The 117,975-nt window shown below is 33.0% G+C and overlaps 4 protein-coding genes across 8 annotated transcripts; 1 reads left to right on the top strand and 3 right to left on the bottom strand.

Annotated features, from left to right (window-relative positions):
• Positions 1–3,797: 3,797 nt before the first annotated feature.
• On the bottom strand, positions 3,798–5,394 carry LOC135122512 (uncharacterized). Its single transcript, XM_064046738.1, has 2 exons — positions 4,390–5,394; positions 3,798–4,338 (listed from the first exon to the last, which is right to left on the bottom strand). Exons 1-2 carry the CDS (start codon positions 5,097–5,099, stop codon positions 3,825–3,827), a joined length of 1,224 nt encoding a protein of 407 aa, XP_063902808.1. The 5' UTR covers positions 5,100–5,394; the 3' UTR covers positions 3,798–3,824.
• A 28,099-nt stretch (positions 5,395–33,493) lies between these two features.
• Positions 33,494–108,761, top strand: LOC135130304 (piRNA biogenesis protein EXD1-like). Of its 5 annotated transcripts, XM_064057674.1 has the most exons (6): positions 66,691–66,763; positions 66,948–67,049; positions 91,647–91,867; positions 106,380–107,027; positions 107,078–107,182; positions 107,234–108,761. In XM_064057674.1, the coding sequence occupies exons 4-6, from the start codon at positions 106,413–106,415 to the stop codon at positions 107,435–107,437; spliced, it is 924 nt and encodes a 307-aa protein (XP_063913744.1). In that variant the 5' UTR covers positions 66,691–66,763; positions 66,948–67,049; positions 91,647–91,867; positions 106,380–106,412; the 3' UTR covers positions 107,438–108,761. The 5 variants fall into 5 exon arrangements, with proteins under 5 accessions (XP_063913763.1, XP_063913755.1, XP_063913744.1 ...); XM_064057693.1 differs by lacking the exons at positions 66,691–66,763; positions 66,948–67,049 and adding an exon at positions 33,494–33,598; XM_064057685.1 differs by lacking the exon at positions 66,948–67,049 and having other exon boundaries at positions 66,685–66,763.
• Positions 108,762–111,865: 3,104 nt separating this feature from the next.
• LOC135129297 (piggyBac transposable element-derived protein 3-like) lies at positions 111,866–112,816 on the bottom strand. The gene is made up of 2 exons (XM_064056486.1): positions 112,806–112,816; positions 111,866–112,511 (listed from the first exon to the last, which is right to left on the bottom strand). The coding sequence occupies exons 1-2, from the start codon at positions 112,814–112,816 to the stop codon at positions 111,866–111,868; spliced, it is 657 nt and encodes a 218-aa protein (XP_063912556.1).
• Positions 112,817–116,222: 3,406 nt separating this feature from the next.
• LOC135129215 (protein giant-like) lies at positions 116,223–117,116 on the bottom strand. Its single transcript, XM_064056389.1, has 2 exons — positions 117,038–117,116; positions 116,223–116,857 (listed from the first exon to the last, which is right to left on the bottom strand). Exons 1-2 carry the CDS (start codon positions 117,114–117,116, stop codon positions 116,223–116,225), a joined length of 714 nt encoding a protein of 237 aa, XP_063912459.1.
• Positions 117,117–117,975: the final 859 nt, after the last annotated feature.

Genomic DNA, 117,975 nt, shown 5'->3' with positions numbered 1-117,975 from the left:
AAGTACAAAATTTCACAACAATCGGTCGAGTACTTTCGGAGATTATCTGTCTAATAAAAATCCGGGACAACAGACGGACAGACGGACGGACAGACGGACAGACGGACAGACGGACAGACGGACAGACGGACGGACAGACGGACAGACGGACAGACAGACGGAAATGGGAGACCTATTTCTTCGTCTTCTAGGGGTCATGAAAGATCGAGAAAACGTAAAAGTAGAGAGTCGGCCGACGGACTCGATTACAATACTTCCTTTGCTTACGCTCGGGAAGTAAAAAACGAAGTTTTTCTAATTTCAACACGCTTCGTTTCAAGAAAATCCTTAAATACAGCATGGAAACAATTTCCATAAAAGTAATCACGAGAAAGCTCATTTTAAAGGAAAAGAAACAAGAAATATTTCGTGGTTTTCAAAAAATTGGGTAAAACGGAAACAGTTAAACTGGTGGCAGAAATATTCTCCGTAAAGTTGTCGAGTGTTTTTCGAATTTTAAAATAATACAGATACAGCGGCGCTTGTGCCGTTAATATTATAATCAGAATCAGAAAGACGACTGCGCAGATTTATATACCTACATGCTTTGTTGGTTCCGTTCTACAATTGGTTTTTAAGTTTTATATAATCGTTATTGTTTTGTAAGAGGTAAAAACTCAGCTTTGAAAATAATTGTACGTAATACACGTATAAATTTAGGTTTCCGAAGGCGAAGTTTTTCACATTTTAAACACGTTATAGCTGCCAGAATCAAATTTCTAAGACGGTACCTATCTCCAATTGCGTGATTGTGGTGAAGATTTACTTTTCATTTTCTTGGATGAGACATGGATATACCAGAACGGATCCATGGTGAAATTGTGGATCCATGATGATGACATCAAAGCTTGTCCTCCTAAAAAAACTAGTGAAGGGAAAAGGTTCAAAATTTTAGATGCGGGTTGCTCTTTGGGCTTTTAGAGGGATGCGCTTTTCTCCTTGGTTCAAAAATAGATTCACCAGATTACCACAAAACCATCACATTTTCGATATTTGACCTTTACTTACTTACATGTCACATTTTTGATACCTACTTTCTGACATTCCAGTAATACATTATACACTAGAACAATTATGTTCGCACTTACACAGCTTAAAAAAAAAGTTACCAAATCTAGTTACATCTACCGAACGTGAATTCCTTATAGTCTCTTTATTTTTGAAATTCCTATGCGACATTGCCACGTTATTAGAATTTCCTTGTATTTTATTACTGCATCTTATTCTATTTTAGGGTGTTCTATTTGAAATTTGTAATAAGTGAAAAGTTTTATAAACACCCTGGATATTAAAACCTAATTTTAAAGATAACCCTAATGACTTTTTGTGAAACTTTGCATAGTTAAAAAATTTCAACGTTATTCAAAAAAATTTTTAAAAATTGGAATAACGTGATAACATCCCATCGAAATTTCAAAAAAGAATTGTGGCTATAAACCCTAAGAAGAGGCCAATCAGAATATGTAAAATATATAGGATGTTTCATTTGAAAAACCAAGTTATGTGCTACCGCTCGAAAACAGTAACACTGTATACATAGTTGAAAATAATGTTACTGTATGTTACACAATACACAAATCGAGAAGTGCACACTTACCCTATATGTGTACAGGGAGGAAAAAGTAAGTTTGTTGTTTATTTCCAATCCAAAACGGTTTCAAAATTACCTCTCTAAATATTGACGAGAGTGTTGGAATTTTACGTTCTTCCAATGCAAATCTTTTAAAAGTACTAATATTAAGTGATGGGATACACCTGTTGGTTTTTTCCACGATTAATCGGTTGTTTCATTGCTGAAACAAAGACAGAAACAATTTTGAAAATATTAACTAGGAGAGGAATGTAGTAAGATCAACAATAGAAATTAAAAGTTGAAAAAAGCATAGCGTGGGTGAAGTTTATCATATTACAGATTATAGTCATCGTTTTATTTACTAAATTAGGAAATTACACCAACAGTTTTATGACGTTATCTCAAAATTTATGGTTTATGAATTCACCTTGATTGTTTACCCCAGACATCCAACTTTTTCGAAAAAAAATCAAAACTGCATAGCAGCATTTCACAATTTAACTGTGAAAGCGAATGTTCTGTAATCTTGCAAACGTTTTACGATTATCATAAGCATGGTAAATCTTTAATCAAAATTTATCTGTTTTTGAAAATTTGGGAATACAAAATTTGTTGACGTAGCGATGACGTCATCACAAAATTATTATTATGAAAAACTCACTTTATGCATACGCATGGCATGCTTCTTTACCGGTAGTTTAACACGCCATAAATACCTTTATTTTAACTTACAGCGTTTATCATAAAAAAAATCGCAAACTCAAACTGTGTATTGTATTTGTTTCACTGTACTTCGGGGGTGAGGGAAGCTTTATCCAAAAACGTTTAACAATTTTTTTTAATAGCTTTTAAGTTAATTAAATAAAAATAATGTAATACTCCTAATTTATAAGTAAACGGGCCTGCATTTTTTTTTTTTTTTTAATAAAACTACACTCTACAGATGTCACAAATATCAACGTCAAATATGAAGTATGTGCCGGTGTCAACATGTCAAAAAATAAATTAAGGCAAAATGGATGCAACAGGGCCGGATTCTGCGGCATTTTTTACTAATCACGCTTTATAGGTGGTTATACAGGTTGTTTCATCTCAGCTTAACGATCAAATTACATCCAAACAACACCTGAATACGAAATTAATTATACGGCGGATATTCTACCACAAAAAAGTCTAGTTGCCAACCTTATAATATTGGCTGTTGCATTTCCAGTTTTAAAATGTTTCTGTTTCACTTTTTTTAATGATTTCTTGGAAATATCGCAATTTCCTCAAACAACAACATACAAAATTCGAAGAAATACATCTGTTTTAAACAATTTCCAAAACTGCGTTGTTACATAACTTGGTTATTATTTATTTATTAGAACTCTGCTTTTGCACTTAACACTTCGTTTTAGTGGCTATTAGGGAATACTAATTTACCTTTTTGGAGATTCTGCACTTAAATAATTATTGTCCGAAAATAAATAATTTGACGAATTAGCCTAGGTGCAACATTCTTTATACTTTAATTTCTAAATTAAGCTACTACTGAGTGTAAGTTAATGAATGTAGTGTAATGTCCACTACGTACTCTTTTTACGATGCACTAAAAAACATAAACTTTTAAATTTTTATACATATACGTACACAAAAAGTTGTTACTTTTAGTTTTAAAGTCAGATATCAGATAATGTATTGAAATTTATTAGATGTGATGAAAATGAAACAAACAAACAAAGTCGGTACCGCGAAACCAAATTCCATAATATTTTCATATAATTTTTTGAATTTGCAGCACATTTGATACTTTAAAGACGTTTAACCTGGGGTATTTTGGTCTAGGAAATTCAGTTAACATCTTGTTTTTTCTCAGTTGACAAGATTTTCATAAAGGGGAACACGAAGATTATGGGTTACTTTTGCCGACAGTATATTCAGTTTAAATATTACTCCCCCATTCGGCCTTGCGGTACATTCACGCTAGTAGGCTATGCGTCAATTTCAGCGATTATTGCACTCACATGTCACATGATGTCAACTGACCAATCAAACGCGTCAATATTTGTAAATTCAACCAATCAGCATACAATTACGTGATAATTGCACACTGTGCAATTACCACTACCGATAATTATCACTAGCCAGATGTGCCAACTATAAGATAAGCAAGTACCAGTTAATTGCAAAAAAAAACAAGAGGTTACTAACCAAATATTTAATTATGAAACTAAGAATTGTAATTAATTATGGTACAGTTGTAGTAATTTACAGGGGTTTGTGTGCTTGGTGAAGTAGTAACTATATTTTTAGACATTTGTACCAAAGCAGACGGTGCGCAATTTGTGGATTTGTTATTAGACTCTTCCATAGCCGTTGAGTTGGCGCGTAATTTGTCAATCATTTGATAATGATGATCTCCATCGAGCTGAAGGTATGGTTTGATGGAGAAAGTATTGGCATGACCGGTAATCTTTATAAGCTGTTCTTCACCGACTCCCGCTTTTGCAAGTTGCGACACTGCAGTTGACCGTAATGAATGATTACTAATCTTCTTTTTCTTTATGTCGATGCCTATTTCTTCTGCGGCGGTTCTTGTCCATTTCCCCATTTCATTCCTTCCAACGGGTGAATTTTTGAACCATCCTACAGAACTAGGTTCTCTCCATGCAGGATTTGGCGTTAAAAATAAACGATCGGTGGTTATATGTTTACCTCTCTTGCTCAGCATTTTTTTGTAGAGCCTTAAATAATAAAATAATTATTATTTTGTATTTGAAACAGTATTTAATTACCTAACAGGGCAAATTCTAGGATCTGTGGTGTTTGTTGCAAGCCATTTGCTGTCTGTTAATTTATGGCTACCTCCTTGAGCTGTTTTGGAAAAAATACAATTGTATTCTATTCGCCCCGTAGGCAAACCACAATTATCACTTTCTTCCTTAAAATGTTTGATAGTAACGTTAACACCTTCACATCCCCTCCAAGCTAATTCTAATCCAGCCACATAAAAAAACATTTTCTGTAAACCATCTGGCGTGTCTTCGTTATAAATCTTTAGAATCTTGTTGTATTCTTCTAGAGTCAAAATTGAGGAACTAGTTTTGCGTTTTTCCGGTTGTATTTGTAGGTTCCGGCGTTTTGCGTCGCGTGCATTTCTACTACCCTTGAATTCCAGGTCAACAAAAGGATCAAACTTTATACCAAATTTATTGAAATACAGTTCTTGCAACTGCTTTGCCGTTACATTCCACATCGTTTTTATTACTGCTTCTTTGTAGTCATTACCATCGACTTTTTTCATATTGTACCCCCAATCTTTGAGGATGAATGCTAGTTTTTCCGTGGAAGTGTTTCCATCAAAAACATATTTGCGTTCACCGCAAAACTTCTCAAATTGCCTCCAGATTGAATTTCGTGAGTTCTTCGTATTTAGCGGCGTAATGTTTGTAATAGAATCATCAATTTCTTTTGGCGTGTTACGACCAAAACGAAAATTGGACATGGTTTTTTAAACCCACACAAATTTTGCAAAATGGCTGTTCTTATTTACTTGCGTCGCCATAGTATCGCACACCAAACTACTTCGTAAATCATTATAAAATTATTTTTAAAATGTTTGTTCTTGCAATAATCTGTTGAATATATTGCGTGCATCACAATGAAATCGATAATTTTGAACAACAATAATCTCTCATGCTTGTTGCCTAAGAAAAATGCACTCGTGCTAAAGCACTCGTGCGTTTTCAATGCAACAAGCATTCGAGTTATTGTTGCTCAAAATTATCGATAACATTGCGATGCACTTAATATATTATAACTGATAATAGTTACCATTTACCAAACACCTTACTTAATACATAGTCTTAAAAACACATTCAATTCCCATTGTGACAATCTCTTTTTCTTATCCGCCAGGGGAGTTTTCCTTACAATAGGAAAGGACGTGTCATTAATTTGAATTTCCATTCGTTTTTCGTAAAAAAAATTTTCTTTCTGTTTGATGTGCTATGCCATCAGTTTTAAATTTTGACCCACTTTAAAGTATTAGCAAGAATATTCTTTTAATTTTGAGATAACTCTCTAATAAACAAGACACAAATTTTATACTAGGTCAAGTTGTACTTTTGTTGAATACACAAGCGTTGAATTTATTTTATGATAATTATCTCACAATACACTTTTATCTGTCACAACTATGCTATGTGGAAAAAAATAATTTGCTCATTGTCTAAATATTGCAAGTTGGATGAAGCATATCCTTCGTTTGTAAAATGTTTGTACAATATTTTAAGTTAAAAAAAATAATATATTTTTGGTTCGCCACTGACGCGTACAAAACATGAAAATTAATTAAATATACCTAAACTTTACTTTTTCATCTACTAAGCTAATTTAAGCTTATTTATTTAGCACTCGAGATACAAGTACAGTTTATAAAATTAACTGAGATTTATGTCGACTTTAACATGTAAGTATTTTTACTTTCTAATGCCACAATTTTCAGTTTCATGAGTTTGGGTCAATCTAGATTCAGATACTGACAAATTAAATAAATATTTCTCTAAAAACATTTTTCTTGCAATAACTATAATCCTTAATTAGTTGCATAAACTGATATGTTTTTCAAACTTCGCCCTCGAGCTAAGGAGTAGGATATATCTTCAAGATCGATCTCGTGTTTGTTGGCCTTTTTCACTTCTGTGGAGTTGTAAATTTAAACAATTTAAAAACAAGGTCTTGTGATATAATTCCGGATAAATTGATTAGTGAGGTTGCAGTAAACAGATTATTATCATTTCATTTTGTCACAAACACTTGTCAATAAGGTCAAAAATGTCTGAAAGTTTTGGCATTGATTCCAAATTGCAATATAAGTACTTTGTATAATAAGTTCTGTACATAAATGGCAGCATAAAATGGTAATATTTTTAAAATTTTATTAGTCCAAAACACAAAAAGGGTAAAAATTTGAATTTGTGCGTAAAGACAAAAAAATTTTTGATCCATGGATATAGTCAACGAGACAAGCTCTGTAGTCTAGTTCATAAATATGTAATTGGCATTATTGCAAATTTACAAAGCTAGTTTCGATGTATTAAAACTGGTTTTTATTTGTTAAAATCTACGGTTTGTAGTTTGTTAAAACCATACCACAATGACACTTAAAGTGTGCATGTGCAGCTGCTTCCGCGAAAACTCAGTAAATATTTGAGATAAAATTTTAATGAGTCAATTTGCAAACCACGGAAAGCAAAAACAAGCTGCTAGTTTTCATCCGAAGCTACTGATAGCTGACACTTTGCTATAGCTGCTTGGCAACCCCAAATGTAACCCAAAAAAGTAGAAAGATAGTAAGTAGATATCGAAAATGTACTAGACTCAAATCTGTTGATATCCTCATACGCCAAAAAATGTAACACACTGTCGTGGTGTTTCAACAGCAACGCTGTCAGTGTAGTTTACTCCGAGAAGATAACGCGTCGCTGATGTGTTGAAATTTTCGGTGTTGCGGAGGTAATCAGAAGTTTAAGTCAATAACGTTGCTTTGATCAGATCCCCTTTAAATTTCATAAGGTAACATCTGTAACAATGTTATGAACGATAACAATTAAATTAACACGTCAACATCGTCACTTCATGCTAACTTTGAACTTTAAATAATTCAAGAATTATTGTTTGTTTCTTTGTTTATCACGTGTTTGTAAACATTTGAAATGAATGTAATTTCCACAAACTATTATTACGATATTTAACAGTCACAATTATTTTACGAGGAATTTATAGATCATTAATTTTGTACTAACGAAATGACACAAGGAACCAATGATTTCAAAAACAATATTTGTAGTATTTTTCAAATTTCCGTTGTTAATTTTGCGACATATGTACATTAGATTAATTTTAAGAACCTGTTTTTGTGATCTGGGCAGCGTATAATACGAGTTTTAGTTAAACTGTTTAACCTTATCATTGATAAGTAAAGAACAAAAAGTAAAACAGTTAACTTTAAAATGATAAATGATATCGCCATTTTAATTACAGTTTCTACTAAATATTTAAAGTTGTCGTTAACGAGAATTTGTAATATTTTCAAGTACTTAAATTCTATCTGTCTAAATTCCTTGAACTATTAGTTAAACCGCTCAAGTTTTGATTACCTAAATACATAGTTTATAGAGCAGCTGTCTGTAATTTTAATACAGAGTATTTTTTCCATTTTTTCGCACTATGGTGATCTTAGATAATATTTATAAAAAGTTTTGCCTCGTTCAATAACCTTTCAATAAATTTGAAATAAAAACTGAAAATGATCCATTTTTTAAATAAAGTACATTCATTTTTTACGTCTAATCTGGTGTTTAATGACATGACATGAATTTTTTAGTGAGCTTCAAAAAGCAAAAAAAGACTGAAAGGCAAGGACTACCAAATTTCATCGTATAATAGTACATAATAGCAAAAGCATAGATGATCTTAATATCAAATTTTACGTTTTTGTTTAATTTTGAACAATTTTAACAAGGCAAACCCACAGTTATAAAGTGTGTTTGTGTTGGTTTAATGTACCAAAAATGTTTAAGCGGATTACCCAGTAGTAGATAATGAGGTGGCAAGATATTGAGACAAATTCTTGATTTATGACGCTAGGATTGAGCCGCTAACCAACCGCACAAAAGGAATTATAACATTCCATGATTAAGTTTAGTGGGGCCATATAACCTTGTAGTATCTGATACACTATACAATATGATATTTGGGTAAGTTCTAAATAACGCACAATTCTGCACTACAGTTTGTAATTTTTAGATTACAAATTGCGTTAGCATTATCATAATCAAAACGCAGAACTTTTGTTGTTTTTACTTTTTAACGTAAGGTAAACAACGGAAGGGTTGTAATAGGATAATTTTCACGAATGTATATTTTGTTATTTTCTTGACATTTAACAACTTGTAAAATTAAAAAATATCTCTTTCTCATTTCCGTCTGTTTTTTTTTTGTGTGCCTGTCTATTGACGATTTGAATGTACACAAAGTTTCGAACTAGAGAATTTATTCATTTAAAATTTTAGATGTACCTATGTACTTTAATTAAGATTGTCATACAGATGAAAATAAAGAATAACCAATTTATTTATCCGTCCCTTACAAAAAATTGATGACGTAATTTTTATTTTTAGTGTAAAGCGAACTACTTTTTTATATAAGTATGTATAAAATTTATGAATCGAACTTTTAACTTTTTTATTTTGAAAGAGTATAACCTGTTCTCAGCTGGCTATTGTAAGCTTTATGGACCTGAACCGCAAGGATTATTACTGTCCGTTGCCACAATGGAGCTGGAAAGTTTTACTAGGTACTTACATGTTACGTGAGTTTAGTATAGAGTGTTTCAGACACAGAAACCTCAGAAGTTCAGGTAGAAGAGTAACTTTGAGTATTCTGTCTTTGTTGCAGTGTTTAACAATAAGTTATTTTAAACTCAGAAAAGATTTTACTTAAAAAAAAAGTTAATGATGGAGTTTAAACAAGTCAATACAAATACATAAACAAATCTCTTGTTTTCTTCAATGAATAAATAAGTAATTCTCTTCATGCTGTGTGATAAACAGCACATTAACGCCCTCTGGAGCTTACTAATAACGATTTTCTTGAAAAAAAGTATCATAACTAATAATTCGATTGATGTGCATCATCCAAATCGCTTAGGTGTTAACATAAAAATCAAAGTGTGCAATATTGTAATAATGTATTTTTTCAGTTGCTTATGTAGATGATGTTCGACCTGAAAATAGTCACAGTAAACAGCACATGTGATACGAAACGCTTGAAGTAACCGCGGATCCGGGAATGTCAAGTACGGCAAATACGTACTAAATATAAACAAAATAGGGCGCCACCGATGCAGCACTATCACTTTACCCGAAACACAGTCAAAGTTACGAAAACCTTGACCGGTTCGACTTCATATCTATTTTTGGCAACGGCCATTCAGTGACTGTGTACTCAGCATTGATTTAAAGGTGTCAAATTCTGTCGTGCGCTGACGTGTTTTACACAATATTTACATTTCGTTGACGTTATCTGCAAAGTAGGAGATTTATTCGTTTCTTTTTGAAAAAAACGTCGATACTTTCAATTTTCCCAATGAATAGAAGGAGTACGTGTCGGCAGAGTCTTTTTGCCATTTATTCCACACGTGATGTATCCAGTGAGGCGTGCGTTGCGGTCAGCTTATCTACCTGTATTAAAATTCTCAAGAATCATCTGAAATGCGTAAGAATTCATATACACCTGGTTAATAAACATGTGCTATTTCAAAATTCAATTGGTAAAACGCTCATCTGAATGACCGAGGAGACAGCTGTCCAAACGAGGCATTCACTAGTTGCACAGTCGACTACATGTAAGCAATTACTTTGGGCGATTGACGCTGTGTTGCGTGCGGCCTCGATAACCACAGGCCAACGACCAGGTCCAATGTTATACAGACAAAACAATCTATAGGAAATAATCTGTCAAATGCACACCACACGTCAACTGTGGCCTTTAGGGCTGCAGATGCGTCACATGAGGAAGAACTCGAGCTCGGCAGTATCGCGAATTCTGCTGCACGAGTTCAACGGTCTTCAGGTAGAAACTTCCTTGTTACTAATTGTTATCGTTTTCGTTGACAAAATGAAAAATAGATCGGTGAGAGTTTTCACGAACCTGTGGGCGTGCTCGCTGAAGGATAATTCCTGACCTAGTTAATAGGAAGCAGTTTAGCAGCTATCAAAATGTAATAACATATCTAAGAGCTAATTATGCGCCTTCATTCATAATCTTAAACTACCTTCACTGAAATTGGGTAATAGCCGTTTCATTAATCACCAGCCTTAGTTTTTCGTGGTGTGACCGTCAAAAATCTCACTGAATACTGGCAAAATATTACAGTCAAGGCTACCGATTTAATTTTTTGACTTTCTCACTATGTGTTAGATCCCGAAGCACACAGCGCTCTTACTACCCGCCACTAGTTTGTATAAACAACGTTGATAACACGATGTCAATGCACCTTTGTCATTTTTCCTATGTAATGTGGTTCGCCTAGTTTCTAATCAGTTGAAACAAACCTTCTCGGTTCCGTTTATAGTAAAGATAAGGCCTTAAAACAACAGTACAAGGACTTGCCTCGAAAGTACCATTGCGAAATTAAATTTGTTTTATTTACCAAACATCTATGATTTCGTCACTTGCGTCAAGTATATAGTCATGTCATTAATGTCAAATTAAATGGCAACGTAACGCAACTAACCAATAAAAATCGACTACTCGCAAGAGGAGATCAAACAGAATCAAATCATCTTCCAAAAAAACAGCTATAATAGAATTAAAAGAATGGCTAAGACTTTTATACTTGCCTGATTATACTTTCACGTCAATTATCGATACGTGAATCATCTCCAAGCTTCAATTAACGAGTGGGTGAATGTGCAAACGTTAGTGTGATATCGAGTATAATTTGCTGAACAGTAAGCGACTTTATCGAAAAGCTGAGCAAACACATGCACAATTTTGGGTACAGAGAGAATTTACTTTCTTTTATTTATATTAACGTTTCAAAAGAAGACCTATATAAACACGTCGATTTTAAATGATTATGTGTGAACGTGGAAATTATGAACTTTATTTCTATTAAGAATAATTTTGCTTTTGTAACATAAGGTGAGACATTATTTTACTTTCGTTCAAAGACCTTGCGATCAAGAAGCATTTCAAACAGACTTCTAGTGGACTAATGAGTGTTACTAGTGAAAGTAACCACGAGAAACGAAACTTCAAATTAATTCTTTGTCGGTTTTATTGCCTGCTACTGAACAGTCACAGAGAAAATCTGGCACTTTTCTGTACATTACAACAAAAACGTTCGCAACAAAGTTGAGAGAGCGTCGATTTTCTGAATCATTTTATTTTACTTTGTTTTTCATCCACCTACTTATTCCTGTTTAAAAATACAATAGTTGTCAAATACAAAAGCCATTTTATGCTGATAACTCACTTGTTGATACTACAATTCTAACTAGGTATTTTGGCTCTGAATGGATTATATTTCTAACAATTAAGGGAAAAAAGCACTGAAAACAAAATTAAGTCGTGGAACAATGGAGTATTAAAAGTCACAATAAAATTTGTTTACAAAAAGATTGTAAAAACGTTAAACTTAATGGACCTTATCATAAAATTCCCTTAAAACACTGTTATCACATAAAAATACCCACAAGTTACTAAACCACAGCCGCAATATGAATTATTATACACTTGAAGTTTTGTCACGTCGAAGAAATTGTTTACAGAATGGTATAATCTTATTGGCTGCTTCGAATTGCTAATCCTCCATCCGGTGTAAAACAAAAACAGCAAATAACAATGAGATTTTAAAATTCGATTAAAATGCAAAATAACGTACGGCCGATGAATCAGTCTGATATAATTTTAGTGATTCTATTTCCGAAAAAACTATTTACTTAAATAACATTTTCTATAATCCCAGCACGGCGAACATATATTATAATTGTTCCACTTTCGAACGGAAGAAAGTTGAATAGGGAAAGTGAACGCAGAATTTGTTTACAGTGCATGAACCGTGCAATTCTCACCTTTATGATATTTCGTCATAAGGGCGAAAGTTTCTCCAAAAAAATGCGTCAACTTAAAAAGTATCCATTATTCCTTGTTTATATTATCTAAAAATAACGTGGCATTGTCATTGTGTCGGATTTAATTAAACGGAGTTGTTTTACATAGTGTACTTTCAATGTAACTTTGCCCACATAGCTGATCTTAAATTAGCAATGTTACCACTCTTGGAGGGTGGCCTTCCATCATAAGATGGGCAACTCATGGGCGCCGGAAAAAGTAAAGGCTGTCGACAAATACCATTTCCTGCATAGTTCAAGAGCGTGCGTCTCTCAAAACGCAATTCCTTTTGATATTTGGGACCGGTTGTAAATGTGACAGAAATAAGGAAGGCTTTCTCTCGTCAAACCCGGCAGTAAACCATAAGGAAGCCGTATTCACCAAGATTATAATAATTATCGAACACAGTGGAGTGTCAATTATTTTCGTTCGACAATTGGTGGCGATTTCTTACGCAAAGAACAATGACATGGACAAGACTTGCCTCGAAAATCTTCGATTCTTGTAGTGTATCCAGATTTGTCTATATATATAAAATTGTTTCAAATATTTCCAGTAGTTGATTAGATCTTTCCACCTCAAAGTCTAGCCCTCATCCGTTTGGCCCCAAAACTTGACAAATTGATTTCCAAAATTCTCTAGAATACCCATAACTTTGTAACGCCGACACTTTATTGCTGCTTTAAAATTCGTAATAAAGAAAATTTACTACTCCCAATCCGTGGTGGAAAGGTCGAGTTCATTTTACCTGCGTTGTGGCATATTTATATATTAGGGTTCTATGAGGGTTCGGGGTTATGAAAGCTCTAATTGTGATTGATAATAATTTTATCTTTCGTCAGTAAACATCAGTAACCAGGTCGGTAATAAACTGCACTGAAAGTTTACAATTGCGATCATCCAACATCTGCGTATTTTGGAGATCTTCTTGAACTTGATCAACAAGTAGATTTGTCGCCAGCACGTGTTATTGTCTTCTATTGAAAAATTGCACGACAATACAATCTTTCTTTCTTTGCTGTTAATAAGACGCACAGTGGTCGTTTTGCGAAGTGTACTTTGGTGACGTAGTATTATTGTCTGCATCATTACAGGCACTGATGAATGTGAAAGTGAAATGCTCCTAAACCAGACATACCAATTTAATGTAAATTAATAGGACAAGCTAAAATTATTAAAGTTTACTTTGCTTGAGATACCCAGCAGCACATGATTTTTTTTGGTTTAATATGTGGTGGTACTAGTCAAAATTACTTTAGTTGTGTTTAAATAAATGTTTTACAGAACAAGGAATCTTCTAACATTTAGCAGTTTCATTTTAGTTTGCAGTTTACATATTCAAATTTGGCGATGATACTATTCCCGTTAAAAATACGTTTTAACTTCTAGAAAATTCAAAAATTAACAAACATAATATCTTATTTTATTATTCTTGCATTAGTTTTATTTGTTTAGTTCTTTCACATGATACTGTTATCACGTATGTGTCATAAAGAAGCAAGTAGAACAATGAAAATTAGCAAACAATAAGCGCTATTTATATCTTAAATATCAATTTTTTCGAACGTCTGAAATCTTTAGATAACCAGGAAACGAACATAAACAAGATAAGAGTTTGGAAAAATATAAAATACTTATAAATCGTCTGTACGCTATTCCGTAATACATACCACATTTTCAAATTAACACTTTCAAAGTGAGGGGGTGGGAGGCATAATGATTAGATGCTTAATGATTCTTGTGTGATTCTTCTTCTGTTATTTTCCTTATATTGATTTACTTTAAACATGTTTAACAATGTTCTAGGTTGTAAAAATACGCAAACGAAAAAAAGTTAAATCTTTTTTCGCAGTACTTTAAAGATATCGGAATTTGTTGGTATTAAACAATAATAAATTAAAGTAAACCTGTCTATAACAGTAAAAGTTTATCATAGAAAGGCAAAAATAATTACTAGTCATTCCTTTGCATTTAAAACTTAAAAAAAATATTTTTTGTGTCACCGTTCGATGTGAACAATAATACTAATAACTGTAAGAGTGTTTATAAAATAAATATGTATTTTTTTACACTGGTAGATAATACACCATTGATTAAGATATTCTGGTAAATCGACTTGTTTAATATTTTTACACGCAATAGTATTAGGAGTATTTGATATAATATTAAATTAACTGATATCACAACTTCAACATTTCAGTAAAAAAATATAATTATAAAGTTATAAACTGTATTCTGATAAATCGAAATTGATATGATATAAGATACAGATAATGCACTTTGTGTATCTACGTAGAAAACTTTAAATTGCCAATTAAATATAAAACATATTGTTTGGGTAAATGCATTAAATTAGTGATAAGACCGAATGAGCAGCCTATGTAAAATTAGGTTAGAAAAGGATACTCTGCACATTTTTTTAACTGAAAACGAAGAAACAACAACGTCTTTTAGTTTATCGAAAACTTATTTTTATTATTTGCAAAATTTAACAAATATGTAAGTTGTATCACAAAAATCAGTCAGTCTAAGTAAAGAAAACGTAATACTATTACAAAATTACTCCTAATAGTAATCAGCACAAAATATGAAATTTAAGTATATCAATTTGCATAATTTTAGCAAAATATACTTGATCTTCAGGAGATTCAATTTATAAGATCTCTAAATTTAATTGCACAAAATTAACCTTTGTTGGCACCTCACACACTTGCTTAAGTTTTTCCGTGACGTCATCGAGTTTCCCAAAGAATTGAATACATAATTTTTTGATGTTTTAGAACCTCTGAAAAAGTGAGAGTGCTTAGTTAAAATTTCAAAGGAATCTGTTAAGTAATCTCTATGATATTGTAAAATTTCATTCAAATTTTTTTAGACAAGTACTAGACATAAGGTAGCCATGTCACGCTTAAGTGATATCTATAATAAATGGTGCAGATTACATATAATTTTGTAGAGTCGATGAATAAATAAATGTAATACTTAAACTTAAAAATAAAATTGAATGAAATTTATTAACATGAAATAAATTCTGAGTTTAATTATTATTCAAACTATTTTAATTTAAATTTTACGTTTATCTATCAATTGTTCTGAAAAACAGAGTAAATAGTATTCCAACGTACGATAACAACGTTGGATTACAATCTATCGATTAAAACTTGTTTATCCATGCACTCCAGAAATTTGATGACGTCAAAACAATTTTAACACTAGGATGTGGTTTAACTTGTATTTTGGCCTATCTCTTTTCTACAAAATTGGTAAAACATAATATAACACATAAATAAAAATTTCGTGATAACTTGAGTTCCTATTGATAAATTCGTTTGACGTAGGTACAGTGTTGCTTGTTTTTTTTTTATTTTTGAGAGTTACTTAGGTAAATCTTGATAAAAACTACAGCGTAACACATATTCGTAAGAGATAAGGAAAGTTCTATATAAATAACTTTATAAATTTAATATATAGGTACAAATTTATGAGAATGAAATATCAAATGTTTTGCAGATATGTAAATCCAAGTTGCGTCAACCTTTATCATTGCGGAACAGTGTCAAATTTAGAAATAGGTGCGTATTAAGGGGGTCATCGTCTATGCATAGCTTTACCCGTTAAGCCTGTCGTGTTCTGTGGCATTTTGTCATGAAATCCGTTTATTCTAACTCCGAGAGCATTTAATTAATATGAAAATTGTGCCATTAAGGTTAGAAAGCTTTAATTAGATATTCCGCTCCATTAGTCAACCTCGAAGTAATAATTTCAAAACAGCCATCGTGCTTCCACCATTTTCCCTTCGAGAACTTTCGTGTTATCAAGTCCCTGCAGGGGCAAGGATCGCGCCTCGGTCATGTATGAGATTGTTCGTTCGCCGAAGACAACCGACATTTGTTTATTGCTATCGTCCTTCTTTAGACCGATTATTAATCGCCGTGCACATAATAATTCCATTTATTCGTCTAAATATAGCAGTCGATAAATATTTGGTTTCGACTTTTTGCGCAAATACGCCAAAAACTGGCAAACAACACCACCAAGGCCAGTTGGATATGTGCGAGATCTGCACTGGTAGAAGACGAACTTCCGCGCCATCAAGGAGAACAGGACCGCTTGGTCGAGACTTCTACTACCCTGATCTACCTGTTATATAAACGATCTAGAAACTTGAATGATTGATACGCGGCCGGAATTGATGTTTACATTCTCCTTCCAAACAGGAATTTTTGTTTGCCATTAACACGTTCAAGTATAAATATGAGCATGTGAGCGTTGATAAACAATAATTGCGGTTTATTGAACTTTGCTTGAGTCGAAGGGCTTTGGAAGATTTTTTTGGCACTAACTTAGATAGCTTTATCTCGCTTAATTACGCCGTTATCGCCGCCATTGTCACTAATACATCTTAATACCGCGATAACATCGAACGGCACGAAAAATTATCAGACGATCTTCCATAGCCTTCCCTTACGGCCTTTCTAAATCATGATTCACGGGTACCTTTCACAACCTATTGACGAATTCGAAAAAAGTACATTATTTACATAGCCATTATTGTTAAGTAATGATATTCATGGTGTTGTTTTCTTCGTGCGTGGAGGTCACCCATAGTGACTCCGCCACAATTATGTTTAATTAAAGAGCTTTTTATATATGCGATTTGTTATATAAGTCATATCCAGCCTAATACCACGAATTTCATAAATAAAACGTATGCTAATTCTTTTTTTTTAATACTCGATCAGGTATTTTTCAGTACGCAGGTATTTCCAGTTTCTACGTCACGAGTGATTTAATTGAAAATGTCAAATGTTATTTTTATTACCTGCTATGGTGTTTGTATTACTATATCCAGTTGCACGATTATTAGATCTTTATTCGCACATCCCTCAAGGATCAGGAAAAAACAGATTTGCATAAAGCCTCCGTCACGAACTTGCTCGACAAAGCAGTACATCCGTGACAGATTTAATGGGTTTTAAGCCCGATCGTTCGTTGGAGATGATGCTTTCAGGATTCTGCATAATTTTATACAAGGTCAAGAATAATCTAAATCCTCTTGGATGTTTTTACCGATTACCTAATATATCTGTTTTGATTATCAATATATCCTATTTACCACTTATTTTGTCAAATTTTCCATTTATCTTTTATGTTAACATTTCGAAAACTACACATTTTTCTTGAAAAATTTACGTGTTTGCTGGTATACTTGTAATTTATGATCGACTTGTAATCCTTCGTCAGACGCAATTAATTTCTTTTGAGATGAATAATGTGTTTAAAACGCCTTTTAAGCTTGAAACTTCAAAGTGTTCAATAGATCTTCATCCTGAAAAAGACGTAATTACTGTTTATTCTAGTCACTTAGTCTCGCTACCTTTTAAACAAATATCGTAAGATACACTCTCAAAGAGGTTCTTCTCAGGAGTCGCTCTTATTCAAGTTTTCCTTTAGATTAGAAGATCGTTGTATCTAACCATATATAAAGTGGCTAGAAATTTGATTGGAAAAAATCTGACTTCAGATATTCAGACTTAGCAGTCGCCATGCATATATATTTTATTTACCTTGATCAAAGTCAAACATGCTTCTGTCATCGCCTTTATATCAGATATTGCAGCGTAATAGTAGAGCATGATCAGGATATTTTTGCATGTACTGTTAGAGATATAAAATTCACATTTAATATAATCGCCTTAGAACGTGAATGAAAAATAATAGGTTACAAGCTATCATCTATGACAACTTTCAAGCGTCCATGAAGGTAGTATAGAAATGTCATTCATGGAAATGAAGATTTAACATGGAGTAGGTACGAAAAAACATGTGGTGTCGCGGAAAAAATCTCGTTTAACTTGTTTTCGTGTTTAGAATTAATTTTAGAATTATGTTAACGATAGAAACATTGACAACATTTAACATAAAAGAGAAAAAGGACTTTTTGGATTTGGTTGTTTTAAATTCTGCTAAATTTATATCCTTCAAAATTTTATAGATAATGTTTGCTTGCACAAACATTGATTACAATTTCAAAATTATTGAAATAACTAAATGAAAAAAAATCCTGTCATTAAGAAACGCTATAAATTTTAAACAACTTGATATACATAGACAAGCGTTGCGTTGTAGTGTTGGAACTCTTGAGGTGGTTCCGTATTTTGGTGGTTCCTGAGGTAAATAATTTTAGTATTAAGTAGCAGTCTAAACGCTTTTACTTTCCTAAAAATGTATTTATTGTTATTGGCTAATGTCCCTTTTTCACACCAGTCCTACAAAGATCAACATAACCTAAATTATCAAAAATATTTCCAAACATCAAAGATCCGACCTGTCCTATATTGTTCTACATAAAGTTTTACACATAATCTTAAATGATCAATCATATAAAATAACAAATAAAAATAAAAAATTAAAAATTTCAACTGATGCCAATAAAATTACCAAAGTCGTACGAATTTGTCATCTGTAACTGGGAAAGTGGTTGTGGTACCGTGATTCACTTGTTCTCGGGGTGCGTTCAAGGATTTATTCGGCATTTCTAAAATTAATCTGATATCGGTGTAAAGTCAATCTCTGTTTCTTCATCGTTGCAATTTTCTTTCATTTTCTCGTTGAATATCCATAGATTGCAGGAGTAAAAGTTGTTTTCTCTTTTGTCCTACGTGTATGACCATTGTTCCTTGTTTATCCAAATTGTGGTGTTGTTGCATAGTTGAAAACTTATTTCGATTCATGTGTTCTATCACTCGTCTTTTTATACTTCTGCCTTTTTCAGCAATATAAAATACGCCACATTCTTTGCATCTTATTTTGTAAACACCACTTCTTTCTTCCTGTTTTATTCTTTCGCATTGAACAGCTTCATAGTGTTATTTGTAGGTTTCAGTGGTGTTTTTAAATTGTATTTCAAGAGAGTTCTCCTACTTTTTCCGATGTGTTATCCAAAAATGGAATGCTTCAATATATTAATGTTTTTTGGCTGGTATTTTGTCTTTGTCTTTTTATTTCTCCGCTTTTTTTTACCTTATCCTCTATACAGAACGATCTGTAGGGAGCAATTTTTTGTGTGAAAGGATGTTGTGAATTTTTATTAATAACTGTGTTTGTATATGGAACCTGGAGCCGTTTTTCTGAATATTCCAAATTTCAATTTACCGTCCTTCTTCATAATCTTGATGTCAGGGAAATTCTGTGCACTGTCTGGTTTGTCTTCCTTTGTGAAGTTGATGTTTTCATTTAATTGGTTTAGAAAATGCATGAATTGTCTCTGATTATCTTCTCTACTTTCCTTCCAAATACAAAAGACGTCATTATCGTAACGTTGCCAAATGATGTTATTCTCTCCAAAACGATGTTCTTCCATAATTTTCTGTTCTGACTTGTCCATAAACATATCTCCAGGTATGCTGGCGAACAAATTGACAACGTCAAAAGGGATTAATTTTACACCCTCTGTTATCTTGATTTCTTTTATTTGGTTTACAAGTCCTTCCCTGATCTTTATTGTGTTTTTACTTCTAGAGTGTAAGCGAAGGAAATGCTGTAATCGAGTCCGTCGGCCGACTCTCTACTTTTACGTTTTCTCGATTTTTCGTGATCCCTAGAGTACGAAAAACTAGGTCCCCCATTTCCGTCTGTCTGTCTGTCTGTCTGTCTGTCTGTCTGTCTGCACATCTAGCGTCTGCCCGGATTTTTTAGTAGGCTATTGATCCGTTTGTTCACTTTTGTGATAGTGACTATACACTTGATACTACTGGTCTTACTGGGTAATTCTGTTTATGTAGTTTTATCACACCATACATATACACTTTGGTGCTTAAGATCTTCCTCACCTTTGTGTTGTAGGCATTCAGTGGGTTCTTCTTTAATTCTTTAAATTGATTTTCCCGTAAGGAAATCTCTACTTTCTCTATGTATTCTTCTCTGTTCATAATAACTGTAGTATTGCCTTTTTTGTCAGCTTTTCCTTTGATTTTCTTTTTTAGATCTTTCTATATCTTACGTTTCTTTCTGAACCACCTTTTGGTTTATTTTTTTAGTATTTCACTTTGGGAAGAATTCTCCATCTGTGTATTTGACCTGCTGTTTTTTTTTGTTGGTCTCCAATCTTAGTGTTCCGGCTCGAAGACCAATGTTCCGGCTCGAAGACCAATGTTGTTTAATTTAATTCTAGGAAATTTCGGTCTTAAATGTTCTCTATGCTATGTCTTGACGAATTGAATGCCCAATGATAATCTTTTCACTTTCAAGTGGTGTTTTATGTAGGATTTTTTAGGGATTCCTCAGCGTTGTTGTGAAGTTCCACATACAAACACAGTTATTAACAAAAATTCACAACATCCTCTCACACAAAAATTGCTCTGTTTGAATCGTTCTATAATAGAATGAACAACACACATTTGGAATAGGAAGAAAAGAACAAGAACAAGTCAAGCAGTCAAGAAACATTAATAAATATATTTCAGCATTCCATTTTTGGATAACATATCGGAAAAAATTAGGAGAACTATCCCTTGAAATACAATTTAAAAACAGCTATGAAAACTGTGTAACATTCTGGGGCTGTTCAGTGGGAAAAATAGAATAAAACAAGAAGAAAGAAGTGCTGTTTACAAATTAAGATGTAAAGAATGTGGAGTTAGTTTATAATAGTGAAACAGGCAGAAGTATAAAAACTTGAGTGAAAGAATACACCAATCCAAATAGGTTTTCAAATATACAACATCTATCGAAATTCAACCAGCAAAAATGAAAGGGAATCTCGAAAATAAGTAAATAACCATTTGCCAGTTGAAAGATGACAAACAAGAATGACAAATACATTGATACAGCTTTGATCATTTGAAATTTTTAAATTTTAATTTTTATTTCTCATTTTATATTTCGTATGATTGATCATTTAAAATTAAACGTAAAAGTTTATGTAGGCAACATAAGTATGACAGGTAGGACTTTTGATGTTTGGAAATATTTTAGAAAATTTAGGTTATGTAGATCTATCTAGGACTGCTTGAGAAAGGGCATTGGATCCCGAAACCGATCACCAGTAACAATAAATAAATTTTCCGGCGAGTAAAAGCCTTTAGATTGTTACTTAATACTGACTATTCCGTCCGTAAGGGAAACAGGTATTCAATATCAAAAAATTTGAAGTTTTTGGATTTCTGATTTGGCTTTATGGTTTAACCTCTGCGAGGGGCTAGTAAGTAGTTTTGCAACAATATGATACTTGCTAAATAGCACTGATCGTTCGAACATCACTGAATCGAGTTTAATTCTTATCGACTTATGTAAATTTAAAACTGCATCTAACTACCTGTAGATATTCAGTCACTAGAAACTCACAGCAAACTCTTGTCGTAAAATCATCAATCTATCAGCAAGACCAAATCTGATACTTTGTCTAAAATTTATCTTGTTGATGCTGCTATCAATAAATACCTTAAAGATCACTGTGTTCAACTTACGTATATAATTCCATTATTTGTTGCGATTCTGATTTTGTCTACTTCATCGAGACTTGGTCTAGTACCAGTAACTATAGTAGATCAAAAGCTATAAGTTTATAGCTTTTTGATCATAAAATCATCCCATTGTGTCGAAGTTAAGTTGTTTACAATAGAAAAGGTTTTAGGGTCGTAAATAACGTGTCCACTGCAGCTCAACCGGCTGTTGTGGTTTCGTTCAGGGGCGGCTTTTACTAAATATGTAATCCACCACTCCACTATTTCTTTACTGCAGCCGCTTAGGGTTCCGAAATAACCGCTTTGAAAGCCGGCCCTGTTAAATGTGAGCAAGAAATGTTTAGAAGACGATTTATTGCCAACCGGTACGCTTAGTGCGAACCACACAAAGGGGGTATTTGTTTTGCGGTCAACTACTTTTATGATGCATATAACCTTATAGCTTTTGGACTAGTATAGTTCGATTTTATATTCTAAATATCGTCCAAATCACTGCCAAGTGGTTAGATAAGATAGGAACTTCGAAAAAATGAAGGTTTCTATGTCAAATCGATTTGGATTCTAGAGGGTTTACGTTGTTCCAGTTTGTAGATTTATTTGACTTCAATGTTCTGTATGCAGTATTTTTATAATTTATAAACCACCCAAAGCAAATATCGAAAAATATTTCACAATCTCTACCATATAATCATAATCAACGAGATTTTAATATTTTAATTAAGTAGTTTTAATTTTTTAACATTACAATAATGTTGTCAATGTTAAAAAACGTTGTGTGAATATAGTTATTTCCGGGTCTCATTGTTTGATTGAAAAGGCTTCGGATTCCTTTATCGAGGAAGACTTTCATTATCTACTCCCCCTAATCACTATCACGACAAAACTAAAATTGAAATCAATAAGTAGTACTGTTTAATTACACCTTAAATAACACTTTTCTAACTAGAATAGACAAATTTCGTGGTTTAGGATTTATATTTGACTCTAACTGATTTTTGCGAATCATATTAATGATATATCTTCCAAGACTCTTATAAGTCGTTTGGTTTTACAAGGTTTTACAAGGTATAGTAGGAATTTTAATGTTCTTGGTTGTATGTGCGTGTTACTTTTTGCTTACATTCGATTTAAGCTTGTATCGATTCAGTGAAAAAAATCAGCCACGTTTATACGAACGACGGCATCTCTCTCGCAAGAGGATCACCTCATTCTGTGCTTCGTGTAAGATTTCAGTTTGAGGATATGAACACGAGACGAATCAAGGATTTATTTAATTATCTTAAAAAGTTAATAACTTGCTCTAACCTTCTCAATAAATTATATTTTACGTTCCAAGATCGTCAACTCGTCAGTTCTCACCCCTGTTTTATCTGCCAACACCTCGCATTAATATTGAAAAATGTTCACCTATGTATTTACAAAATGGATAGTCAATATCGTGCATCATGTTTTTGATATTTAGATACGTTGTCTACTTTTTTCTTTCTCTCTTCCCCTAAGTTTCTTTCCGTTGTTCAATACACTCAATATTCCTTATACTTTTAAAATTGCTTAACGGGAAAATAGTAATTCCTTTCTGCTGACTTACGTTAGGAGTTTATTGTTGGTCTGTAATCGGGTTTACATCTGTAGACTAACACTGAATTTCCATTTGTCTTCGAAATCACGACAAATTTTGTTTCTCCAAAGAGGCTTCCTATTTATTTTCCGAGGATAACTAAGGGAAATGTCCAATTTTGTTTTATTAACGTTTCACAGCTGTAGAATACAGAAATGTCGGTTTCCCTGTCAAATGACAAATGTCTATTGACGTTTTATTAAACAGATAATTTAGGAGCCGAGCATAGGTTCATTGAGAATAATTAATCTTTTATAAATGTAATTCAACTAACAGTTCAACAATCACAAATCAAGTAGTACGAGTGCATGCCTAAAACAATCTTATCAAACAAGAAGCGTCTGATATCTTTCTTTCCCGTTTTGATTTCCAAATCTTTTGAGTCCACTTAGGAATATAACAACAACATAGTATTGCTAGAAAGCCATGAGAACTTACAAAAAATCCCACTATCAAATCTGGTGATTTTGGTTGCCGAGGTTGTATTGCATCTATAAAGATTTAATTTCAAATCAATTATAGAACAAACGCATGTCATTCCATAAATATAACCTCAAAAGCTAATATAGAAATAAAATATATGTGGGTTCGAAACAGAGGATCCTCCATATAGACCAAAGCATCGTGGTTTTTAAGATCAAATAAATTATAGGATACACTGATATGTTAACCTACGAGATTTTAATAATTAAATGCCCACTCGTTAGTATTATAAAAAATCAGTCATATTTTTTAATTTTATTTTTTGTTTTCAGCTGGATAGCACACATTAAAATTTTCAACAGAATAACCCATTTTTTAAATATCATACTAATTTGCATTACAAAGTGATATTTAACAAAAATAAAAATTAGTAAATCTTTATTGTAATAGAGTAGACTACGAAGTAAAGAAATACTTATTTTGATGCCACTGAGTTTTTGTTTTATAACATATTGTGTTTTATTGGAAAATAATAACGATTGATTTAAAATGTCTTGTGTTTATGTGACAGTGACACTGGCATTTCAAAAAAGCGAATTTGGATTCATGGCATTTTGAAAATTAAATTTTGAATCAAGAAGTAAGTGGATAATGTATGCAGGGGTGCCTACAAAAGAGAAGTAGCTGGCTCATTTAAGCAGAATCACCCTGTACACAAGAGCATTACTTTATTTATTCGTGATGATCGGTCTGCGAATAAATCAATAAATCGTAAATCATTCCATGTGCCTTTACCTTGTATAACCACTCGTCTAATTCTAGAAAAGATTAGACAACTCAATGAACATCTGTAGACTGCAATTTCGACCTCCTTAGGTCTCATCAGTAGAGCGTATTTCAATGGTTGTCTATTATTGGAAAGTGTTTAACCTTATACGCTTAAGGCAAGCGCAATAACGCAGGTGGAATCCAGCATCCGGCGGGGCTCTTGCCCAGGAATTCAGTGGTTGGTCCAATTATTACACATGCAGTGTTTGCGACAAAGTGAAATCCATCGATCATTCGCGACAATTTCTGTATCTCACTAAAGTTAATTAGTCCAGAAAGTTGAAATTATCTTAAAATATGAAACTTTTTCCAGTGTAGTGGTGTTTTTGTTCTTTTGGATCTTCAAGAACATCAAGGACGATCATGCCAACTAGAATTTATTCGAGAAGGTGAATAATCCGTAAGAAATAATATTTTTACACGGTCTTTGATACTTACACTTTTCATAACAAATTTTACCATCTGTTGTAATCAAAAACAAGATTAATTAAATTTGCAGGAAAAAACGCATGTCCTGAAGCTTTTCCGTTTCCATCAAAATAATAACTGCATTGACCTTTCATGCAACGATAATTATTTCTGAGTGTTGTGCGTCCATTAGAAAATACAATTGATACATCCGGATTCACCACACTGTGTTCGAAAAGCAAGCTAGCTTTCACTTGTTACAAATTACAACCTCTTTCAGCAAGATTTTTTGTTATTGATTTGACAATAGAAAAATACCACTATAGTTACTTTTTGTCTCTTTAGCATTTGAAATTTAAAACTATTAACAATCATCTAATTCACCTCAGTTTTACTTTTATATTTAGTTTATCAGATATTTAGGACTACAGACATACATGAATGCAATGATTTGCCCTCAATCGGACCATACACTACTTTTCGAGAACATTTAATCGATTACTTTAAACTTTTAGAAGTACATACTTCCTAGCTATCACGTATACGATAAAAGTCTAACGAAAATTTTTCTTGGTTTCCCCTTCAGAAAATTCTTAATGTTATCTAAAAAGTCGTTGAAATACACTTTTAAGGTGCAAGTACAGTACACTAAAAAATTTGAAGTTTATCTAAAAGATTAAGCAAAAAGGTTCTCTGAAAATTTGGGAAAACACTTATACTGATTCGTAGATCATCTAACATAAACTAAAATAACCCAAAAAAAAATGAGTATCTATTGAAACATACGTATTTTTTCAAATGCTGTTAAGTGAAGTTGTTTTTCAGTTTGTACGATAAAACCTATTCTTTAAAACACAAAAAAACGAGATTCTTTGATTTCCTAAGTAGGTGATTAATTCGTTAGGTTGGATCACAATCTTGACGTTTCCCTTCTCTTCCCTCTCCTTCTCTTTTTCGTCTTGCCCCCTTTCTCTAAAAAATAATTAACCTGAAAAATGTTTTATATTTTCGACAAATAACTTTGTTATCTCTACTAGACTTTCTCTAAGTAATTGGGAAAATGAAAATCCAAACCTTTCTAGTAATAAAGGAACCATATCAACATGATAAAATTCTATACAATTGTAGTTTTGAGTATTTGTCAATTGCAACTACATATCTCTGAAACTTCACAGTACTTGTAAATATAGTAACACATTTTTGTGTCCGTGGACTAATGAACACTTAAAATTTTAAACATCCATTAAATAGAAAAATTGTTAACAAACAGTTAGGTGGAAATAATGAATATAAATATCTACTAAATAACAGTGACACCAGACGAACATACTCCGCCATATAAAAAAGACCGACTTAATCGTTCCAAATATTTTAAACAACATTTCTTTTATCGGAATATGTGTTATATAACACAGCATGAGGAAACATTATTACATCAGTATTTGATTAATTTTAAATTGCATCGTTCGTATATTGTATTTATTTACGTAAAAAAATGTACGTAAAATCAAATGACATATCAACCGGTTCTATACAGTTTTAAATGAAACATAACTTCTAGACTGATTGTTACCTACAGTCGACATTTAATTTTTACAATAGATTGTTGACATGTCCGTATCAAGAACTGTCGTCCACTAATAACCGAAATACAAGATTAAACCACAGATAAAGGAACATAGTACACTGCCCATTTACTTAAGAAAATCTCAAGATAACGTGATTCGTTTGTTGAATGCATGAATAGCCGAATTTTAACTATCGATCTAGCATCTTCTCGATAATCTTATCGTAATTAAATTTTAAAATATTGAAGTGCATACGTATTTCCCGAGATTGTTTATTAAAACTGCGAATAGAGAACGGCAATCAACGGAGATACAAAACCGGTATACTTACATTGCCCTCTTCTATAACCAGCGAAACACCATTAATTACGTATTTGTTAAAACTATATTGTTATTCTTATGATCCTCTAGATATAGCTCGGGACATAAAAAGTGATCGTTTTGGCAATGGAGCATCCTGTGTTTACTGCAATTGAAACAAATTTCAGACATCCAAAGTAACGGTGTCATTTGGTCGTTGTGCTGTCTGTCTACACGGAAGTCTATTGTAATGTGTACAACAGACAGTACATACAATCGGTCATTTTTGCTTTTTGAAAAGGCCCCAAACCTCAAGCGTCTCCTTGGTAATATTCTCTGCAACGGATTTACAACTTAGTGGACCTGCTGCCGGACCAATGAAATCGCGTCTTCAGATTCAAAAGCATCGCAAATTTTGTGTTACTAAAACTCTTTCAATCAACAAGTTCAAGCATACTGTGGAGCTTTAATTGAAAGCTCTTTTTAAATCGGAAAAATGAGTGTCCCTCTATGAAAACGTGCGTACCCAACAGGTTGGTATTGAACCGCCATCTTAAAACTCGAGGTCGGGTGTGCACGGCGTCGCGACGTCGCTATCATTGGATTCAAGATCGACCAATAAGATGTATTCTATTATCGGCCAATGCCCTGCACGTCTACCGTTTCTGTTTTATCTCAACCGAGCACACACATTTTCTCTAGCAACATAAAGGACAACTGTATTAGAGGTGTTTTTTCTTTCGGCTTTTGGGAGAGCACACTCGAGTTACTGGGTTATCTTTATGAAATGCCCTCCTCTAATATTCGCTTGTTATGATGGTTAAATAATCTGTTTTCGCGTCCCACAAGTTTTTTTATTGTTGATTAACCGTACGGTTAAACTTGCCAGACTCAACCATTGTTTACTGTGTTTTGAAAGCGAGATAAAACTGCGGACGTGATCAACACCGAGTAACGAAATTAGTAGACCAACAAATAACATGATAAACAATATCAGAGGAAATTATTTTTGACAACATAGTCGTGCATAATAATAAATTATTTTAGAACTTGTGATAATTGCTTATCACTAAAACCAAATAATAAACCAGGATTTACGATAAAACGCGCGGCGGCAAAAAATCTGAACTCTGGCTATTTTATTTTTGTTCTTTATCGCACTACACCCATTTGCCAACAATGAACCTTTCGGTCACTTTTGTTTGGAATTATTATGCAAATAAAGATAAAAGTCAGCGAGTATTAAATTTCGAGGAACACAAAACACATGACATCGATTAATTTTCCGTGCCGTTTATACCAAAATCCAATTCGATCTTCTTCCATTTCCCCTGGACCCAGACCTTATCTACGGCACCTATCTTAATTGCACTGGTTATGGTAGGTAAAGCCCAAAACCCGTTTCGAGACCCTGCAAACATACCAACTACCATCGAGCCGGTGCCTGAGCGGATGCGTTTAGACCAAATCTGGGTGAACGATGATGTCGGTTATCTCCCAGAACCATCCGCACAAACCCAGCGCGACCTTGGCCATGTAACCACTCATCCACAAGAAAATACCCAACACACTAGTATTTTCTGGCCTGATTATTTATAAACAAAACATAGTGGTCGTCGTCTTTGTCTAGCGCGCAACCGACGTGAAGAAAAATGAATCTGGTGTATGTTTTGTTTATCTCAATAGCACGAAAACGTTAATTATACTCGTGCGACCAATTTTTTTTCTATGACAATTAAATTAACAACCTGTGACCAATAAAACGAGAGTTTACAGGCGGATTTTGTCGATTAATAATAACCGTAATTACGGCAGTTCGGTCATTGATGGTCTGTTTTTTTACTACGAAATTACGACACGACCTTGGCCTAAAGTTGATGAATCCCGAATTTTGGGATTTACTAGGCGTGCTTGAGGTCATGAGAGGAATGGAACAATGTTTCTTTTTTCTCGCATCCAACCTTAGATTATTCAGCAAAGGCGGGATAATTAATTAATAAGGCGGTCGTCCTTCCAGTTTTTACTGCAGAAACTGTGGTTGTTTAATTGAAACTTTTCGATTCAACCGGAATGCCCAATGTCACTGAAGTCATTTGATACAATTAACACTGACCAAACAGCACATGTCGTTTGAAAAAAAATTTGAGGTGGGTCCTAATTACTGTTCAAACTTTGCACGTGATTAGTACAAGTTCACTAACCATTATTTACATACGTGAAATAATGGCGACTGTTTGATTAACGAGCACGGAATGTTGTTTATTCAGTTTTAGTTGCAATTCTTCAAAGTCGGATTTGATAAACGTTATAGCTGGCGGATTAACAAAATGTTTTGATATTAATGATCACGCAAACTATAAACTTCAACAATTAATTATTGTTGTGTCTTTTATAAACGGCACCGTGGAAATCCTGTGTTCTATTGGGAAACATAGCTTAAATCCATGCTAGTTCAGCTATTTTTTTATTTTTACTGACTGAAGAAAAAAAGAAAGAATCTGTCATACAACTAGAAAATGTAAGTGTATTTTCTTTTTTCGGAAAAAAAAAATTAATAACCACCACCAAAAAAAGGGCGTAAATTTGTCCATTGCGTGATCTTCTGACTCAAATAATGACTTCACAAGCCTAGAAAAAGCATTCGAGTTTGCCTTTCCAAAATCCTTCAACAGAGAACTGGTGTCTCTTGACTTTTTACTTCCCGAACGTAAGCGAAGAAAGTATTGTGATCGAGTCTGGGGACCGACTCTACTTTTACGTTTTCTCGACATTTCATGACCTCTACAGTACAAAGAAATAGGTCTCCCGTTTCCGTCTGCCTGTCTGTCCGTCCGTCTGTCTGCCCGTCTGTCTACCGTCCCGGATTTTTATTACACAGATTTTTGTAGCATATAATCTCGGAAACTGCTGGGCTGATTGTTGTCAACTTTTGTTTTTATATCAGGAATATCATGTAGATGGTAACACGCTAACCAAAATTTGTCTAATCGTTCCCACCAATAATGTGATGACGTCACTTCAAAATTGTACATAGTAAATAGGTTTTAAATTGTTTAAATTAACATAGTCCTATACATGTAGCTTATGACGCCGTGTTGAGTTTTTGCCGGGAACGTCCAGATTTTTGGAAAAAAATGAAAATTATAAAACAACATTTTGCAATTTAATTTTGAATCTGCAAAACCGAATGCTTTGAAATCTTGCAGATATTTTAAAGTTACGATAAGCATGATACATTTTTAATCAAAATATATTTGTTTATCCCCTTCAAAAAATTCATGACGTCAGCGCAAATTTTTTTCTGAAATGTTCAAAATATGATGATCCATTCATACTTTTTAGATTTGCTTAAACAGGTGGCCCAAAAAAATTAATGAATAAGTCGATTTATTTTATTTATTAAAGCAGAAACGGTTCACTTCATTGTCCCAGAAAATTTTAGGAATACAATACTCTTATTTTATTATTACACGGTACCAATCCAAGCTGACAGTGTGTCTTCGCAAAAATGTTGATGACGTCATCAGATCACCACAAAATTGTGTAAAGAAAAAACTCAACTCGAAAATGCTGGATATGTTTCATTGTACTTCAGAAACGAGGGAACTTCTGTCGAAACAACTTTCGACCAATTTTTTTTATCTGTACTTAAATTTTATTTTACCACAGTGTGTTATATCCACTTTTGGTTAGCAACTCAACAAGTTTATAACAGATAAGAGAGTAAATTTATTTATTGCTTCCTTAACAGATAGATGATTAAATCAAGTTTAATGTTCTTTTGATTGGGATGGGTCGATTTAGTATCTGTGTGTCTAACAGACCTCACATACATGGACTTCGTGGATATGAAAATATTTATATAAGATATGTACGTGCTATCATGGAGTGCTTACTTAAGGTAAAAAAGGTACAGATATGATATCGAAATTTACATTTATCTATGTTATGTTTGGCCCAAAATAAAAACAATTTTTGGTTTTTAAATTTGACTAACGTACGTACCTATGGTGTTCAGTTTAAAGAATATGTATATTATTTTATGTAGATATTTCAAAAATACAGATTTCTGGCTTCTATCTGTCTCAGATTTATCATCTCAAAAACGGCTCATCTATTTTCAAAAATTCCCAGAACACATTAACGTTATTATCAAAATTAATGTACCTATCTCTATCAAAAAACGGATAGCAGTATTTCAGAGAATTATTACAGAAATTTGAAAAAAACAATGACATGCATGCAGAAAAACAATTACTAGAAAGAGGGTAACGGAGATCTTAATACCATCAAATTAATGTTACCTTCAAGTGTTAAAACATTTGTGGAACAAGTTTATGTATTTTCTAATAAGTGACGAAAATTTATTGCATCTAATTATTTTAAATGTATTATAATTACTTTGTTCTAGTTACGTATGAAAAACACACCATTGGAAAAGATATTGTTAAACTTCAAACTTGTCCGACAAAACTGCACATAGTAACAGGTAAAAAACAAAAATCGGTGATTTTTAGAAAGGGTGCGCAACTCTCATAAAGTTTTATATTTTTAGTCATCGAGCGTAAAGTAGTAAAGTTTTGTAATAGTGTTCTTGATAACGCAAACACCGCCTTTAATTTTTAAATCTGGACACCACAGTCCTTTGGCGAAAGGTTAATTTTATATTTTCTCGGCGTTTCATGACTTCAGGAGTACGAAAAAGTAGGTCTCTCGTTTCCGTCCGTCTGTCGTCTGTGGTATTTTTGTCATCAATCGTCTGATTTTACTTCTATTTGCTATTAGATGAATAATGTCTTAACCGAGTACATTGATTATGTGAAATTTCGTGCCTAAATATCGCGTATATGAGAGTGCTATTTCAATTTTATAAAATACTTGAGGTCTTTTAATCTGCCCTTATTTTTTCCCTTAGATCTCTGGATTTTTCGAGAAAAATTCAAAATTTCACAGTAAGATTTTAAATTTTAACTATACGAACTATAAAACGAGTGCGCTAATATCTTACAAACCTTTTAAGGTTATCTTAAACATGGTAAATCCTGTGGTATGCTTTTTTATCCAAACTTAGTTACTTAGTTTTATTTTAACTTATAGTTGTTCCTTCTAAATAAGTATAGACAAATATTTTAGATAAGTATTTGCATCAGGCTGGGTAAATATTATGTATAAATTTTCACCATACTGCAACTGATGTTACTCGCGTGAACATCAAAAAAGTCAAGCTATAATAATTATACACTAAAAACATAAATAAATAAAAATTTATTTTAACTAAACATGTTTATTAAGTACCATAAAAAATTGGTCGAAAGTTATTTCGACAAGACTTCCCTCGCTCCCGAAGTGCAGTGCCACAAATCCCGCTTTTTCAAAAAGTTAAAAAATTTGAGAAGAATACTGAGAAACGATTATGAACAATCCAAGGATTCATCGACACACAGAATAATTACAGCAGAATAATTTCAGATTGCCTTTAACGTAAATATATTAAAGAAAATGTTATACTTAATTATAACCAGGATCTATTTTTAAGTAAATTGCTATAACTTTTCATTCAAGTTTAATTTTATGAGTAAACGCTATGATTTACGACCTGACCTTCTAGGAAACAATAGAGATTATTTGTCAAAATTCACCAAAAGCCGTGACATCATCCCAACGACACAAAAAAACGTTGGGAAATTAACTAAAACCTGTTGTCGACCTAATCATAATTAGAGGCTTCTTTACTTCTATTCAACACAGTTAGTTAACTTGTTCCATTGCATCAGAGCAAAAATAGAAAATTAATTTATCCCAAAGAAAAACTTTTTTTCTGGACTAAGAAACGCAGTTCTGACAAGAAACGGTAAATTTTAAAAATCCACTTTCCACTTTTGTTCTCTCGTTAAAAAAATTTAAACAAACTAAATTTCTGAGACAAATCCGTATTTCAGCCAGTAATAAATAAACCGCGGTGCAATTTAACGAAGGTTAAATGCACATTAAATTTCGAATATTTTTTTAAATAAATTTCATAGTTTATTGAACGAACACTTAAATATTACTTTTCTTAACTCGAGCTGAACCACGATGTAAACCATTAATCTTTTTTTGGTTTTAACGCGAAAGTTAAACGTTTTAAAATTTCCACTTTTGCTCACAAGTGCGGTTTAAAGCTGTAGTCAGAAAAGGAAATAAGTAAATTTTAAATATTTACAGATATGTATAACGGCATTACACGGAATCGTCGATTTATGAGTCCTGTGAGGTCAAAGATGTCTTCACCTTTAATTGTATATGGAAGTTTCACACTTACTTGCAACAAAACTAAAAAATGTGCATTCGACGATTTTTTTTCGCATCATACATAAGCAACCACTATTATCAGCTCGAAAACACGATAAGACGATGATTAAGCGCTTCGCCTGTCTGTTTACTTTCCTTTCCTCGTAGAAAACGTGAAAAGCGCGGGTAAAAGGACGTAGTAAAAAATTACAGCATCTACGTTTTACATGATGTTCCAGCAAAGTATTACTTTTCACAACGTTGCCGTTTTGGGGCTGCACTGCATGCAGTGGCAATATCCGTTTACTCCTCTGATCAGCGCGATTGTTGGAAAGATCAGAGCGTGCCGCGAAATACGCTACAACATAAGACATTAAAGTTTGTTTTTTTGTGCCATTCCGGTCGCTGATGTCCTGTCAATACGATGACCGATGTTTTTTCTGTGAGCTGACCTTCCAGCCCTTCTCTTGTCAACTAATTTTCTCCAGTTATCGTACACTACAATTCGTTTATTTTTTATGTCTTGTTGCTCATATGCGTTAAAGATGCGTGGTTGGAGTCTCTGTTGCCACTTGTTGCCGACCATGCCTCTTTAATCAGCCCGGCGAGGTTGCCGAGTCACTTTGCGGCGTCAGGTTCACGCGATGCAAATTTGCTTTGGGAGTGGGTATTATGGTCGGGCATCCATTTTCAATTCATTTATTTGTTTAGTCGGCTGTAAATGTTTTTCTACACCTTAGACAAGGTGAATCAATTGTGCGAAATTCTTCACCATTTTCTAATCACGTTAAATCTATACCACTATTTACTAACAAGAGTCGCATGAATGTGGATTCCAGTTAAAATTTTGACATTAATGTGTCTTAATTGGCTAGTGGTGAAGTCTGTTTTACAAGGCAAAATTTTAGAAATTTGGAACATTTAGAGTGTATGTGCATGACATGAAACGATAAAAAATTGCAACAAGTTAAGTATTATAAGTAGAAGTCGACGGGAAAGTGGTTTCAATTAATTTTAATCGAATTTTGATGGTACTAGAAATAGTCACGAGAAATTTTAGTTAATTTAGTCATCAGTTTGTGACGTTATTGTCAACAGCATCTTGTATCATTTATTCTATCATTCTAATTATTATAAAACCAAGACAAATAAAATAACTGATACTTTTTATCCATGATGTCGACTTTCTGAAACATACCGATAATAAAAATTTTTTGTTTCGGGCTATTACTCTTTTTCAATTCAAATTTATAATGTAATACACAATTTAGCTCACATACTAGTAGGACACTAAACACCTTTGAGGATATTGCTGTTTTCAATGAAATTTATAATATATAGGACACTTATAAAATTCGTTTTCCATAATTAAATGTTAGAAAAGAATTTTTTCACAAAAAAATATAAACTGTCGTACGTTTTCTTCATTAAAAAAAAATATTTTTAGAAGTATTAATTCTTTATCTTATTTTTTTATATAATTAAGTTATTTATACAATTTTTCAAAAATTTGGTTAAAATACGAGTAAAGTAACCTCATTTGACATACACCTGTTAAAACTTTTATGACTTCAGCGGCTTAAGCCACACCACCCTTATAAGTCAAACTGGCTATTGTATTACTTAACTCAGCTCACAACTACATTATGGCAACAATGTTCAGTAATAATCTTGCGGTTCGGGTCCATAATAGCCAGTCTGACTTATAAGGGTGCTTTGGCTTAAGCCGCTTAAGTCATAAAAGTTTTAACAGGTGTATGTCAAATGAGGTTTGTGTACATGTAATAACTGCGAAATTTAAAATTTCAACAGACAGTTCTCCTTGTTGTTAAATGGTTGATATAAACTAGAAATATAGATATAATAAACCTACTGACTACTTTTTAAGTATAAAACATCTTATTTATTGTTGTAAGTGGTTGTAGCTTTAAAAGATTACTGTGTTGCAAAAAGTGTATTGAAATATACTTCCTTAACTTAGGCTCAGGAAGTAAAAACGACGTGTTTGCATGTTTTGTCACTGATGGATGGACTGACATTTACTTATGGAAACATGCTGTATTACATGTATCACCGCAAGCTTATCTAAAGGACAACAATATTTATTTCATATTAGTTTAAAAACACATCTGGTTTTTATTTACCCAAACTACGGATTTGAAAGATATAATATCAAACAAGCTCGGAAATAAAATACTGAACATCTACTAGTCTTACTTTATAAATACTTATTAAAAATAGTATTTACCTTGGCCGTAATGGTTAAAAACTAGGACTCGCTAGTTACTAGTTGTTAACAAATGTAATTATTGTAATGTATGCAATTTTATTAAAATACCAAACGTGTACACTGTAGATTCTTATAAGAGTTTTATTATTAGAAGAGTAGAATTGTGAATTAGTATCAGAAGACGTTAAAAATAAAAATAACAAACAGACAAAAGTACATAAAGATAATTGGGGCTTGACATAATTTATCTAATTTTATGTACTCATTTCAAAAAAATATCAAAAAATAAGTTTGCCATGTCAGTCACATTACGTTTTTATTTTATTTTTCGGTTTTAGTTTTTTTGAGCACAGTAACGTAAAATACACTTACATAGAAATTATTGTTCATGAAACTAAATATAGTGGTGATTTTTTTTTTTTGTAAATAAGAAAATAAATTTAAGTCGCTAATAACTAACGTTTATGTTTGGTTAAGATTTGGTGTACATTTTTAATTCGAAATTTCCTGTTAACTGATAAGATTTCGTTAAACAACAAACTAATCTGTGGAAAATTATGATAAAAAATTTTGTTAATTTTCAGGTAGCTGTCCATCCGTGATCATCCCCATAGTAGTAACGAATATTGTTCACACTACGTATAAAAGTCGTAATTCATTTGGCTAACGTCCATGTCTTAAAATACAGTTGTCATGAACTTGCGTTTTTCCAGTTATTAGAACGTCACTGAACTTGACTCCTAATGTTATCGTATTAATTTGAAAAAAAAAAGTATGTTTTAACCATCACTGACAAAAATATAATCTACGTATCAGAAAGAAGCAAACTGTCGACCTACTGACAAGTTCACTTTGGTGCAAGTTTGCAGACGCTATTGAACGAAGAAGATAAACTCTTATTAGAAGTTTAAAGTTTATAGACCTGTTTTTCATTAAAACAATAAATTTCAGGCTAAAAATATAGTGTGTCTACATTGTTACGTCAATAAACACAAATAAAAAAATATACTCTGAAAATTTTCCCGTAGTTTATCAATTAAACTTTATTTGTTGTTTGTAGCGATTTTTAAAAGCGTTTTTTTCCCATTATTGTCAATGAGTTGATAATTGAGATAATGAAGAACACAAGCTTTTAAAGACTAGATAGTATTGTTAGTGTAGTAATTTATAAAACTTTTTGTTTGTCACAAACAACTTTATCATCTGCAGAGCAATCTGATTAGTGATAATATTACGTTATTTATTGTTCATCATAAACGCATTCGGGTTCAAATATAAAAAAGTTCAAAACCTGAATTTTGTCCAAATCGTTGTGGCCACGAAATTGAGCTGTGTAAACCGTTCTCTGCAGCTAAGTTTCACCCTACAATTTATGTTTATGCTAGTCCAAGTGGGTACTGTCAGTATATGAATACGATCAACTAAAGTCTTCAGACGTTCAACTCTAGACACTTGTAGATACATTTAGTTAGTGGAAAGTAGTTTTGATAGTCTCCAGCTCTCCAAGAGTTTTCGGAGTATAGCGATAAAGCACGTCTCTGACTTCGTCATCCTCTAAACTAACTTTTGCACACTTGTGGCTGTATAATAATGTTTAGGTTTGACAAGGGGCCGAATTTATCTTCCACAAAATCTTTTTTTATGAGGGTGGGGTAGTGGTTAAAGGTCCGTGGGGAGATCACGAAACGGTTCTTTTTCGAGCCATCAACCATCAGATTTAAACCCCACAAAAATGCGATCGAAAATCAACCAAAAAATGTTTATCTTTTCTTCGTTTGAATTTACGTCATGGACCGATAACCAATTAACTTTGTAATGATAACCGCGCTGACCTCCGATATTTTTTCCTGTTAGTTTTGATAAGGGGGGTCTCGGGAGGCTGTTAATTAAGGCATTTTTCTCGAAAACCGTCTTATCGATGTGGGAAAGGTCGTTTTCCTGGCATGAATTAAATTTTCGGAATTTTCCAAAATGAAAAAACTAAAATTTATCGCTTCGTATCTGGCTACAATTAAAAACCAGCTGGCGGCACAAAACCAGTCAAAGCAAGGTCAAGATATATCACGAAAAAATGTTGGACTTTCACTAGACGGGATTAGGCTTAGGAACTGATTCTTCTCCCTTTTTCAGTTTCTGCCAGAGTTCGAGTTCTTGCTTTCGCAACGTGAATGCTAATTACGAAATAACATAATTACGCATAAACAATATTGACAGTACGTAGGTATTAACTGCACGGTTAACCGTCACGCTTGGAAGAAGATGTCCTAGTCCTCTCTATTTAAGAATACAACTAACCTTAACCTGGCATTTAATTTTTACACTTTGTGCTTTTACATTCTCATTAGTCGTAATTGGTTGACCCTTAGGGCTTCCCTGTTACGAAACAAATCTCTAATCATATTACGAATCTTTGGTGGCGTTTGCTGGAAAGTCTTCGATGAAAGTAATTAATCAGTAAAAGCGAATTGTTCTCGTGTGAAGTAAAAGTGAACGAAAGCTATGCCTTTTTTAATAGTTGCGTTATGCTGAATTGCATTTTTTTACTTTTACTTTGTGCCATGACGTATGTGCATATTTTGATTCGTTAATGTTTTTATTTTTATTCATGTACGTAACTGATACTTGTACTAATTATTTTGTTATTTATAGCTGAACTTTGCGATAATGGTTTTGTTTACTATTAAAATCATAAAAGGGAGAATTTAGGAAGAGTATTTGGTGGCTGTGAGAGTTATAAAGTTTTTGATTAAATAAAATGTAAGAAAGTTAAAATGGAGAGAGCGAGTGCAATGGCAAAAATCATTAATGACTTAGTCGTAACGAGGAAGCATGTTAAATTTATTGTGAAATAAAATTTAATTTGAGCGTAAATACTTCTTCAATGTTTGTTATACTATTTTTTCATTCTATATCACGTCGTCATTAAAAGAATTTGCATTCTTATCAAGCTAAACATTAATTTTCATAGTACTGTTAGATTTTAAATTCAGCGATAGAGGGGTTATTGAGATGTGCGATTATTATCAAGATTTTAGTGATTTTCAAGTTTTAGTTTTTAAAATAACAGAAATAAAAATTTTACGTTTACTACAGACAAGTCTTCTTTCACTACACAATTTTTATCTGCTTTTTTGACTGACTTTTATTCTGTACTCTAGGAAGTTTATAAAATAGTTTATCTATCATTTTGTTTCTAAAAGACGTCTGTTATCTACCTACAGTAACTATTGTTATTAGATAGTAACATTAATTCTAAGTTTAAAAGTACGTATTTTTTGTTATTAGTTTTTTCCTTTAATTTTTCTTTATTGGGTCAAATTAAATTTGCTCTTCAAAAACGGTTTCATTTATCGAAATTTTATACGTGAAATAACCCTCAATGCAGCGATTACGACAAATATAACATATCACAATGTGTCTATAAATCATGGGCCAAATTCCAGCAAATTTCAATAATTTGTCATACATTGTGGCAGTGTTGTGCAACACTGCCACACTGCTACAGTGTATACTCTTCCCAGTTCTAATTCGGTTTTATGATGCGTAAAAGTTCACTTCCATAACAACTACTGCCGCGATAGAACAGTCATAAATAAGGATTTAACCATTATACTGTTTAATAGTAACGGCATGGTTAAATCCTTGTTTATGACTGTCTCATCACCAGCAGTAGTAATTTATTCTTAAGGAAGATAAATTTTACACAATGGGGTACTACCCGTATTACAACTGGGGAAAATATACGTGCAAATGGCAAAACAGGAATAAGATTTGATACCGAAAATTTTTGTGTATGCGTTAAATTAAGAGCCATTTTAGTTTTATACCAGGTTTACATCCGTCATCATGTTTTTGTGCTGCCACATTAATATTTTTTTGTTATGCAATTTCGTTCTGAATGCTCTTTTGAAAATAAAAGAAATCATTTTAGCAACAATGAATTATTGCAAATAAATTTTGTTCAACCAAATGGGCTACGTTATGTTCTTCATTTCAATGGTGAATTTCATTATGGTTACAAAAAATTGGTCGAAGGTTATTTCGACAGAACTTCCCTAACCCTTGAAAGTTTAATTCTTCAAATCCTACTTTTTTACAAAAATATAAAAATGATTTTGCGATTTTCGTTTTTGTAATAAACTTTATTAAGTAAACTAGCGGCATACATAATACCTCCGCAGCGCCTGCGCCAAGAATTAATGTGTAAATTTTTTTACGAAAATTTTGACGTTTAGGGAAAAAAACTCAAACCGGATGCGTAAATCACTAATATAAATGTATATTGTTGTGTAATATTTAAATCATTTCAAAATAGAATTCTTTGACATGACGTTATCAAATTGTTGGTGGGAAGGAATAACCAAATATTGGTTAGCGTTTAATTATCTTGGACCCCAAAAAAACTGATATTGTTTAATTATCTGTTTAACAACAATCAGTCTAGTAGTTTCGGAGATTACACGTCTAACAGACAGACAGACGGAAACAGGAGATCACTTTTTTGTACTCTAGACTAGAGGTCATGAATCGTGGAGAAAACATGAAACTGGCAAGTTACCCGATGGACTGATTTCCTAGCTTGCGCTCGGAAAGGTTTTTAGTATACATAGGGTATTTTCATAGACAACATAATGAACAAACATCAATAAGCACACTGTACTTACACAATCCGAAATATTGGAGGCATCACAGAAGACAAAATTTTAACTATAGTCGCATAATTTCGAAAACAGTGAAAATAATCAAAGTTAGACAATTCATTTTGGCCAAATGTGGTACCCTAGACAGATATGTTTTATGGTGGTACTGATGAATAGATACTTTACCTATGAAATTTTCAGTGACTTTTTTTATTTTGGTAACTTCTAATTGCAGTTTATTTGCTTAGTATCATCGAATCGATTTAAATAGCATAGTTTATAGATGCGTTAATTATGAATAGAAAAACCGCATTTGCTTGTTTTCTATGCAATATCATGTGGTTTTGGAAATTCTTTGGGAATTGTCGATAAAACTAGGGTCATTTTAAAAACTTCGGTAATCTTTAATATTATTAGATTGGATTCTTTCGGCAAGCGATGTCAATTCTAAGACAAATTGCTTTTAGCCCTTCTGTATACTTGTTTAGCATAAGAGCTAATTTTGTTAGAAAATTTTAAACAGTAGTCGTTTGTTACTTGTTTTAGTTCCTATTTCGGTGGACGAAGCGGAGCCATAGAAGTTGTAAACTTCCGTCTGATGTGCAGAGGCTAAAATGTTCCGCTTTTGTTCTATACTAGCAGGTACCAGAAGTATAGTGATTTATGATAAGAAGGTCCAAAGTCAACTGCCTTTACTAACAGAGATTCCTGAAGGGTTCTCAGTGTCAAGCAGACGTATCATTCTGTCTGTTTGCTGAAAATTTGGATAGTAGATTTTCTTAATAAATGGAAACCAATTTAATGACCTTGTTTCAGTGTTAAGAAATGTGGGTTTAGTGAAAATTTCAACGCAGTAACTTACCGTCTTTGACGGAAACGTTTTCCATAACTTTCATGGTAAAGATTAATCTACGAATCTCGACACTGTACGTCCCACGTGAACCTATTAATAACCCTTTTGTACCATAGCGAAAGTCAGGAAACTAAGACACTTTTAGAGATATAATAGCAGTTATTCGTATTTCCGGTAAAAGCTAATCTGGGCTAGCCTTTAATGAAATTAACAATTATAATAAAAGACACAATTTTGGTGCATGAAAATTGTCTTTTCATTTACCTTTTTTTATCCTTTCATGTCATACCTTTTTTAGGATTTTTAACACTGTCTTGGTAAGGTGTAACAATATTATGAGTAAAAAACTAAGTTTTATTACGTACATGGTTTTTATGTTGTTTACATACTCTTAAAACATAAAGAGCTTAGAAATTTCCAGGGGCGGCTGGTGCCAGGGGGCAGGCACTAGGGCACGTGCCCCCCCAAAATTACGTCTACAAACATACTGGACATAGCAAAATAGTAATTATCAAAACAAATTTTTTTATCACGCTCTATTTGTATAAAATGTATCAAAACTTACATTTAAAGATTTTGTGTCTTTGATATATTGCTGATAAAAGTGGAGACTAAATCATGCCTCATTTAGACGTTTTGTTTACACTGTTGGCATGGAAACCGTGTGTCTAGTCGCTGTACTCAGCTGGAATCGGGTCCTGCTCGAACAGTGACCACTACCAGTAACTCAGTTGCGGGATTACAATTTCATTTTAGTGAAAAATTTAGGGAGAGCCACTCCCATTTATTGATAAAAAAAGCCTTCATGACAAAACGAAAGACTTTCATAGATATTTTAATAGACATAACAAGCATGATCAATTTTTGTGGATGTGGGGTTGTAAAAAAAATAAGAAATTGTTTTGTTTTGTGTGTCTCCTCAGTAATGATTTAAAACCAAAGGTATGTGGATAAGTACTTTTTTACTTTCCTTGAATGTATTTTTGTATTTATTTCTGTCACACAATTTCGTCTATTAATTGGTAATAACAGCCTGTTTTATGTCTTCATATTTAACTCATGGATTAAATTGTGTCCTCCATTTCAAAAGGTCACGAGCCGCCACTGGAAATTTCTCCTTAAACCTGTATAAAATTTACCAGAAAATACATATTGTCAATCATTTCACTAGACTTGGGATACGTTTTCTAATAATTAATTACCTAGAAACACATTTTGGAGTTAACGAAGGAGACGGGTAATTAATATTTTTTCCCGGGACTGTTTACTAAATTGCTCATGCTATATGGCAAGAACAAACTCGTGGTAATCAAACTCTCGGTAATCGTAGTTGTGGAAAACACAGTCTTCTCAATTACTTCTTCGACTTCGTATCTTGTCCTAGTTTAAGCTCTTGACGCTTTTCTTGCGAAGTTAATATTAAGAGCAATTTCGGTTTAAAAAACAACTTTTATAATGGAAAAACTGACTCATATCCAGGAGGTTTCAGGTTAGTCTGACTCGATTTTTCCGTCGTAATGAGGCAGTCGGTGTTCTTATTCATGAAATTTACAGTTCAGTCGTAAGTTTCAATCAAGTGTATTTTTGTTAACAAAATTTATACATATTGTTGAGATTTAAAACATGGGCAATGTGTGTTACCACTGTTGCGAGTAATTACCTCCGCGGAAAACGCAGCCATTTCCTGTTCGTTCTAACTTAAAAGCTCTTTTAATTACAATAACAAATAGTTTAAAAGAAAAACCGTCAGTTTTTATCACTCGAACATGTTTGCGAAATTGAAAAGTGCATAATTTTGCGATGACGTTGGATGACAATAAAAAAAATGTTTCCGTCTTGTATGAAGTGTGTCTTTTTTTACTATTATTTCCGCATTGCAACACCCAAGAACATGGTTCAGAACTACATACGCTTTTCCTTCTTGTCCATCCTGATTAGGCAAGCACACGTTATTATCGGTACCTACCATCACGTCGCGTTATATAAAAAAGTTGCCGGCGAGTATACAAAACTGTATTACTTAATTTTTAAAGTTCATTTGTCTGCGGGACATTTCACTTCCTTGTAAATCAATCTGTGCGACACATTGCGCCATTACCCACAAAATTACCCAGGCAAATAGTATTTCATATACAGTGTTTTGAAAGAGAAACGGAATAGCAACCGGCACGTAACGGCCGCCTTTGCTCAAAGAAGCCGCCGATCCATTCCTCCTCGCCTCATATTACGTTGGCGAGCAGCAAAATTTTGTTTACAAACAATAAAAGAAAGGCTAAACGGAATTTCCTGTAATTCCTGCCACCGGCGGCAGAAAGGCAAAAGTCGCACGCCGGGAAAAATCTCATCTTGACGCGCGAAACGAATCCCACAACGTCATCAAGTTGTTTATGAAAGCGAATCTGTTGCTGCTTTCGAGAAGAGGAAACCATTCGAAAAATATGGACGGATTTAAAGGCCAAGGCCAGCGCGATCACGTGACGTCACGATCGTGTTCGAAAAAACACGCTCTTCCCAGCCGGCTAGATGTTGTTCGCGAAAACGCTTTGAATAGTCTTTTTTCGTCGAACGTTCGTCCGACTGAATTGAAACGCTATTATTACGCTCAATATGAAGCAGGTTGTTAGGTGACCGAGTAACTTATTAGGTGCGTTCGCCACAGACGGACAACGGTTATTAGTAATTGCAGAGAGCGTGCCATCTAGCGGTGCAATTGTCGGGTGGTGGCCTGTGCTGCCATCTCGAGGAACAGCGAATGCGGCTTCCGGTTCTACTAGAATTTGAACCGAACAGGCCACTTTGTATGCGGAGAGATAAGGCCAAATATAGCTCAATGGGCTGTTATTTGTTTGAGTTATCAGAAAGGGCACCTAAGGTTATGACTACAAAGATAATGTTTAAATCATCGTTTATCGCAGTGACACAAACAAATCAATAAATTTTTTTCGATACGGTTCAAGTGTTCTAATCACTTAAATCTACGAAAAACAAAATTTAGTTCATGATATATCGCAGCTGTGGCGTAAACGGCGCTTTATAGTGGACTTTTTGTTATTTGGTAATTATTTTATAATTGTAGGTTATACGCGCTGTTACAAATCATGCGCAGCTAAATTGTGTTACTTTAGATATTTTTCATCGGTTATACAATTGTTAGGAAGGAATAAATTTTAAATAATTAGATAAACGGGCGCATGAGCAGGAAAGTACATGTAAACATAAGTTATAAATTCAGCAACAAGGCTTTCAGTTTTGTGTGGATCGGCTAGCAGCGAATCAAACGAGTACCTAACCTATAAATACGATAGTATACAGGTGTCCCAGAATTCGCGCCATTCCCGTGAATGACATGTTCCCTGTCCCGAACTGTGCCGTAATTCGCAAAAAGAATTGTCCAGGCTTTAACCGTGTGAGAACTGGAAGGCGATTAAGTTGACCAATAGAGAGGCTGCTTTTATATCCGAACGTTTCTATGTTCAAAGTTACCTATGCCAAGGACAAAAAATCCGGTAATACTAAAGTTGAATGAATTTTTTCCGAATCCCCCTACGTCAACAAAAGGAAACAGAAGTGTGGTTATAAATTTAATCATTTTGACAATTGTTTGTCATAAACTGTCACGAAGTTCATCACTGACCTGAACAGACGCTTCTGCGCCAAAGATGACTGATTAATGTACACAGAGACGTCAAGGTTTACTTTAAGGCAAGTAGCATGGGACAGAAGTTATTTCTGCGGCCATTCTAGTTAAATTGTGTTTAACTGGGCTGTGCATGCTATAAAAGAAGCTGTTTCATTTCATCGTAGGCAAATAATACATTTATTACTATTCTACATAGTGTAGATATCGAAGAGCAGGTATTAGAAGTCATTTTCTTAGAGCCCCGTGAATAATGTGTTGTTCTTTTTAACGAAAAGTAGTGCATTTTCAGAATTCACTATGCATCATATCCCTGATATTAAGTTTATCGTTATTTCTAAAAAAGAGTACCACATGTCCATTCAAAGAACGTTATTAAGTGTACTAAAACATAAATATCGCTTTTGATTAATCGGTGCTTATGATTTTCAATAAACAGTATCAATTTTTACCGAACAGCTTTGTTGCTGATACCTAATCTAAGCAACGAAAAAAGAGACGAGACTCCACTTCTGTGGTGTATTGAAATCATAGGTATCTGCTGTGGTGTCAATCATGTGGGGGAGATACTGAAAACGGAGACTTATTCAAGAATAATATTGATGGAGGCGGATCCTAGGAGAAGTGTCCGCTGCGTAGAGGAAATGAGTGGATGCTCAAGATCGACCACTCATCGTATCCTTCAAGAGAGAAGACTGCATCCTTACCATTACCGACTACCCGATTCCAGCCCATAGATTAATAGTATTGCTCTTGATATGCTCTCACGTTAGCGAAATGTGGATAATAATAATAATCCGTGTAGCCCCAGGAAGGCCTTTCCGAATAGGCTAAAAAGATCCATCTTCTTTTGCTGGATGCAACAAACGACGAAACACATGCTGGTCAAGGAGCCGATGGTTGGGGAAAAGACCTGTATATTCGCGCACAGCAGTGGCTGCAGAGCGTTTACATTCTCCATAAATTAACATCATTTCCAAATATTCTTTATAGGTACTAGTATGACTAAGACATCAATAACTTAGTGGTATTGGTACTGATTTGTTTATAGTTTGTATTGTTCTTAAAAAAAAAATGCAACTAAACGATTTTTGTCACATTTTTTATTCGTATCTTTTCAATCTCTAGAAAGTACTCGCAACTTTAAAGAAACTGTTTTAAATCATCATGTGCAACATCAATATTATTCTTGAATAAGTCTTCGTTTTCAGTATCTCCCCCACATGATTGACACCACAGCAGATACCTATGATTTCAATACACCAGAGAAGTGGAGTCTCGTCTCTTTTTTCGTTGCTTAGATTAGGTATCAGCAACAAAGCTGTTCGGTAAAAATTGATACTGTTTATTGAAAATCATAAGCACCGATTAATCAAAAGCGATATTTATGTTTTAGTACACTTAATAACGTTCTTTGAATGGACATGTGGTACTCTTTTTTAGAAATAACGATAAACTTAATATCAGGGATATGATGCATAGTGAATTCTGAAAATGCACTACTTTTCGTTAAAAAGAACAACACATTATTCACGGGGCTCTAAGAAAATGACTTCTAATACCTGCTCTTCGATATCTACACTATGTAGAATAGTAATAAATGTATTATTTGCCTACGATGAAATGAAACAGCTTCTTTTATAGCATGCACAGCCCAGTTAAACACAATTTAACTAGAATGGCCCCAGAAATAACTTCTGTCCCATGCTACTTGCCTTAAAGTAAACCTTGACGTCTCTGTGTACATTAATCAGTCATCTTTGGCGCAGAAGCGTCTGTTCAGGTCAGTGATGAACTTCGTGACAGTTTATGACAAACAATTGTCAAAATGATTAAATTTATAACCACACTTCTGTTTCCTTTTGTTGACGGAGGGGGATTCGGAAAAAATTCATTCAACTTTAGTATTACCGGATTTTTTGTCCTTGGCATAGGTAACTTTGAACATAGAAACGTTCGGATATAAAAGCAGCCTCTCTATTGGTCAAATTAATCGCCTTCCAGTTCTCACACGGTTAAAGCCTGGACAATTCTTTTTGCGAATTACGGCACAGTTCGGGACAGGGACCATGTCATTCACGGGAATGGCGCGAATTCTGGGACACCCTGTATGTCATCCATAGTAGATCTGTAGATAACGGTCATCTAAAATCGTCAGGCAATTCTTTATGATTTAGAAATCGATTTTTAAGTTCAAATGTAAATAATTCAACGACGGAATGAAAATAGAAAACGGAAAATATTTTTATGGCGTATTTACAGGAATCTTAATTATATATTCGTGTTTCCTGGCGTGATCTAAGTTTCCTACTCTCCACTTATAATTCAAATAATGACTGCAGTACTGTTGGTCGTTAATATCTTTTATTATGAATTAATTAAAATTTTAATTTCAACAACGAAACATCGCAATGAAAAATCGCACACATGTTGGTAAGAAATTGGGCTTTTGGGAGACAGTATTGTGATTTTTCCATTTTTATTGCTTCATATTTCTGCATCTGTTCATTTTATACCTTTTTAAATAAATCTATCTACAATCATTTTCTTGGGTCAAAAATTGGTAATTGAAGAATATCTCTTGAATACATATAGTTGATTACAAGAATAACTGAGAAAATTAGATGTATTGCTCCGTAATTTTCCCTAAGAACCGTAACTGGACCAATTTAAATAACACAAAACAAAAATAATTTCTTGGACAAAGTTTTCAAAATTTTAGTAAGTCATATTCATAACTCTGCACGCAAAAAAGTGTGTTTTTCTTCTTTTCAGACATTCAAGGACAATATTAAAATTACATTCATATATGATACTCGTACATACGTAAATTGAAATGTAACCATTCAAGGAGGTCCACACGGTGAACAGTTCATAACTAGTCCAGTCATTTTAGGATAAAAAAGGGATCAATCTCGGAATGAGAGATAATAAGCTGAATTTTTGTATATACCTTAATTTTGGCGTTTTAAAAGTTGTGTCAAAAGTCTCATAAAATCTCGTGTCTGCGTCGTAAGTTATTCAAGGTCAAAGATAAAGAAAAACCGTTTTTTGCGATTATCTCGGTTTCTATTGCTCTAGTGATGTTAACATCTATTATCATAATTGTAGAGCACAAAATTTGGGACAAATTTTGTTTGAAACATTTTTTCATGCGCTCAATCGTTTTTGAGATAGAGAGCAGTGAGCGCGCAGCGCTCATCCATACGTACTGTAATGCAATCAACCGTGAATATCTATGAATACTACCTTGAATCTTGAAAAATTTGTATTATTTATCAATTAATACAGTGTATTTAAACATTTTACATATTTTCAACATATTCATTGAATAATACTTACCTACTTTGTGTAATTAAAAACGCATTTAATGAAATATTTATTGTATATCTCAATTTATTTATATCTTTAAAATGTGTAAGGTTTTAAATACTTATTTTTCTATCATGATTATAACTGGAAGGTCTGGAAATAACGATTCAGGGCACCGAAGATGATAACGATGAAACAGAAATTCCCGAACGTCCTTTTTGTTCTTTAAATTATTAAAGATTTCTAGATTTTCACTGCAATTCAATTTCAATAGTAAGAAAGGTACAGGTACTGAACAAGGATAAAATTAAAATACATTAACTCGTTTTACTTCCTTAAATTTTTACTTTGAAAAAATTAATATAACTTTTAGATATATAATAATATAACAAGTATAATATATTATCTAATATATAAAAACTTACACATTTGAAAGATAAAGTACTTAATAATTTTTCTACTTAAAATCTACTTTCAATAAATTAAGATATACATACAATAAGTATTTCATTTAAAGAGTTTTTAATTCCACCAAGTAGGTAAGTAATCATTATCATTAAATGAATGTATTGAAAATATGTAAAATGTTATTAAATGCAATGTATTAACTGATAAATAATACAAATTATTCAAAATTAAAGGTAGTATTCACAGATATTCACGGTTGATTGCATTACAGTACGTATGGATGAGCGCTGCGCGCTCACTGCCCTCTATCTCAAAAACGATTGAGCCCATGAAAAAATGTTTCAAATAAAATTTGTCCCAAATTTTGTGCTCTACAATTACGATAATAGCTGTTAACATCATTGGAGCAATAGAAACCGAGATAATCACAAAAAACTGTTTTTCTTCACCTTTGACCTTGAATAACTTACGACGCAGACACGAGATTTTATGAGACTTTTGAGACAACTTTTAGAACGCTAAAATGAAGGTATATACGAAAATTCAGCTTATTATCTCTCATTCCGAGGTTGATCACTAATTTGACTGGACTAAACCCCAAAGGTTTGACACAGTAGGTATCCGATTTCCGTCTGTGTGTCGTCTGATTGGCAACTACGTCTGTTGGCGATTGTATTAGATATACAATCTCCCAAAGTAATAGACTGATTGTTATGAAATTTTGGTTGTAGGTACTACAGTAATATCGTGTAGATAACCAAAATTTGTCTAATCAAACAACAATTTGATGGTTGAGTTAAATTTTGTAAAATAATATTCCTCTGTGCCTGGGTTTTATGAAACCACTTTTATTTTTGCCTTAGACTTGGAAAAATAATCATAATTGTACAGCAACATTTTACTCCTACTATTTAACTTAAAACGGCAAAACAGAGTGCTACGAAATCTTGCAAACGTTTTAATGTTATAGTGTGACTGTTAATCCACCAAAGCGTCTCAAACTACCGGGTGACGGCTTACTTCATTTTCCTGGGAGAATACTGTATTATAGTCTTAAGCTTTAAAGTAAAGTCCGTGAAATAATGAATATTGACTTTCTGTTTATTGGAAGCGATCAATAAAACGCTTAGAATACCTAATGATAATAATTTATAGCCAATTGTTTTTCTGAAAGGAACACAGGTGCCATCAACCAAACATACACATAGTCCTGGTAAATATAAGTGGCGGACCTAGGACTACCATAAAACTATGGATTTCTGTCAAATAATGTATTACCCTCCTTATTTATGAATAAACATCTGCACAGAAGCGAGATGAAGATGAATCAAGCGAAGCGGTATTGAAAAGAGGGCTAACCCAGATGAAAAAGAAAACAGTGGAAGAGTAATAAACATTTGTGTTGTAGATAATCACTATTATAATCCAATAAACCCTCTTGAAAACAGAAAGTCAATGTTTACAACTTGGGGGACTCTACTTTACCTATCTAAACTAATATATGTGCTGTTGCTAAAAAGTTTATGACGTTATTACAAAAATTCACTTGAAACATACGCATACCATTGCTTTTTTACTAGTAGTTTAACCGTCCACATCTACCTTTATTATACTTATAGGGGTTATCAAAAAATAATATTCTCCTAAATTAAATTATACAATTTATTAAAGAAATTGCATTTGTTTGGTATTACTTCAGGAGCGAGTAGACCAATTTTTTTGCTTTTTTGCTTCCCAAGGGTAAGCGAAGGAAGTATTGTAATCAAGTCCGTCGACCGACTCTCTACTTTTACGTTTTCTCGACCTTTCATGACGAAGAAATAGGTCTCCCGTTTGCGTCTGTCTGTCTGTCTGTACGTCTATCCGTCCGTCTGTCCGTCTGTCCGTCTGTCTGCCGTCCAAAATTTGTCTAATTATCCCCACCAATAATGTGATGACGGCATTTCAAAATTGTACATAGTAAATGGATTTTTAATTGTATAAAATAACATAGTCAACATAGTCCTACACATATAGTTTGTGACTCCGTATTGAGTCACAAACCCCGAAACGTCCAGATTTTTGAAAAAAAAAAACAAAATTATCAGGCAATATTTTGCAATTTAATTTTGAATCTGCAAAACCGAAAGCTTTGAAATCTTGGAGATGTTTTAAAGCTATCATAAGCATGGTAAATTTTTGATCAAAAAGTATTTGCTCATCCCCCTAAAAAATTGATGACGCCACCCCACAATTTTTTTTAATCCTATCTTAAATGTGTAAATTATGATGAGTTTATACTTGCGATTTATCACTGCATTAATATTACCCTCGTCTTTATAACAAGAGAATATTGATATGGTAAGAATTATAATAATAAATAACATTCAGAATATTTTCTTCAACTGAGGCTTATTAATAATTTCATTCATCTGTTTTGAGGCGATAAACTCATTCAAATAAAACAAATGTCTACGTGACATTTTTCTGATGTATAAGGATAAACATTTTAAACACTACGTATATTGCTCAATTCCACTATTCTTGTTGGTAATGTGCTGTAAATACATTTTACAATAGCCGTACTTGTGCAGAGACGGACATGCTTGTGACCATCAGCCCCCGAAGTTAAGGGACCCCTTCTGGCCTAAATGTAACGAAAAATATTTTTTTTTTTTGACTAGGCTTGACATATTTATAAATTACAAATAATTTAAACGAAATAACAGTTGCAGTGATGTCATAAGTTGTTTAATACGTTTTGAATTATTTTTAAATATAAAGATTTAACTCGTTTTTGTGGTTCCAATTTCCGCCAGCTCTCACCCTTGTTACGACACTGGAAATTATTGTATCTCTGAGCATAATTAAATTTGATAATTTTCCATTATACTGATTTTTCATCTCCAGTGATTCGTCAAAATTCGTTCAAAACTACCACCCATATAAAAAACACGATCACAAAAACCCACAAAATGAAATGATTTAGAAACCGCATACTTACAATTTCACCGGAAATAAAGAGAACTTTTGGTTTTTAAACTGAAGTACCATTTTTTTTATTTTTGCTGACAAGTTGCTTTTTTTAAACATAACAAAAATCGAACTAAAAATCGTTTTTAGCAACAGCCAGAACTAAAATAAGTATAATTGGGTAATAACTTTTTCGTTTAATATAAGAAAAAGAATTTTTAAGCCGCATTCACTAGAAAATTGGGTTTTGTAACCTACTAGTTAATTCCGCCAAAAACAGGAAGTTCTACAATCAATTTTGTGGTGTGGTGTGCCCGCCCAAACAGAACTTTTGATGCTTTTTCGCTGCATGATTTGTTTCCTAATCTGATAATATTCAAGTAATTTTAACGATCATTCAAAACATGTAAATACATGACCAAAAAATAAATTAAACTCGAACTATATAGTCTTTCATTTTAACTGCATTTGCAACCGATGAGGTAATAACATAAATATTACGTCCTGCTTCTTCAGTTTCGAAGGACAGTTCAATAAGTTACTATGTATTTATTCACATGACATACACAAAGCATTTGCAAAAAATATAGCAATGACAGCAAAAAATGTCTTCTGCTGTGGGTTGTTTTAGGATGTAGGTGTTCGGATCATTTATAAAAGTCTTACTTTATAATTATTAAAACTATATGCAAACCTCCGTTGAAAAACCAGGCAAGGAGCCCAAGTCGTTCTTAACATCTGCAAGAGCCTCCTTAAATATTGATTTGATCCAAAACTGACTTCAACGTGTTGACTCTGTGATAAAAGCCGCAAATGGATACAACGAAGACATTGATAAGAATATTTTTAAGCACACACGTGTGAATTTTGAAAGTACAATGACGTATTATATTAACAAATCGAAGGAACCCTCCAACTTATCGACGAAAGTTCCCTATAAATCAACCGACTGACCTCGGTCAGAAAAAGGCAATTTTCTTAAATTAATAAATAGGTGGGGAATTCCTCGTAACAATGCCTTATTAGCATTTATTAGCAGGAAGTGTCCTTGTAAAACATGACACGTACAATTTACATTGTAATTCTACAGGATAAATCAAAGCCTGACGGTTTCATAAGAGCCATCCGAGAGGCAGTCTGAGTGGCGCCGAAGAATACCAAAATGAAAGAAAAAGAAGAGAAGAGAAGCGGCATAGACGCGGCCCAAGGGTTGAGGTGCAGACCTTGAAACCGCTTTTGCGTTTTCGCAGTTGTTTTTTTCGTTGGCAGTCAAAATTCACGGTCAAACCGTCTGCCTCCCCCTTCAGATACGTGCTGTCTGATGTGAAAGATTGAGGAACCGAGCGCTTGGTGACAAAACAAAATAAAGAAAAAAGCTGAATTTTGAAAGAGAGAAACTTGTGCGTTCAGAACCAGTCTCTCTAAAAATGATGTTTGCAATATCCAGTCGTCCGTGACTTTCAGATCCACAAATATTTAGTGATCGTTCGCAAACAGAAAATTAAATAACATTTCATGAATATACAATGCGCCGCGTTGTTGTTCTTTGCGTTTACCCATCTAAAAGCTAAATAAACAGATGAAACCCCTTGGAAATACTAAGTAAACATGGGAGATGCTCGAGCCATGCCTCTGTTGATGGTGGCTAGCAGTGGCGGAACATCGGTATGGATGAAAGCTGGAGCTAACTGAAGCTTTTCTTAGAGCTTTTTTCAGTTCAGGGAGTAAGCCACTATACAGGAGACTACGAGCTAGAGATAAGAGAAAATTTTTGACACTTCCACACTGGAGTAATTTTTATAATTTGCAAATGGTTGAGTATGGGACCTTATAATCTTTCTTTGAAGTTTTATCACTGTGGATGTGATTATGACAATCGGGTAGGTTAAAGTCATACTTTTCTGCGTCAGCGACTGAATTGTGCTTGCATTTTTAGTATCAACAAGTCGTTAAAAAAGTAATGCAATTATTTATAGTTTTCGTTAATTTGATTATAAATACTTGCTTTGCCCATTATAAGCCTTATATAGTACAAGACTGAAAGTGTAAATTAATGTTAAGCGAATTTATTTTAATGTTCTTGAACCCATAAAGGTGTACTCATCTAAAAAACCGTGTTCGTATGAGGTTTGTGTATTCTGTTATCTATGTTTTCTTTGCATAAGAATACTCACTAAATACTTTTGAATGTATTAACACATCTTGCATTAAAATTATTTGTTTGATTAAAAAATCAGCCTATATTAATTATATACCCAATCATAATTCTTAAGACACATTTTTTGTTATTTGACGTAAATGGCTATTACAATCCCTTCAAAGTAATATACTTTTTACATACATTTCTGTGTATTTATTGAAAATAATAAATTATTTTTGTTGCTTGCAGTAATTATTTTACAACATTATAATCATGTACAATTTAAAACAGATAAACGCTTGTTATTTTTGTCGAACGTGCACCGTGTTGAAGTCCCGTTTATCCTTTTTGTAGAGCGTTCGTTATTTTTATAAAGTAGTTATTACTTTTAACAAGCATTAAATGATTTTACTGCACGTTAATTATTTTTTTAAACGACTGTTTTTCTTAGAGAACCTTATTATTTTATAAATTACGCTTGCTATATCTATCTATTATTTGTTATTTTCATTGTCAGTTTTCATGTGCATCATAGATTTAATTTTTTTATCTAACGTTTTTTATTTTTCTTGGACTTCATTAATGATTTCATAATTAATGGTGTGTACGTTTAATAAAGTATTCAGTAACTTCGTTTTCCACTTGAACAAATCCATTAACAAAGATATCAATTACTCTACATTTGTGGCGTTTTCAAATATCTTATTAAAGACTAAAAACTGTAAAAAACCTATATGGTTAAAGGCAATGATTGAAGTTTAAATTTCCAAACAAAAAGTTACATTTTCAATTTTTTGGAATTTTCTCTACAAGGTAAGTGATTAATATTTTTGAGTAAAAGTTGAAACACCTATCTACACCATGAAAAAATTATATTTAGAAAATATAAACATAATTATAGTGGAAATAATATAAGGTTTGTAGCGAAATCAATATTAATCGAATTGAGTCGACTAATTTTCCTAGATTATCTGCTGTGAAATAATTGCACAATGAAAGCGAACGATTGAAGACGACTAAGAAAAAAATAAACATATAGAAATAAGGATAAGTAATAAAAACGGTTAGTAGAAGAGTGGTAACTCGAAGAAAAACAGATGCTTTTCTAAAACAAAAGAGATAATAAATACTGACTTAAAAAAAATTAAAAAATTTTCTTAGCAAAAAATTGTTAAAGATTTTATTAACAAAATAAAAATGTTATGGTAATTATAAGTAATGGAGAAAATAGTAGAAAGGAAGCAGAAAAATAAAAAGTAGGGCACAAATATAATAGTCTTTACAACCATTGACAGAATCTTTGTGAAAGATCAAGAGAAGTGTGGAAGCAGTGAAACGTGTAGATTTTGTAAAAGTGATATAATGAATTAATGAAATTAATATGGGACAATACGCATAGATGTCACAGAGAAAACTTTTATTTAATGTTTTTGAAAAAGGAGACTAATTGAATGTTTAATTTCATAGCAAAAAAACGTCTTTCGGATTTAGACCATGTCAGTTTTGGAAAAAAATAAAAATCGACGTTTCGCTCACTGTTGGAAGTTTATTGAGAGGCAGTCTAGCTAACTGATTACTTTAACCCTTTAATTGGACTTTAAGTTATTGTTACGTTGAACGGGTGTTTAAAATCGGCGTGGGTAAAACTCAACAATTTATTTCTTACTAACTGGAATTTACACGACTAACTACAGAGCGATCATGTACAAAATAATTCCGGCGCAATTTCACTGGGTTTTCTAGACATTCGTTGGACTCGACTTGTTAACTGAATTCAGCTCTCGTTGTCTAGACGACATTGATTGCCCCCGACGGTGGTTCCCATTTAAGCAGCAACTTCTCGAAGGTCTCTGTCGCCGTTTCTAGGCTTATTCTCGAACACCCGTCGCGACATCCGCTTCCAGACTCTTCTCCAGTCGTCGTCGTCGTCGTCACGGACAATGAGTCATTGTCGCCGTATATATTAGAACCCATAGACGTCGTACCGGGGCTTAAAAACTGTAAATTCTGATCAAAATTTGTTTGACTCGTTTTTTTCTAATATTGATTGCGTCATCGCAAAATTTGTTAAGTAAATTGCACTTCAAACCATGTAGTCCTTACCTTTAGTTGCGTAATTCGCCTCTTTTTTAAAATTTTACATACTCTGGTTACCTACAAAATAAGTTAGTACAGACAAAATTTTTAAATTGTAAACATAATAACAATAATGATAATAATAAAGTTTATTAATGCGTCAACAACAATTTGTTTTGTACAGGTTAAGAAAAAATATACATATATAAATATCCTAGTAGGCACACGATAACGTCATGCGAAATTAGAAGATAAATATTCTTCATAACAATAAAATGCATTTTTAACCAACAAACGTTTGAAAGCAACTTTAAATATGTTTATATTTAAATTCTTAATTCGATTGGCAATTCATTAGAAAAATTGGAACCAGTGGCCAGTAGCAGCTCTATCTAGATGTATATATTCCTTATTTAAATTGTCTCTACTGCGGTAGAAAGAGTACGAGTGAATACTTCCACGAATGTGGAATCGACATGTGTTGGATTTTACATATTTATAAGCAACACTGCAAAATAAACATGTAAGGAAACGTAAGAGTTCTCCATTATTTGAAGGCTACTCGACAGTGGCCCTGTAGTGTTGCAAGAATTCTTATGGCCCTTCTTTGTGCTCCAAAAAGGGGTGACTGGAAGAAAATGGCCCTAGATTAGTAGGCTATAATTAAGAACATTGTGGATTATGCTGAAACTACAAGATTTTAAGGATCTAAATTTGCAGTGTCCATGAGCTTTAGACATACAGAACATTAACCAAAATGCGCATTTAACCTCTTTAAATAGTTAGTGACGTCACACAATTGATTTGCAGGTTTTGGCTTTTTTCTTCAAAGAATAAGAACATATAGGTACAAAATCATTGGGGTTTTTATAAAAAAATAATATTACTGATGTACCAAAGAAAGGAGCTATGGACCTATGAGGAGCTGAAAAAGTTCCATAAAGAGGCAGAGGTTGGTCAATTTCTAATGTGCAAGGTAGAAATATGTCTGTGTTGAAAGCGGATGCTTGAAGTTTAGTGTTGTTTCTAGGTGGTGGTCATTTTTGGCTTGTTTGGAACTACTCGAGGCGATGAAATCTACAATTTGACCATGGATGATGTTAAAAGTGAAGGAAATGTCTTTATCTGTAGCGACAATTAAAAACTTGAAAACTTATAAATCTCAATTCTTCACTGGAATCCCCTATGATATGGTTAATTATGGGATATTGCTAAAAAATACATGCATTTGAGATCAGAACATGGTCAAAATAACAATTATTTTGTTTTCTACAACCTTATTAAATGTGATACTCAGAAGGAATTCATAAGATTTGAAGGTGAATTATACACCCGTCATTCCTTCAGACGCAGTTCAGCAGCCGTTCTAGTCAATAAGGGTGGACATGTTACTGATCTGGAAAAAACTCTTTTTCTCGGGATTCTTCACCACGTTTGCATTATTTAAATTGATTGGAAAGGTCGTTAGAAGAATTCTACTGTCGTCTACTCTTATACGGAAGAATCCGTGGAACATAAAATCAGCATTATAAAGAAAATGATTGCAAATTGATTGTGAATTCTCTGCGTCAGAAAATGCCACATTGTGGAATGTTCTAATTGTACACTGAACATAAATAATTATACTTAACTATGAAAGCAGAATTAGATTTCGTTATGTATTTGATCATTTGCATTTGGTTATTAGTAAGGGTTCATTGAATGGTTTATAACCTCTCCTGCATAACTAGCACCATTCGGGTCGGAACAAGGTAAGCAGTTAAGATAAAAATCGAATTTACGTCGTCATCTTAGGTAATATTCTCGGATGAAAAGAAATTTATTTTTGATGATCAAGATTCAAGATGATTTTAACTTCTAATGGAGAGATTTAAGAAAAGTGTAAGGAAATTTGATAGGGGACGTTTAATGGTTTTGGGAGCATTTTCTAGGAGGGAGTGGTTATTCTTACATTTCATTCTACAAAAATGAATCGTGGAGAATACATTAGTGTTTTAAATTATAATTTTTTGAATAACCGAGGGAACAAAGAATGGTTGTAGTGCGAATCCTACACTTATCGAAACATTAAGAAAAAGTGGCGGGAAAACACTATTAAATAAATAAACGTCCTTTACCAATTATTTCGCCTTTCAATCAAATGCTTGTGCATTACAAAGTATTTTTTTGAAATAAATTTATTAAAAATAATTTTGACTTTTCAAAATTCTTAATTTTTGATAACTTTTCATTCGTTTTGGTGCATAATTTGCGTTTGATCATTATGATGGTAAAATTTAAGTGGTGCTAGAGTTAATAATAAAGTCAGGTGCAAGTTTATTTCTTTTAGGGTAAAAATATTACTCTTATGTCATAATTGTCCTACCAATATGTCATCTGACGTGCATTACAAGTGATTACAAGTGCAACTTTTGCGCATGTTGAGGATCTTTTCACAGCCTGAAACTGACAGATAATTTTGTCCTGCTTTTTACACACTTTTGAGGATGAATTTTCTTGTTAAACTACCAGTTGTGAAGTATTACAATTGTGCTATAAAAATCCTGACAAATAATTTTGCAAACTGCAATTTATGCAATTTATTTTTAGTTTAATCGAAGTGGACTTTTTGGTAATAGAATAAACAACATTAATAACAAAAGATCGCCCGCCCATTGCCAATTTTGATGTGCAGGGTGATTAAAATATTCGTTGAATTTTAAACAAGCTAAGTGACGAGTAAATAGACTACAGTGAACAGCACCAACCCACACTTTACCATCAATTTTTATAATCGCCTTGCACTTTCACTTTCTATAAAAAGTACCATGCAAAAGTTTAATTATGATTCATACATTTTCCGTTTCCTGCGTGGAAGTAGTTTTGAAATGATCATTACCATCACCTTTCTCTCATTCACGAGTAATAAATTAAAAACACAGCTGAGGTAACACCGTAATTGTATTTAACAAGAATTTAGACATTTCAGAAAACTTTCGGTCTCATTCTGCGTGCTTCCTTCTTCTCCTTCTTCTCCTCCCTCCGCTTCTTTTGCGTCTTCTGCCTCTATCTGAGGGCTCGGCGGTCCTGGATCGACTCCGGCTTCTGCTGAAGTCGGTATCGCTTTCCGTGTAATCGTCCATTTCACCGTCGCTGTAGATGCTCGTGGCGTCGGTGGACTCGCTGGCTCTCCTGCGGCGTCGGCGGCGGCGCTTGCCACCACCTTCCTTCCGTCTGCGTCGTCTTCGCAGGGAGTAGATTCCTTTGGAGGGATTGCCGTTACGAACGCGCTTGATGGCATTCTCGACGTGGCTCATGTTTTTGATGCCACCCCCTTCTTTTCTTTCCGAGATTGCACGTAGGACATGTGGCAGGAGGCCTGGATATTTGCCAGTGTGCTTCATATTAGCCGGCGACACATTTAATTTTGATTTGTAACGAGTAAAGTTTTTTACAATTTTTTTCTACAATCACCAAGTAAACAAATTTTGTTTCTAAACGGCGGGCAGTAGTAAAGCGATTTTAACGGAGATTTGTGAGCACGGGAAAATTAGAAAAGAAACAAATTCGACCAGATTGTTGGTTCAGTTTTTAATTAATGTTTGTTTAAATGTTCTGCCTGTTCCAAGTTAGTCTTGCGTTTGGGCGTCTAATGAAAATAGGAAGCATAGATCGGAAGTAAATGCTCACATTTTTCAAATTTTATCAATTGTCTATTTTGAGTTGGCAGCCCAGAAAAGAGAAAACCCATTAGCAATCAGTATTTTATCTAAATCTTGCAGAATTGGCGGCGGTGTAAAAAAAAGGTACTGATTTCCGAAGAAGTTGATGTTACTTACAGGTCCGTAAAGATCGGACTGACTTAAGACCAGAGCAAATAAGTGTAAAGATTAAAGATGTCGTAGATGTTTTTTTTCAAAATATACGCCCACGTTGAAAAAACTGTGGAAGCAGGTTTGATTAAAAATTTGAATACAGTGGAGATTCAAAATACACAAGTTTATCACTTTGCTATTCTTGGGTGTTTGTTCTATATCGCTTTTTGTGGACATCTAAGATGAGTGAAACACTGGCAGTTATTTTTATGGAGAATTTTAAAAATATTTTAGTTAATGAGAATGTTTCGACACTCTACTCAATATTTCGGAACTTTTAATATGTTGAGTTGAATGTACCCATAGAAAAACTAAATTGTTCTAAATGGGGTCGTTTTTTTCAAATGTATGCCTAATATGAGGTTACACATAAAAAGCTTTTCCTAGCGATAGTGACGCATCAAGTTTTTCATCAAAGTAAATACAGAATAAATTTATCACTTGAATCTGCATTGTGTAACTTTTCATAATCTAAAATCGTATTTCAAATGTTTCCACAAGTACATTTTAAAGATAATGGAAAAAATCCGCATGAATCATCAAGGGCAATTTTAGTTATTTGTAATTTATTTTTGGATTAATTCTCCGAGAACAAAGTATTTAAATTTAACTTAGATAGTTATGTTAAATACATTGTCATTATCAAAACTTCTGCAATTCCTCAGCTGATATGGTAAAAATTCCCATAAATAAAATAAACAAAGCAGTTATCTTATTTTCAACATGCTTGGATTGCGCAAAAATTTGTTACATTGCCGCAAAAAATTTAGGAACTATCAATGTACACACTTTGTCGAAAATTTTTTGAATAAATTAAATTAAAAATCCTGTAGTATTAAGTGATGTGTGATTCTTTTTTCAAAAATAATTATTATTCTTATTTTTCAGGTTTTTAAAACAGCTTATTGCTGTATATATTTTACATATGAATTTAAAAATAAGTATGTGCTAGTAATTTAAAAATTATCAGGATTCGCATATCACTAGAATTTGGACGTCATTGTAATCATTTTTATACATTTTCTGAAAAGATTATCCTTAATATATTTTTATGGCCTGATTATAGGATAATTTTGCAAACACATTTTTTTTAAGTTAAAATGAATAATAAATTATAACAGGTCATTGGCATAATAGATATTTTATAATAATTATTATTATCTATAAATTATGAATACTATTTTTATACTAAAGAATAAACGAGAGTTCTAATCCCCTTTTTACGATTTATACGTTCATTACCGAATTATTTTCAAAGGATTAGATAATTTTAAACACACATATTAAGTGGGATAAAAAACTTTCTTACAATAAGACAAAAATAACAGTCTTAAAAAGTAAGGAATTATGATTGAAAATTTGTCATGTCAGCATTTATTATGTGTACTAGAAAAGATTTAATGTATCTGATATCGATAATTTTGCTTGTTATAAAGCGCAAGAAATGAATTAAAAATTATACACATCATGAGGTGTCCTAAAGTTTGAATAAACATTTCTTTTTACAACCTTTATTGTGTACCTATTTATTGAAAATTTTGGCAGATCTTCATGTTTTCCACTAACTTTTTAGAAATATACATTCAATATCGACACTGATTTTTAAAAATCACTGGTACAAAAAAAATATTTATTTAAGTGCTTCTAATTTATTCTACCCAACCCAGTGGACTTCACCAGTTTTTTGTAAACAAAAGGCAAACATGTTTACGTTTTATAAAAATTTAATTTTTTGTTATAAAATTAACCTATAAATGAAACATCATCTTTTAGAGGCGGAAAGGGGACGCTTTCTTTCGGAAAGAACACTTATGGAAAAAATATTAATTCAGTTGTAGCCGGAATTAGGATTGCATTATTCTACTGTGCACAATTTGCAAAAATTCTAGAAAATTTTGGTTTTCGGAAATGTGTTTTTTTTCAGTTATAAGCCTGTTTCTGTGTTCATCAGTAAGGCTTTTGAGCGTTTCTAACTCCCTACCTGGGGAGATTGAATTTTATGAAATGTGATAGTGAATAGTCCGTTTACCTGAGGTAAAGGAGCAGTTAATACCGAGAGAGTAACAAAAAACACGACCAAAAATACCCATGATTTGAAAATCTGATTTGAAAATGGCACGATCAAAGAGAAACGTTTAAAAAACCAATGGCTGTTTTTGATGGTGTTTTCTGTCGTTCCCCTGGGTTTTCCTCGATATTTTGGCACATTGTCAATTGAATGATACCACGTATACGTCTACAAAAACTATAATTATTGTCAAAGGAGGGACCGCATTGCGTAATTAATCAATTTCTCTGATTAGTGGGTAGATGTCACTGAATTTTTCTGAACTAAATTTTATGACAAAATCTATGTCCATATTTGTCAGCAGAAAACATAACTGCTCTTTTAAGTCGCGACAAAAGATTTATTAATAATTTGTTTTACAAACTAATGAGTAATAATTAACACGTATTCGTCAACCCACGATATTGTCTTACGCCTCATTAAACTGTTATTTTAAATGTTAGTTGACAAAATTAATTTTACCATGCTTGTGCTAAATCCTTCATTCATTTTGTGAAAGATTTATATGTACACCAAATTGTTTGTTAGGTGCTTCCTTGATTCAAACCGTCAATCCTTAATTTTATTGTATCAACACCAGAACATATAATATTGTCCAAAATGAGCGGTAGGAATGTTAAACACGCATTTTATTCGATTCTCAGATTTTATCAAAAAGAGAAACCGGTGAGAGAAACTTATAGTGCTTTTTTTGGTGTTCTAAGTTAATTTTCGCCGTTTTCTTATTCTCGTATTATTAATGGTAATAAAAACCAAATCCCGTAACCTTCATATAAACTTTTAAACATGTACTTAGTATAGCAAATATGATTTTTGTAAAAAACTGTTAAAGGTTGTAAATAAAATGAACGGTACTCCGTAATATCGATTTTAAATTAAAAATACAATACAATAAATTATTTAAAAATAATTATAGAGGTTCAAATCGGCAGTCTTCCGGAAGGCTTTAGGTAAACCGGTAATTTTTAATTCTACTCATGTGACCTATATCACTAGAAATTAGCATTTATTTAAATAGATGAGGTCACTTATTCCGGAAATTTTGTTTCTTATTTATAATCCAGTTGTCTACCAGGTGCTTCCCAGAGTGCTTCCCTCGATTTTATTACACGACGTAATAAAAGTTCTCCACTTTGATGACCTCACAGTTCATTGTTTGTATTTTATTTAGCAGAGCAAACGAGACAATAGTATCGGAAAAAAAATCAAAATTTAAAACGTTAAAATCTTTGTAACTTCTACCCTCTGCGCATCTGTCCTTGTCTGTCATTAAAGTTAAAAAACTGTTTAAGCCAACACCTTCACCATTAAGTTTTAGTAACTTCTTAATCGATTTTTAAACCATTCCGTATTCATATTTTTGAAGCGACACCTGCTAGGCAATGTACGGGTAAAAATTCACCGCTAGATCCTTAATTAGCGCATGTATCACCAACAAAAAATCGAACTAGGCCATCTAATTGGCAGTTGTTTCTGAAACTTGCAAATAGGGTGTAAAGAACAGGTGAAGTTTTGCAAGTAAACATTTGCCAGTTTTGCATATCCACCGCCAGCATCTGTTGTGCGAAAAACAGCGACGGAAAAACTCGTCGTTGTCATCCTTGAATGAAGAAAGTGCCTCAACAATGAGCTCTGGGAGAGTTTAACGCACTTCGTCACGCCTTGTTGGTGTGGATTTTGCATCGCATCTGGGCCACTGGTCCAAAATAAATAATGCTTTTATTAAACAATGCGAGAGACAACGCACCCGCTATTTTTGCGAAGAGGAATCGTTGGAGAGGTGCCATGGAGTCATATTTTCGACGGTGTTTGCGAGTTGTCGAGAAAGCGGTCGTTGTAAAACAGGTTCTTGTTTGCTTGTTCATTGAGTAATCGACGATTATGAAGACGGCAAATATTACACGTCTTTGGAGGTTCGAGTCTTGGCCAATCTGCTCGAAAAATCTTAGCGCTTCTCGGAAAACAAGTGCGAGAACAAACGTAACCTTCACGGACCAAGAGTCCGGCTATCTGGTTCTGCAATAACAGGAACTTCCATGTGCTTAATTACCTAGTTACCAAGTTAGAGAAAAAGCCAGTGATTACGGCTGGCAGAACGACTAATCAAATTGCGAGAAACTGTGGGGATTTGTCAACAGAGCAATGTAGAAATTATTATAAAAGTTCTCTAGACAACTTCGTGCCAACAAGTTTTTACTCTTGACCTTGACTCTACTACAAAACATTGCTAAATAATACCTACACAGTCATAGTGGAGCTTAGATTTACAAGTTGTCGTAAAAGTTTAAAGGAGTGTCTACGAAAATTGTACCTAATTATGTCTTTACAAACATAAAATTCATGGGAGTTATACGGTAATGGTATACGTATTCACAATGTTATACTTACAATTATACTTTTGTGTTCGCAAATACTGAAAATTGGAGAAAATAAAATACCTGCTTATTACTGTTAGCTCAGCTGCACTATCATCCAATTCACTAGCTCATAGAAAATTAAAAATGTTGAAACGCCGCTATTTAGTTTTATAGTTGAAACTATATCTATTACTGGCTGTGATGTTACTTTTGAGGGTCTTTGTTGACTTTACACATTCGATTACGTTAACTATGAATTATTGAGGAAATCAGAACTGCACAGTATCAGGGATATTTCGATGAAATGGTTTACCTCGCACCAGGTCTGTTGCTAGAGAACACTTCAGACGTTCGAAATATTTACCGGGCCATACTTCAAGGGTGCACTTTAGAACCCACGTTTTATATAATTTATATTAATGACCTTCTATTTATCAAACTTATCAAACAAAAACTCTATTGGACATTCGTAGGATGACAAAAGGAATAACACAGATTTATGTTATGTTAAAATATTGTATTATATAAATCACAGAAGTAAAATTAATTTTAATGAAGTACTACTTTGAGAGAGAAAATTCTTACCAAATATATTCATTACGTGATTGTGTCCTATAAAGAACAATGTGTTTTTTACAGTACAACATACATTTTATATACAAACGAGTAAAAGTTCATTGGTTATATGAAATTTTACTTGCAACCATTTGGCGAGACCTGGCTTCTTCGCAAATCGTTTACTTTGGAAATGCTTTAACATAAATTTTTCCAGTTTGCGATATTTTCGTATTGAGTACACGAAATAAAAGATTAGTCTATTTATGGACCCCTATTTTTCACACACATTCAGACTGTCTCATGCTGGGTAATAACGAAATTCCATTATAAAAATAGAAGAGAATTATTATGAAACATTTCATTAGCAATATATTTATGAGTAATTTTTGGGAAAAGTAGATCTTTCGTTTTTTTTATCTATGTCCCCGACAATGAAGATAGTAAACTGAGAACAAATTGATAGCCGATGATTAAATGTCACGTTGGGTTTTACATTAGATGAACGTTAGAAGAATTAATTATCTCTTACAATTAGTTTTATTTTTCGCTTAACTGCCTTAATTTAAAATTCATTTCAATTGGCCTTTAATTGTGAAAGCGATTGTTATACCCTCCGCCAGACATTAGTTATGGCAGGAAAGTTTTTCCACTCTACTCGCTAACCATTTAAGGTTTATTTAAATTTAAGAATCTTAGAGTAAACATGGGTATATTGTTTTTACCGAACAATTAATTTGAGACTCGTAAGATTAAAATTGTGCAAGTGTCAAAGTCCTGTGGATTATACTGTATTAAACCATAGGCGTTTTTGCATAACGAATACATTAACACATGTGGTGGCATACTGTGTTGTGTTTCTTGTTATACAAATACCGCAATAATTACTCAAAATTTATTTATTTATTTTTTTATTATTTTATATTTATATTCCATGTACATATTTATTTAATACCTTGCTACAAGTATATTCATGTTGGTATAAAATATCTCTGTTGACATACCAACTCAAAAATCATACCAAATTTAAAATAATGTTGCCATCCATGCTGAGTCTTGTGCGTTCCAAAATTTGATTTCAAGCAGAGAGTCGTGTATAGATGAGCTTTTATTATAAAGTTAAAAAAAAAAAATAAGTATCTCTAATTGTTTTCAAAATCTACTTGCTTACGTGTAATGTAAAAAAGTGCGGAAATTTTTTAGGTGGAAAATGAAGGTGCAAATATAAATCAACATAGTTAACATATTATAAATAAGTTATTTTAATTTTTATTAATTTATTGTGTCTGTAGATAAGATGCTTTAAATGTGAGCAAGTCAGGCAAAAGCAGAAATATATTACTTTTTACATAAAAATTAGACCAGAAAAATTTAAACAATTCACTAAAATTGTCGGAAAAAATCCCGAAGATTTCATCTATGTTGACAATGACATTTTGAAAGTTGCAGGAAACTTTCAAGACTGCTTGCGTATAAATTATCATACGAAAAAAGCGTGCGCCTTACGAAACGTACTTTCACGCAAGCTTGAAATGTTTTCCTTTTCTTAGCTAATTACATAAATTTATTACTAACACGGAGTTTCAAAATGTGACTTATCGAATTCCATCAGATTTTTCTAGCTCGGAAAAAAGACAGAACAAATGCGGCGACATTGTACTTGTTTCTGACTAATTAATCTCCAAAAATTGCAGTGCGCCGATTGCGTAAGTTCATTCGAATTATTACATCGCGATTTCCTTTAATTTTAAAAATCGAAAGTAAATTGTATTTGACTGTTACTTCACTAAATAAATACTGGTTCGATGACTTTCTCTTCGCGTTTAATCCACGATCCACGTAGGTTTCTATTTTCGAAATGACAACCACACAAAACAACAGCTTTTTTCCTATTGCCTCTTCGAATTAGTAAAAGAACACGAATTGGATTAGCACGTGATAGTGACGTTGATGGTGCAACAAAATATTCGTAACAAATATCAACGGTAAACATTAACACATTTAATTACGGAAATTAAATTTAATTTCCTTTTGTGCTGGCAAAATTGCTATTTATTGTGTTGGTTGGGCACGAAGTGCACATCGTAGTCGTCTTTAAATACAATTATTACGTATGTACATCCTTGTAGGAAGCCGGTACGACAAAAAAACAATACAAATAATTATTATTACATAAGGACGCTCTTTCCATAATTGATAACAAACAAATTAATCGCCTAAAAATAGTTGGCCCAAATTTTACCCGTCCGTCAATTTGGAGGAATGAGTCATCTATATGAACTCTAATGATTGTTGCTGATTTCAAGTGCATTTGCGTCAGAACCTACAATTCTGTTCATTATCAAATGAACTAAGACCTCTATATTTCAAACGTTCCTTATCTTAATGATTCAACAATTCATAACTTTATTGCTGTAGCACTGTTATTGTTATAATAAAATAAAGCTCGGAATTTAACGTGTTTGTAAGGTGCTTGTGATACATGTACTGTGAAGTAAACAGATTTTATTACACTGACCGTTACCGTAGGTATTTTTTTGGCTTTTAGAATTTTTACTTTATTTCGAAGTTAAGTACTTTGACTTTGGCCTTAAATAAGTTGAATACGTACGAGTCACTGAAGCTGAAAATTATTTCCTTGTATCTTCGCGACCCTGACCTTTTAACCCGGTTTGAATAGCATATTCATTGCATTCTTTTTTCTTGCAGTTTCACTAGTGGTTACATCAGTGCGAGTACTTTTTCTGTGGTTTCTTATCTAAATTTTTCTCAGAATGAAGTAAACTGTCTAATGCTTCACGCAGATGAAAGGTACCTCAAACTTTTATTTTTATTTAACTATTAGTGATTGGAACTCCGTGTCGTGCATTTTACGGTATATCTAGTAGAAATTTTTCATGGTGACTCACAATTGGTCGTACAACTACATATTTAAACATTATAATATATGTAGGTGCATGGATGTTCTTGTCCAAGGTTGTTCCAGTGGTTGATTCTGATTAGTACTCACTTTAGTACCAACACAACATTCTGAAGGGTATTCTTCCTGTAGATTATTTATTTGAAAGTCTATTGAAACTCAAAAGTAAAAGAATAAAGAAAGGTTAGTGACAAATTAATTTTTAATCGAAGGGTAAGTTTAATTTTTCTCCGTGCATGAAAGATTTTTTATTGAGTTTTGTTTATTTTTTTTTTTTTCACTTGTATTTAAAACACTGTGGATCAAAAACTGCACAGCACTCACACTAGTCGCAGTTCATTCCACAATGATAGTACAATTTTGAAAGAGACACGTCAGTTTTTGTCCCACTTACAAGTACATTTTTCCGTTATATGTACACGTTGAGGAGTGTTTTATTCTTATTAGAATTTATTTTGCTAAAGAGTTACGAAGATTTAATTGTTTGCACATCACGATGTTAAATTTACTCTTCAGAAAAAAAGAAAATGTATGTGAAACATGGTAAGAAATTTATTAATGTCCCATCCGCGGAAAAATGTGCCCGTATTTTATTTTTCGCTCTAGATAGGCAATTAATAGTTATTTATGTAACTAAAGTGAAAACTGAAACAATAAGCGCGAATTCGAAAATATCGAAGCGAAGCGAACCTGAGCTTTGAAAAAATTCAAACGAGTGAATCAAGAGATTTTTCGCTACTGTTGCATACAACATTTGTCCTATGGCTGCTACTGCAACAAAAATAAGAATAGATACAAAACTGACCACAACATATTACTAGGTACAATATTTTTTATTTATACATATTTGTAGTAAAACATAATTTTCTGCCAGTGTTGGTAACTTCCAGTTACCATTTTTTTTAGCTGTTGCAGATTTTCCTTTCCTCAACGTTGCATATTTTTGTAAACTCCTATAAAGCCCACCTTATCATCAGTGACCACTAAAATTTCTGGTTGTGTGAATTTTGGTGTCAGGAATTTTAACGATTAAAATGGACTGTCAGAATAATGTTTAAACTAAATAACCAAAATGTCAAAATGAATTTTATTTGATTGATACATGTCATGGATAGTACCGTTTTGTCACAAATCTTGTAATCAAGATGGTTTGTGGGTTTGAACAGTGTGAAATTTAAGAAAGGTTTCGACGTTTCGCCCTCTTTTGTAAGGTTTGTGGACTTCATATTTTTTTTATTTTTCATTAAAAATCGATTGACAATTAGTAAACAGCTTATAACTTTATCGTCTTTTGACTTTGTCGGTAGGTAGATTTTTCATCAATCAAAACATCCATTTTCACTCTTTGTTACAAACAACCTACCAGAAATTACTTTGAAGTACTTTGAAAATTACTATTTTCAAAAAACAGCAAATTTGACTGAGCTGTTGGCTAGGTTACTATTCTACTCTACAAATATATGTATGATTGTGAAAATCCATTATTTATGTGTTATTTGCACGATTATATAAATATTTTACATTTTGTATGTATGTATCATCTGAAAGTTGAAGACGTCATTTCAAAAATCATGGAAACAATATTAATTGAGATACACCCTGATCTCGTATCGTATGAGTTTTAATAATACGTTCTGCTTTTAGAAATGTTTGCAAAGAGTGAAATAATGCAAAAATAAAGTAATTTCATCGATTAGTCTCGTTAAAAATTTGACGACGTTCTTAATGAAAATGTTGAAAAATCCGATTTGACATATTATGGTTTAACCAGTCAAATGTTTCTCTCTTTCTTTCTCTTACAATTCTTTAATGTCTCATTGAATATTGGAGCTAAATGTTTCCATTGTTATACATTATAATATTAATTTCACGGACATTGAGTGACCAACCTCAGAGTGATTGATGCCTTGTGACTATCTCTACACCTCGTTGCAGTTTGTAAATTAAAGTTCAAGTAATTTAAAAACGATGCACAAACATATGATTAGATTTAGATAATATGGTAAATTTGTAACATTTGTGTCTTAGGAATTTGAAATTTTGAAACGTTAGCAGGTTTTTTTTCTGTTTTCAACGACAGATTTAGTTCGTTGCGTGTAATTGTTAAAATATGTTAGGAAATGTAATCGCATTAGCTCATACTGTCATGTTTCACAGGAACAACATAACACTTTATGTAAAATGCATTCACGACCTTTTTAGATCGCAGCAAGCCATGGAAATGTTGATAACTTGATAATTAAGTAAGCTAAAGTTCCTTGGGAAAGACTGACGACATTCTTGATGACTTGGGTTGTTACCTATTTAAGGTTATGAATTGTGTCAGAAATTTAATCATTGTTACCAGCTTAAATATCTTCAAGGAGCTTGTAAAAAGCAAAATTTAGCCACTTTTCCATAATTGTCCAGTGTAATTTTCAGAAAAATCATGTATTTTTTCCTTGTGGGTGTTTTGCAAGCCTAAAATTTTTTCTAGATGGCAAATCTATTATCTAAAAATAATTTATTTTAATTTTAACTACGACTCAAACTCAGCGTCCGATATTTCGTTGTATAAATATGAGCCGTCATTATCATTTTCTAATTCTGATTCTGAATCAGATTCTCCCAATGAAATAATGAGTGGCCATTTCTATTGAAACACAACTTGTAGATCGTAAACTTGGCAACGTTCATATTCAGATAATTTCCAATTAAAATCTTTCGCAATCAACCGAAAGCTGTTACCAAATTTTAAGCAAAATCAAAAATAGAAATGGTAAAGACAATTTGTTCCCAAACCATTTTTCCAATCAGCTGAAATAAGTTCTGTACAGTGTTTACTAAAATTTTGCCACATCTCTGGATTAAAGACGAAGAATTCTGTGCTTGTTATAGTAAGATTTTCAAAACACCCACGCCATTTTAATAGGTTTGACTACCTTCCAGGAATATCTCGGCTGTCAAAAACTCGTGTTTTTCGATCAGTTGTAAAAGGTTGAATTCAATCCCACAGTTATTTTTTCGAAAAATTTTGACAAATTCAATACTGTGGTTACCCAACTATTGCATGTGACTTTTTCTGCTACAAAATGTGGATGATTGTTCCAACTGCACCGATGGTATGGTACATTATCCAGTACCATCACACATTTTCGTTGCTACTTGTTTAAAACAGGAATAAGCTGATTAACCTCTGTCTTTATTTTTTGGGCCAAAATGATAACCCGCATGCAAGATGAAATCTTGAACCTTTTCAAATCTGAATTGTATACCCAACGACGAATGGAAGAACCGTTTTGATAAACCCATTTTTCGTCGAGTTTCGCATTGTTTATAAATACCTATGTGAGATGACAGCAAAAAATTTTGTAAACTACAAACAGGTTTCGTTGACGTGTGATGGATTTTTTTTCAACATCACAAATTGGATAAAAACGCTAGAATTTGGTCAATCTTACACAAAATAGTACAGTTTTTATAAATGATTCTGAGGGCGTAGTTGGTCATTTAAAGTCATCGTTTTTATTGTTTCAACGTTTTTCAAGTAATTCTTGTTGATCCAAGCTCAAAACAAGAAAACAGTCGTTTTTAAAACTCTTGGTGCTTGCGTACGAAAATTTTGTTTTTGTGTTAGGAAGCGAAGACCGTGAAAATGGTTTATTCTGTTAAACAAGACACTTTCATTGTTATGTCTCGTTATCGCAATGAGACATTCGTAAACAAAGAGTGGGTGTATTCTGCATTTATTCTGTAACCGCTTGTAAGCAAGAATATCTAGCCAAATACAGTGAATTAATAATTCAAGAAACATCGTTAGAGGCTCACATTACAGATGTAATCAACAGATTTTTTCGAACTGGCAGTGTCAACAAAGGGAAATCTCCTGGAAGACTTGAGCAGAATCCGCGAACATATTTGACAAGATTTCCTCAGCAGTCAGGAGTTTCTTATTTTTTATAAGATATGAAGTATTTAGGCAACCAGTTATACAAATGCTTGTGGTATTTGCCGTGCATTCTTGGGCATTTAATAAAGTCCAAAACTGAGAGTCGGCACGTTTTCATGACCTACTTCGACCCTATAATCATTTATAGAAACCCTGTATAAGTCTTACGAAAGGGGTTACTAGTTAAATTGGAGATGTTACTTCGCTTCATTCCGCCTCCAAACTTTTTCTTCGACCAGTAAACCACCCTAAGCGTTCTTAATACTTAACGTACGTTAGTAACGTTTACTGGCCCTATCCTAGGGCAGAAAGTAAAGTACTTAAAACCCTAGTAAAATACTTACAACCGGCCAATAATTACCGACAACATTCGCTTAAAGTCTTTATTGGATAAACACGAGAATTAATTATTAATATTAATATTTACTTTACAATTATTATACACAAGTCCAGTCTTTTTTTTTATTCACAAACAGTTGGCTTGCCCTTGGTCATTGTACTGCACGTCAAAACATTTTCATTCTCTGACACCAGGGAATTAATTGCATCCGATTTTAAAAAACTCTTCTGTTTCTTCTTCTTTTTCTCACAATCCTCTTCAATGTCGATCATTTTGAAAAATTGATTCTAAATCTCAGATTTTTTTTCGGGATTTTTTCTTATTTTGACACATTTTGTCTTACATGGTAAGGCGCCTATCTGGATAACCGTACTGTGAAAAAATGTAATGTAGAATTAATTTCAGAAAAGTCTTGTGTCGTCCTTATTAGAGGCAAGTTGGTTGTCACATGCTGAATCTGTTAACCTGTGTAACATATCTGGCAACATTTTTTAAGTCCGTTCATCCTCAGATATGGGACCTTTTTGAAGTACATGATTACATTTCAGAAGTGGAATATTCCTCCCATAATCCGGTTTGAAACTGATGATTTTATCTAAAAAAATTACAATTATTATTATTTGTGTTATCGCACACAAACTAATCGTAATCCACATAATCTAACGCACTCCATTACAATATCTAGAATCCGGGATTATTAAATATACAGGGCATTTAAATGAAATGGGGCACATTAAATAGCTCAATTGTTTTTTTGTTTGAAAAAGAATCCGACCCACCCCAACTCAAAAACTTTAAATGTCAAGCAGGCTCGAGTGATCTCTCAGCTTCTGTATCTGCCTTTATAAATTATTTTGAGATTTACTTCCATTTGAAATATATAGAATTATTCGCTTTACTAAATACGAATGGGGCTTGTAACACTGCTCTACTGTTAAATAATGTTACCAAAGTGTGCTTTATTGTTTTAATGATACGTAAAAATGAACTCAATTGTCTTCTGTACAATGGTAGAGTTTGGACTCAAATGTTATCTACACATTACTCACAAACCTGTTTGAATTATTAATTTACTTAATTTTTCCAAAGATTCTGTTTTAGTTATGCCGGCCGTTCACTTAAGATGTCAAAAAAAATCAATTGGGGTGAGCCTGGTAACATGGCCGACCCTTTTAAAAATTCACTACTAAAAGAAGAATACAGATATGTATTTGACATTAGTCGACAGGAACTGGCACTGCAAAAAGTGGTAACTTGATACTTTTACGCCAACCTTGCCAGTTGTATTTTCGAAGAAACTTGCGGTGTTGATGATTTTTTATTTTGAAATAACCTATATAAGTAGATACTATAGTAACAACATAGTTTTTGTTGTAACACTGACAAAAATACAGGGTATGATTATAGGGTCGAAGTAGGTCATGGAAACGTGCCGCCTATCACTTTATATGAACTTTGCTAAATGCCTAAGGACTTACGACAAATACCACACGCACCTGTATAACTGGTTGCCTAAATTCTTTATATCTTATTAAAAAATACAACTAATTCATTACAATAAAAAGAAACGATTTATTGTGGTTAAACATCACAGTAAATGTTGAAAATGTTCAAGACACATATTCACTCTCTTTTTAATTTCAAAATTGTTCTGCAACATCCAAAGCGACGACTAAAAATTACAGTTTACAAATGACATTAATGACAAGTGACAACTATCATAATGAGGCATAATTTCAGGGAAGCGGGAGTTTTGAAGTCCATAGTCAACTACGCCCTAGAATCATTTATAAAAACCCTTTATAACGTACCAGAAAAATTGTTTCGCTTTTTGAAAAAAAAAAAGAATTTCACTACCATTCAATTATAACTGGAGCGTTGTTGTAAAATTTTGGGATATTTTTTAAGTAATATTCCTGTTATTATCAAAGTAATTTACAGTTGATTTATTTATTCTGAGTGAGTATGCTTATTCCACTCTTTGTTTAATACATAATTTTTGCCCTTTTTTCTGAACTTTTGTTTATTTATAAAATTGTATCTGTACTTCAAATATCGCATGAGTCGTTTAGTTTTGCGTGATTTAACAAATTTAACTACATGAGGTGTTGTAATAAGCATCAGCCGACCTGCCCTTTATATATTATTTGCTAAAACTTTTCTGTTTGGACTTGTTGCAAAATCAGAGTAGCATATTATCTAAATTGCAGTGATATTTAAAGAAGTAGTTTGCGTTACGTGTTTTCAGAATTGAGATAATGTAACATTCATATTTCAGGGTTTTAAAACCCAGATTCATAAAATTAGTACGGCATAAGTCTGAAGATACTGACAATTTTTGACTTTCCTTCAATTTACAAAGTAGACTACTAAACTAATCTGTTAAATTTATGGTGTCTACGTTCAGTTTCTCTGTTTACCATTTGCTTCTTGTTATGAAATAATTCCTTTTAGCTGTTCTGGTTGGCTCATCCGTTTTCGCAATGTTGTTAGAACCATTTTCTCTGTTTTTGTGCCTCCTTGTCACTTCAGGTAAGCATTTAGTAAAACACCTATTCCATCATGTTTCGTCCGTTTTATAGTTAATTAATTTCGGCTTGAAAATGGGCGTATTCTGTAGTTTTTGTCAGGATTCACCTTTTGTGGTTTTGATTTCTGACCTTTTTCAATCTGGTTTAGGTAACGTCTGAAAATCTACAGTTAATATCAGGTATAATGTGCTAGCTGATGGTGGCATCTGCATCACAGTGCTAGAATCCCCGTCAGCTAGACTTGTTCGCCGTCCCACATAATAATCGTCTCTGTCGGATATAAAAAACGGCTTGCGAAACCTCATATTAAAAATACAATTAGGCAAGCCAACTAGAAGAGATCCATAATGCATGAGCGCAGAGCGTTGAGAAGCTGCGCTATGCGTGGCGAAAATGTTTCCAAGCAGTTTAATTCTTCATGTTGTTATCACTTAAATGAAAATAATAACAGTTTAATTGGAAAAAACAGACAAGTAGCATGTCTGGAACATATTAATAAACATGGTAGATGTTGTCGCCAGTAATTTGACTAGATTGACGACCGTCCAGCTGTGAGCAATTGTTTTATATTAAATGTGACCGACAAGGGGTCAACTGAGCCCCTCTCGTCTTGATTGGCTAAATAAGCGCCGCTCAAAATGCCCAATTATCGAATAATTGACGAAAAAAACTTTCAATGAACTTTGAGGAGACTTGCCTCCCAACCTGTCGTGATTTCGTTGCAAGAAAGTGAAAACTGATGTTACAAGAGTGGAAAGATTATGTATGTCGCGTCGGACACACAATACGGAGGCTTGTTAGGCATAATAATCTACCGCGGCATCACAATACGAATGCTAATATTACATTTTATACGTTTCTAAGTAATCCCCACATTCGGATTTTTGTACACAACGGTGATAAAGTAAGGCACAAAATCATAAATACATTTATGTGTCTATGTACGCTTTATAGCCCACGTGCTTCAATTTGAGCGTAGGTAGATCAGTCCTACTTGAACAGTTGTATCAGGAAAAATATACAAAAGCAATTTTTTTTATTAAAAATCTACCGTTTGTTGGTAATAATACAAAATTCTCTATTAATTGGATGAATGTAATAACACTGACTTTAAATTTACGCAAGAGCGTTTCCTTTCTTGTCAAGAAGGCGATATTGACAGACGTAAGTATAACATCCTTTCGAAAATCTTTTTGTCTGCAAACAAACATAATTTTATGTTGTAGCTTTGTCTAGCGTAGGTATTTTCACTGGTAAATGAAAATATCTAATAAAAATGTTTTCTAAGTGTGTTTCAAATGAAAATAGCTGGTTGTAAAATTTTGTTACTAAATAACGTCAACTGGCAGAAGAATAAAAAAAAGACTGTAATAAGACTAGAATAATTTAGGTTGAAGGTTTTTGATTTAAATTTGTTTGTTGGTGTAGGATGTAAATATATGTGTCTCGAATGTTGTGATGTTCTTAATCTTGTGGTGTTGTATAATGTCTCTGTGTGATAGTTACAACGGCAACTTGCCAGCTGTATGATAACCTTTAAACTTTTGTAATGGTCTGAGTTGAGCATTTGATGAATGTTTCCACATAAGACTCAAATGTCCATGATGTTATTCTGTTCATATATTTTTCTTTTTAATATTGGTTGTATCCTGTGATTAAGTTAATTATTGTCTTGATGGTATGATGTATGTGTGGGTCTCATTATACCTACTGGCTGAGAATTTATTTAGTACTCTGAGAATAACAATAAAAATAATAAAGATGTTAGTTTAAAATTTGTACATATAGGGGCTTATAAAAAGAAACAAATAAGTTTGAGAGATGATGCCGAATATCAGATACCTAGCTATTTAATGCAACACCAAATATTCAACAGAGGTAAAAACTTAAAGTAGATTCATAAACCATAAGTTCAGATATATTTCGTAAAATTTAAAGAATATTTCCCAAGCAAATTTTTTTATCATCTACACGATATCCCTAATATGCATAAATAATTATGTAGGAGTAATATATATGAAAAAATGGCGTGTTTGCTCAATGGTTAGCTTTGCAAAACTTTAAAAAAATTATTAAAAAAATATTTGAACCAATTTTTTTAAAATATTAAATTTCAAAATTAAAGAATTGTGAATCATACTCCAGCAAATTATTATTAAATTATTAATGACTAATTGTTTAACTGTCTACTATAATTAAATATCTAAGTTAATTCTTCAGCTTTGACGTTAAGTATTTTTGAAAAGTTTGGTGTAGAGATTTCTTTAATCATTGTTTTTGAGTTCTTCAAAGCCTTCTAAACAACGTGTGTACCAGTGAAAACATACGTCATTTTTTCATCACCAGCAACAGTCGATCCAGTAGTTTCGAAGATTATTTGTCTAGTAGATACCGACAGAGACGCCAAAGGATAGACGAGAAATAGACGAAAACGAGATATTTATTTTTTTGGGGTCATAAAACATCGAGAAAACATGAAAGGAGCATCATAAGCAATTCTAAAAAACATCAATGCAGTGATAAATCACACTTTGCACATTTTATATAGGATTTATTCGGCAAAATTATGAGATGACATTAATTTTTTGGAAATATCAACAGAGATATTTTATTTAAAAATTTATCACGCTTACGATAACTTTAAAACGCCTGCAAGATTTCAAAGCATTCAGTTTTGTAATACCTGATTTAATCAATAAAATAAATTGACTCATTTATTACTTTTTTTTTAATCACCCTGTACAAACAAATCTAAAAATATGAATGCAATGATAAAGTACAAGTACCTATAGACTCATATTTTGCACATTTTCAATAATAATTGTGATAACGTAATCAATTTTTTGTGGAGACGGACTTACAAACTACAAAAGTAGGATTACGTTCTTTTATACAATTTAAAATCACTATGTACAATTTTGAGGTGACGTAATCACATTATTGGTGGGGATGATTAGACAAATTTTGGTTATCGTTTTACCATCTACATGATATTTCCAATGTACATACATAATTTGACAACAATCGGTCCAGTAGTTTTGGAGATTATCTGTCAAATAAAAATCGACACATACAGACAAACAGCCGACAGACAGAAACGGGAGACCCCTTTTTTCGTACTCTTGGGGTCCTGAAACGTCGAGGAAACATGAAAGTGGCAAGTCCCCCGATGGACCCGATTACTATACTTCCTTATACTTTAACCAGAACTCTTGTGCACTAATTTTTATGAGGACTTAACCCACCGAGTAATACTGAGGCAAGTTTACAAGTGTCTTTAGTTAAGGCCTCATAAAATTAGTGGAAGTTAATGGACGCCTGAGGCAAATTCGGCACAAGAGTTCTGGTCAAAGTATAGCTTACACTCAGGACGTAAAAATGGTAGATTAATACGCTACAAGGATAGAAGTATATAATAATTTTATAAAATTTAAATTAGATCGACTTGGAAAAATTTTGAGATGACGTCATCAAATTATTGGTAAAGATGAATAGATAAATTATGGTTATCGTTTACTATAGACATAATAAGCCTAAAAAAATGATTACTTATTTATTAGTTACCTAAGCGTAAGCTAAGGAAGTGTAGTAATCGAATTCATTGGGCGACTTGCTAGTCTCATGTTTTCTCGACGTTTTATGTACTAGAGTACAAAAAAGTGGTCTCTCGTTTCCGTCTGACTGTCGTTTTTTTGTCTGTCTGTCGTCTGGGTCAATTTTTATTACACAGATAATCTCTGAAACTACGGTTCCGATGTCGTCAAATTTATAGGTAAGTATGTTGAGAATATCGTATAGATGGTAAAACGCTAACTAAAATTTGTTTAATCATCCCCACCAACAATGGGATGACCTCATCTCCAAAATTTACGATAGCAAATGTTATTTAAATTTTATAAAGTCGTATATGCCTGCACTCGTGGTTACTGAATCCGGGTTGAGTTTTTACCACAGACACCCAAAGTTTTGAAAAAAAAATAAAAATTTTGTACCAACATTTTGCAATTTAACTTTGAAACTGTTGAACCGAATGTTAATTAGAAATCGTCAATCAAAATTTATCAATTTATCCTCTCCCCAAAAAAATAAATCCTGTCTAAAATATGTAAAATAATATGAATCTATACTTGTGGTTTTTGATTGCATTCATAGTTTTTACAATAACCCTTATAAGGTGATTAAAAAAAATTAATGAATCAGTAATCCCTTTTTTTGAACAAATCAAAAACGGCTCACCCTGTTTTCCAAAAAATTGAAGTATACAGTACTGTTATTATCGGAGTTATATATCTACTGCACCTATTCAAATTGATGTATGACGTCATAACAAAATAATTTTGTTCTAGAAAAACCCATCTGAAACATATGCATAGCATGCTTCTTTACCTGTACTTTAACAGTTCACACATATCTTTATTGTTATTTATATAGGGATTATCATTAAAATAATCTCAAAATTTAATTTTATAATTTTTCGAAGAATCTGTACTGTTCGTCTGTACTTCCGATGCGAAGGAAGTTCTGTTTAAATTACATTAATAACTTATAAATTATTTTAAATAATTTTATTACAAAATACTATACTACTCTCAAGTGAATATTTTTAGCCCGTTTTTGTAGATTTCGTGATACTGTTGAGGCCGAGAATATCACTCGGCGGATCAACAGGCTCACTTTTTCTCACCGAGTGAGCCGGAAGTTTTTAATCACCAGATGGAGGAGAATGTACTGATTTTGCCACAGTTGTACTGTATATTTTCTACAACTACGATTTTTACAAAAACATGTTTTTTTTTAAATTACATATTTTGAACAGTTACTTAGATATTTATGTCTATATATTTCGCTCATACCCCTGTTTTGTCCAAGAAGAATAACCAAACGCGATTAAACATGAGAATATCAAAATTAGCACGTAAGCAAATTAAAATTGCTTGTCAGCGAAATATTAGGTAACAACTGTGACGTTCAGCGATTTTATGTAGAATGAATCCGATTCTGACTTAACACCTCCCCTCCTTCTCCCCCCTTTTGCATTTCTGCTTATTGGCATAAAGAATCTATTTAATATGTAATAAAATTAAAAGCACTTAATTTGTGCGGTATATTTTTGTCAGTAGTTTTAAGCAAAGAGGCTGATGAATTTTATGCGCTTCTTTATCACGACTGAATAATGTATTGATGGAGCTGAACTCGAAAAATCCAGCTAAACCCGTACAAGTGTAGCCACCAATAAAAACAAAATCTTGGTTGACTGTAATGCTGCGGGGTTGTGGAACTGGTTCCCCACCTTTTGACTTTTAGATGGTTTTTGATCAGAAAAAGTTCTCGGGCATCCGGAAAAACGACTCTCATAATACCAACAGCGATTTCAGGAAGAATTATGTAGTCTCAATCGCCGTGCATTGGCTGTAATTACACAAGCGTATAGAGATTGGAGAGAAATGCAAAAGCATGTGTTCAGGCTGCGCCCAATTAATTGAGTTTACGGTAGTTGTCACGATTTAACAAACATATTTCATTGGAGGTAGATGGAGCGCTTTATTTTGCGCTCCGTGCGGTGCGACATCTCGTTTTCGAATTACACCCACTGACGTTGCTGTTAAATCACGAAATAACGACCATTTAATTGCTAATTAATTCTGCGGAAGTGTAAACAAGCCCAACCCTCCAATTTTCAGCTGCCCTTGATGAATAGATAATTTCGTTACACTGCATGGTTAACTTATCTAATCAAGTTTTTTAATTTGCGCTAAAGCACTTTCTACAAGCTTTCTAAACGTAAAAAGGTATTTAATCATTGTTAATAAAATTTCTGCGCTTCCGTATTACGCACGCTACTGTCTGTGGTATGAATTTATTGCAGTCGTTGATTTAGTTTTATGCACAACGAAGCTAATAAAGTAGCTAGCTTTCTATTTCGTAAAGCTTTTTCAAAATAAAAAGTAAAAGAGTTGATAAAATTTGACATTTGAACTCTTGTGAAAAGTTTTAGATGTAGAGCAGCTAAATTGTAAAAAGTAATCAGAAAAAACTTGCACTAAATCGGCATACAAGGTTATGAAGATTTAGTGATTTTGTCAATATCAATTAAATACATATAATAATCAAATAAATAATATAAATTTTCATATTTTTATTTCACTTAACTTGATTTCTGAGTGCCAGACGATAAAAACGGCATATCTGCACATATTAAAGCGATCTATCTGACAAAACCGGTAATCACATTGTCAACTCAGAACACTAAATTATATTATTTTATTGATATAATTCGTGGCAAAAATTTTAATGTTTTAATGGGGAAATTATTATCAATATCTCTTACTTTTTATATTTTATCTACTTATCACACAGAACGAAATTCCATACCAAGAAAATTTGAATTGGAAAAACCTCCGACCATTGTTTTATATCGTATCGCCATCTTTTGCTTAGATACTGATCTAAAGCAAACAACAGATTGTAGAGTCACCTTAACTCTCAACGTTGCCTGGAGGCAAACGGACGTTTCCTAAAAAGCGTTTCAAATTTGTGGTTTTCCGTCAAGACAACCTTCTCACCTAATGAACAATCTACAGGTTAACCCAAAAGAACATGAAGTTTTTCAAAAAGATCTCTATTATCTCATACTTTTTTCATTAGTCGTAGATCAAAACGCTGCCTTAAAAAAATTAAATGCCTTAGTTTTGAATTTTCTCTACATGGTATAGTTTATTCACCAAAAATTCTGATGTATTTGCGTGACTGGTGCGCTTTAGATTATCTAATTGGTTTACATAACTTTATGGAGTCGAGACATACGAATGAAGAAAGATATTTGCAAGATTTTGAAACATCTGAAATAATGAGTTATATAGCTGGTTCGCAACTTAAATTAAGGTAGCGAGAAGATTCTTTAAAGTAAAATTAGGTACATACATAAAAGTTTAGTGATGATGATGAATGCCAAAGTTGCATTCATTGCAGGTGAAGTGTTTTGTACATATTTGCGTTTTTTGTTTTTTGCATGCATCTTTCACAGGACTAGTGTTTCTAAATTTCTATAAAAAAAATCTTTCTTTGCTACTTGCACAAAAGATGTATTCAAATTTTTAACATGCGAGGTTTTTTTTTATTATGTATATATGTACTATCAAATTTTAATATATAAAAATCAAATTTTGACACGAATAGAAGCGGAAAACAAAAATTTTATGATAATTTGTGTTAGATTTATGTATCAACTTCTTCAGAAATCGGTAGGTTTTTGGATAATTGAGAACACCGTCACGAATTCTCCCATATAATATGCATTGCTTCCGGGTTTTGTCCACTACCAAGTCAAAGCGGAACGGACTTTAGGCAAATATTTGTTACTGTCTTGACGAATAACAATCAATTATATCTATAAAATTATGTTTCCTGCTTTCCCTTAGTTTTTTAGGTGGAATACCTGGAGTTCTGAACGAAAACGGTTTGTCGATAAATTTAGACTTTTTAGCACCAAACTGAAATAAGGATTCGGGAATCATCTTTGGTAGGCGTCTGAAGTCATTCGAAAATTTTTGGAAATAACCTGTTCAAGTTTTCAAATAATTTTCAACGTCTGCCGAAGTTTTTGTGTGAGTGTAAAATGTTGACTAGGTCGCTAGTCCTAAAGCTATGCGTTCTATGTGAATTAAACAAAAGACTAAAGTATCTATAAAATATACTTTATGGAAACTGGTTTGACATTAACGAATAAAAAAAAAATAATTAAAAAACTGAAGCAAAACTGTGAACGAATATTATTTAATATATTTTGGAATTATTTTGTTTTTATTTTTTGTAATCTTATCATCTAATTCACGATTGAGTTTATTGTTCCCATAACAATTGCGACATATTTAAGTGACTAATTATATTGTAAATTGTAACTTTACTGGTAAAGTATAATTATTTTGACTATATTTAGTGAAAGGTATTCTTGTCGGCTAAAACAATTTTCACAGAGGCGTCAATACTATGTTTAGCGTCATAGTCTAATATTTTAAATATTTCCTGGATACTGTTATTCATTCCGTTACACATATTTTACAAAATAACTATTTCACGTAAGACGTAATTTTTGCAGATAAAAAATGGTCATGGAATTACAGTCCTTTTTCCCAAACCTACTAAATTAATAAAAAATGCTACTATTAATTTAATTTTGAAAACAGTTGGCTTCGCTTTCTTTTGTTTGATTGAAGACGATCTAGTGTGGAAATAAGAGTAGCAAGCCTTCAGAGAGTATTTTTAGAACTCTAAAAGATAACTTAAAGAAATATATGTATTTATTAGAGTATTAAGCAAAATATTCAGGCAATTACGCTTTTACATAATGCAAAATGTACATGTAATTGAGTTACTTTTAATAGTTCTCTGCATTTATTAATGCATTTTTAAATGCTTTCATGAAACAATTCAACAACGATAAAAAAGTGTGCAAGTTATTTATTTTCACAGCATTTTTCACGGCTCTGAAGTTCAACTAAACCCGTGCGTCCGGGCGTATTTTTTCAGTGCACATTTTTTCACTATTGTTTTGATATGACGTCGATAACATTCTGGAACGCATATATAAATAAATTTGAGTTAGTATTCTGCAATGCCTAAATTAAAGTTGGTGTGTTACCAAAATTTCAAAGAATTAATTCTGCCTGATTTTTGCCAGAAGTTGATGACGTGATCAGCTTTGTATAGAATATAAATATGTAAGGAAATTCATGTAACGACTAATTAATGTTGCAGTGTTGGCAAAAGTTTTAAAAAGTTTATTGCGCAATTCTTGAGGTAAGCGCAAATTAATTTTTTTAAGACTGTATACATAAAGTTAAAAACAGAGGTAAAGAGCACAAATTTGAACACCTTTTCTATTGACTGTTGAACATCTTCTGCTTTATTTTGATACCTGCCATACTATAAAGGAAAAATATGTCTATACTAATTTACACAAGTAGTTTGGGAAAGCTTGTTTCCCGCATGAACACTTGTTTGCACCAGGACCGAAGGGAGTACCGCATTTGCGTAAGTGCGAGAATTAATCAAAAAAATAATGAGTGTAAAAATATACTTTCACCACCACTACACATAAAACTTGGTGTAATAAAAAAAAAATGTGTCGAAGCCAACAAAAGTTATCAGTGACAAAAACGGCGAAAAGTTCCACCAAGGTATTACATGCATTGAAACACAAGTACCTACCAGGGGAAATGGCATGCTAATATGCTTGTGGACTATTACTGAACACTTTAAAGAGACCTTCCTGAAGCAAAATATGCAAAGTCGTGACAATGTAGTTTTAAATTAGTACTTCTCATTCTGAATATCCTTATTAAGGTGATTAGATTCTATACCAATCAGCCAAATTACAATGCTTGGTAGACCAGTAATTCATCTTCCACTGGTTTTGTAATAAATAAATCTGGATTCAGTACTTCTAAAAGAAATAGATCAGTATTATTTCCTTCCTTGACTAATATCGCTCACTCTGGAAAAGTAGCTGACATTTCTGTCTTTACTTCCCGAGTTTTAAGTTAGCGAACTATTGTAATAGAGTCCGGCGAATAGCAAATTTTATGGTTTCTTGACTTTTCATAAAGGCTCTAATATGAAAATTCTGAATCTGTTGGTGGTTTGTCGCCTGGAGTCTGTCGGTGATTTTTTTAGACGGATTATCCGAGACTACTGAACTGCTTGTTGTGAAATTTTGGAAACCAAAGTTTGTTAAATGGTCCCCATCAATAGGAAGTAAATTGTATTTAAAGTTCATACAATAACATACTTTTGTACCTGTGATTTATCAGTTCGTATTTATTTTTTATATTATACAGGATTATTCACGAGAAGGTACACGCTGAAAAATTCAAAACGTAACCAACAATACATAGCAATGTTTTCTATATAACCTTGAAGCACTCACCATCTATGGAAATCATACCAGACTTTTTTTCATTTGAACACAGTCTGTATCAGTTTTAACGAATGTTAATACCCACTTCCTTCACATCTTCCAAAATAAATTCTTCCGTTACCTTTATGGTCTTCCTTTCTTTCTTTTCTCTTCTGGTGATTTCCATCCAATATCCCTGATCTGCCTGTCGTCGTCCATACATCGAAGGTGCCCTAAACCACTCTAGTTGATGTTTTCGGATTGTATTTGTAATTCTTGGACTAATGTATATATAATTCATACATTTCTTCTAGGTTTTTCAGTGTCTACTTCTCGCACTGTTAAATTGTCATCGGTTTTATTACTGTTTTGTAAATCGTTATTTTCGTGCCTCTGGAAAGTTCTTTATCCTTGAGGATATTGTTCATTTCACCGATATATCTATTGCTCTTTTCCATCCTTAAATTGATTTCTGTCTCTTCTTTGAATTTCCTATCGCTAATTAGGTATTACTAAATACATATACCTACTCTTCCACATCTTCAAAATGACTTTTTCTAAATAGAGTTGTTATGTTTGTTCTGCTATATCTTATCAGCTTCTTCAGGTTTCCGACAGTTGGTGATTGAACCGCACATGTGGTATTACCTACTGTCATCATGACCACCTTTATTATTTTTCTGGGACCCCTAGTCCTTTAAGTGCTTCCATTAGTTTCTCCCTGTATACATAATCATACGTGGCCTTAGATTCCAAAAATAACAATTTTGTTTAATTATGACAATGTAGTGTTGCTTCTCCGGTGGGAATCGAACAGCACGTTTACCGCTTGCCGGGCGGGTGCCCTTACCACTAGACTACGGAGGAGCTTATCTTTCCTCCCTTACTACTACGTATTATTGTGCCGCCACAAAGATTTGATCGGTAGTTGTTTATTAGTGTGGGGACGGCCTTATAAATGACATCGAACAGCAATATTCCCCTATAATTTCTGCACTTAGTATTATCTTCTTTTTGTGGATTGTGGTTATGATTGATATATTCCAATCCTTAGGGATCTCCTCAGAATTCCATACTTTCGTGTTTACCTCAAAGAGCTGCTCCTATATATATATAATTTCTTCCCTCCATATTAATTTTAGCTTTTCAGATACAATAATGTTTTTCTTCAAGCGCCAAAAAAGATGACATTTTGGAACTAAACAAATGACCTTAAAGTTTGACATTTTAGCAGCTCCTTAACAACGGCAGACAAAGACTTTTTCTGCCGCTACAGGCGTCAGCAAAAATGGAACAGTAGCAACAATACATTGTAGTTAATCACTTTAAAAAATTAACAAATTAAACTATCTTTACGGGCAAACTGTTTTCTGAAATTTTATTGATGACAATGAGACCATAGTAACAGTATCCATATATAACTTACCTAGTTTATTCATTTTTAAAAATTGATAATTCCAATTTTTACTTCCCGAGCGTAAGCGAAGGAAGTATTGTAATCGAGTCCGTTGGCCGACCCTCTAGTTTTACGTTTTTTTCACCTTTCATGACCCCTAGAGTACGAAGAAACAAGTCTCCCGTTTCCGTCTACCTGTCCTTTTGTCTGTCCGTCTATCTGTCCGTCTGTCTGCCGTCCTAATTTTTTAAATTACTTCTAAAATTTAATTGCAGACGTTTGAAAAAAAAGAGTATATTTTATTCGGAGAAAAGTGACTTTTTGTGTAACGTCTGTATTTAACAAACTTACAGACTCGCCACAAAAAGTTTCACGTTTGCTCCTTATAAAGTAATATACTATTTTTCCCCAGCTCTTGTTATTTTTTAATACATTCACATCTTTGTAAAAAATTGTATGGCTTTTTCTTGTAATTTTCTTCAATACTTCGCACTGCTAAACTGCAAAATCAAATTCTTTGAGATTACGTTACTTGAGCACGGTAAATTGCTAATCAAAACTTATCTGTTTACTCCAACTAAAAACTTGATTTCAAAATGTTTGGTAAATACTTAAATATTATGACTTTATACTTACGGTTTTCTGTGTATTCATATTTTTTTATAATTAGTTATACACGACAGCTCAATAAAACTAACGGAAGGAGCATAAGCCAAGGAAGGTGGTACTAGGGTCCATCTTGCGAACGGCTACTTTCATGTTTCCTCGACGTTTGATGACTCCTGGAGTATGAAATCACGGTTGATCCCCTCATAGGCCAGTTTAGTTTCCCTTACACTGTGTGACTGGCATTATGTATATTTTGTTATAAAAAAGTTGAATTTGTTAGATTGTACTTCAGGGGCGACAGAAAATAAAATGTAAGTACAATGATAGTTTTTGAAGTAAAAATGAAAAAGGATTTTTTCCACGTGACAAACACAGACAGTTCCTTCGGACGATAACCCACATTGCGACGGGTTGCGTTTAACGTTGTGACAGCCGTCGAGGCTATGGAAGGCGAGCATTGTTACGAAACGTCATTGTCGTTACACTTTACCATTACCATATAATAATACAGATGTGAATTTGGATATTCACGGATTAATAACATGGCGTGAATGCACCTTGCAACTAATAACGAATGGCGAAATGAATGCATTACGTGACGAAAGTTTTTGGTCAAGACTAGACGAATTACTTGTCTAAACTAATGCTGCAACAACGGTTCCAGTTGCGTTTGATTATCGTGTAAACGACGCCATTAAAGTGAAATCAACTTATGCATTCATGATATTCATTTGCCCATTCTGCAAAGCAAAAATCCAATCAGTTGTTGCATTTCTCGTTTTAATTACGCGTATGCGAGTTAATTTAATTTCATATTAGCTTGTCGCTGCATATTTTACTGCACTTACTGCACCGTTTTCGTCATTATCGGCCTTTGCAGGGTGTGTATTCGCAAAGAGTTGCTCGCCTTGATACAGAAAGGCTTTATGAGCGGTGAAATCGCTGCACAGGGATGCACACGATGCGACAGTACGATCGCGTGTTTTTTCCTTTTTCCGGAAAGCAACAAAGTGCATCATTATTAAAATATGTTGCGACAGAGAATAATTGTTATCTAACCGCTGAATTCTAGAACGACGACAATAATTGCAATGTTCGAAGAAAAACCACGTGTTATTGACGAACAGGATGCTCAAAAAATCCTTTTCTTTGACAGAAACAGGTGGATGTGATGAGTTTCGTGACTCAAATGGTGTCGTTAACATCTTCGATTTGGGTCACGACAATGAGAATCTTAATGGATTGTTTCAAAATATATTTGAATACCAATAGGTTAACATTGTCGCAACTGCGAAAATGATAATCAAATATGGTTGCTCCCAAATATGTTGAGGTATGAGAAAAACGAGGAAAGACCTTCACGCGAAAAACATTCTGTTCGTGGTAAAATAGGCAAAAATATTTTATCAAAACAATTTTGCATAATGTAAAAAAATATAGTGCACTACTGAAATGATAAGCTTAAAAATATGTTTGTTAAAGTAAATTCCACAAACGCACCCATTCCAATGTAAAGTGAACATTGTTTTTATTTTTTAGCTACATTTACCTGTTACCAATAGGTCTAGTAATTTTTTAGGGGAATAAATAAATCTAGAGCAGGAATCCATAGTTTTGGTTCATTCTAAAAAGTTACATGTAACAATATCTCTGTCAAAATGTCGATGACCTCGTCTTAGTGATATTTAATTAAATTCTATCAAAGTCATCTACGTTAATGTTAAAACTAAATTTTTTAAATAATTTTACTTATTTAAGTACTTTTTCATATAGGTATTAAGTTTATGGTAAAAAAAATTAATTTTGTTATTTAATGTTATCATCTACGGAACTTAACAGAAATTTAGAATTTAAGTATTATTCTATCAAAATTGGCTCTTTTTATTCTTCTTTGGCAGTTTGTATGATGGTGAATATTTTTTCTGTTTTTAATTAAAATTCTCTCAGGGTGAAAGGTCTAAATTCGGTTGTTCCGCAGTGTGTTGAATGCTGCAGTTAGTGATGTAATGACAAAAGCAACATGTTAAAATTATTACGCAGATTTTTTTTAAATGCGGTTTTTACTTAACTGCACCATGACTTTTTGTTGAGAAGTAACAATAAATGAATTTTAATGTACATCAAGTATGAGGTAACTGACAAGCCTGGTATAATGAAAATTCACCACTCTAAATATAGCCTCAGGTACAGCATTGGAATGGCAATTGTTGTATTAATAAAACTGGAAGTATTTTGAAGTGTTTTGATGACAGATATTCAATTGAGCAACACCAGGTGTTTTGTATGAAACTTATTTAAGTAATTATTAAAAACATTTGTCACTGGTAAATAAACATGATTAAGGAGTAAAAAATTTGTATAAAATTTTTAAGTACTCAGTCTGGTATTGCTTTAGATTATGAAAAAAATCGAGCATCGCTTTCTTATCATAATTGTTATTGTTAAGATAACTGTCGATAATTGCACTACATTTAAATCACTAGAAACCTCAGATTTTTTTCACTGAATATAACTAATGCTATTGGGGAAATAAATACAACTAAACAACTAGAAAATTGGTTGAAAGTTATTTCGACAGAACTTCCTTCGCTCCTAAATTACAATCGAACAACTACAGTGTCAAAAAATGATAAAATTAACTTTTGGAAGTACAGGTAGAGAAGCATTGCATGGATGTTTCTAGTGAGTTTTTCTATATATTTCGGAGTATTCGGTTTTGCAGTTTCAAAGTTATTTTCCGAAATGTTGTCACACAATTTTGATTTTTTTACAAAAATCTGCGTGTCTAGGGTAATTACTCAAGATGGATTCATACATCACACATGCAGAAGTATGCTATTTTCCAGGATAATATATAAAATTTAAATAACATTTACTATTGTAAAAGTTGAAAATGACGTCACATCATTGTTGGTGGGGACAGTCGGACAAATTTTGCTAAAAGTTTTACCATTTACACGATATTCCTAATATACATATAAAATTTGATAACAATCGGTTCGGTAGATTTAGTAGTTTCGGAGATTACCTGTCTATCAGACGAGGGCACACGGCAGACAGCCAGATGGAAATGAGGGACCTATTTTTTCGGACTCCAGGGATCATGAAACGTCCAGAAAATATGAAAGTAGCAGTCGCCCGATAGACTCGATCTATACGTCCTTAGCTTAAGCTCGTGAAGTAAAAAGGTTTTCTACTGACAATTTTTGTTGAAGTTTGAAGCTAACCATTAACTTTAGGAAGGCATTTCCGTGATATTACATTATTGTTTTTAGCAAAATTTGTAACAACTAATTATTTATTTAATTAATAGTCTTGTTGTGACTGAAGTAGATTTGCAGAATTTCACCATAAATATGTCACTACTCTTATCACTAGTGTATGTTTATACACAGATTATAAATGTACCCAAAACAGACGAATTTACATTAATACTATTTATAATTTTTATAACTATAAATATGGTGTGAAGGTTTTATTTTAAGGCCTTCTCCACGTTGTTGTATTCGATAAATTGTTCCACAAATTGTGTCACTACACGAACAAAAGTAATCAAACGGCAAACACTCAATTGTTGAAATTAGAAACTGAAGGAATAATTGAACGAATATTTGTAAATTAAGATCATCGAAAAATATGTGGTAGAACTACAAGTGTAATAAACCAAGAGTCAGACTGACAATGCAGTGGCTGATGTAGACAATATTTGATTAAATATTCAAAGTGAACAGAACAAAAAAACAAGATGGGTGATAAAGAGCGAGAGCTATTAAAAGAGTACTGAAGAAAGCAATAAAACGAATGTTTGGACGAAGAATTTAGGCCCTTGGCGAAATTCAATTTAGATGAACCATGAACTCAGCCCCCGTTATTCCGAGAAAATTAAGCTGGTGGGATTTCTGCACATTAATAACCACACCTGGAACCACGACTGGACTCAAATCTAGATCTAGATTTTGGAAAGACCATCAGCTCATTTATATAAATATTTAGAAATAAAGCGGTAAAAGATAAAGTTGTAGGTATGAGAATGCAAAGAAAAATGGAAGGAAGATAAGAAATAAAATAATTAATAAAAATTAGTTCGAAATTAGCTTGGTGGCATTAGAAGATGGATTAAAAAAACTGCTTATTCGTTCTGAACGCACTCAATATGGAAGACGCAATGACTTATTTTGTCATAAAGATCTTTTTTAACTTTACAAGAGTCAAATACTTTTGTTTTATACAAGTTATATTAGGAAACATGATTGGATCCTGTTTCAATTTATTTTGACGAAATCGGTAATACAGTACATACTTTATTATTGACTGTTTTTAATGCACCTCCTGTTTTTTTTCCTTGAAATCGGCAGATAATAACTACTTCGGTTTTAATTACTAAAATTGGGTACAATTGTATGTATTATGTGCATTATAATAATCCCATTATATTCTCAGTAATTCTTTTGGAATTATGTATATCATGGAATTATGCTGGAAGTAGCTAAACTGTAATATGTTAAAATTAACTGGAACTAATCTGAAATTCCTCAAACTGGAAAGGAAAAACTAAATTTGCATTTACATTAATTTATTCCCTTTTTCCACTGTCCATGAATTCTCATAAACGTTAAACATACTTTTTAAAAAAACCAAAGCTTATTATACTCCCATATAAAGGTATAACTTCATGTTCTCATGTTTTCCGTCGTCACATTGCACTAACCCACCAATTATTCTTAGTACTATATTATTTCGTAATTGTAGCTATCAGCAATATAATTATTTACAACCATTTATACAGAATTTGAGTTAAACCTCCCACTATAATTCCGCGGCGACTGCGGTCGTACAAAAACTCCATTGTCCCGCATCTTTCGATCTCTTCAGAAAATAAATAATCAAGTCGAACGGAACGTCTTTCTCCACTTTTCACCTTCTTGTTCGACCACAGATTACGTGACGTAACCCCAACATGCAACAGCATTTCGACGAAAACTCGTCCAAGAGTGATAATTAAGAAATTGCATGGCCGTTACGCCATCAGGCTATGCCGTCCAAAGAGCCTCAGCAAAACAGCCTCGCTAAAATAACGTCGGACGAAATGACTCCTAATAAGAAACCTCTCGGAAAAACAGCTTCCTAAATCGTAACAAACGGTGGACGATAAATTAGACAAGTAAACAGTACAGACCAATTAGTTAGACAAGAGTGCTAATATTTTTTTAGTGATTCCAATAAGGACTCGTCTTGTGTGGAAGAAGGAGATGGGAATATTTTCCATATGCGGAAACAATTCGGCAAAAGTAGTGATGTTTTTTTTATTGATTTTTTACGAGTTACTAAAAAAGTAGATTTTAAAGGTAGGTACACACCTGACGCGGCCTTTTAAAAAGCTAAAATATCAGAAGTAAAAATTTTATATTTGTTGTTTATAATGTGTTTGCTGAGTTATGTAGATTTAGCCCACACTTTTCCCCAGAGTGTTAATTTTCTTAACAGTTAAATTTAATCTAATACATCTAAATTTTATAGACGCGATTTGTTATTTTTTATTTTGTTAAGTCAAAATAACTTAATGACCACCAACACTCAAATATAAATTTTTTAATATGTACATATATAATATATAGTCCGTTTAGTGTTTAACAGAAACTCCAGTTCTTAAGTTAAAAGCAACAAAATTACATATTGCACAAATGATGGAAAAAATACCTAAAATATTACAACCTTTTAAAAAAATTTGATTCAAATTGTATCTACTTCAAAATTGTCACAGACATATATATTTTTTTTTTTTGTTCTAGGGCTGGGGTGTTTTTTATACCGTCCCATTATGGATCAACCGGAGGTGGTCATATAGTGAAGGAAACCAGAATTGGGCGAGCAATCTGACAACTGAAACGTAATGGTTAGGCAACGCAACTCTGCTTTCCTCAACATTAAACGGACTGTTCTTGAATCAGTTTGAGATGTTCTAATTTAGAAACCACAAGTGCTGGAATCCTAAACACTTGCGGTTAGTGTTGTGAGTAAGATGTGAACCAAGTTTTTTTTCGTAAATAAAGTTCTAATTTTATTTCAAATTTTCTTAATTTTTAATCTTTAGGGATACTAAAACAGGTTTTTCGGGGTCTGCCATATCAAAGTTGCAAAAACTCGTCTGAACCCATTTTAGACGCATTTCGAAGCCCTTTAGACATTTTGATGGCGTCATCCCAGAAATTATTTTTGGAATAACATATACAAGTGGCTAAAAAAATAATGAATAACACAATTTCTTTATTGATTGTGTAGTATTAGTGTTCATAATAATGTAAGCTTTTACAAAAAATATGACGTCAACGCACAATTTTATTAATAAAATTACTTTGAAAAATAAAATCAGTAAAATCAAAATTTGAAATTTATTTAGGAAACTAAATACATCATCGACTTCTTTAAAAGGTAGCTAACATTGATTTACTGATTACCGAATCTTATAGCCTGTTTTTAAAACACGAAGTATGAAAACAAATCCCTGTGACGAACAGATCTTACTACAGTTTTGGAAATTTCTTTCTACCCTATAAAATTTTATTGGCAATAACGAGACGGACACTAGTACAATAGCCAGAGATATTTACAACTTGAAGTTGTCGCGTGCCGGTAATCCCCAGATGTTCTAAAGTAGAATAATCCAGGTCCGAACAGGGCCCATCGTTACTCACGAACGAAAATAAGCATTATTTTATGAGTACAACTAAAAAATGTTTTCCTACAAATTCGGGTGAACTGGTGCGTGCCATAAATATTTCTTACCATTGTACTACTGTCCACCTCGTTATTGTCAATAAAATTGTGTAGGGTATAATGAAATTTCCAAAACTATGCATATGTTGTAAGAATCACGCAATTAATAATTATCCTTCCATTCTTGTAAATTAAACATAAAAAAAATAAATTCTTTTTAATTCATTGTCAATATACTGCATTCCAACCCTTAGCACCCGCCTATGGATTCACTCGAAGTGTGAACACAACTCGAATATTATACCCAGCAGGTAAGCTACCTAAAAAGGGTTTTCTCTGTTTAACATAGCCTTAGGGAATATTTGGATCCCTTTTAACATTGAAACAGCTTGTTAGCGAATAATACAGAAGTATTTTTCAACTTCTGCTGGTCAAAATCACAATTGTTATTTGATTCATTTAAAAGTTATTACTCTTTCAAAAATTGGTTTACAGAACTTTCCCCGCGCTTGAAGTAGAATTGAACAAATAAAACTTCTTATGGACCCCATTATAATATTTTCTTACCTTATGCTCGAGACGAAAAATTTGACATCATTCCAAATTTTGTTGAGTAAATCTCATTTGATATGTTTAGAACGACGTGTTTCTTTGTGGTAGCTACAATTTAATGAACAAAATTCTCCCTTATTTCTAAACTTTACGTAGGTATATGGGTTACTGTTAAAATTTCTAAAATTTTGCAATAAAATTTGCAATAATTTGTCGTTGAAAACGTAACAGATTCCTTTGAAACCTCGATAATGCTCTGAGTCGTATGAATAAACTGTAGCAAATACTTTTACTTTAGTCAGAAAAATGCAGAAATATTTAGGGTAGGGCAAAGGTGTGGAACGAATCAAATATCGCCAAAACCATTTTGCCCAGACTTTGAATAATTTAAAGTCCACAATTTTTTCCATTTCTTGTTTCTGTGAAATTCAACGTCGTAATTTTTTTATTGCCCCTGTAGGGTACATTAAAAAAAGATGAATTACGTAATGAAAAATCTTATACAAAATTTCGTCAAATTTTTTCTCATAAAGAATTCTTTGACAGAAAAATCATCAAAAAATACTCTTTAAGGGCGTACTGTTTAAATTTTTGAGACCAATTTTGCTGATGTATAAAATGAAACTTATTGTAATCATCAGACACGAAAATACACGTTCCTAAAAAGAATTTATTTCAGCTTTGAAATTTTTTTCTAGCGTGTATAGTTTTTTCAAAATATTTATAGCCAGTGAATCATACAAAATAAGGTATTTACACGGAATAAATCATTATCAACATTATACAACAGGATATAAAATCAATTAATCAGTCATCAGTTAACCATAAACATTAATAAACTTAACGGGAATTGCATGTAATTCGTTGACATGTTCACAGTTTTCTCAAAAAAATACCGATTCGAATATATTTCCAAATCATGACCATATATTACCATATTCATGTCGCTCATCTCGATAATGTGACGTGCCCGAAAACAACTGATTAGTAATTTTTTAAATTTTACAAGTCAACAGCTATTTCAGCAATTACAAAACTTTAAACGTGTAAATAACATACAGCAAAATTTTTACGTAATAACCTAAATACATTGCGTCGAGTATATAATTAAATCAAAGAGTTAAGAAACGAATGCAAAAACCATTACTTTTGGAAAATTTATTGTTGTTATTGTACACGCCTTGCGTTAGTTAATGAGTTTCGAGAATTCTGCGCAAATTGTTCAAAAACTTAAACTATGTATTTAGCTATTGTTATTAAAAATTCCAAACTAGATTTTTTAATATCATTTTGTTTATAAAATTAAAGCCATACACCAGTCAAGCGAATTCTGATTCTAATATGTTATTTTGTCGTTACGCTGTTTAGACGAGGTTATTGTCTCGAAGCTATTTTGACGGTGCCTAGAGACGGCCCTTCCCCGGGACATGCAGCAGAGGCCACTAGGAAGCGGTCCCTCCAGTGGCTGGGCAATTAGTTCCAGTTTTGCTTCAAGTCCAGATTATTTAACGCAAGAGTAATCTCTCCGTTTGATTACAGTATTTATCGTCAGCTTACTGAAGAATAGGCGTGGGTGCGCCAGGCTGTGGAAGTTGCGCTCGACAGCGCACCGCATCACAGAAAAGAGTTCTGCAGGTCCCGGCGTGCACTAGGTCACGGTCGTAGCGTTGGTTTCACTCTTTTTCCTTTTGTTGATCACTTTCACCGTTAAAAGAGAAATGCGACGAGAAACGAAAAGTTAGGATAAGAATCGAAAGTGTGGGCTTTGTTTTCGGCCGAGTGGAAGGGCCGGAAGAAGGGTTTAATGAATAAACAAGAGATAAATGGAAAGAAATAAGCGTTTGCGGTGTAGGCGTAGATGGGTTTTTAGACTGTTATAAGGATCAATCAGTATGATTTATGAATATAGATATATCAAAGCGTAAAGGGGCCTTACGTCTCAGCATTGTTGTTTTACGAGTAACACTTACGTGTCAATTATGTATAATGACGGGTGCTTTTATATTGTTACATGACAGATTTCTGAGAATCTAATAAAATACCGTGTTTCATCTGAATCAATCGATTAAATTACTGCGAAACTACTACTATTAAGAAAATACACTAGGCAATAAAGGATACACAAAATAATGTATAGGTAGTTAGAGGCGGCATAAAACTCGGTAGCACCTCGGTTCCAAACTTTTATTTTTTTAATGAGAGTACCTCTTTGTTAACTTTCGTTTATCAGATTATTATTTTCTCAACACAATAAAACGAAATCTAACCTCTATTGCCATTAAAAAATGACATTGATGTTGAATCTCGAACTAGTCAAGGTTAAAGATTGAGAAAACTATAGAGTATGGACCTTAGATCTGCAAAATTGTAGAAAATTAGAATACGTAGTTTTAAGTTTATCAAATATTTTCTATGAATTTATTCTAGTTTATCTATATCTATCTTTTTTAATTAAAATGAAGGCGTTTATTAAAGTTTATTCATACTACACACTGCGTTACCAGGCGTTACTAGAGAGTCCGTTAGTACTTTCTAAAACTTTCTTGTAATATATATTATTTTATTGGACGGTTCTGATTTTGTTCACAATAACTGTACAGTCAAAAATAAGGATGAATCACTAAACCACATACAGAGGGACCATATTACATGAATTACATTTCAAGTGAAGATTATGTAACCTCCCGAACCCTACAATACGATTTGGAACGCCTTAGAACATATTCTTTGATAAAAACTTGTTTATTTTGTAATGATGAACATTTTAATTTCAATATAAGTAATGCAAACTATTGACAACTATTGACGTTACTTACGAATTTTGAGGTGACATCAAATTCGGCGAGGATGAATAGACAAATTCTGATTACCGTTTCATTAGCTAATCGGAAATTGTTTAATAAACTCGCCAACAGATACATCACAAACAGACGCTCTAAGGTAAGTAATGTGGAGAAAATTTGAAATTCGGCATAGATAATAATTTGTAAGGAAGACTGGGGAAGAACGACGATAAAAGAACAGTATATTCAGTTTGTGAAAAAATATTGCTCTAAACGCGATGATTTCAATTCTAACCAAAGATCAAACAGATTACAAAAAAAAAACTATTGCTTTCTGTTATCATTAGACTTAACCTGCAAATTTTAAAATAATACAAGTTGAAAGTGCAAAAATTAATAACGTGGATATCAATGACATTTTTGCCTCGCTTTCAGACAAGATGCTAGGTTGAAGATTCAGTTAATCTAAAAATGATTTTTTTGTTTTGGGCAAAATGTACAAAAATAGTGCCAAAAAACCACTACTCGATTAAAATCTCCAAGAATCCAACTATGTATACTGATATTTTACCAGATTTTATGGTAGTCACTCCAAGTCATGTGATTTTAATGTTAAAATTCGTTATAATTGGTAAATGATTGCTTGTTAAACATTGGTAATCAAAACGATATTTAAATAAATACGTGTGTATTACAACAAACGTTCACCTCTGCGTCACTGATTCCTTGACATTGAGACTTTATTGAGGTATAAGTCTTAACTTGGGTTTAAAATACCACTTAGTCAACTTCTAAGAAAGATTAGAATTGGTAATTACTAGATTTTTTGTACATATGTTGCAAATAATGTTTTAATTTAACTTGTAGTAGGAATTAGCATTCTTATAGTGAAAACACATGCAGTTTGAAATTCGATTGTTAGGTTATCTACAAAGAATATTTTGTTAAGATTTTAAGTTTCTTATAAATTAATATGTTTTTACAAACAATTTTCAAAGTGTATTTGCAGCGTCCAGAATGTATTTTTTTTTTATTGAGTAGTGTCAATCTCAAATCATTGCATACCATGGAAATCCAAAATTTCCACTTTTGAAGCAAATGCCTTTGGAAATACGAGTAGTAGCTGATCTTAGTTAAGTTAATAAGGAAGACTACAATTTTTATAACTTGAACGTGTTTTTAGAAAAATCATAGTTCATCAACTGCAAAGATTACTAATGAATTCGCTTTTTACCAGACGAATAATTTAAATTTTTATGACTAATATTTCCAGGCCAGAAATCTGGTCTGAATGCGGTAACAATCTAATTTTAAAAAAAATTGGGAGGAATTGGCTGCTAATTTTATTGCAAGTTCGGATATTCAAATTAGACGTGGTCACGTACCAACAGTTAACATATTTTTAGCAACTTTGGGATGATTTTCCTTAGTAATGTAGTTTCTGCTTCCTTTATTTGATGAATAATACTGAACTGAAACAAAACATTGTCACTGTAACAAAATGTGAATGACACATCAATTTTTTTTTAACAAAACTACCCTTTTGATTTTGTGCTAAACTTTACAAAGTAATAAACCATTGGCATAAATAATACCCTCGCAAGTCCTGCGGCTTTTAGATATATTTAAAGCAGATAACCAACCGGAAAAAATGCATTCTAAATTTCTTAGCGCATGTTTAATTTCGATTGTTTATGTTTACACTTCGAGAGAATTAGGCTATTTGCATGTTCAATTTGACTGATTTTGTCTCCTCAACTCAGAGAAGAGGACTAACCAATTAATTAAGCACACTTGGTTTTTCCCCAAAAAAAGCTGCATGTCTAACGTGAACGTTAATAAATTTGAAGAATATTTATTCGGCAAAACTGAAACATGACGTCATCATTTTTTGAGGGCCACAAACGAACCAATTTCGGTTAACGATTTACCATCCTTACGATAACCTTAAACTGTTTGTAAGATTTTAAAATAATCGATTTTGCAGTTTGAAAGTTAAATGCAAAATATTTTATACAATTTTCATTTTTTTCCCAAAAACTATGGGTAAACACTCAACACGAATTCATAAACCACAAATGCGGGAGCATCTTATTTTATAAAATTTAATTAACATTTACTATTGTAAATTTTAGACATTCCTTTCTTGGTGGGGATGACTAGACAAATTTAAAAGTAACATTTTATCCGTTTATAAGTATCTGAAGATGTATTTTCGCCAAAGAGCTTTTTCGTAATTTTGTGAGGTAACGTTATCATTTTCTGCAATTTAGTTAATATTCTTTAATTTCTCAATCAAGGTTAAGGTGTACCCAAAATTCCGAACAAATTATATAATAGCAGAGGTGGATTATCATCTGGTTTAATCAGTTTCTTGAAGGCGATGAAGTAGAAATTCTGGATAGTGTCAACATTGTAACTTCGTGGTAATTTCAGAGTTAATATAAACTGCCCTATAGTTGCAGATATTATTGATGTAATGAAATCACCAACACATGACAAACAGGCGGAATGGGGAATCTGTTTTCGCTGTGAGCTATGAGACACTAAGACTAGCGATTTAAAAAAAAAAAAGTATCGTAATATTCCTGTAGTACGGGAACTAAAAATACTAAAAACACACTCTAAGTTGCAATAATATAACGTTTATCCCCACAACACCGAAAACACAACATATTTGGCGACGCGTTTTGCCAACCACCAAAGCTGAACTGTTTTTGTTTGGCTTTGTCTGGATAATGCTAATGTGGTCGTCGAAACGTATTATTTACAGCGCACCCAGTGAGCAAAAAGATTTCCAAGTGCAATGAATGCATTTTATTGCATTTCCTTTTAAATCTTATTGAACTCTAGCCTAATATTGTTATTTGTTTTTTAAATTGTTGCATTTACTTGTGAAATTTTTTCATAATAATAAGAATCTTGACACAAGAATTCCGTTAATATTGATGAGGAAATTAATTATAAGTACAATTACGAAGAATCAGTCGATTTAAAATCTTGCTAAATCTAACGGAACACTTTATTGCAACACAAGAATGTGCTTTGATACTAACAAGTGAAAAACTACAACGATAACTTCAGGTGTTCAAGTAATAACGGACCGCGTAAGTATAATGAGATCACCGAAAGACATAAAATTTGTCTGATAATCCCCACCAACAATTTTATGACGTCAGCTCAACATTTTGCGCATTAAAGATACTTAATTTTTTTTAAATATTGTACTCTTGTACTTGTGGTTTGAATTGATCTTGTTTATTATTATTAAAATTAATTCTTCCTCTAATTTAAGTAGATAATCGGAAGTTCGACAAACGGGTCTCGTAGAATAAGTAATCGAGTGGCGTTTTGCAAATGAAAGTCACGGGTTCGAACTTGATCACTGGACATATCCATTTTTTTTTATTGATCAAATCAAGAACCCCATTTCCTTGAAGAAGAAAGAATTTTAGAGGTTATTTGAAATGTAGCTACAGTGTAATTATCAACATTCAAAAAGGGTTCTATTGGGAGTATGTGGTATTGTTGGTTTAACAAGTTTCTCTAATACCCTAATCATTTATTGATCGGGACAGCTTAGCTCTAAGTGTGTTCGATCGAAATAGTGTAGGTCGTTTGGCAGATAACTTCCGTAAAGAGCCAACTAATAACAGTTTAAAAAATTCTGAAAATCTTGAACACCTTTTTATTTTTGGGAGAGGAATTGCGAAAGGCATAAAAATTATTTTTAATTACCAAGGGTACGAAATGAAGTGGATTGCCCCTCAGAATGGATCATATTGTTTTCATCTTCAAATCCACGTTTGTGGAAAATTATTTTCGTTCGCTGACGCTATTCAGTGCGGTTTAGTGACACCACCACCATGACAGAAAGTTTCACAGAACATAAAACTGCATTTAACCAAGGCATTGCATGTTTCCAATGTCCGCTTTGTACATGAATTTGCGACAAAAGTAAACTTCTGTTAACAGGGAATCAAATTTACGCGTTTTTTTACGGAAGCATTATAAAAATAAACGTTAAAGATAAAACTACAGTAAACACAACATTTTAGGTCGCGAGTGAATAAGATTTCTGTTCCGCTAAAAAACAAAAGCAGTATTTTACGAATTCCACGAAGTTTAAACTTGAGAAGAACGTGGTTAAAATTACAACTTGGGTGCTCAGTCAAAACAAAGGGGTCAAGTGGCAAATGCTCATTTTTCTAGGATGTGCATACAGTTTTCACGACGAGACTATAAATACGCGCTTGAAAAATCGCAGGAAGCAAAAACCGGAAAGGTCCGCCGCGTTTCCTCCTTTCAACCGGAAAAGGGATTATCAGCGCCCTCCCACAGCGACTGATTTAACAGTGCGTGAAAATTTCATTTAATTATTGCAACCAGGAAGACGTTTTAGATATCTTTGCGTATTTACTAGTGGCTCGTAATATTTATGAGTTATCGTTTTTCTTCGTTAAAATTCCACGTACGATTCCAGATTTTGCTGTCTTTAGATAAGTGTATATTGCTGGTTCATACTTTGTATGCTGTGAAAACGCGGTGCTATTATTAAAAGGGAAACTATTTTTACACTTTGGCGTAGCTTGTTTGTGTGAATATTTATTCTGCCGGTAATTTACAGGTTCTTTATTGTGATATTTTCCAGCTTATTCTTGGTCAGGGTCATTTTGCAAAGTGCTTATTCATGACAGCCATCTTAAAATAATCGAGTCGGTTTTTTGCAGATACGACACACCTAAACGAGATTTGCTATTTGAATTTTGATAATGATACAAGGAGAAGTCACGATGCTTGGTGTGAATATCATTGATCAATGACGATTGGTACGGATTTATGAATTGGGTAAAGTCTACTTTAAACGAAGGTTCGAATCAGACTGTTTGGCATGAAATTATATTTGTTGATCTTGTGGTATTTGATAACTAAACTGTTATGATAACTCCTAAAAATACTTTTATAAAAAAACGTGAAAAAACATTTCTATTTTCTTGAAACTATGGTATCTACACATTTTTCTCTACTCACTAAATGGTTCGATGTGTGACAATTGTCCAGCATGACGAATGTCGGATGTTTTGTAGGTGAGGTTGCAAGATTTGTAGAAAAGATTAAATTAGTTCGACGTGACTTCATTCAGCAAAATTCATTCAAAACAAAATTTCATCACCTGATATTACTATTTTGTGGAGTAAGTTAAACTTAATTTTTCATAGACTGACATGTAAAAAATGTACTGCGGGTTTAAAATTTGCAAATTTCATACAGCAAAAGAGGTGCAGTTTTTACTTAAGTATGGCTCTAATGCGCCTTAAACAATCTCTTCCGTCATAATAACCTGATCAAAATAAAATATGCGTATTTGAACTAAACTATGCGATATTTTCAAAATGGGTTCCAAAAGTAGTAAAAGTGAATAAAAACTCAAATTTTATATATCTATAATAGAAACCAATAAAAATAGGACTGAAACAGAAATAATGGCACTGTGTAAGTTGAGTATGGTGGATTTCTTTTCATGATGTGACATTCCATTAATTCAAAGCACGATAATGAACTGTATAGAAACTTTTAATTTTGCTACTATTGCTTTAATTTAAATTTTAACATTTGAGATGCAATAGTCGTTCTAATGAAAAGTCGACAACCTTGTAACACTACATATTTAAAAATGACAAGCGTCACTTTATGGACGTAATTAAGGCCCATAATAATAATTCAATGTTCTTAAGAAAACAAGTGCGGAAATGTGGGTAGAACTGTAATCAAAAATGAGATATATATGTTTCTTTTTTAAATAAGTCAAAGTAAATAACATGACCTCCGAGTCAACAAGTCTCGGAATAACGATAAATACTAAAACATATCACTGTTATCACTTATCTACCCTTTTTTCCGGACAAGGCTAATTCTTTTCAGTTTTCTACATGAATTCACATAACACATTAAGTTCAAAATTTGAAGTGAAATGTGTAGGTTTTAACCAGATTGTTTTACGTCCTTTCAATCTTCACTACGTGTGCCAAGCTACATGTCATTTGGAGAATAACAGTAAACAAGGTGTAATTCAAAAATTTTTAAAAATTTATTTTCATAAAGGTTCAAACTCCTCGCCACTTACCTCTTTTTCACTTGCCTTATATTGCATAATATTCCAGGGGTCACCTGCGTGCACGCTTGGAGTATCCGTTGCCGTAAATAAGAGATGTGGGATACATTTCCGATTTCACATAATCCCCACAGAAAAAAATCAGTAGACCGAGGTCCGGACACCATGCTGGCCACTTTATGGCTCCGCACCTACCGCCCCACCGACCCGTATACATTACTGTCGTCACCGATTCGCCATCATCATCATTATTGTTTATTTTTTTGGTGACACATGGTATTATTAATTATTAATTGTAGATCCATCACTGACCCGGAAATGAACTACGTTTATTATTACTATTAAAGCACATGCAAGAATAAACTAATCACTTTGATTCTGTAATATTATGTGGTATAACAAACTGGTTTAAGGTTATTTAGAGAAAACTTTGCCCGCCCTTGTGATACAGTCCAACTAAAATTATAAAATTTTATTTTAGTTTGCTAATAACTTCTATAAATTAAAAAATATAGATAACAGTCGTCACAGTTTATGAAAAAATCAAGCCCCATGAGCGGTTCAAGTCGAGGACGTTACTCGCTGTGCTAAATAATGATTCCCGTACCGCTTATACTAATATAAAAGGTTAAATGCAGAGTTTGGTTTTTTGCGAAAATTTGAATGGTTAGACCAAATACCCAAGGCGGATTCATAAACCGCATGTACAAAAGTATGTTATTGTAAAAATTTTCATAATATCAGTTTTTGGAACTAGTGCTTTGAAGTAGTTTTTACTCATTAAATTTGCTCGAGGTATTTGCCAGTAAATACATTCAAATACATAGTTCAGAACAACTAGTGTTAGAGTTTCTAATTAGTAATAACATCTAGATTGTGTTGTAATTCGTCTTTCAAGTATACTATTCAATCTATCTTTTTAGCATGAGTTCGTGAGGATAGCACTTTTTGGAGACCACGTTGAACGTCTTTACTGTCGCTGTATTTCTGGCCTCTAAAAGATTTTTAAATTTTTGTAAAATAAATTTAAACCCCATCTTGCACTTCTAAAACAATGTGGCGGCGCCTTGTCTTGCTGAAACAATAGGGGCTGAGGAAATTAATCTTTTGGTACTTTTAAAACAAATCGATCAAATTCAACGTTAGTGTGGACTTGTGTACATCTTTCCATAAAATATATTCTTTCGCCACTAGAACAAATGCGGTAGATACAACTGGAAGTCAGCGTTATCCGTTGTGTTATCATTATCAGTTCACAGAACTATATATAAGCGTCTGTCTGGATCATCTTCCGTTAGCAGCCATGGAAGTATCACATGTTGAAGCAGTAGAAATTGTTCACGATTCTGTCTGTTTTTAATTTGTCTACTAATTCCTGGTACTTTAGACGAAAAACATCTAGAATGAAGTGTGTTCAAAGACAAAACTATCCGTCTCATGTAAATTTTCATTTACTGCTGCATTGCAGCATGTTTATTTTTCAGCAGAATGTGTCATGTTAGTCTAAGTAAGTTACGACATAACATTCCATGCCTAAGAGAGAAAATGACACAGCCATTTTTATTTAGTTAAAATAAGTGAAGAATGGAATTTGGGAATTGTTTCAAAAATTTGGACAAATGTGTTAAACTTGAGAAAAATCATAATAAGGGTGTTTAAGTGAACCGTGATAAAACCTCCCACATCATTTAACACTTTTAAGATAACGTTTCTTGTTAATTCACACCTCACTCCAAACGGGTTTTTTTAGCATTAAGCATATTACATGTAGTTTACCTATGTCAAATTTTGTTCTTCTATTCGCAGTCGGTTAAAAACCAATTTTTGATTTTTGAGAAGCACTTTGTTTTAAATGCCTAACTTAAAAACACTCTAGTGTAACTTTGTATATACGTCATAGAAAACTATAACTTTATTTATATTTTGATGTTCTTGTTCCAATCGTATCAAATAAATTGAATTATTTATCAAGAATTGAAGATTTTCATTAATCCACCAAAATTTCGTTTTACACTGTGTATCCATTAACGATAAGGGTTAGAATTGGTACAATGTTCGCTTACGCGAATGAACCATGTAGTGTTTGTTTTACTGTTGTCCAAACTCAATTCATACACCATACATAACTACAAGTAGTAAATTACGCAGACAATGCATTTTTATTTAACAATTAACAGTTTTAAACTTTCTCTTGTCGATGTAATCGATATGAAAAGCACTATTACTATATTAAAAGTATAGTTTAGTAATAAATCTTAATGTAATATGAACAACATAATGCCGTAGGAGAGAAACATATCACACAAATTTGATATATCTTTTAATACTGTTCTACCGTTGATAACATCTGCAATTTTCAAAAAGCTAGAATGTGCCTTTGTTGCGACACTGCATTTTACGACATTTTATTTTTCTTCTTACGATTTCCATTAAACTGGAACTGGAAACGTGCGTTAGTGTTAATTATGTAAACATGCACAACACACCGACATTTATTGTTCTGCATTGCAATAAGACTTGGACAATGCTCTGACATATCTACATGCAGTAAAATAATCAACCGTGTTGATATTGAAGACTGGAAATTTGTCATTTACAGCAAAATACATATTCAAATGAGTTGATTTAATTTGTTTATTGTGATATATGTGTTAAGTACAGTGGGACTAACATCAGTGTAAAAGAAACAATAAAAAGTAACGCGATTGAGAAAGTACAGCACTAGTGACTGAATCACAGCCATGACTCCTCATCGCTTTCAACAAAATATATGATTCACAAGAAGATAAAAAGTGGTCGCTTGAATAACGTAAACTCAAACCACTCTACAAATAAATTCGATATTCTAAAAACGCGTTATTAGCTTGAAAAACAAGTTTATTTCTAGAATTTCGATAACAACTGCTGATAAAACCTTCTTTCTCATTGGCTGGAGACTTCTCCCGAATCTCGCTTTCGTCGTTCCGTACCGACTGTACCAAACCAATTTTTTTAACCCTCAAGTGCCCCATCAATAATCCCTTTTTGGTGGCATATGTTATCAGGGGACTTATCTCACCCCTTGGTAATTCGACCGTAAGTTATACGGGTATCACCTTCGTTGTAAAACTTGATAATGGCCAAATTGAGATGAATAATTGGTCACTTACGGAATCGGAGGGTCGCGTGCGTCGAAAAATCACACGACCAACCAACCCTCTATTATCAGCCATGTGGACGCATACGGGTTGCATCCCTTATGCGGGTACACACCCCTGCGATTACAAAATAAACACTCCCAACTGTTCAATGAATTTCACGCTGAACCCACTTGTTGGTGGTTTCCCATGATTATGTAACAGTTTTTCTATGGATGGTACTTCAAACGTGTTTTTAATGAGAATCAATAACAAAATTAATTGCAGTAAGAATAGGGGTTATACCGTAATTAAATTCTTGACGTTGTTCTAGAGTGACTAATTGAGTGATTTGGGAAACAAAGTGGCTGCTCAGCAGTGAATAAAATTGCAATCATTTTCGCAGGCAAAGGAAACACAAAGCGAATTATGATATGAGTAATTTATCGTGACATTGCTATACATCCTCTTTTCAAAACTGAATTAAAAATAAACACGAAGTCCAAGGTTTTCAACATGTTAATTGTTGCTAAAAATGATTCACCTGATACATAACAATAATTTATGTTCCACCGACAGCAAATTTACATTTTACCACTTTTAGTCCTGGTTGATAAAAAAACTGCAGTCATTTTGTGACGAGTTTTGCACTCCTAAGTGTTTAATTATGAATATAATTATTTTTAATCAGCAGGAGCTTGTACGATACAGTGGATAAAGTTTTAAAATAATACAGATGCCTAAAATGTAATATAATCACGATTTCCTGAGAAATTTATATAGTGCTGCCATCTTACGTACAGTGTTCCAATCTTAAACTATGTTTTTGTTTGAAATTGTTTAATTAATATTTTAGTCTGTGAATTTTACGAATTGGTTTCTTTCTTCATCTGAACTTGTAGATTAATGCAATTGAGTTGAAAAATTTAGTTTAAAAAACTATATTTTGAAGTCGATATCGATACTGATTTTACCGACCTTTTAGTTCATCATTCTACCGTTCGGTGGCGTGTGTGTGTTTTGTCAGCTACGTCAAACGTCAAATATTAAAATCAGAAACATGTAGACCTGTTCTGTGATGTAGACATAATAACAAGTTAGTTTTGTAAATACGTTGTAACCTATATTTTTCAGTTCCTAAATGTTGTAGTTTGTTTTATTTCATACTTACTGAGTCAAGTGAGTAGTAAGAAAAATGTGCGCATCAAATCAAACTACTACATAATCTTTATTTGTGTGTTTAAGGTCTGTGAGTATTGGAAGTTTGGACTCCACAGCATGGCCCCACAACTGCATCCTGGTGATCGAGTCCTAATCGAAATTCCAGGTCGAGAAATATACGAAGGCACCGTCCAATACGTTTCACCTCGAAGCATAGAATTATATGACATTTTTTGTCAGAAAACAAATACACCCTATCATGGGAGTATGACCTTTTATCATAATGAAATATTAAGTTGTTCTCACATACAAAGTGTTCCTAAACCAAGTGAGCCAACGGCTGTAAATGGGACAACGTTTGATGCATCTAAAAAAATTGAAATGGATCCAGATGAATTTCATCGATTGAGGCAGATGACTTTCAATTATGTTTTTGTGAATACGTTTGGAAAGTCCTTTGATGAGGCCTATGAACAGTTGTCTGACAGAGAAGCCGTAGCTGTAGTTGGTTTAGGTAATACTTTTGTAAGGGGAAAGGGACTGAGTTTATTGTTAATAGCAGACTTTAAGACAGTTTATATTTTTGATATATTCTGCTTGGGCAAACTGGGACATTTACAAGACATTTTAGAGTCTACTTTTATCTGCAAAGTACTACATAATGGCTCTGCTTTATATGATTGCCTTTATCATAAGTATAAAGTTGAAATGCAAAACGTCTTTGATACAAAGGTAGGAAATCATAAGTTGAATATTAATTATACTTAAAGTTCATTTTTCAGATTGTAGATAACAGAATATCTTCAGAAAAAAATACCAACCAAAATATAAGTGAATGTTTAACAAAACATTTTAATTTTCCACCATCCTTGCTTTCAGCAGCTATTGTAAGTACCACAACATTACAACATTTGGTGTTAATTGTTTGTTACTTTTAGGATGATATGACGGATAAAATATGGCATGAGAGACCAGTTATAAAGAGCAGCAATATTAAGGCAGCCCAGTTAGTTGTCTATCTACTACCTTTGAGGGATAAGCTGATGTCACATATTATGAAAAACTTTACTGATGAAATTACTGCCGAGTATGTTAAGTACAAGAAAATCACGGATGCCGAATTACTGAAATTTAAAACGTAATTTTGTATTGTCTATTTTTATGCAGTTCAGATGTTTATCTGTTCCCATTTTAAGTCCTGAGGTTGTGAATAAAACTTTGTATATTTATAATTTTTACACAAAGCAGGTGGAGTTCTGTTTGGTTTTTAATGAAAATTTAAAAGTTTTTCTAGGTTTGGATGAACAAATACCAAATTTGTGTAAAATTAATTATTATTTAAAATTTTAATTCAAGCTTATTTGGTAAGATTATGTTCCACAATTAATCATATGTTTAATTTTAATTAATTTTTTTCTTTGAAAGATTAACCTGGATGAATTAAATTTTAAAGCAACGGACAGCATACGTTGACCTTTTTCCACACTTCCGACATGGTTTGTTTTATTGTGATAGTTATAAGTAAATGTTAAATCAAAAAAATGTAATTATGTACTTAACGGGAATAATAACAGTAAAATAATTCCCATCTTTTGCAAAATGTGTTGGAAAAAGCACTATCTGCGGAAAAATGTTAATTTGGTAAAACGTGACAGCACAGAAATAAAACATATGATTTGTTGCGATATTTTTTGTATGTTAATTATGTAGTCAGAGAACGTGTTACAAATGAGTAGTAATCTTAGAATTTCGTAATTTATTCATGAAACGCACTGCCACTTTCTGAAAATTTGGTTTGTAACAGTAACAAATAATTTATTTACTTTTATATGAATTTAATTTGAAATTTCTTTAAATCTGAGGAAAGCTTTATAAAATTTACTGTTAAATAAATGAATGAAGTTTTATTTTTACAATGTTACAAGCTAAAGTTATGTATGAGAAAACGTTTTTTACTATTATTTTTTTCAAAATGGCTATCTTTCGCAGATGGTTGTGAAAATTATATAAAATTGGCAATCAAGTTTAGTAATTTTGAAATTATGATTTTTTTTTTGACGAATTTTTTTTCTTTGCGTTTTTTTTTTAAATCATCATTTTGTTACTCTATTGTAACTAGAGCTAAGTAAAGGTAGGTGTGCACAGTCATGGCCTACTGCGTCGACAACCATTCTGAAATGTTATGTGCTTATACTAAACTTGCTGAACAGATGCAACTATCAGGTGAACAGGCGTGCTAAAGCCTCGTTGAATCTGCCGAGGCTTGAAGACATGTGTCTATGCGGTAGGAACGCTTGGTTCATTGATCGTCCGCTTTTATTACTACATCTGTTCGGTGATACAAGTATAGTGGAAAATAATTTATTTTGTGTTGTATTAAGTTTGCTGTGAAATAATACTTCCTTTGCTTACGCTCAGGAAGTAAAAAACAGTGTATATTGAGAAAATATAAATATGTTTTTGTTATTCTGTCTTATTTCATTTTTACTTCGATATCCACAAATTGTAGAGGTTTCTGTTAAGAGAATGTTTAATTGCACAGCTAATGAAATGAACGAAAATTTATCATCGTGAGATATGATATTAAAATGCATTATATATTTTTAGAAATCAGTTTTAGAAGCTATGGGCGAAATTTCAGCAGGAAGTGTTACACGATGAACCTTTTATGCAACACAAAATACATCACTTGTAGCAAATTTTAAACTAAACAAAATTTAAGAGTTTATATTCTCGCTTCTAGACCGTAATTTTTAATTTACGACAAATAAACAACGAAAAGACTGACATGATTTAGTTTTGACGTTTATTTCCAAATTATTTTCAAAACCAAACAGCTAATTTTATTATGTTTCAATTAAAAAAGTAATAATCACAGCTGTAGTTCTATTGTCGGTTGCGTTTTGACATTTTTGCGTTGTGAATAACGTTGTATATCTGCAAAAAAAATTGGTCGAAAGTTGTTTCGACAGAACTTCTCTCGCTCCTAAAGTACAATCAAACATATGCAGCATTCTCGAGTGTTTATTTATGTTTATACATTGAAAGAATGTCACGTAGAAATTAGTTTGACTTGAATTAAACCACAATCGAGCAAAATGATCTGAATATTATAATTCTTATTTTCTCATTATTATTATAAAGACGAGTTTTTCACAATTTCGAGAAAATGGGGTGACTCGTTCTTAATTTGACCAATAAAAAATTGGTAATGAAGTCATCAACATGGATAATACTAGTCACAGCACAAAAAAAAAGTAGTTGCAGCGTATTACAATGCAATAAAAAAAGAGTAAACAACCAAATTCGGCATATCGCACGGTTTCGTTGAACATCCCTGCGTTGTCGGCTCGCCATTGCGCTGCGGCGACTTCTGTATGGTGTTGGTAATATAAACGTATTGAACCTTGGGATTATTTTTGCGAAAATTTGAACGTTTAGCGCAAAAACTGAAAACGGATTCGTACACTACAAGTATAGGAGTATATTGTTTTAAAACATTAAAATTATTTTAACATACGATTCAATGAAATGACGTCATCAAATTGTTGGTGGGGATGATTATCCAAATTTTGGGTAGTATTTAACCATCTACATGATATTTCTAATATACATACAAAGTTTGACAACAATCAGTCCAGCACTTTCGGAGATTACTTGTCTAATAAAAATGGATACAGACACCAGACAGACAGACGGAAACGGGAGATTACTTTTTTCGTACTGTAGGGGTCATGAAACATCCAGAAAACATAAAAGTGGCACTTCGTCCGATGGACTCGATTATATACTATACTTACTTAGCTTAGGCTCGGGAAGTAAAAATTTGGTCGAAGGTTGCTTCGCCAGAACTTCCCTCGCCCCTGAAGTACAATGAAGCATATCCAAGATTTTCGAAAAATTGTAAAATTTGATTTTGCTAATTTTATTTTTTTTATGAGAACTCCTATAAGTTGAAATAAACATATGTATGAAAAGTTAGCTACGGGTATGTTTCAAATGAGTTTTTACTTTACAAAATTATGTGATGCGTTATCAGCATTTATGAAAGGACACGTATGCCAACTTGGATCGATGCAATGTAATACTAATAATATTTTGTATTCCCAAATTTAACCAGTAAAATAAACTGACGCATTCATTAATTTTTTTGAGTCACCTGTATAAACAAATCTAAAAAATATGAATGTAGTGAAAAAGCACAAGTAAAAATATATCACATTTTGTACATTTTAGGTAGAATTATTCGGCAAAATTTTGCGATGCCGTCATCATTTTTGGGGGGAAATAAACATATACATTTTGATTAAAAATTTATCATACTTATGATGACTTTAAAACGTCTGCAGGATTTCAAAACATGTGGTTTTGCAGTTCCTGATTTAATCAATATAAAATACATTGACTCATTATGAATATGAATATGAATGGAATGATAAATCACAAATATAGACTCATCATATTTTGCTCATTTCAAATTTTGAGGTGACGTCACCAATTTTTTGAGGGAATAAGCAAATATATTTTGATTAAAAATTTACCATGTTTTTGATAACTTTGAAATATCTGCAAGATTCCAAAGCATTCGGTTTTGCAGATTCAAAATTAAATTGCAAAATGTTGTTATATACGTTTGATTTTTTTCTCCAAAAATCTGAACGTTTCGAGTAAAAACTCACTACGGAGTCATAAACTACATGTGTAGGACTATGTTATTTCATACAATTTAAAACCAATTTACTATGTGCAATTTTGAAGTGACGTCATCACATTATTGGTGGGGATGACTAGACAAATTTTGGTTAGCGTTTTACCATCTACATGATATTCCTAATATAAATACAAAATTTGGTAATAATGAGCTCAGTACTTTCGGAGATTATGTGTAATAAAAATTCGGGACGACAGACAGACTGACAGACGGAAACGGGAGACCTATTTCTTCGTACTCTAGGGGTCATGTTAGGTCGAGAAAACGTAAAAGTAGAAAGTCGGCCGACGGACTCGATTGCAATACGTTCTTTGCTTACGCTCGGGAAGTAAAAATGAAAACATTTTGCAATTTAATTTGGAATCTGCAAAACTGAATGCTTTGATATATTGCAGATGATTTACAGTTATGATAAGCATGACAAATTTTTAACCAAAATATATTTACCGTGAGGTTCTTTTTTCTCTGAACATAGGATAATTCATGTATGTTGGGTTGCATATTCATCTTCCAATGGATTGATTTGGACTTTTAAAAACTGAACATAAGATCACAGAAGATTCGTAATAATTGAGGAGTAGGCCATGTCAACGATGACATTTACAGTAAAATTTTTGACGAAATTGTTTTAACCCATTAATGCCCGAGTAATTTTTTTTTTATTATTTTGATAAAAATTAGCAAAACTTAATGCAATAGCCCTTCTAAACACAAACTAGCAAAAAAACAACTTTTTTTTTTTGTTAACTATGTTTATTTTATCGTATGATATTTCATACGCTGGTCAAAAGAGTGTATGTGTAAAAAACTTTTATTGAAAAATTAATAAAAAAATACTACTTTTTTCACAAAATATTTATTATGGTGTGTGGTAGGCTCTAAAACAATGTGCTGGATGGAGGCCTACATTGCACTTAACACATACAAACTTAGCACATTTCCCACAAAAGCCGCATTTTCGTTGAGTACTGTTGCTATCTACCAGGTGATCCACGCCATCGTATCTAATTTCGGGCAAAACGGCTCTAGTACATTTTGGTTTTGGTCCACCCAAATGTGGAGGCGATGAAAGCAAAGCTAAAACTATTCTGCGAACGAATTCTAGTAAACCAAGTTTTGGATGTGCAAATCTATACAGCATCCACATATTTACTACTGCTCCGTTAAAACAAAATCTTACATATGGCCAATACCACTTTTTGGAACGTATGCGAATGCGATAAAAGCCTCTCATTTTATCAAACAAATCAACTCCCCCCATTCCTTGGTTATATATGCTGACCAAAGATGGTTGTTCAATTGACACTGTACTTTTATCCTTTCTAGACCATCGCTTGCACGAACCCTTAGATAAGCATATGTCATTGTTGATTAGGTTTGTTGCTATATTAACTTGATTATTATCATGCCATCCCACCAGTGTAATACTACCTTCCTTCTCTTGTAACACATAAGAACTTCCACGTTTTTCTTTCTTCAGATCTTTGAGAGGCGCTTTATCAATTCTGTCTGCTCGAATTGTACCAACGCAATTTATATCATAAGCTCGAAGATTATGGAGCAATGAAAGGGAATTAAAAAAGTTATCTAGATAAACCGTAAAAAAAACTGTCTTACCTTCTACCGCCCAAGGTATGATTTTTCATACGCAAGCTATTGAATTCAATTTTAGGTAAAAAAAAATGCAAAACATGTGAAAAAAAATCATAAACAAAATCTACAGACTTTATTTTATATATATCGCAAGAAACATGCATGGATTTTTCTCTTGTAGAAAAAATAAAAAATTGTAAACTTACCTCTTACTCATTCTGCAAAAAATGAAGGACACCGTTTTGCAAAAACCAATATGATAATGTAAATTTGTTTTAAACAATCTCCAATGAATAAGCACTCGAAAGACCATTAAAAAAGGTAGAGTTTGATATATTTCAAAAGCCGGTTCGTTGTCTTTTGTTTTAAGTACCTAACCTCAAACAGTCCCGTTCATATGGTATGAAAAATCATACGGTGGGCAGTAATGGGTTAAAAAGGTCAATAACGTAAATTTTCTGTTCTTTAAACTTGAACTTATTACAATACCTTAACATGAAGACAGTAGTGCCAAATGTCAATGGCAATATCTTTGATATATCCTAAATCTCGATTAGATTTTATGTTCAGTTTTTAAAAGTCCAAGTCAATCCATTACAAGCAGGTATGCAACCAACTTAACATTAATTATCCTATGTTCAGAGAAAAAAAAAACCCACGGTACTTATCCCCTCCAAAAAATTGATGACGTCAGCTCAAAAGTTTGCCGAATAAATGTACAAAATATGATGAGTCTGTACTTGTGATTTATCATTCCATTCATATTTTTTGATTTGCATATACAGAGTGACTCAAAAAAATAAATGCTTGAATACTTTAGATGCCAGAGAAGTTCTGTCGAAACAACTTTCGACCATTTTTTTTTTGTATTAAGTAGATACATACTTCTTGACCAAATCCTAAATATTCTTTAGGTTTTTACCCTCATCTCGAAATTCGATGGGAAAAAATGCGAGAGACACATAATTATTTGTTTTCTATGCCTTTTCCTTATAGGAAACATTTTGAATCATACTGTATGTTATTTTACAAACAATGAATATAAGATTCATTTATACATAAGTATAACATCCCTCCGAGATTTCTTTACACTCTCAAATTTCATGTTATTGTGTAAACTTGACCGCTTACTTTGTAGGCACGTGATGCGCACGTGATTAGTCCAACTGTTCGGCGATTTGAGTAGAACAGGGAACGCAATTTTTGCATGAATAAATGATTTATTTATAATGAGTAAGGTTCATTAAAATGTGATTAATTAAAAATTTAAATAATCGGGAGACACTTTGTGGCGATGAATAATTTTAAATACTCAGCTTCTACCCCATTAAAGACATAAAAGTGAAAAAAATTAGAAAGTCTCTTAACACGAAAAGGTAGATATTTGAAACAATGATATTAGTATGGTAAACCGACGAAAATAGTCGTTTTACGACTTTGACTTCTCCAGCGTACGTGTCGACGAATGCTGTTGTTTATTAAATGTACCATCCCAAACTGAAATAGCGGATTTTTATTGTATTTGGCTGACACGCTTCTCCTAAACTGGATCAGCTTTTTTAGCGTTCTTTATTCGCTAACGACGGGTTTGGAAAAGTCAGTATTATAAAGCCATTATTTTCGTTGGAGCACTATACTTTGTATTTGTCAAAACTATACACAGATGGGAATGTAGTAAGCAGATACAGGCATAATGAGATGTGACTAAGAAAAATTATCTTCAAGTTGGCACTGGACAAGCACAAGCTGTTTTCCTTACTGTATGCTACACACGCGGGGTATTCGGTGAAAAAAAACTGATCACACTGGTAAACATGAATTTTGAGTCTGGGTTCTGTATAGCCGATTCTTATTGTTTCAACACTACTAAATAAGGAAATAGTCTTGTATTAGCCAAGGTTGCAAAGACAAGCATTCCAGACCGAGCGCAAATTAGAACCCGAGACGCGCAGCGTCTAAAGTGGCTTTACAACCGTGGTTAATATACTATTTTTTTCATTAGCAGGCATGAAGCAGAGTAGGAACTGTAAAAGACAATAAATTGAAAAAAATGAACCTTCAATTTTTGACGAGAAATGTTTAAGTTCACAAAAAATTATCATAGTAGTCGCTGGTAAAGTGACACTCTTGTTGTATCTCGTAGGTATAGAGTAATATTACTGTAAGAATGGCACTTCATTAAAGCTATGCATCCCTCAATTTAGAGTTCATTTATATTTACGTAATTGAAATAAGGTAACTGAACTAGTGAACTCAATATGGCCTAGTACCCAAAATGGCCCATTGGTTTTTTCTCATACGTTCCAAACAAAATGTGGTAGATCGCCACTGGGATACATTCTGGAACGTTTTTATACCATTTAGGAGCAATCAGTAAAGTAATACACCGTTTCGTTTACTCACAATGGAATTATTTGTGATGGTGATTTCACGAGTCAGTGTGCGTTCTATTTTATGCCGCTAAGTTTTCTCTGGATAGTTTTAATCTCAATTACGTTAGCAATTTCATATTTTTCTAATTGTGTAGTTCCTTTTTTCCGCTTTTAAATGATCTGCTTTAGTTGTATGTACTTCGCTTTCCAGTTAGGGTTACTGATAATATGTTCGTTTGTGATGTGGAATCAATATGGCCTAGGCGGGCTGTTGGCCTGTTGGGTACATACTGCAGTTCTCGTTTGATTTTTTTTGGGAATAAGCTGATGTAAATTATTTTGAACTAAAAGCAAGCTCACAGAAGAAGCAAGAAAATTGTTTTTGCGATATGTATCAAGAAAATATTGTAAAAGATGTGAGAAAATGCTCCGTATGTAAGAAATACGTGCACGAGGAGTGCGTGAATCTCACTAAAAATGATAAAGATATTTTTATTTCTCCTTATTGTGAAAATTAACAATTTGTTTGTCAATAATTTTTTTTTCCGTGCTTATTTTTTTCATGTTGGGTACCTATGTACTTAATTTGGCCTAAAGACACACTTTAATTAAACCGGGTACTGTCGGGCTCTACAATTTTGAAAATATCTGAAATTTGAAAAATTATGTACAAAAATGTAACCTCTTTCAACTCCCACCATTACTCTTCCATTTCTGCATTTCTTAAAATTACGTGTAGCACAAAAATGTGACGTGATGGAAAAATTTGGAGAGCAGATTTGAAATCTACATAAAAAACTGCCTTCAGTGCACACACTTTTATTAAAGGAGTATTTTGGTTGTTGACTATTGAATTGTCAAAGTAGTAATTGTGTTATTAAAATACGACTAAGTAAAAAAAAGCAACACTGTTTTTGATTTGACTGTGTAATTTTTAAAACAATTTATAAGCTTCTCAGACGATCCGAAGAATATAACGTAAAAAAAACTCCATTCATTGAATTCACGATCCACTACTACTTAGTTTTCGCAGTTTTTAGTGAAAACAAATATTTTATGGCTGGACTCTTTATTCACTTTTATAACCATAAACATGACACAAAAATACACTAATCGATAGACTTTAAACATAGATCACAAATACGCTTTTATACAAATTAAATTAGACTTCAGTCGTACGGTATTTACAAAGACCAATAAGTCCCTGACAAGATAAAAATCACATTTAACGTAATTATCAAAATTAATCTTCTAGACATTTCGATGATTCTGGAAATCAACGATATGTTGTAACCGTTTCACTTCTTGTTCCAAGCTTTGTGTCAGGTATTTGAGATGTCGGTTTTCCTCTTCCAGAAACGCGCACCTGATGGCAATTTCATCTCCTTTAGCATTTCGTGCGTCTCTAGACTTTTTCGCGGCCTCGTTATTCTTTCGTCTTTTTTCCAAGTACGTTGGGTCTGCGTTTTTATTTTGTGTATTGGATAACCGGCGCATATTTTGATTAGTTTCTTTGTTAGTCGTCGGCAGTCGTGACAGTACACTATCTCTGAATTCGGTGAAAGCCTGAGCCGAGTCCTTCTGCAGCAGCGTCTCCGGACTAACAAATCCTTGCGCTAACATGAGTGGGTCCTTGGTGTAAGCTTTGAAGGGGCGGCACGCTGTCGTTTTTAAATTGACCGTTTTCATCTCCGAATTGCTTGTCATCTCGCAAGTTTCCGAGTCGCTGTTGGAGACGGGGCTATATTGACAAGTGGCCACATTGTAGACCGGGGGGCGGCGGGCCTTCTTTTCGTCCTGGTCATCGGGAGAACGGGGCCGTTTGCGGGTGCACAGATCCAGCACATCGGGAGACGACAATGATAAATCAGTTGCCATAATTGTATCTGAAAATAATAACAATAAATAAATATCGAGCGACGAGACAAAAAGAAAAACAGCGAAAAAAGTACTAAGTGATAAATTTTGCTTACGTTTATTTAGATCCAACTGTTGAACTGACTACACAATTTGAACTGCAATGTTCGGAAACTATCGACGAAGTAAATGCAGAAGTGATAACGGACTTATGAAATCTTCTGCGACTTGCGAGTGACCAATGGGGAGACCCTTTTCCAAAATGTAACCTCCTTCAACTCCCACCATTACTCTTCCATTTCAAGTTCTTACAAAAATTAAAAAAATTCCCAAAGCTTAGGTAGGCTATGTAGGGTACATACAGTGAGCTTATCCTCTACTACGTCACAAAACACTGGATTTTCGAACGGAGAGTAATTTTTACCTGCATTATAGGGTCTAAGAACGCGGTAAGGGAGCACTCAGGTAGTGGGCGCAATTCGGACATTTTTCGAGTGGTAAAAGGGCGCAACTCCTATCTTTTTCAGGTCATGTGCGCAATTCGGACTCCCCCGTGTTATCCAGCGCCACCAAGAGGACTCGTTACCTGAAAACCCAAGTAAATACTTGTGTCAGGTGCAGGTATCATAAAATAATAAATCGTCGTAGATAATGACGTTAATCCGTTTGTTAGAAAAACTGATAACTACCTAGAACTTCTTGCGTTCAAACGACGCGATGTGGAAACTAGAAGGCTAGGCTAGATAGGAGAGACCGACGAGTTTTCGGAATATCATTGTATTATTAAAAAATATAGAGTGTTGGCGTTCAGCTCGTACATACGTTAGCTAAAGTTGAGTTAAAGTTGATTATTGATGAAGCGGTAGAAAAACACACTGCTCCTCTGATGGAATTAATTCGCCAACTTTCGAATCGAATCGACATACTAGTGGGAATTAATGAAAATTTGACTCGATCGGTTAATGATCTAAAAGAAAATAAATTTAATAAAATTAAATTGGATTCCTCACTGATGTCCACAGATAGTGGAGATACTGTTGACAAGGGCGCCGCGGCAAAAATCGCTAGAGATAACAGGTACCCGAAAAAAAGGAACAAAGTAATGAAATGCAAGACTCAAGTGGACAGAAGCGTGGTAAGCAGAAAA

This window comes from Zophobas morio, unplaced genomic scaffold (genome assembly GCF_036711695.1).
Source record: "Zophobas morio isolate AGI-343-1 ecotype UQ-CSIRO unplaced genomic scaffold, CSIRO_AGI_Zmor_V1 ptg000002l, whole genome shotgun sequence".
NCBI lineage: Eukaryota > Metazoa > Arthropoda > Insecta > Coleoptera > Tenebrionidae > Zophobas > Zophobas morio.
Note: the sequence above shows the minus strand (reverse complement) of the source record. Positions and strands in the feature narration are given on the sequence as shown.

What these genes read in the sequence shown, in the direction of transcription:
- LOC135130304 (XM_064057693.1), top strand. Translation starts at nt 106,413, where the DNA reads ATGGCCCCACAACTGCATCCTGGTGATCGAGTCCTAATCGAAATTCCA. An exon ending in AAAACGTCTTTGATACAAAG is followed by an intron (nt 107,028 to 107,077) that starts GTAGGAAATCAT and finishes TTCATTTTTCAG; the next exon opens with ATTGTAGATAACAGAATATC. An exon ending in CCTTGCTTTCAGCAGCTATT is followed by an intron (nt 107,183 to 107,233) that starts GTAAGTACCACA and finishes TGTTACTTTTAG; the next exon opens with GATGATATGACGGATAAAAT.
- LOC135129215 (XM_064056389.1), bottom strand. Translation starts at nt 117,116, where the DNA reads ATGGTGGGAGTTGAAGGAGGTTACATTTTGGAAAAGGGTCTCCCCATT. An exon ending in AGTCGCAGAAGATTTCATAA is followed by an intron (nt 116,858 to 117,037) that starts GTCCGTTATCAC and finishes TATTATTTTCAG; the next exon opens with ATACAATTATGGCAACTGAT.
- LOC135122512 (XM_064046738.1), bottom strand. Translation starts at nt 5,099, where the DNA reads ATGTCCAATTTTCGTTTTGGTCGTAACACGCCAAAAGAAATTGATGAT. An exon ending in CCTAGAATTTGCCCTGTTAG is followed by an intron (nt 4,339 to 4,389) that starts GTAATTAAATAC and finishes TTATTATTTAAG; the next exon opens with GCTCTACAAAAAAATGCTGA.